Below are 109,768 nucleotides of genomic sequence, written 5' to 3'. Positions count from 1 at the left end.
CACAGACTGGACTGATGACACCTGCAAGGATTAGTCTACTATTAAAGCAGGAATTTGATGTAAACAGTAAGTCTACATAATATTCACATATGCAGTTCAGAGGACATACATAGCAGTTACAGCATTAAATAATATTTAAACCTATAACATTTTACATAGATAACTTTTAAACATAGTCTATAAATGTTTTATTTCACAATTCTGACTTTTTTCCTTGCATTTGCGTGTTTATTACTCCCAGTTCGGACTTTATAACTCGCAATTGTGAGTTTATTTCACAATTCTGAGGGGGAAAAAGTCAGAATTGCGCGATAAATTCAATTCAGAAAAGAGAATAACGAGTATATCTCACAATTCTGTTTTTCTTTGTAAGAAATGTGAGATATAAACTCAGATTTGCAAGAAATAAAAGTCAGAATTGTGAGATATAAACTCGAAATTAACTTTTTTATTCTTTTATTTTGTGGCTTCCATAGACTGCTACTGCTCAACTGTCATTTTCTGCAACCAGGTAGGCTCCGCCCACAAAAAAACGTCATCGCTGTTTGCAAACACCAAATAGGTCTATAGAAACAGTCAGACGCGCGCCTCAGAAGAGACGCGCATTTAGCATTGCGCATTAGCTTGATCCAGCCTGAAAAATAGTTTTTTTTTGTCATGATTCGAGTGTTTAGAAACTAAATTTATGAGCAGGCTGTTGTTAGATTTCATTGGTGATTTCAAATATGAAATTTAATCGTAAGGTTGGCGAACAGTTTTGGAGAATTTGATGTTTCCCCATTCAAAGAGATTGCATGATGCCCAGGATGCCCGAGAGGCGTTTCAAAGATGGCCGCCGAGTGAAATTACTTGTCTTAAAGGGACTTTGGTTGGACTCACCGCAGGTAACTCATACCCTGTGTCTCAATCAGCTCCCTAGGTCGTGAATCAGTATATAATGAAAGTGAATGTGGCTGATACCCTGATCAGTGCCCTGACTACTGAACTAGGGAGCTGATTGAGACACACGCATAATCTGCAGTTGTTACTCCTGTCTCCTGACAAAAACATTGCATGCGGCGCCTGTAGAGTGTGGAAAGTTACTGGAGCGCGCAGCCGCGCACGTCTCGCACAAGGAACGTCATGGTAGTGATTGACAAGCCAGAGGGCCAATCGTTTACGCGATTGGCTGATGTTTTTAAGGCCCTACCTCGTGCACAGATGATGTATATATTAATATTATTCCTTTCAGTGCACCTAATAAATAGTCTTTTATCAGTTAGTAAAGACAGTTTCAAGTAATATTGCAAAAATGTATAAAACAAAACATCCTCTTTAGCACCTTTAAGGCATGACCATTTGACAGTGAAATGCTCATTGGGTCAGCAGGATCAGACAAAAACATTGGAAAAGAAAAGACTGGAGACTCCAGGTAGGTTGCAGTTCTGGAAAATGGTGGCACTGGAGACTAAAAGGTTCCTGATGGTTTCACACTTAATTATTTGCCTTAATTCTTAATTCTTTTGCAGTTAACATATGCCTTTACTTTTCCACCAGTTTTTTCTGACCCATTGAAATGTTGAAGGATTTCTTTTGTGTTCTTTCCTAAAACCGATCGATTCAGCTTAGTTTTCACTGCACTTTGTCAATTACGGTAGTCAACAAGAAGTAAACAACTACATACTGAGCATAACAAAGGGGTCTGACCGCTGGAGCGATAGCGTAATCGGAAGCACAGCTGGTCTCGCGCAAAACTCACCACTATCTTAGCCCCTAGCTTTTAGATAGAAAGTACACCCCTCAAGCATAGATAGCCCTTGACACCTGTTGTCATGGTAACAACCAATCAGACTGCAGGACAGGCTTGTTCTGCCACTGTCATCTCAATTTACTGTCCACTCTTTTTCAGCTGAAACTCAGTGGGAATGTGTTTGTTTATAAATGAGTCGGCATGAACTAATGAGGCCTCATGAAACAAGTCTTAAGAGGTTGACTCTAAAAATTAAACGTGAAATCTTGAGACAGTACTATAGCCTATTTTGGACATGTCAATTGTACTATTTCTGATCTGAACCGAACGTCTGTATGATTAACTAGCTTTTACCGTACATACTGTTACTCAAATGACAGAAAAAGAACGCATATTGAGGCATATATACATGTATTTCTCAAATAAGAGATTTTTGAACTGAGTTTTACACTTTCTTTGTACGTTGAAAACGGAAGCCGGTCTGGCGGAAGCTTGATATTTTACTTCTTCATAACTTGTTAAATATAGATTTGTATTATTATTATTATTATTTTTTTTTTTTCCTTCAGAAGGCCTTTATTAATCCCCCGGAGCCATGTGTACGTTTATGATGGATGGATGTAGTTGGAAGCACTTTCTTCAGCTCATACTCATACATAAAGCTCAGATGCGTCAGGATATTTATTAAAATATCTCTGTGTTTACCAGAAAGAAGAAAAACCTAGGATGGCTTGAGGGTGAGTAAAGCTTTGGTTCACTTTCAAATGAAAATTAGCCCATCCATTAAGAGTCAGCTGCTGAAAGTGATGTTTTTCTGCCCTCTAGTGGAGAATTGCAATTCTGTCACTCTCCCTCTAGTTTGTGTCATGCAGTCAAATGTTGCTAAAAAATATGACTTATTAAATGCTCCATATTCAGGTATTCAGAAAAAAATATGTGGAAAAGTATTATCCTGAGGCTTGAGTACATTTTAAATAATGTATCTCTTTTAAACTCCGGCATCATTAAATACATCCTCCATTACGGTTTTATATCCTAGTAATGTTCTCTCAAATGAGAGACAAAATGATTCCTTGACACATCAATGCCAGTTTGATGATGAATGTGTTATATCAAATGCAATTTCAAATGTTCATATTTCAAATGCTTTATTTATTGGCAATTCTGTTCTTATCTTTTTTTTAAAAAATCATAGATTTCATCATGCACACCAATCATTCTTTAGTTTAGAGGAAGGCAATACAGTCAGTTTTGCACAAAACAGAAGTACAAGTCTACAGGCCTGTATACCATTGCAGTGCATGTGTATTTATAAGTGTGCGTGTGTTTTATTAATTAAGGAAAAACAAAAAAAAAATCTTTCCAAAAAACCTGACATGACTTAAGTACCTTCATATTACATGATGTTAAAGACTCCTGGGGTCTTTCATTGCACAAAATGGGTAATTAATAATATAGTATAACATAACTTAATGTACAAAGTTTTTAAGACATCAAAATAAATGTGGAGTTGAAAAATTACAAAATATTTTTAGATGTCCAAAAGGTTCAAAATGAACATGAAAAGAAAGCAAAATTTGACACTTAAAAATAAAAATCATTATTAATAATATAAATCATAACTTATATGGCCTATTTTAATAGATCAGTGGATCAGATGAGATTCGGATATACAGCATGTACATAAACAACATATCCTACAAAAGTCACTTCCTATTTAAAAGAGAGTATTGGTTTTCCCCCTTTCGGGCCGTCACCATCTCCGGTAAATGTTATTGACTATGTACATCAGGTCCAAGACACGTATTGCTCAGATTGTGGAGATTTGTTTGGCACAGCCGATCACTCCTTTAAGAAACACTACAGCTTTTAGCATCCGCTCTAAAAACGCATCTTTACCCTCGTCTTTGACTAAAAGCTCAAAAACACTGCCATCAGACAGAGGAAAAATATATATCTGTAAGTACTCTCTGTAATTATTATCTAAAACGCCATTCATTTGGACCATGTCACTATTACAGCAGCAATTTTAACGAACAATAAGAAAAACATTTGGTAAGACTTGATCTTGAATTGTTGTGGAGGCTGAGTTCATCTACAGTCTCTTGGTCAACTAGTTCTTCCTAAAAGGGGAAAATAAGTCAGTTTGGATGCCTATTTACATCTATAACATTTAGGCTGATCGTTCAGCTACTATTTACAAACTCCATGTTTCTTTACTATACTAAAAAATGTACATTCAGGCCTTGTTCCTTTCAGTAATCAAAGCAGCCTTGCGTTTTCTTTTTCACACTGTCATTTTCATTTCATTCAGTGTTGATTCATCTGTTTTTGAGAAAAGCTGGTCAAAATAAGTTTAAAGTGTGTTAAACTACATTCCAAAGCTTTAATCACAGAAACTAACCATTTCCTGAGAAGGCTGGTGCTTAAGGGCTCATGCTGGAAGAGGGACGGCTTTATTCCTTCACCTCTGGCACTTTTTAAATGGAAAAGAAGAGGTATCGAAGGTACGTTACAAAGCTAACAAAAGCGGCCGTACTGTCATACGTAACAAAGCGCCTTTCACATAGCAAGCTTATTTCTGTCTGGCACGATCACAACGGGTGAGAATGGTATAAACAGGAAAGTTTTGATGGGAAGGACCACACCGTGACCCATCCTAAACCTCTTTGATAGTCCGTTCAGATGGTTTGAAGTTGGAAGAACTGGTGTTGGACATGTAGACGGAATGGGTCCTGCGGTGCAGACGGGCACGTTTGGTGGTCAGGTTACGCCTGCTGTTGCTGATGATGTCATTGATGAACTTCTTGCAGTCCACGCAGACCTCCATGGTGCTCCAGTCTTCTGTGAACTGCTCGGGAAGCTCCAGCTCGTCTTTGGAGGTCGAGCGCTCACCGTGCTTTGACGATCTGAGAGAGATTGGGACAAGAAATAATCTTACTGGAAGCCCTTACTATGGTACAGATGATACGAACCCCCCTCGTCATTTCTGAAGCTCACCTGGACATGGAACGCTGAAGGCTGTGGCGCTTGTGGCTGGATGTGGAGGAGTTCTTCTCTGCCGGGGCTGATGCTCCAGACTCCTTTTTGGGCAGGATGCTGGGGCCCAGAGAAGAGATGGGCAGGCTGGCATGGGGCTTGGAGGGCAACTTCATCTGAGATGGATGAGGATATGAGGTCATTAGCAATTTGAAAAATGCATACTACCATTCAAAAGTTTGGGGTCAGTCAGATTAATACCTTTATTCAGTAAGGATGCATTAAATTGATCAAAAATGACAACATTAAAACATTTAGAATGTTACAAAAGATTTAGATTTCAAATAAATGCTGTTCTTTTGAATATTCCATTTATCAAAGAATACAGAATTTGTTTTTCACGGTTTCTACAAAAATATTAAGCAGCACAAAACAACTGTTTTCAAAATTTATAATAATTATAAATATATATATATATAAATATTTTACATTGTGCAGCACCTATCTTCTCAGTCTGTCAGTAACGCTTTGTTAAAGGGTTAAGGCCTTTGCACACTGAGTCCGAAATTTTCGTATGCGTTTTTTCGTATTCGTAATCCTAAAAATTCGTCACGCACAGAGACCTTGCACACTGAGTCCGATGCATATTAATGAATGCGTTGTGGGGAAAAAAAAAAAAAAAAAAAAAAAAAAAAAATCACAAAACAATACAAAATGAACTCTTCAAGCAGTGAGCACAATTTAGTTGTCCTCTCTCTCGGATGCGAAAAACGTTCAACAAAAAATGAAAATTCTGTCATTAATTACTCACCCTTGTGTTGTTCCAAACCCGTAAGACCTTCATTCATCTTCGGAACACAAATTAAGATATTTTACAGAAATCCGAGAGCTTTCTGTCCCCTCCATAGACAGCAATTTAACCACCACTTTCAAGGTCCAGAAAGGTACTAAAGACATCGTTAAAATAGTCAACGTGACTACAGTGGTTCAACCTTAATTTTATGAAGCAACGAGAATACGTTTGTGCAAAAACAAAAAACAAAACAAAAATAATGACTTTATTCAACAATTTCTTCTCTTCCACGTCAGTCTCCTACACCATTTACATTGTAAACACAGTGCAGTGCTTCCGGGTTCTCCGTCAGAACGCCGATTCAATATTGGCCGGCTCCTGCGTCAGCATCACATGCATGCGTTGTGCTTCTCACGTGAACAGCGTTGGCCAATACTGAGCCAGCGTGTAAGTGAAATAAACAGTGTAGGAGAATGACACAGAATAAAGTTGGTATTTTTTTGTTTTTGCGCACAAAAAGTATTCTCGTCGCTTCATAAAATTAAGGTTGAACCTCTGCAGTCATGTTGACTATTTTAAACGATGTATTTAGTACCTTTCTGGACCTTGAAAGTGGTAGTTAAATTGCTGTCTATGGAAGAGTCAGACAGCTCTCGGAATTCATCAAAAATATCGTATTTTGTGTTCCAAAGATGAACAAAGTATTTTCATTTTTGGGTGATCTAAACTTTTAAGTTCCTGTCTCTATTAAGCCCCACCTTCCGAAAAGCAAAATGTGCTCTGATTGGTCAGTGTGTTCTGATTCAAGTGAGTTTCGGAAATGTCACGGCCCTTACCATAACTGTGAATTTTTACACACTACTAACACAACTAGACCAGAACTCGCAGCCTTTTCTTTAACATATGGTTTGGATGGGAATTATTTAAATGAGGAATACTGGGACATGTTCGTTCCTGAAAGAAAACTCAATGGCGGCATTTTAGGGACCTCAGAAACCGTGCTTACTGATATAGACAATAACTCTCTTTGGAGTGGACATTGTAACTTTGCAGATGTTTTTCATGCTCAAACAGCAATATTACATGCAAAAGAAAGTTGAAAATGCGAAAAAACCCTAACCTCCTTAAAAAAAAATCTTATATTAATGCAAAAGTAGCAATGAGTTAAAGAGGTTACATTTACCTTCTTACAACACTGCGAACAAACAGGCCTGTGAAAAAGGAAAAAAAAATAGAAGAACCATGATTTCACTGTATATCGCTACACTGTTTTCTTTATTTAAAGTTCAAAATGAAAAGCTCCACCCACCTCTTACAGAACTGGCAGGTGTAAGACCAGGTGAAGAACGAGAACTTCTTCGTCCGACATGAGAAACAAAGCTAACGGAATAGGTTGCACAATTAAACTTATTGTAGTGAGCTCCCAGCATTTTTTAGCATCATACAGTAGATGTGCTCCAAAAAACGACAGTAATTCAAAAGATAAGCTTGGGCTAATGTATACATTTACAGTGGGCAGTGAATGTAAAAGTGTATTGAAAATTTACCTTTCCTTTCTTCAGTGCATTATAAACCTCTTTATACTGCTGGAATTTCTCCAGCTCTGCTTTAACGAGAACCTGTCTGATATGCATCACCTCCTCGACGGTCAAAGTCAGGCACTCGACAGGGTAGCAGAACTCCTCCTGAAACAAACACACATCACTTTCACAAACATGCCGAAGGATACGTTGCATATTTAAACATGCCATGCTGTCACACCCAAGAATGAGGAATGGAAAAATTATAACATGCTAGATCACGACTCTGCATGATTACACCCTCTGCCAAATATGACACGAAACAAAACCCACAACACAATGGCGATGGAGGCATAGCAAGACATTTAATTCAATAATGTGGAATGTTAAACTCTCTGTTGCTATGCAAGATTCACCTCTATAGGTCAAGCCTTGTATGCAAACTTGTTTAAAAAAAATAAAGAAAAAGGTATGCCAAAAATAATGTACAGCACCCCAGGACTACAAACCCGATTCCAAAAAAGTTGTGACACTGTACAAATTGTGAATAAAAACAGAATGCAATGATGTGGAAGTTTCAAATTTCAATATTTTATTCAGAATACAACATAGATGACATATCAAATGTTTAAACTGAGAAAATGTATAATTTTAAGGGAAAAATAAGTTGATTTTAAATTTCATGGCATCAACACATCTCGAAAAAGTTGGGACAAGGCCATGTTTACCACTGTGTGGCATCCCCTCTTTTTATAACAGTCTGCAAACGTCTGGGGACAGAGGAGACAAGTTGCTCAAGTTTAGGAACAGGAATGTTGTCCCATTCTTGTCTAATACAGGCTTCTAGTTGCTCAACTGTCTTAGGTCTTCTTTGTCGCATCTTCCTCTTTATGATGTGCCAAATGTTTTCTATGGGTGAAAGATCTGGACTGCAGGCTGGCCATTTCAGTACCCAGATCCTTCTACGCAGCCATGATGTTGTCTTTGATGCAGTATGTGGTCTGGCATTGTCATGTTGGAAAATGCAAAGTCTTCCCTGAAAGAGACGACGTCTGGATGGGAGCATATGTTGTTCTAGAACTTGGATATACCTTTCAGCATTGATGGTGCCTTTCCAGATGTGTAAGCTGCCCATGCCACACGCACTCATGCAACCCCATACCATCAGAGATGCAGGCTTCTGAACTGAGCGCTGATAACAACTTGGGTTGTCCTTGTCCTCTTTAGTCCAGATGACATGGCATCCCAGTTTTTCAAAAAGAACTTCAAATTTTGATTCGTCTGACCACAGAACAGTTTTCCACTTTGCCACAGTCCATTTTAAATGAGCCTTGGCCCAGAGAAAACGCCTGCACTTCTGGATCATGTTTAGATATGGCTTCTTTTTTGACCTATAGAGTTTTAGCCGGCAACGGCAAATGGCACGGTGGATTGTGTTCACCGACAATGTTTTCTGGAAGTATTCCTGAGCCCATGTTGTGATTTCCATTACAGTAGCATTCCTGTATGTGATGCAGTGCCGTCTAAGGGCCCGAAGATCACGGGCATCCAGTATGGTTTTCCGGCCTTGACCCTTACGCACAGAGATTGTTCCAGATTCTCTGAATCTTTGGATAATATTATGCACTGTAGATGATGATAACTTCAAACCTTTGGAATTTTTCTTTGAGAAACTCCTTTCTGATATTGCTCCACTATTTTTCGCCGCAGCATTGGGGGAATTGGTGATCCTCTGCCCATCTTGACTTCTGAGAGACACTGCCACTCTGAGAGGCTCTTTTTATACCCAATCATGTTGCCAATTGACCTAATAAGTTGCAAATTGGTCCTCCTTGTGTGTACATTAAACTTTTCCGGCCTCTTATTGCTACCTGCTACCTGTGTAGCTCTCATGAAATCCAAAATGAGCCAATATTTGGCATGACATTTCAAAATGTCTCACTTTCAACATTTGATATGTTATCTATATTCTAATGTGAATAAAATATAAGTTTATGAGATTTGTAAATTATTGCATTCCTTTTTTATTCACAATTTGTACAGTGTCCCAACTTTTTTGGAATCAGGTTTGTAGTTCTTACCCAATAAGGTACACTGATTTTTAGCACACATAAAAGCCAATATACATCTCTATGTCTCTTACTTTCAATCTACCATTAGACAAGACAAATTATGTCTTGTAATCTACAAAATAGACTCATATTGGCCTTTATGCCCCTTGTCACCCAGTGATAGTGTGGTATCAGTAATATGTAATTTGATGGCACGTACCATACGACCGCTGCCTAATGCGTGAGCCTGACCAAAGAAAACAACATGGCTTTTATTTGGTATTTATTGGAAACTAACTGTTATAGTTATTTTTGTTAATATTTTACATGGACAGAGTCTAAGAAACACTAAGCCAGTATAAGAAAAAGCAAATACTAAACTATTTTAATAGCACACTGTATATTTATAACTTATATTATATATAAATATAAATATTTTAGATATAAATGTAATAAATATTTGTTAAATATATACATGCATGTGTGTAGCAGGCATTAAATTTGAAATGAGCTCATTTTGTGCATAGAATTGTAAAATTTCTCAGTTTAAACATTTGTTATGTTATCTATGTTCTATTGTGAATAAAATATTGGCTCATGTGATTTGAAAGTCTTTTAGTTTTCATTTTATTCAAATTTAAAAAACGTCCCAACTTTTCTGGAATTCGGGTTGTATATTATATATGTAAACAAACTTTTATTTTAGATGTGATTAATCACGATTAATCATTTGACAGCACTAAACATAATATAATATAATCTAATATAAATCAATATAAATCTAACACTCTTTGAATGATGCACATAACTTGAGCATTATTCAAAAGGAGGATGTTTGTTGAGCAATGCTGTCTTCCGTTATGATCATAAAATAATCCTGATGACGGGTAACTGAAGTGATTTTAGTGTCAGGCCATTTCCTTCTGCAGCTTTCCCTACTGGCCATGCAACATTGTGCAACATGCACACATGAAGCAACTGCCCTGCTGAAACACTGATAAAGCCATCTCACTGCAGGTGAAATAGTGATGAAATGACTCCTCCAACATAACATCTTGTGGGCATGAGAATGAGGAAGATGTGTGCTTTACCTTGTTGTCCGAAGACAGCTTCAGTGTAAGGCAGAAAAGGAAAGCAGAGCAGTTACAGCTCTCTATCTAGTATACTGCAATAAAACTACAGTATCGCTCACTATCTAAAAGGTTTTAAGAATCATTTTACTGTAAAAGGTATGTGATTGTCAAATTTACAACTGTTCAAAGACCTCAGAGGTTTCACAATCAGCACTAATGAGGTACAGTCAGCATGACTAAATCTGAAGCTGTCGGTTCTTCATAAATTAAGCTTCATGTAATAAATATATCAAGGTGGATATATTATATGATGCACTACCGTTCAAAGTTTTTTTATGTAGGTAGTGCAAGTCATTATTCACTGAAAATCTTTCCCTTTTGGCACGTGAATCATCAGCGTAGCAGCTTTCAATGTGTGAATGAAATGAGAACTAGGGCAGTCTGTGCCCCTAACAATACACCCGAGCCCCCTAAGCAGCTGCATGGCATAGATTAGTCTTTAATTGGGCTTCTGAATTGAAAATGAAAGCACAAGTTCTCCTTTAACTCTCTCTCTCCACACTCAGGACCTGCAATGCTGTGGCACCGGACAGAATCCTGAGAATCTAATTATACTTTCACAAGACTCAGGAGAGTTAAGTGTGACCACAGCCTGCAGCCAACTGACTGCTCTACACTAAATTACTCTCATTTACTGTCCTGGGATCCCCTCAACAAGGAAAAACAACTTTGTAGGCAGAAGCATGTCAAAAACATGGAGCTAAAGGAAGACTTTGTTGCAGTTACCAGAGATTTGGAGTTCTGGCGAGACGGAGGCAGGAAAGATCGTACGTTGGTGGGAGCTTCTTTCTCTATGGAGTGCCTCCTCTGCGGAGCGATGCGTTTGTCAGGTTGAGGAGTGGAAGATATAGGCAGGAACTGTGGGGGAACTGGGAAAAGACAAAATGGAGGCCAAAAATTTAGTTGAAGAACCACCAGCAAGTCAATGACATGTTTTTGATGGACTGCAAATACAAAGTTCTGGATATTTCACGATGGTTCTTACTCTTTTTGCCCATGACGGACTCTGGAGATGTGTCTTCAACCAGTGAGGTGGATATGCTGGAGCTGCTGTCAGATTTCCGAGTGTTTTGGTCCTCCTGGAGTAAGAAAAAGAGGCTATTGCTAACAATCAAGCTCAGATTGACTCCTATGGGATTGGCCTAGAAGTCTGGTTCAACATTTTGGCAGATTTCTTGCAATAGAGAAAATATAAAACACACTCACATCAGAGTCTGAGCTGTCAAGCTCGGCCAGCGTAGGTGCTTTGAGCAACCTCTTCCTCTGGGACAGCGGCTGACCTCCGGCTACACCGTTAACGGGGCTCCGAGCTGGCGACGTGCCATTGGCCAGGGATAGTGTGCTGACGGCCAACTTTCGGGGTCCGTCAGGGATGTCTGTATGTGGGTGGACATTAATCAGACACCAATCAGAACAGCAATGGCTGGAACATTAGGAAAAACTAGGCTGTTTACACTGCACCCAACTAAAAAAAATGTATCGAATCTGATCTTGAGTACTAATAGTTTGCACTGAAATCGTTTACACTGAAATCGGATCTGTCTGGTTGCCACAGTAATGTCTTAAGCATCAGCATAATGCTAAGAAACCGTTGAGAAGTTTCCAAACAGTCAGAGTGGAAAGTGAGGAAGGAAAACTGGAAATTTTGATCATCATTGCACCTCGCTGTGTTGTTGATCTCATAAGGTGCATGAGTTACTGTATTTACACATTCATGGATATGCTGTGAAAGAAGCAGTTCACTAACTTGTTCACTCTTTGACTACATAGCGAATGCCACATATTTCACTATAAGGGAAAATCAGTGCATTCAGACACATCTAGTAATACAATACATGTCTCAAATCCAATCTGACAATTTAGACTCCAAAAAAAAAAAAAAAAAATCAAATTTTAGTTGGATTTCAAATCATATATCTGTGCTTTGAATTGTAAAAAAAACACCAACAACAAACTCAGCAACAGATGGCCTACGTGGTATGCGGGTGAAAGATTATGAACAGTAGAATATAGTAATAAAATTATATTGCATTGATGTCCATAGCAAATTAAAATAGTGTCATTCACAAAATCAAGTCAATAGAAGACAATTAAACCAGTGTGACTGACACAAAAATTGGCATTATGTCTAAGGATTGATGACATTTAAATACAATAGTTCAATAGTTTGGGGTCGTTGAGATTTTGATAATGTTTTTAAAAGAAGTCCTCATAAAGGACTTATGCTCGCAAAGTTTGCATTTATTTCATACAGTAAAACAGTGATATTGTGAAATATTATTACAATTTAAAAATAACTGTTTTCTATTTGAATATATATATATATTTTAAAATGTAATTTATTCCCGTGATGGTAAAGCCATCATTTTAATATGCTGATTTGGTGCTCAATAAATGTTGAAAAAAGTTGCGCTGCTTAATATTTTTCAAGAAACCGTGATACAATTTTTTTCAGGATTCTTTGATGAATAGAAAGTTCAAAAGAACAGCATTTATTTTAAATACAAATCTTTCGTAACAGTACAAATGTTCTTACTGTGACTTCTGATCAACTTAAAGCGTCCTTGCTGAATAAAAGTACTCATTTCATCTAAAGATAATATAAAAACCCCAAATTCCAAACTTTTGAATAGAAGTGGGAATCTCTATGACACCAAACACTAGCTGTTCTCATACAGACTTAAATTACATAAAATGTATGGGACCCTTACACAACAAAAAGCATACAGCCAGATTATCAAAGATAATAAAGATCAATACTACAGCTAAGATGCTTATTAATTCTATATTAAGAAAACAAATATACAACATTAAAAATAAAAATCCATCTATCAATATTCCTTGTCATTTGAGGCTCAAGTGAGATATTTCTAGAACAGAGATTTTTTTATATGGACAGAGTATAAAAATAAACATTGCAGCATATTAAATATTGATGCCTGTGGACTCAGTTACATAACCCCTCTTAAAATAGACTAATCCTCATTCAGAAATTAAATCTGTGAGATCTGTGTTTGATTCATACACAAGCTCTCAGAACCCAGGCATTTCTCTCACACTGAGCTAAGAGGCGATGTGACAGTCATGTTTGCGTCAGGAATACTTTACCTGAGCTTCGGAACAAGTCCTGTGGGGTGCTCATACTTTTGCCTGCGCCTAAAAAGGAACATATTTTTCAATATGATCCCAAAAGCACAAAACAGGTCTTTCTGCACCAGACTTTCACACAATAAGCTAATATATAAGTGTAAACCACACTTAGGTTAACCAATCGGCAGCTCTGAGGCTCACTTGTGACTGTAACATCAGCACAACGAAGCACAAACACAGTGTAGCCACACAGAAGCAGCAGCCATACATGACACAGGATTAGTGGGATATGGAGGTGGAAAGAACTGTGCACTACAGCAGAGGGAGGAATTATAGAGGAAAGTCCAGTGCAAACAGCCATATTGGAGGCTAGGAGCAACTGTTTTAGATTAAAAACTATAGACCTTTGTGTATATGGATTGTTTTATATAACGCAAATGAAAACAAGGCTGCGAAGGAAAGAAATACAGCCCGCTTAATGGGCTTTGTTCATTTAACACAGAGAGTAATCAACTCTGCATTGCTTCCGTTTGCATAAAAGTTGAGACTTAACTATAATGGAAACACATTTACCAGAAAATTCATGGATGCGCAAAAAGAAAAAGGGAAAAAAATAAATAAATAAAAAATCACGTGACTGCCTCAACAGATCATGTGCTTGGATAATTGGACTAACCAGCGAACCAATCTCATTGCACATCATTATATTGTCAATATTCTGAAATACCTGAGCCAAAGTCTGTCATCAAAATTTTTCACACAGTTGTGTTCCCAAACATCAGGTATCCACCTCTGAATGCAAGATAACATGACAATGTTTGTTTTATGCGACAGTCCAATTCTTCCCAAAAAAAAGTAAAAAAAAAAAAAAAAAAGTTTCATTTGCAATTTTGGATGGAAACATACCTAGTGTGAATGCTCCTTAAATCAAGAATTTTTACTCCTCGGGGGAAACAAAGGGGAGCTCACAGTGTCCGTGGAAAAATTTTTACAGCTTTCAAAATGAATGTACTGACACTGTACTATGAATTAAATGAATGTAACGCAATTGTTTTTAAACTATTTCACAAATGATTTTATTCCATTGTTTTAACAGCAAGAACTAAAAAAAACAAATCTGACTATAGTTTTATGCATATTTTTATGCATTTGGTTATTACTTTCTAGGGGGAAGTGGGTGGGGAAAAAAACGCTGCCAAATTGATACTACTATAAATTATTAATTAAATCAAACAAATATTAATTTCTGTAAATTGTCACATTGAATTTAATGCAACAATTTACACATTTGATTGATAATCAGGTAAAAACAATATAACATATTAAACTGACTATATACTGTATATCTACAGTACAGTCCAAAAGTTTGGAAGATTTTTAATGTTTTTAAAAAGTTTCGTCTGCTCACCAAGGCTACATTTATTTAATTAAAAATACAGTAAAAAACAGTAATATTGTGAAATATTATTACAATTTAAAATAACTGTTTTCTATTTTAATATATTTCACAAAGTAATTTATTCCTGTGATGGCAAAGCTGAATTTTCAGCATCGTTACTCCAGTCTTCAGTGTCACATGATCCTTCAGAAATCATTCTAATATGCTGATCTGCTGCTCAAGAAACATTTAATGTGTACAATTGTACAAAATATTTGTGTACAATATTTTTTTTCAGGATTATTTGATGAATAGAAAGTTCAAAACAACAGTGTTTATCTGAAATCTAATCTTTTGTAACATTATAAATGTCTTTACTGCCACTTTTGATAATGCATCCTTGCTGAATAAAAGTTTTCATTTCTTTAATTTCTTTTCAAAAAAATAAAAATAAAAATTCTTACTGACCCCAAACTTTTGAACGGTAGTGTATAATGCTACAGAAGCTTTGTATTTCAGATAAATGCTGTTCTTTTGAACTTTCTATTCATCAAGGAATCCTGAAAAAAAAAAAAAAAGTACACAACTGTTTTCAACATTGAAAATAATCATAAATGTTTATTGAGCAGCAGATCAGCATATTAGAATGATTTCTGAAGGATCATGTGACACTGAAGACTGGAGTAACGATGCTGAAAATTCAGCTTTGCATCACAGGAATAAATTACTTTGTCAAATATATTTAAATAGTACACAGTTATTTTAAATTGTAATAATATTTCACAATATTACTGTTTTTTACTGTATTTTTAATTAAATAAATGTAGCCTTGGTGAGCAGACGAAACTTCTTTTAAAAACATTAAAAATCTTAGTGGTTCCAAACTTTTGGACTGTACTGTATGTATGCCTCATTTTCATTGGAGTCAAATTAAATATGGTCTATACTATGACCAAAGTCTTTCATAGTTAAGCATATCATCTGGTCATTAAGAATTATAATTAGAACCAGGAAATTAGAGTTACTCTCCACTGACAGGCCACAGCAATGAGTATCCAAGTCAATCTTAACAACAATCACCAAATGTATTAAAGATGGCTACAAACCTGGAAGAGAGTCCACAATTTAATGGATTTCTCTAAATCTGGGTTTCATTTGTTTGAACACGTCTTACTTTGTTAGCCAGAAGTTTCAGAATAAACCTTTAAAAACTTGAGCTAAAATTGGAATAACTGATAACATAGATCATTTTTATGGTAAGTTACCTTGTGGTAACTGGAATAAACTACATGACTTTTTAAAATCTGAACAGATTTTAAAACTCTAGGAATCGTACACTTGACAACTTTGTGAACGGTTACTGTGCATCATACACTAACTCCGTGTCTACACCAGATACAGACGGCACAACACGACGTGACAAAAGCAAATAGAACTCATTATAATCAGTGATGCTGTCTACACTGGATGCGGCGCGACGCGATAAATTCAGTAAACCGATGCCCTGCTCCATTTCTGACATAATTCAAGAGCACGCGCTACTTCTGACATGAAGAACAAATGGATTTGCAACGGTCGCATCTAGTGTAGACACCCTCAAGCTGTCGCGTCCGGTGTAGACATGGTGTAAATGACTGAGGATCACACGCTTCCAGACTTTCATGAAAGTCATTCTGAAACAATATGAAAACAATATGTGTTCTAAAATCACCTCAGAACATATTTTATATCCTCTCAGACTGAATGGAATCAGAGTCTGAAGCTAAAAAAAAAAACTGAGTCTGTGTCCATCTGTGTCTCAACCTGACCAAAATCTGTAGACTGACTCAACTATCAACTTGTCCAGATAATAGGGGCAAATAGGGGCAAAAGTTGTGTAGTGTATTCCAGCCTTTCCAGAATCCGATCCTGTCTAAACCGTCTCGCAATCCTGATAATGTAAAAAGGATTTCCTTTAGACTGGATGCACTGCCTTGTCCTCTTCCTCTTCTGAGGACTACAAGGTTCAATGCCACAACCCCACCACCAGAGGAGCGTGACATGAGGGTAGGAGCGACTAAGGAGGCACAACCACAGAAGCTGGAGGGTCAGTGAGCTGACAACGGTAAAGCCACAGTGAAGTCTTTACCTGATGAGTCAAAACTGACAGACATGCTAAGTGGGCGTATTACTGTGAGAGAGGCAGAGGTTATGGATGAAAAGAGAGGGAGGAGAAGATAAATAAATGGGTTAAAACAAGGCATTAAATGTAAATGCATTCAATGTCAGATATAAAGGATGCTGTTCTGTAAATCCATTAATAAACAGAAACACAATTCTACAACCAAACAACATGTAATTTCTTTTAGGATCAAGAAAGAATACATGTTATTTTTTACATTTCATTCCAGACAACCACTATACAGGTGACAAAACTATGATTCACATTACGAAACGGGTGAAGCTTTCTGACAACATATAATGTATAGCACATTCACACCACCAGTGGCATCCAATCAACTTTTTAAACTATTTTAAGATCAAAAAACATTTTTATTCTCACAATTTTGCACCGGGCAACCACTAAATTGCTTAAAATGCTGAAGTACAGTCAAACTATTTACATAACAGAATCAGATATTTATGATAATCTCATTTAAGTTTTAAAGGTTTATAGACTGTAGACACTGAACTTTGTCTCTTTAGGCCGATGGAGAAAACAACACTCTTTTCACCACACAAACTGAAAATACATTCATGCAAACTTTAGGTTTCATTAAGTCTGTTGCAAGCAACTTAAATCTGAGATATTTATCCAACATGGATCAGTCCGATATAATGATCGCCATATTCATGCTTGTGTAACAGTACAATCATTCACACAAAGAGTCTAAAGGTCTTTATGTATATGCACGCATTCAACTTAAAACCTTACAATCTGTAACTATTGAATCCTAAATACCACCATGAGACCAAATCTCAGGGCAAATACACTGTACCCTCTCTATAACCTTGTGAACATCAATGGAGCTGATGTACAGTGAATCTAATGTATTAATGTGAATAAATACTTAAAAAAAAAAAAAAAAAAAAAAAAAAAAACATACAGTATCAATCCGAGGTGAGGAATATTAGTGATTTACAGCTGTAAATAAAATGGGCAGCACGGAGTTAGAGACACAGGGCTGTACTAGAGACACTGTTAGTGAACACAAATGGTTCAGTGTAACAAAGGCAGCCATGCATGAGAATGACACATTGTCGCACATCTGTACTGCTGTCTGTCATGACCTGAGGTCAATCTCTATCACATCGACACACATACAGTACTCACCTCGCATCACATGACTGATATATTTAATATTTAGGTTAACTAACACAGAATATAGCTAGGTTTGAGTGTAAATATAATGCTATTTAAAATAAATAATGTATATTGAATATGAATAGAATGCATTTGGAAAAATATTTGTGCACAGAATGATAAACATGGGGACAAGATGATGAACACTAGCAGTCAAAAATGTGGACATATTTGATTAAAATGTTTCCCATGACCTTAAAAACCTCTCGATTATACTTAAATCTTTAGAATTGTGCCTACATTTGAATATCTTTAATGTATATATATATATATATATATATATATATATATATATATATATATATATATATATTTTTTTTTTTATTATTTATTTATTTTTATTTTTTTTATGGGTTTTGGACAATATTGGCATGAATCCTTTTTTAATTTGTGATAATTTTGCACTGATAAGGGACAACACAAACTACAAAAACATATTTTATTATTTAAACAGTTTATAAATAGAAAAAAACCTTAAATTTTCGATTCATCAAAATATCCACCATTAGCAGCTATCTGACCTAAACTGGGTTCTAATTGGTTCATTGTATTCTAAACTTAATTGGCAATCAATTGTTGAAGCTATTAAGGTGTGCTGACCCAAAAATCTTTTACAAACCTGGGCCAAGTTTAAACCAGTAACCAGGCATCACAGCTGGCAAAGGCATGTCTGACTTTGACATTTATATATTTCCATTATTATGTAATCAAAATGAAAATTATTATTGCTGGTCTTCAATGATAATGTCAAGTTACTTTAATGTATTTGGACCAAAAAATGATAATGATTTATTATCGTCCAAAACCACACTTTGCCAGGGGCGTTTCCAAACTTTTGGAGGGCAGTGTATATATATATATATATATATATATATATATATATATATATATATTTATATTTTAGGTCTGTCGATTTAATGCTTAGATTAATTAATCACATGAAAAAAATTAACGCATTTAATGCACTTGCCCCGCCCCCAGACCTATGTAGGTCATCTGACATTTTGTTGATGATGAAGGTTATTAAATAATTACCTAATATAGTATTCAGTCTAGTGTATTGCACAGCACTAAGATAACCAATCTTCTCATCTGAGCTGTCAGCAGTCTGTCACCGGTCGTTAATGTTAAAATATTTGAGATGACCAGTCAAATCAAACTAGGTGGTCTTTATTTTCACGGAAGCTGCTGAGTGCGAATTCCAGCACGACACTTCATAAGACACAAGTAGCTAAACTTGTCCAAAAATTGTCCAAATGTTTGCCTTCAAACGACTTAAAAAATGCACATATGTAGATCAGAGAAATCTAAATTTTAAGAAGTTAACATCGTGTTATTTTATACAATACTTCACTCTTGAATGAAACAACTCCATTTGAACGAATGGAATGAATTAGACATTTACCGCCACCTACAGGCAGTTTTAGTTTCTTATTTAGAGTATAATTTCATTTAAAAATAACATATTTTTTCATATTAATAAAAAAAAAAAAAAGATATAGTTCACCCCCCAAAAAATTTAAATTCAGTCATCATTTACTCAACCTCATGGTCCAAAAGTTTGTGAATCTACTTTTTGTAATGTTTATTTGATGCTTTACACAATAATGACTTAATATAATCTTTTGATCTTTTATTAGTATTATACAATGCTTAACATGTGTTTATAACATAATTATGTGTAATGTTTTCTTTTTTATGGACAAGTTGGACTAGTTAGTGAAGGAAAAGCTACATTTTGGTCACTACATAACGGCCATGCATCCATTTGTGTTATTTCATAGTTCTGATAACTTTATTATTATTATTATTATTATAAAATTGATAAAATGGGAAGATAATAAAAATAAAGAAAGAGTAGATGTCCCCAAATGTTTGACTGGTAGTGTATATAATGGCAGAATTAAACATGGCAGTGTTTTTATTAGTATATGTAGTCCAGCTTATGTTTTTAGTCATATGCTTATATGATGTGAACAAGTGTGTGAAAGTGCACTAACCGAGTCGACTCCTACGGATCATATCAGGTGAGACAGGCCTCAGCTTTCTCTCTGACCTGATCTCTTCCAGGATACGTTCATGAAGGCTTGGAGGTGTTGGAGTATGAGGCTTTAGTTTCCGAGCAGAAACCTTAAAGCACATCCAAACACACAAAAGCACAATAGTTGAAAGGTTTGTATTAATAGGTGTATAATTTGTATGATTCACTTAATTTTAAAGATACTTCAGCTCACATATGACCAAAAGTCAGTGTATGTATTGTCATGCTCACAGGATTCAGTGGTGGTCTGGATCGAATGAACTCCAGTATGACCTCGTGGGCACTCTTCTTTAACCTAGGAGGAATGTCACCATTGACCTACAGCAAAAATGAGGCACAGCAGGGGTCAAAGGTCAGACAGGCTTTTTACAAAAAGCACATGTTGTCAGTGAACTATAACCCACCAAAGGAGTGTCCTGTCTGAAGAATGCATCAAAATAATATAATAGTGACAGCTATGTGTTATTGTCTCAGCTTTAATAACTGGAGGCAAAGGTGTGTTTGTTGAATAAAAATTTGACCTATTACATCATTCGGTTCAAATTGGCCTATCATATAAGACATTGACTCTGACGTGGCAGCTCTGAAAGTTTTGCAACCTTATATGTCTATTTCTAAACAATAACCTCCAGCCATCTTGATATACTGACTCCAGTGTCATTCATTTGATCCTGTTCAACCCTATAAAACATTTTCCTACCCTCAGCTTCAGAAATAAGCCTGCTTGAATTCTGATAAGCAAAGCAAACATTGTTGTGGTTTATGATATCTGTAACAAACAGCAATAAAAGTGAATTGAACTGTGAGACTGTACTATAACTAATTGGTACAAAATAAAAAAAAGTACTTAATGGAGAAATTAAAAATGCTCTGAAAACACCCTGTAGTATCCAGTCATATTATTTTACGCACACTAACCATAACCTTGCGAAGTTTGTAGCGTTTGGAGCGGATGTCGTCCATGAGCATCTCATAAGGCGTGAGCTGGAACTCGATGGGTAGAGGATTATATTGACGCTCCTGGACCTTCTTCAGCTTCACACCATGTCTCAGGTCCCTCATCACCTGCACCCAAAACCGTGCCTGTGGAAAAACACGTACTTAGCCATGGCTTATGACTGCCCTGAACCAATGCCCACTCTTAACAGAGCTCAATCTGAATGCATTCAGCACCATTATGCATTCATGAGGAATGGACTTGTGGGATTGCTCTTACCCAGTCAGCATTTTGCAGCTCATTCAGGTCTTTGACGGGCTGCTCTGTTTCTCCTTCCATCTTTCGTAAATTCTGAGAAAGAAAATGACAGAAAAAGATCTTAAGGAGGCATATTCCCAGGGTTTCAAAGGAGGGATGTGAAGATCCTGCAAGGGGTCCATAGACATTTATATACATTTTCTCAAAACTGTATATTACAATACAATACAATACAATACAATACAATACAATACAATACAATATATATACAGTACAGTCCAAAAGTTTGGAACCACTAAGATTTTTAATGTTTTTAAAAGAAGTTTCGTCTGCTCACCAAGGCTACATTTATTTAATTAAAAATACAGTAAAAAAACAGTAATATTGTGAAATATTATTACAATTTAAAATAACTGTGTACTATTTAAATATATTTGACGAAGGAATTTATTCCTGTGATGGCAAAGCTGAATTTTCAGCATCATTACTCCAGTCTTCAGTGTCACATGATCCTTCAGAAATCATTCTAATATGCTGATCTGCTGCTCAAGAAACATTTAATGTGTACAATTGTACAAAATATTTGTGTACAATATTTTTTTTCAGGATTATTTGATGAATAGAAAGTTCAAAAGAACAGTGTTTATCTGAAATCTAATCTTTTGTAACATTATAAATGTCTTTACTGCCACTTTTGATTGATTTAATGCATCCTTGCTGAATAAAAGTATTCATTTCTTTCATTTCTTTTCAAAAAAATAAAAATAAAAATTCTTACTGACCCCAAACTTTTGAACGGTAGTGTATAATGCTACAGAAGCTTTGTATTTCAGATAAATGCTTTTCTTTTGAACTTTCTATTCATCAAGGAATCCTGAAAAAAAAAGTACACAACTGTTTTCAACATTGAAAATAATCATAAATGTTTATTGAGCAGCAAATCAGCATATTAGAATGATTTCTGAAGGATCATGTGACACTGAAGACTGGAGTAACGATGCTGAAAATTCAGCTTTGCCATCACAGGAATAAATTACTTTGTGAAATATATTCAAATAGAAAACAGTTATTTTAAATTGTAATAATATTTCACAATATTACTGTTTTTTACTGTATTTTTAATTAAATAAATGTAGCCTTGGTGAGCAGACGAAAGTTCTTTTAAAAACATAAAAAATCTTAGTGGTTCCAAACTTTTGGACTGTACTGTATATTATATATAAAGTTAAATCAAGACAAAAAAAAAAAAATCCTAGAAATATTTTTTTAAATATTTTTTTCCCTATGAAGAATATATTTTCCCCCTTAAAAATTTTTTTTAAAATTCCAAAATATATAAAAATATATTTCCTAAAACATATTTTAAAAATCTTTTAAGTATTTTTTCTTAAAAATATACAAATATTTGTAGAGGCCTTATGTCACAATGTACTTGAAATCCCTGGACATACTCCATAAAATGTGTTCAGAATTTCTTTGGTTATAGATGTGGAATGACCTCAATTGTCCTCAGTCTGGTGTTAAAATAAGAAAAAGTCAATATCGCTTTAACCATTGTGGGTCTGGCTTGTTTGTAAATTGACTTGTTCTCATGTGACAGACAGTCCCAGTAAACAGGACAATATTAAGTCATCAATAATGAAGCATGATCAATACGCAGCTAATGCAATCTTTAACTACTTTTACTAGTCTCTACACTAAAGGCAAAAGGTCATTTCCATACAGAGTTGAACTTGGGACAACAGCATTCATGATGGTGGTAATGGCTGCGTCACCTGCAACTGTTAATCGACAAACTAAAAATAAAAAAAAAAAAAAAAAAAGTGTTTAGTAAACTTTATCCCAGAATATGTTTGTTTTGAGTGGTTTGACATTCAAGACAAAATAAATGAGATTTACCATGACAGAACAAAATGTGATTGTGTATGATTAAATTTTCTCGGCATAGCCTTCGAATTATGTAAGCCAGGCTTATGGTCAGAACAATAAATCATTCTTTTGCTGCCGCTTGGATTGCTTATTAAATTCCTTCTGTGAGTTTGCAGTCTTTCCACCTCAGAAGAACTCAAAGCAGAAGTGTGCGTCCCCTCTGGGGTTTACTCAGCCCTAACGTGGATTTAGCATGAATGAACAGAAACACCCAGACAGAGCTAATATCTGAACAGAAAGAGTTGGATCTCTTAAAATCAAACACAACTGTGATGCATCACAAAACACAAACCAAAAAGGAGCCATTTATTCATGCATAAGAAAGAAAAAGAAACAGACAGAGAAAAAAGCTCTGAATCATCAGAGCGAGACTATTTCTGTCAATCCAGCTAAGATCAAAAGAACCACAAGGCTGATTCTGCCTGTTTCTGCCCTTTTCCACTTGCTCCCTAAATCCAGCTCCTACAAATCTACTATGGTGCAGCGTTTAGTTTAAAACTTGATCTAACACATCTGCCAGTAATATTCAACTGAGCAATTGATCTGGGCTGCAAAGTAATTCTCATTATTACTCACAAGCAGTATGCAATTTATTAATGTTATTTCACACTTTTGATTAACTTCACTATTATAAAATGTGAAAATCAGTATTATTAGGATTGAGTAGGTGTGTACCTTTTACAAGAAAATACTATTTCAGTCTTTAAAATGTCATGTTGTTACTTGCCAATTCTTTGTAATTATTTGTGAAATTTACTAGCGATTTCTGAGTGAAAATTGTTTCAGCACCAGATTTTGTCAGTGTATGTAAGTGTTAACATCTATAACACCGAGCTTAATTCTTTATACTTTACTTTTAGGTTCATACATTGAAAAATTTCTGCTGCGGTTTCGGCCTTGACATTTTTGATAATGAGAAAAAAAGACAGAAAATCACCACAAACTCTTTCTGCAGTACAAGAATAGACACTTTGAACATTTAATTTAGTGTGGTTTGGGGATCATTTATTGTTTCTAGTGGATTTTCAATGATTCAATAACAGATAGCATGTGAAATTGGCCCTGGATTAGCTGTTTAAGATGTGTTTGACTAGACTAAATACTGGTTCAGGATTGAGCAGCCCTGCTCTGTCTGATAACTGCTCCTGTTTCACTTGTGACCCACCAACATGTGACCTCCACCCAGTGCCACTTGGTGTTGGTGGATTAGGTCTTCAGCTCAGTCAGGAGCTATAGCAAACAGGTTAATGCAAACTAATGCCTTTGAGAGAAAGAATGCATTCAGTGGGATAAGGCTCATGTTACATATTCACATGCCATTTGATTATGTTACAGTTTAAACAACCACACTCAGTCAGCTGGTTCTAAAACTTACTAAACAGACTAACACCAACCAGTCTCAGACCAGCACTGCTTCTCACCCAAACATCAAATAAATCAAATGATCAAACAATCTAAAAATACATATTTGAACACTGGGATCAGGAAACCAAAACACAAACTAAATTACAATTCTATCGAATCATTATGAATTTCATAATAGCAAAGAATGTGTGCTCACTGTAGGACAGGAGAGATTGAGACAGAGATGCACATCCTCCTTCACTGTCAGATTTAGATCAATATGAGACCTTTACATAAAAAAAAATCATTCATAAACTTAATAAAGAACTTTACAGCCATGACTGAAGTAGAACAAATAAAGATAATACTAGCAGCGGGACAGAGAGATGAGATATGTGTGGATGCGCAACAGCCTCAGAGTGCCAGTGAATGTGTGTAATGTGTATAAGCACATTGACCATCAGAATATGTGTGTGTGTGTGTACTGTATATAACACTGACTATGGTATCAAATGTTTACATGTTCTTATTTGTTACACTAAGTTATGATATAATATTTTCTTCTATTATTTTGATCATTCTATATTATATATATATATATATTATATATATTTCTCTCCAAAAAGTTCTCTCAGAGCTGGCACACAATGAATTCTGGGATAGGGTAGGATGCAAAGGATTCATCCATTGTATCCTTCATTGCCTGGAAAACGAAGGACGCATTTTGAGGCCATATTTGAAGGAGCCTTTAAATTGGGACAGCCGTAGCGCCACACAATTGGCCTTCGAAATGCAGCCTTTGAAGGATGCAGCCTCTGAATTGGGATGCAGCTTAAATGGACAAACGTATTGGGACAAACCTCTTAATTATTGAACTCAGGTGTTTCAATCAGACCCACAGGTGTATAAAATCAAGCTCCAAGCCATGCAGTCTGCATTTACAAACATTTGTGAAAAAAATTGTTGTTCTGAAGAGCTTAATGAATTCAAGTGTGGTACTGTCATAGGATGCTAGTTCATGAACAAGTCAGTTCATGAAATTTCATCCCTGCTAGATATTCCACGGTCAACAACTGTAAGTGGTTTTATTGGAAAATGGAAACATTTAGGAACAGCAGCAACTCAGCCACGGAGCAGAAGACCACTTAAAATCACAGACTGGGGTCACCGAGAGCTGAGGCGCATGATGAGTAAGAGTCGCCAACGCTCTGCTGATTCCATACCTGAAGAGTTCCAAACTTCCACTGGCATTAAAATTAGCACAAAAAAAACTAAATTGTGCCAACTGTAAAGTTTGGTGGAGGAGGGATAATGATATTGTGCTGTTTTTCAGGGGTTGGGCTCCTTACTTCCAGTTATAGGAAATCTTAACCCTTCAGCAAACAAGGACATTTTGGACAATGCTATACTTACTGGGAACAGTTTGGGTAAAGCTCTTTTCTATTCCAGCATGACTGTGCCCCAGTGCACAAAGCAATGTCCTTAAAGACATGGTTGGATGAGTTTGGTGTGGAAGAAATTGACTGGCCTGACCTCAACCCCATCAAACACCTTTGGGATGAACTGGAATGGAGATTTTGAGCCAGGCCTTCTCCTCCAACATCAATGCCTGATCTCACAAATGCTCTACAGGATGAATAGGCATAGAAATTCCCACATAAACACTCCAAAAAGCCTTCCCAAAACAGTGGAAGCTGTTATAGCTGCAAAGGAGGGGGACCAGAATTTGAGTAAAATCAAAAAGCCACTTTTTCAGTGCGTCAATTTGTTAGGTAATATTGTACTAAAGCATTGTTGGTTTCAATCCACCTCCACAGTCCTCGGCATGTTTATGAGTCACTTGTGCAGTCAGCCCACTCACCCAATTCTATCTGATAAACAGCCTCATGAGGCTTACAGTACTGTATGTTATTACGGCTGTTTTGATTTTCACCCTGTCACATCAATATTGTTGTAAGACACTGACCCTTTCATTTGTTTTGGCTTTGATTTTTGGCATAAATGACACAGAATAAAACATAGCTCTTCAGCTAAAAAAAAAAAAAACAATTCTGATAAAAAAAAAAAAAATCATTAAATTAACTCACTATTGGCAGTTGTGCCAAAAAAAGTTAATTTTGGACCCACACATAAATAACTGAGAAGATATGAGTGTTATATGAGGGTCATTACCTCTTTGGCACACTTGATCTTCTCCAAGAAGGTCCGTAGCTCCTTGGTCTCTGCGTACAGGGCTCGACATACAGCTTGGTAGTGGTTGGGAGCATCCGATGGGCTGGGGAGGTGAGATGTGCAGAGCTGGAGAGAAGAAAAAAGCATTAGAGCTGGACTTCCCAAACATTGTGAGCTGAACCTCTGACATTTTAAGCGATTTAAATTTTTTAAATTATTTTATTATCAATATTTCAAATGTTTTATTTAGATTGCTTTTATTTTTAAAAGTATCTATTTATTTCTTAAAACATTTTTATTATTTAATTAATTATTCGTTTTTCATCTACTCACAAACCATTTATTTGAGTACCATTTTAGAGTACCATTTATTTGTTTGGGCAACCATCATATGACCAGATATTGAGATGTTATTGTCCCTTAGATTGAGACCAAACAAGCAATTTAATTACTGCTAATTAAACAAGCAATATAATTATTCCCCATTTGAATGTTGCTATATTATATATACTGTACACAAAAATGCTCCCAAACATTCCACCTCTTTGTCCCATTCACAAGCAAATTGGTTACAGTACGACTACAAATCTTTAGTAATTGCTCTGTTTGTCAAGACGTGTCTTTCCTAAAATAGTTCACTTGGTTTCAGAGGAGAGGAGTGCATTTTAAGGTCAACGAATGTCGTCTCCAACTATGTCTGATAAGTTAATCCTTGCATCTCTTACAGACTTTAAGAAAATCATCTTCTGGATCTGTCTAATAATTTAATCCTGGCATTACACATTATGTTTTGGCACATAGCTGAGAGCCAAACCCAAACCTTGCATGCCTAGCAGGTCAAAAACACAGGCCCATTTAAAGTTCAGTGTCCCAGGTATAATAGTTTGAGCATGACAAGCATTTTAAATACACAATTACTCTGACTAAAGACACCTCCAACCGGCTAAATGACATTTTTCCCCACACCTTCCCTTGAGCTCTGCCCTCTTCAGGAATGTCTGACACAGCATAGATTCACCGTCTCCATGACGTGTTTTTTATGCTCAATGAGAATACTGACTATGCCAAGGGAAAGTGAATACAATCTGGGGAAAAAAAAAAACCTGCTAGACCTGACAGGAGGGAGATAAGAGGTGAAAATAGACAAAAATGGAAAATCATTTGTGTAGGAAGTCCATTTACTTTCCCATTCCAAACGAATGGGCTGAGATAATGAAAGAGGCACGTCTCAATGGTAGTACACTATCTTCTTCTCTTCCTCTTTGTGTTTTTGTAAACCTTTCTCTGTCTAAATACAGAATTTAAAAGGTTTCACCAGGCAGAGTATAAATAAAGACAGTCGGCTTTGAGAAATCTAATGTCATGGTTCGTTTCTGTGCTCGACCTCACCACTAAAGTCAGAGACTGAAAAGAAGGCATGGAAGGACAGACATTATCTAAGTAGTCCTGAAAAGGCCCTGCAGAATAATGCAGAACGCACTGTGACCCAAACTGACCATTACCAGATGCATGCTGTTTGTTTGTTTATCACTCCATGGGTATTTTCATGGGGAATAACAAGTTAAAGGTATCGCTTTTTACGATGCTAATTCATGCTAAAGCTAGTATCTGTGTGTACACAGTCTGGACATATTCTTTCTTTCCACAGTTCGTAAAGAGTTTCTCCATTAGTGTATTGATAAATATGACTGTAATTTTAAAGAACTGCTGCTAAGTGTCTAAAGGCTTTTATGAAGTCCCAGGGTAATGTGTTACTGGAGTGGGCCGGAGGGAGCAGCATAATGAATACCAGCTGAGAGAGTAAATAACACTCACACAGATCAATCCAACTCAGGATCTACAAGGAAGACCTTGCTTCCCAAGATCCATGAGGGGGGAAAACTGGACTTTTTTATTTATTTAAAAATATTTAAAAATTCGATATGGATTATATGCTATAAATTATATATAATTAAAAATCTTAAGAGTTAAAATAATTAATTCTTTCCTTGCCATCGTTGTTTTTTATAGTTGCCATCGAGCACCAGCATTTTTGATCCCTTGAATATTTTGGTGTATGAATATCTGAACATACAATATATCAAAAGAAAGAACAGAGCCTATGATTTAAAAAAAAAACAAAAAAAAAAACAACCATTTTATTCTAGGTTCATGTATTTTTTTTTTTTATATAAAATGGTTAGTTCCTGTCCTTGATTCTGATTGGTCAATAGCTGTTTTATTCACGATAAAATACGCTATGACCACTTCACCCAACGGTTCTGTGTATCACTACACAACACTCTTAGCAACCACACCTAGCAACGTAAACGGTTTGTTCTCAGTTGATATTGTTCATTGAAACTTACTGTATTATGTAGAAGAGTATTGAGAGAAAGAGATCGAGTGAGCGAGTTTATTACTTGCATTCAGATTTAGCATTTTCCTTCAGTCCAGTGTTCATAATAAAAAAATCGGTTTAAATGTCTGATGTATTATCCTGTCCTTTTAACAGTTAAGGGGTTTTCCCATGACTGACGGTGCTAGTCAAAGCATTTTTCAGTTGCGTCTTGTTCCGTGTTCACAACAATTCAGTCTTTTCAATGTAGAAGTCTTGGCTACTGACTGACACACTCATAAAGACAGTCTAATGGCGTAATAATGTAACTTCTGTTGCTGTTCACGGTCGGACTATTTTTTTTTAGGAAGAGTTTACTTCATGAAAGTTGCTCTGTTACATATTATTGGCTTTAATATTTGTATTGTGTGGTAACCGTTTTATAAAAGCAATAAGGTACACAAGGCTTGTGCTGTATCATGAACAAGTCACGGCTGAAGGGGTTAACAACAAGAATGAACATTTCGAACAAAATCAGGCCAAAATGAAGTTCGTTTTGGGAGTTTGCAACAGCTTGCCAAAGCAAACTCTCAGGAAAAGTTTGCTCCAGCTGCAAAACACCTTCGTACTACCATTGGTCCAGGATGATAACGTAATAGGAGGTGTGCGCTGAGGCTCGGCCTTCTTTCACACGGAACTCTTCTCTGACTCATTTCATCTGTTGAAACCATCGATGTAAGATCTCCGCGGGTGAAAACATGAACATATAGCTGCTTTATAGTAGAAAATGAAGTTGTGTTTCTGATGAAATGAGGCACTGATACTATTTTTCATGTTTGATACTGTAAAGCTGCTTGCTTTTAAGCAATCTATTGAATAAAATTCCATATATATAAACGTGACGTGACTTTACTGGAGTGCTAATTTGCAGAGCTCCTGCTAACATACCCATGTTGTTATGATCAGATGCTTTTCTTATGCTTTCTATAAAAAAAAGCTTGCTGTTTTCTCCTTTTTGTTGTGTTTATTTTGTTCCTGAGAGGAAAGTGCACAGCACATATTTACATATTCATTTAAACGCCACTCTCAGCAGTGTGGACGGCATCAGATGTTCGATAACAGTACATTACTGCTCACGTATTTCGAACTTCGTTTTACCCCTAAGTGAAAAACGAAAAAGAACTTCGCCGTGAGTCGGGGAAAGAGTTTATTTTAAAAATTATTATATTTTAATATTCTGGATGGATGGATTTGAATAAAATTATGATAAAATTCATTATGACCCATATAACCCAATGTAAAATGATCTATCAATACTTACAGAAATAATGTCACGGTAGCCACGAATGTTGGAGACTTCTGCAGGTTCTTCCTCTCCCTCATCCTCTTCTTCTGTTGCCTCATATCCCTCATCAGGACAGTCTGTTTCTGTGTCTGCCATGTTGGTCATGAGGTCGATGAGCTGCTCCAGAGGAGGGCTGAGTTCTCTCTCCTCATGCTCCTTCAGGCCGTAATCCAAAGCCTTGTAGATCATTATACCCAGAGACTCTATGATCTGTAACACATACAGTCACATCCATCACAAATTACTGAATAAATAACCATAAAGTCATGACTTCAGAAGCAACACGTGCTATGACATAAACCTCTATTTTACAATCCATATCATGACCACTGATAAAAGGCATCAGAGACTAGCTCAAGAGAAAGAGAGAGTCAACAACCTCTTGGATAAGCCTCATTACAGTCTTATGACTCTCAGAGGCCTGTATGGTTTAATGGAAGGGGAATTCAGACAAACGCTGGATATTTGGCTCAAATAGGGCTCGACAATAAGGCCCAGTCAGGCCAGTGCTGCATTTATGTCATCTGTTGTAAATCTGTCTTGTCAGGATATATATATATATATATATATATATATATATATATATATATATATATATATATATATATATATATATATATATATATATATATATATATATATATATATATATATATATATATATATAGTCAGGATATATTATAATAGGAATATTTTCATCTTGACGCTTTATAAGAAAATTCTTAAAAATAGCAATAATATTTATTATCCCTTATCAGTTATTTATGCTTTGCAATTTATTTTTGTTGTTAATTTATCTCATTAAGAAATATTAAAATTATAATAACTGTTAATTTATTAAATAATGTTGGACATTTCATATTTATTTATGTATTCATTTAAAAATAATCTTGACACATTATATAAAAATAATTATAATTATATTAATTATTGTTAATTTATCATATATTTTATATATCATATATTATTAGTGTTGAGGAAATTTAACTGTTTACATTAATATTTGTTCATTCTTTCACTCATTCATTCACTCATATTGAATCATATTCAGACAAATTATATAAAAAGTTTCTAAAAAAACAGCAGCAATTTTTAATTTGTGTAAAAATGAATACCTTTCTGTGAATCACATTTCCATGCTGTAACCCACTGTGTGCCTGACTGTTTCTATGGACATAAAGATCCCCTGTTATAATATGAGCCATCAAGGAGTTGATTGACCGGCCTAGTGTTGTTTGTACCAGTTCAATTCAATAATGTCAGAGTAAGTTCAGGCAACAGAAACGGATGTACTCGCGAGACAACTGAAAATCAGCCTGGGAATCATTGAAGCTTGGGTTCACATCAGGAGACAGTCATGACCCAACAGCCAACAAGCGATCAATTAAACTAATACCTAACTAATACAATTGAGCTGCAAGAACAGCTCATGCAGAGCAAATTATATTATGCAATTACTGACAGAGTGGTAAAACCAACTATTTTGCCAATCATGCCATCATGCAAAAGTTTGGCAAACATCTCTGAACAACAAGATCGTCTGATAACTTCCAAACTAGTTCAAGTAAGGAAGAATACAGATAATGTAGATACAGATTTGTTCTCAACCCTAGGTCAATAAACTAAAACAAATAGAGAATCTATGTAATATGTAATATGTAATAGAGAATTAACTATGTTTATAAAGGGGCTTATGTGAAACACCTTATCAGCGAGAAGATAAAAACCAGCATAATTATTGTTATGTAAGAGAGCGCTCAAACAGATTGAGGCTTTACCACTGGGCATCATGTCTCATAAACATTTCACCACTTCCACCACTGATGAACAAACCAAGACTCATCTCTATATCAATATTGACACACTTCCAGGCGTGGATTTGCTGTAGTTCATACCTGCTAATAACATGCTGTGTTCCAGACGTTAATCCTTGTCATGAGGAAAACAAATATTATAAGTGTCCTGCTCTTATGTAATCTAATCCTCAATGTACAGTAATACACAAGAGCTCAGTACATGATTCAGACCTGAGAACCACCATCAAGTCTAGCCTGCGTGAGACTGCAAACACAGAATGGGCCCTAACAGCCCAATGTAACAACCAAGGATTAATTTATTACTAGCAGACGTGTTTTTAGTTGTTTAATAACACTTAAATGCTAGGTGTGGACAGTATGAAAGAATTCTCATATCTAGCTATGAGTAATTTTATTTCATTGTGGTCCGTCATGTTATAAACGGGGATTAATCTAGATTACAATTCTGGCTAATACAGGTGATTAACTATAATGCTATAACATTTTATACTATTTTGTAAAATTAAAAATAAAACGTTAAAACATTTAAAAGGTGCCATCGAATGTTTTTTTTACAAGATGTAATATAAGTCTAAGGTGTCCCCTGAATGTGTCTGTGAAGTTTCAGCTCAAAATACCCCATACATTTTTTTTAATTAATTTTTTTAACTGCCTATTTTGGGGCATCATTAGAAATGCGCCGATTCAGGTTGCGGCCTCTTTAAATCGCACGCTCTCTGCCCCCGGAGCTCGCGCTTGCCTTAAACAGTGCGTAAACAAAGTTTACACAGCTAATATAACCCTCAAAATGGATCTTTACAAAGTGTTCGTCATGCATACTGCATGCATGCGTCGGATCATGTGAGTATTTTATTTATTTGGATGTTTACATTTGATTCTGAAAGAGTTTGAGGCTGTGATCCGTGGCTAACGGCTAATGCTACACTGTTGGAGAGATTTATAAAGAATGAAGTTGTGTTTATGCATTATACAGACTGCAAGTGTTTAAAAATGAAAATAGCGACGGCTCTCTTGTCTCCGTGAATACAGTAAGAAATGATGGTAACTTTAACCACATTTAACAGTACATAACATGCTAATGAAACATTTAGAAAGTTTACAAATATCACTGAAAATATCATGTTATCATGGATCATGTCAGTTATTATTGCTCCATCTGCCATTTTTCGCTGTTTTCCTTGCTTGCTTACCTAGTCTGATGATTCAGCTGTGCACATCCAGACGTTAATACTGGCTGTGTAATGCCTTGATCATGGGCTGGCATATGCAAATATTGGGGGCGTACATCCTGACTGTTACGTAACAGTCAGTGTTATGTTAAGATTTGCCCGTTCTTCGGAAGTCTTTTAAACAAATGAGATTTATATAAGGAGGAGGAAACAATGGAGTTTGAGACTCGCTGTATGTCATTTCCATGTACTGAACTCTTGTTATTTAACTATGCCAAGATAAATTCAATTTTTAATTCTAGGGCACCTTTAAAAAAGACAAATATTCAATTTGAGACTTGCTAAAGATTACATTTAAAGCCGGGTGCACACTGTGTGATTCATAACAGTCCTTTACGATGTGGGATCTCAGTCGTCATTTATGTCAGACTGTACGACAGTCAAGACACGTTAAAAATCGATGCGCACATGAAAACTCCTCTGGAGTTTTACATCAACCCACACACGTTCGGTGACTGTGAGCTGCATTACACACGGGACTGAAATGGTGGCTAACAAAGACATCTCTAAAGTTAATTTTGATCACGGCTTGTCTTGAATAATAAAGACAATTTGACGTTTGTCGTAGGAGAAGACACTGCCAGAATTTCGTCTGAGGTAAAAATTTTATCGCAACAGTCATTAATCGGCTGTCGGTGAACATGTCAAACTAGCGATCAAAGACCACAAATTTTAGGATTCTCAAAATTTGTCTCAGACAACCAAATCGTGGCCAAAATCGCACAGTGTGCACCCGACTTTAGTGTTATTAAATTATTACCATTTTTAAAGGATTAAAATAGTACTTCACAACTGGCAAAACGTGCTTTAAATAAAATTTGGCTGCTTATACAGTAGAAACTAGAAAGGCAAAACAAATTTGAAATTGATGCTATCTGACTAGAGAAAACAGACCAAAAAAAAGCCAAATAGGAAAATTTTGCCAAATAGATTGGAAAACTTCAACACCCATAATGCACTGGGCATGTTGCCATCCAAGGCCAACACCCATAATGCACTGGGCATGTTGCCATCCAAGGCCACTCCCACCAGTCTGCTATAAGCTTACCAGAGTCAAATACCACCTTGCTATAGTAGGAAATACTTCTTAGCAAACTTTTAGTCACAATCGTAAATAAGGAAAAAATGCCGTGACAGAAAATCTAAAAAACCACCATTTTTGTAATCAGCATTAAAACTTTACAAAACCACAAACACAGTGTTTTAGGCCAAACAGAGGGGAAAAAAAACTCAAAGAAACTGCAGTTCTGTCAGTTCCACCCGAAGCAAAACGCTGTCGTGAAGAGGTAAGAAAGCTGCTGCCATAGTGTTCCATTTTTACCATAATGCAGTTTAAAAAGTAGATATACATAGTACAATACAATTTTCAGTGATAATCCTATCCTTACAATAACTGTTCTGTTAATAACCCTCTGTTCATCCAACTGCCCATGGCCAGGGATACAAAAATGCAGAAGTATAATCTGTAGTTCACAAAAGCCCCGGAGCTGTCAATAGTTTTGCTGATGTCCTTTTATTCCAGCTTATTTATTTCAGGTGTGGTCAACATCAACAAAGCATCAGACATCCACCTGAGTTACACATCTGGGAGAGGCAGAGCTTTTACATAACATAAGTTCACTAAAAAGGGGAAGTCAGGAAGAGGAGGAGTATGATTATGCAAAATGCAGCGACAGCTCATCGAGTGGCTCATCATTTATTAAATAATGGAGAGGGTGTTTGGCACACGTCAGTAACTAACAGCCCTAAAGCTGAATGTAATTGTTTTGCTTTTGTAGAGCTGCCTGTGCTGAATACACCCAGACAACAGATCCACATATGACAGGCTTAATCTTTTTTTACTTACTTGCTTCTACACACACACACACACACACACACACACACACATACATACATATACATACATATACATATATTACAGATGCAATTAACTTCTGAAGATTTACAAAAGCAGAATGACTGCTACTTTTTTCCTGCAGTAGTGCTAGTTTAAGGTAGTGCACCCTTTACGCTTACGTGCATGTAACTCAGAAGCAGTGGAGGGTGTGCCTGTGAGAACATCGAGTTCCTGCAGACGTCCTGAAAGAGTGGAGGAACACAGGACTATTCTCTCTGCAGTTTTCTCTCCAGGCTTGTGACTCAGAAGGAATGAGGGAAGAATAAGTGTGAGAGAGAGAGCAGTGATGGTGAAGAGGGAAAGTGACAGAAGAGAAAGCAAACATCTTGACACACTAACACATACAGGGCTATATCCAGTCAGAAGCACATGACTTGAACTAGACATGCATGATATATTTTTTATGCTGATCAGCTCTAAAGCATTGTTTATTTTCTGATAGTTGAGACAATTAGTTTTATTGGCCCATATGTATATCAGATATAAAAACTGGCCCTCAAACCCCCGCAAACTCACATTGGACTGATATTTCATCTCCCTTCCTCTCTTGTGAGCTCTCTCTCTGTCTCACGCTATGCAAAACAATGAAGACAGGCTACTGTTCGCTCAGCCCAGTTCACATGACATCACTGCTCCGAGGCAAGTCCTGAGTTTGTTAAGCTTTTCTCAAGGCCTGATTTGAGGATGAACAATATTCATAACCCTAACAATTTGCTAAAATTGTTGCTCTTGTAGCTAGTTTGGTAAATTGTCTCTGCCCAGTAATTATGATTAGTTTATATAAAAATACAAATATTATATTATAATAATTTAGTAATAACAGTAATACTAAACAGGGTGACTTATATTGCATATACTTAAAAATGATTTCTTGTGCATTTTATGCATTGTATATAATAATTGTTGTATATAATAATAATATTTATAATAATAAATTATTATTATTATTATTATTATTAATCATAATCATAATAATAATAATGATGATGATACAGTAATACAAATATTTTTTTAATTATTTTATTTATTTTTTAACAATTTTATTGTTATTACATTTTTTATTATTAATACTAAAAATAATATAAATATAAAATAATAATAATAATAATAATAATAATAATAATAATATTTATTACATATAATGTATGATGCATATAATGTACACATATGTAATAACCTCAACAACAACAATACAATTATTACTAACTAATTATTTATATTTTTATTTTATTTATATTTATATTTATATTTATATAATTTTTAGTATTAATAATAATAATAAAAATATGTAATAACAATAAAATTGTAATTTATAACTAATTAAAATTGTATCATTATTTTTATTATTATTATTATTGTTATTATTATTATACAATGTACTCATATGTAATAATAATAACATTATTATTATTACTAATTAAAACAATATTTATTTTTAGTATTAATAATAATAAGTACTATTATTATTATTATTATTATTATTATTATTATATGTAATAACAACAATAAAATTATAATTTTTAACTAATTAAATAATTGTTGTATTATTTTTAGTTTGAATAATAATAATAGTAATATTATTAATTTTTATTATTATTATTATTATTATTATTATTATTATTATTATTATTATTATTATATAATCTACTAATATGTAATAACAACAAAAACTGTTACTAATTAAGTTTTTTTTATTACTTTGGTATTACCTTTAGTATTTAGTATTTATTCTTATTATTCTTATTCTTCTTATTATTATATAATCTTCTAATTCACTAATTAAAAAATATCTATTATTATTATTATAATTTTTATTGTTAATATCATTATCATTATCATCTTTTTTTTATTATTATTATTATTATATTATTTTCCTATGGTATTATGTATATACCAGAACTCCAAGTGAACCTGACTAAGTAAAGCTGCAGTTCTGACTCATTAATTACAGAACTGAAAAGCAAGGGTTGTTTACGCACGTTCGTTAGCCAAAACAGCAGTTAAAAGTCTAATTTAGATATTATTACTCTCCACACAGCCTTTTCAGTCTTTTTCAGAGAAAATCCACACACCTACTAGCAAACAACATTCTGACTGTAACAAGAGTTGTCTGTCTGTCAGATGCACACAGTTGGGTACAGCTCTGCTTAGTCTATTGAGTTAGCATGCCAGTGCCTTTACACAGATGTGGGCAGCAGTCAGCTGTCCGCTGAAGCATCGGCATGTGGTTCAGCACACACACAAGCACATGATGCGTGAACCAATGTGTGCACAACCGCATACATAAGAGGCAATGTGTTTCTGTAACCTCTTAACAATGTGCCACAAACAAGCAGCGTTCATATCCGGAATATTTCTAGACTTTGTCTGAATCATTCCAGAAAGAATATTAAGAGGACATCAGCTGTGCCAAATCGTCCGCAGCAGACCTAAAGCATAATCAATAGCACAGCTTGTACTGAGTCAAATCACATTATGCAAAAGGGAGGGAAGGTTTCCGGTTATTTATTTATAGATGACTGACCCTATTAAGACGGACCATCTAAACTACAGTGCAGATGAGAGACAAGATGAGACAGGCTCTTCATCACTGTTCATTCACACCAGTTGTGTCTATTCACTAGGGGGTTATTGTTCTGATCATCAGAGTGCACACTGGGAAGGGATTAACATCAAAACACAAGATGAATTTCTTATATAGACAAAGGTGGAAACCGTTCATTAGTTCCAACCTCAGACTCATGCTATTGATTAAGACATTAAAAGGATATTTTGTCATCATTTACTCACCCTCAAGTTCTTCCAAACCTGCATGAATTTCTCTTCTGCTGAACACAAAAGAAAATATCTTGAAGAATATGGGTAACCAAACAGTTGATGGGCCCCATTGACTTCCATACTATGGGGAAAAAAATAAAAAAAAAATACTATGGAAGTCAATGGAGCCCACCAACTGTTTGCTTACAGAAATTCTTCAAAATATCTTCTTTTGTGTTCATCAGAAGAAAGAAATTTGGTTACACTTAAGGTGACGTAGTTACATTGTAATTACTCAAGTACTGAGTAATATGAATTAACTACATATACTTACTATAGAGTTACGGTTTGATTTAGGGTTAGTTACTTGAAATTATGCATAATTTACTGTTATTAATATAGATAGTACATGTAGTGATGTGTATCTACGTCACCTTAAAGTGTTACCAAAAACTCATACAGGTTTGGAATACCTTGAGGGTGAGTAAATGATGACAGAACTTTCATTTTTGGGTGAACAATCATTAAGTAGCAGACAAACTAGATATGCATGTGACAAATAAATGTTTCTGGTTTCTTTAGTGTCATCAAAGACATTTAAATTATTATTATTATTATTATATAATCCCACTAAGAGCTATCGGGTGAGAAAATACTTTGCCTATGATCATGAGTAAATTAACTTAGACACTGGCCCTTAATGTTGTGCAATTTTTTCCTGTGGTATTGAAAATGGTATCCAAATACCAATATTTTTCCAGGTATTGTATCGAGGTTAGAAATTCCAAAATCATGACAACACTACAACACTACAACACTACATGGCAGTCAGATGTTCTCTTCCCATCTAAACACCCTTTCATGACCTAAGGCCCCATTTACACTAGTGCATTTTTGTTTTAAAACAACGTTTTAAAATGAAAACGATATCCATCTACACTACATGACCGAAAATGCATGTCACATGACCGCTCATGCACACTTGGCATGCGCGTACAAGTGTAAACAGTTGCCTCTTGTGCATATAGGTATACTGCAGTATCAGAAAAAATAAAAATAAAAATGCAGTTTAACTGCACAATGGCTGCTAAAAATGACAGCAAAGACTGCAGTTTCTGCAGTCTCCACGTTATTGTTTACACGGTCGTCAAGGATACGCAGAGTGAATGTGGTTAGCCACGGCATCGCTTTCAAAAGTCTCCGTTTTGGTCTATTTACACTGAAACGCAACCCCAGGCTCTGCAGCATTTTCGAAAGTCTCCATTTTCGAGGGACGAAAACGCTGGAGTAGTGTAAATGACAGGTGTAACCGTAGCAAAAGTTATGCGTTTTAAAACTAAAACACACTAGTGTAAACGGGGCCTAAATAAGCTACAAAATGGATTGCTCAGTCAAAAATCTGATTCTGCATTCATAAACTTTCCAAACCATTCAAAAGTGTTTCCATAGCAACATTCCATTAATAGTTATTCATTCACCAGGTTGAATTCCAGCAGTACTAAGAACAAACTATATAAACACTGTCTGGAAAATCTCTGCTCACCCAAGATGAACTAAGCAAACATCCCCATCCGAACAGTTAAATCTGAGCTGTTCGTGTCAGTTTGACTCTCTCCGTGAGATGAGCCTGAGGATCAGTGATGGTGGAGGGAAAGAGGCCACCCATGTGAACTGAGCTGACAGGAGAGAACGAATACATCCTGCCATTTCTTTCACGCACATACATTGCAGCTCTATGACAAAGAATATGAAGAATATGCCTGGTTTGACCTCCACCCTCAACTAGTTAAACCCACTTTGGAGTGATATTTCATCCAACTCAGTACATACAAATTCACAGTAAGATGCAGTTGTTTTCCTTTCTCCTGAGCTCCATCTGTCTCTCACGTGACCCAAAACAATGAAGACAGGCTACTGTTCTCTGAGCCCCTCTCACATGACATCATTGCTCCAAGGCAAAGTTTCTTTCACCATTTCACCATTTTCCCAGCATCATATGGAGATGAGCAACCGGAGATAAGCAGAACAATGCCATTCTTCTCTAATTTACTCAACCGCCTCATGTAGAACTTTTGAGACTAAACTCAGGGCAGGATTTCAGACCATGCTTGAGGAGCACATACTCCAAGACCGCAGACGCCCAGGGGCCTCAACCACACCTTGATAAACTTATATAGCTGCTTCACAATTACATATGAATGAAACAAGTTGGGACGAAATGGCGGTTGTGCTCCAGGGTCCCATGGTCCTTTTTTCCAACCCTGGATAAACTATATGAACAGTGTGTGAAATTAACATCCACCACCAACCAAATGTGGCACACATAGTGGCAGATCATGTCGCTTTTCTCCCAGAATGGCCAATCCCTTTCATTAGAACACCGTGTAGGGATGTCACGAGGAAGTTTTCACACGTTAAATAAACTTGCAATAACAACAGTATTACCGATAACACTGTGGGGGAGGGGAAGCTTTCGCATTCGCAATCACGCTTACTCTGTGTACAGGCCTATCAATATGCAGGTACTGAAATCTCTTTTGAATGCACGCTCACTTTTCACTTTTGCTTTTGATTGTGCGATTACGCATACAGTACACTGTTTGTAAGGAACGGCAGTACTGACTGCACATTTTACAAAATAAGATATTTGTCAATGACGCTCAGGATCTATTGCACACCAAATCCTCCGCCATCGTCTTGTCAGTCATCTCTCCTTACTCTCATCACATGATAAGTGAAATCTGACTCCTGTTACACTGTGACAGAGCAGACGCTTTCAGTTGATAGGTGTAGAGTCCATTGTCCAACTTAACTAAATGTTTTTTTATTTCTATGAAAGCAAAGCAAAAATGACAGTGGGAACGGTGCTGTGGTGGGCAAGTAATGTAATCGGTGTATGGCTAAACACTAGCCTGACTTCGTCATACTCATATTCTAGGCAGAATGTGAGTCTGATACTGCTCCATTGCACTTGAATTATGGGGCGTGTCTTAACCGAACCAGTAAAAAAAAAAAAACTCTGCACTCAATTGGATAGACCTACAACCAATCAGAGCAACGCAGTAAGTGACGTATGTTGAACTTGTACTTAAACTTTTGCCGAATCCCGTTGGAAGGACGGCAAACACATCTTTCCCATCGACAAATGCCTTAATTGCGGTTCTTTGTTCGTCTTTTAAAATTAATGTGCTGTCGATTTCTTTTATTACAGACGTGATAGCGGAATCTAAACATCTTACTTCTCCAGCTGCAGTCATCGTTGGTGAAAACCAATTCAACCCAAGCGCTCTTTGATGACGTGGGTGGTTACGTAACCGCAGATAGCCTGTCCATCATCGATTAAAGCCCGCCCTGGCAATTTGATTGGCTCGGCCTTCTGGGAGCCGAGCATAATTACTCCACAATGGATCGAGTCCAGACCGAACTTCCCGTCCAAAAAATGTTGTGGGCGGGGTTCGGGCTGGCACCCAGGCTAGCTAAACACCATATAACACAGGTAACACGAACTACTGAAGCAAGACTAACAGGGTGTTAAAATTATTTTGCCCATATAGCTTATACCGTTATATTTAGTTGCAAAAAGCAAAATTGGGCATTCACCAGCCACTTGTGGCGATACATGATATTATTGTGATTTTAACCCTGTAAAGCCTGACATATGAATAGTCCGAAAAGTCAATTTATTTATTTTTTTAGCTTGCATGTGCTTTTTTGAGTATCATATTTGATACATCAGGCTTTTATGGCTCATATAATATGATTAAGGAGAACATGGAGACTTGAGGAGCAAAAAAGACACCATAATTTTATTCTAACGCCCAAACGGAGCAAAAATATGCAATTTGGTGCAGTTGTTGTAGGGCTGTGCGATTAATCAAAATTGAGTTTGTTTCAATTTTGGCTTTCAACGATTAAAATACGATAATCAAGATAAAGCAATTATTGTGCACCATTCCTTAGTTTTATGATCAAAGCTCTGTAGTTTTCATTTTGGGTTGAAAAACATATAATGCAAGTGATGTACAAATACACGTTCCTCAGAAGCCTGATATAGATAATAAAAATGTATAGATAAAATGTATAGATAATCAAATAAACCTTGAGTTGCTTCAGTCCAGTAAGTGTTTACCTTGAAATATAAATTTTACTTCATAAAAAAAGACACATGTACCACAACCTGAAGTGGGACATTTTTACAATTATACTAAAAGGCCTTTTCCTTGCTAAGAAAGTATGAACTGTCAATCAGAGGGCAGAAGGCATGTAGATTGTACTGTTTTTTCAGGAAAGTTTTGATCATATTGATTAGAGACGCAGTGATGCACCGATACCACTTTTTACAGAATGAGTATGATGACAATAATTTCATTTTTGATACTTGCCGATACTTTTGGTACACTGTAAAAAAATTATTATTTGTAAAATAAAAATTAATTATGATTTGTTATCACAACATTTTTTCTTTTGTGAAATCAACTTAGATAATTAATGTGGTTCAGATAACATAATATTTTGAGTTTCTGTTGATTAAACCAATCGCCTTCATAGTATTAACTCAAATTTTTAATTTCAACGAACTCAAAATTTTAAGGCAACCAGGTAACTTACTTTAAGTTGAAGCAAAAATTCTTTTTTACAGTGTACTTACGCTCACTTAAGACATAACCGATTCGTCAAGATGGGCATTTTGACATAATTATGTGTCAATTTGTCCATTCAAGCGCAAGGAGATGCGAAAGTATTTCAAGACAGGTACTTGGCTGGCATCCAATATAATATTATCTAATACAATATTGCAAACTACGACAACACTTTGCTGTATAGATTTTTCCCCCACCCCTACCAGCCACCCTTTGGTGGACAAAAAAGTAAATTTCACACGCTGTATAAGAACACAAACTGTATTTAAGGGGCATTTAAGGACTGTTTCCCAGGAACATTTGTACAGATATCCACTCAGCACTAGACTGGCACAGAGATGAACCGCTGAAAGCAAAAGAACGTACTACAAAAAAACACTAAAAAAGAGAATGAAAGAGAAAGCGAATGGTTACATAATGATCTGGGCTATATCCAGAGCCCTACAGCAAGGTGGACATTTGCTTCCCTCCGACGAACACTGTGATTCACTGTCCCGTACATAGACTGACAGGAGGACGACTTGTGCTACTGTTCCAATGTAGGAAAAATCATTTCTACTGCCTCAACTCAGAAATACTGACCTCATTCAAGAAAGTAAAGTGGAAATTAATGGAAAAACCATTCTGTGATGTTAGGAAACAATGCATTGTCCCTTTTTTACAAAACATGACAGGACACATTGTTACACTGTGCTTTAACAACTTTTTTGCAGATAGCTTTAACTCTTTAGTTTAGTCTATTTGATATAATTTAATTATGTACAGTTTCGTTTTGTGGTCCTGCATCCTGTGTTTGTCTTATAGCTCCATGATCCTGGAGAAACTGATTAGTTTTACTGTGTACAGGCTGTAATGATAATAAAGCTATCATACAGATCCAGAATCCCAGTGAGCACAAAGCAGCAGACTCGATCTAACAGGCGATCAGTGTGAGGGGGCCAGAGACTATGTTTCTTTGAAACTTGAAACTATTAGTCTTACTCTGCTGTTCACAGCCTTTGAAGTCCTCTGGGAAAGGATGTGGTAACTATGTGGTTGACTCATGGCCAAACCAGCATAAATCTTATCAGACCTTTGTCCATTCAGCATTTTAGTTAACCACTCAGTGACAGAAGCCATAGAGGCAACAGGTTAGGGATGCGCAAAACGACTTATTTCAGTTAAACTGTGAACTTTATCAAAGCATTCCGGAAAGGGGTATTTAACAGTGTTTGTTTTATTTTAGTAACCTGCATGTTATGCAATCTCAGAGGTTCTGCAAGAGCCATTAATAACTCAAGGTGCACATGCATGCTTGGTTTATGACTGATTATCCAAACACTGATAAATCAGTTCTTGGTTTATCAATAATAGATATGCAGGACATACTGTATAATATTACATTCACATTGAAGGGAATAATAATAAATAAAAAAGCACTTCAGGGTGGAGTTTAGGAAATGTGAAGAATGAAACTGATTCCATCATAGTCTAGGCCAGCCTTCACACACACATCACTGTCTTACGTCACACACTCAAGTTATCTTCCTCAGCTGACTAACAGACAAAGAATGACCTTACACAAAAATGTAGGGCTGTCATGGTTATGTAATTTTAGCTGACAAGTAATTGCAATTAATGATTTAATTGTTTAGTTCATATGAGTTATAGCACATGCTAAAAGGGTTAGTTCACCCAAAAAAGAATTTTCTGTCATTAAAGGGATATGTCCAACTGCGTTCAACACTCGCTTAGTGAGGTCTGATCGCACTCTGACAACGGAAGTAAAGTCTAGCACTCATTGAAGTAAGCGCGAGACATGCTGTTGTCAGAGCGCGATCAGACCTCACTAAGCGAGTGCTGAACGCAGTTGGAAATAGTGGTGTATTAGAGGTAAAAAATTATATAAATACTGTTCGGTTTCTCGCACAAACCGATCGTTTCGTGTCTTAGGACATCAATGTGTCGTCACAAGCCACAGGGTTTAATTTGGATTTATCTAAGCATTTTTATTTACTCTTATAAAAGAAGTTCCCATTGACCCACATTATACGGCTGACAGACGGCAACGGTTGGAGTTAAAAATCATCATTTGTGTTCTACTGAAGAAACAAAGTCACCTACAGCTTGGATGCCCTGGGGATAAGCAGATAAACATCAAATTTTTATTTTTGGGTGAACTATCCCTTTAAGCACTCACCCTCATGTCATTCCACACCAGTAAGACCTTTGTTCATCTTTGGAAGACAAATTAAGATATTTTTTTATGAAATCTGAGGGTTTCTGAACCACACATAGGCAGCAACGTCATTGCACCTTTTGAGGTCCAGAAAGGTAGTAAAGACATCGTTAAAATAGTCCATGTGACTATAGTGGTTCAACCTTAATTTTATGAAGCGCAAAAAAAAAAAATCTTTATTCAACAATTTTTCTCATTACAGTATAAGTGGTTAGTAAAATAATTTGACATACTTGCAAAGTAACTTCTAGTCAGGAGAATATCTGTTGGGGTCCATCAAAATAAAGTGTTAACAGATATTAGACAGACAGTCTACTAATACTCCAATGACTGGTAGTTGACACATAGTTGCAAAGCTACTTATTAGTTAGTAAGATGTCTAAAGTGGACTATCAGAATAAAGTGTTATCGAAGACAATATGTTGAATAAGAGAACAACTTGTTTTTTTGAAGCTTATTACGTGGCTAAAAAAGTGATGGTTGTGCGTAAATTGGCACCAAATGCGAATGGGGAAAATTAACGTTGTGCGTCAAGGCTGTGTGTGACCGGGCCAAAGTACTCACACATTCTACCTCATCATTACACACAAACACACTCACACAGTCAGCTGAGGAAGGAAAGTTATGCAGCGAGGTGAAAGAAACAGGCTTTGTGCAATGATAAAGAAAACCTCGGGGGATTAAACCATGAGAGCTTCAAGCTCACAGCTAACAAATAAGTTCCCCAACCCCAAATAAAAAAAAATAAAAAAAAAGAGAGAGAAAGCGAAAGTGAGATGAGGGGTATTTTAGAGGTGGATGTCACTAAAGGGGAAGTTGTACTGGGAATTTACTGTCTCAACAGGTGTTTTACAGACCATCAACATTCCTACTCTTCATCCAACAGCAGCCTCTCCCTCGAGACCAGAACCACAGACAGGTAGTACGACCTATAGCTTGAATAAACTCTCATTAAGAGGTCCGATAATCCCACTTTAACCACTGAACTGGATCTTGGATCTAATCCTCTTTGTCTGCGCCTCCTTGGGGGACGAAACACGGTGATCACGGTGAGTTTTCAATAAGCTGCCAAGATGCCTATCGTCAAAATGGACTGTGTCTTTCACTCTTCAGATCACGTAGATCATAAAAGCCTTAATGATCAGTTGGCCGATGCACATGAGTGAATGGAAGCACTTAGAAACCCAGTCTGATTTTGATGGAGTGGGTTTGTTTTGAGCTGAAGGACCCTGGTGAGAAGCCAAGGCATCTAAATGTGATTACTATTCCCCTATTTATAAAGCAATTGAGTCCTGCCAATAGTACCGAGTTAATGGGAAAAAACTGGGTCAGCTCGCCTCTATCTGTCCGGAGAACTGCCAAAGGCCAGAGTGGGCCGGATGAAGCCCAACCAAGAGCACTTCCTAAAATCAACACCATTTTGAGCATGGATCGATATTATTCAGTATTGATAACTAATGACACATATCTTAGAGGATATTTTGAGAGACAGATTATGGCTGTCTAAAGCTGAAAAAATGTTGTATAACATCCTGCCTACCAAGATGCCTTCATCTGATTGGTTTTTGAAGGCAGAACAGATGTGACCTTCACTGCCTATGATATCTGGGTCAATGACACAAGACCAGTGTTGTTGTTAACTAAAACCAAAATTATTAAAAATATATCATTAACTGAAATAAAGCTGAAATAAAATCAAATATAAATATATTAATGAAAATTGGAAATGTTTGGCAATTAAATTAAATGAGTTTAAGTTGAACTTGAAGTATTAAAATTACTAACACTGAAATTAAATAAAATAAAGCTAAATAGAAATATTTAAAAAAATAACTAATAAAAATGACAAAAGCACAACAAAATGACTAAAAGTTAAACTAAAATGAAAACTAATAAATATAAAAATAAAATTAATTCAAAATATGAATAAATACAATGATTGTAAATAAATAATACTTAATCTTATCTGTTTGTCTAATCCATTAATTCAATAAATTAAAAATACATAATACATGCATAAAAGAGTTAAATATGCCAATTTTATGATGTTCATCTTTTTTATATTAAAATTAATTTAGATATTTTTTGACAAAGTCAAAAATATCAGGGTGATACAACAGTCCTAATGAAGACAAAAGCCTAAGTAAAGGAATTAAATTCCTAAAAAGAAAACCTTACTGAGTAGTTTGATAGTTTAGAAATAATCATATTTAATTATAATTTCTTAGGAAATATTATTACAGCAGACCCTTAAAACTGTGTCTAAGAGGCAACAAGTCTCTTAAAATATCAAATGATTTGACCTTTTTGTGACTGAGTTTGTTCAAGTTGTACAATGTCATGTGTTGTGACTCCCTAAAAATGTTGTGATATTTATGAATTAATAATTAATAATTGTAAAAAAAAAAAAAAAAGGTATATTTAAAAACTTGATTACACAATGATTAAGATGTGTGTTCGACCACATATTTTAGTCATTAAACTTAAATTTTTCCTGAAAACGGCATACAAATAATTCAAAACCACATGAAACAAACATGAAAACAAAAAGTAAATTCCTAAGAACTTGACGTGTTTTAAAGGTGCCATCGAACGTTTTTTTTTACAAGATGTAATATAAGTCTAAGGTGTCCCCTGAATGTGTCTGTGAAGTTTCAGCTCAAAATACCCCAAAGATTTTTTTTTATTAATTTTTTTAACTGCCTATTTTGGGGCATAATTAAATATGAGCTGATTTATGCTGTGCGGCCCCTTTAAATCTCGTGCTCTCCGCCCCCGGAGCTCGCGCTTGCCTTAAACAGTGCCTAAACAAAGTTTACACAGCTAATATAACCCTCAAATGGATCTTTACAAAGTGTTCGTCATGTATGCAGCATGCATGCGTCGGATTATGTGAGTATTGTATACTGTTATATTGTTTACATTTGATTCTGAATGAATTTGAGGCTGTGCTCCGTGGCTAACGGCTAATGCTACACTGTTGGAGAGATTTATAAAGAATGAAGTTGTGTTTATGCATTATACAGACTGCAAGTGTTTAAAAATGAAAATAACGACGGCTCTTGTCTCCGTGAATACAGTAAGAAACGATGGTAACTTTAACCACATTTAACAGTACATTAGCAACATGCTAACGAAACATTTAGAAAGACAATTTACAAATATCACTAAAAATATCATGTAATCATGGATCATGTCAGTTATTATTGCTCCATCTGCCATTTTTCGCTGTTGTTATTGCTTGCTTACCTAGTCTGATGATTCAGCTGTGCACATCCAGACGTTAATACTGGCTGCCCTTGTCTAATGCCTTCCATAATGTTGGGAACATGGGCTGGCATATGCAAATATTGGGGGCGTACACCCCGACTGTTACGTAACAGTCGGTGTTATGTTGAGATTCGCCTGTTCTTCGGAGGTCTTTTAAACAAATGAGATTTATATAAGAAGGAGGAAACAATGGAGTTTGAGACTCACTGTATATCATTTCCATGTACTGAACTCTTGTTATTTAACTATGTCAAGATAAATTCAATTTTTCATTCGAGGGCACCTTTAAATTAGGCATTTGTCTTGGACTCTTTTACTAAGTAACAAGCAGTGCAATCAAATACTTTATTTTTCATCTGTTCTAGACCATTAGGGGTGGCATGATGCCTTAGGTGGCCTGTCTGAAACCAGACTCCTTAGGAGATACGTTCATGCAAAAACACTACGGTTAAGACGCTGACGGACAGGGCAGTTGGGCAGCAGCCATGGGTTTTGAGACACAGCCAGAGGGGCGAGCAGCAGATTACTAATACTTTGTTCAATGTAGAGGCACCGCTCAACTTGAGGGCGAGGTCTTAAACATGCATACTGCAACATCACATGATCACTGAGAGAGAGGTGCAGTCATGCAGAACAGAGCACACACACACCCTCTCATTACTGCCCTCAGACAGGGTAGGCTTTATGAAGAGGAGAACGCCTTAGCTCAAAGCTCTGATCTCACAGTGTGTACACATGAAACATCATGTATAAACAAAGTCTGTCATCATTTATTCAGCCTCGTGTCGTTCCAAAACTGTATGACTTTCTTTTTTTCTGTGGACAAAAACAGATATTTTGTTTGTTGCTCTTTCCATGCAATTACAATGGAGAACTGAAGCTTTTAAGCTAAAAAAGGAAGTACCACTATAAAAGTCTTCTGAAGACATACAAATTACTGAAATAGTTATCCACTGATAAGTATGGAAGCTTGTTTCCACCACTGAATACAAATAAAAAAGGTAAGTGTGACTTTTTATCTTGCAATTCTGACTTTTTTCCCCCTCAGAATTTCAACATATAAATTTGCAATTACGAGTTATAAAGTCAGAATTGTGGGATATAAACTCGCAGTTCTGACTTTTTTCTCGCAATTCTGACTTTATAACTCATAATTGTGAGTATATATATCGCAATTCTGGAGACACACGCTCACACACTCACAATTGCGAGAAAATGTCAGAATTGTGAGCTGACATTTTTTCCTCAGAGTTGGACTTTCAAGTATATTTCTCACAATTCTGAGAGAAAAAAAAACTCACAATTGTGACTTTTTTCCTTTGAATTGTGAGAAATAAATATGCAATTGCGAGTAGGAAAGTCCAATTCTGAGATTTAAACTCAATATTCTGACTTTTTCTATTATATTCTTTTTTTTAATATCTCACATTACTTTACAGCTCACAATTGCTAGTTTGTATATATCGCAATCCTAGGAAAAAGGTCAGAATTTTGAGATAAAAAGTCAATTAACCTTCTGTAATGGAGCTAATTACCTGGAATTATACTTATAGTTATATCAAATAATATAATATAATATTTAATTATACTGTAATATATAACTGAATTATATTAAGCCATTCAAAGCAGTGTTATTTTAGTATTAATCATGTAGTATATTTACTAATACTTTGAATTAGCTTTTATTTTTATATTTTTAGTTTACATTATGTACTTTTTCATTTTTATTAGTTTTTCTATGTTTCTATTTAGCTTTAATTTATATTTATCAATTTCCATTTTAGTTTTAGTAATTTTAGTACTTCAACTTAAACTCATTTTATTTAAGTTAGTTGCAAAAGTAACATTTTTCATTACGTTTTTTAACCTAATATTTATATTTTATTTTATTTCAGCTTCTTTTCAATAAATAAAAATAATCTTTAATAGTTTTAGTTAACAATATCAAAAATGCTACTCCTCTCCACAAAGAGCTATAGGGCAGATATTATCAAGATTATCAGTATTTTGATCTGGTCCACTCACAACATCGTACGAATCAGTAGACCTTTTTAGGGCTGCAACGATTAATCGCGATTAATCATTTGCAAAATAAAAGTCTGTGTTTACGTAATATATATGTGTGTGTTCTGTATATAATAATTATGTATATATAAATACACACACATTCATGTATATATTTAAGAAAAATGTTATATTTATATATAAAATATTTATATGTAATATAAAATATATATAAATATATATATTTATAATACATGCATATATTTCTAAACTTTATACCTGTATGTGTGTGTATTTATATATACATAATTATTATACACAGAACACACAGATATATTACGTAAACACAGACTTTTATTTTGCAAACGATTAATCATAATTGATCGTTGCAGCCCTAGACCTTTTTTCCTTTTCGAAGCTTAAAATCTCCAACAATTGCATGGAAAAGAGCGATCAGAATGTTATTAAAAATTCCTCTTTTTGTGTTAAACATAAGTAAGAATGTGACACAATTTTGAACAATGTGAGGGTAAATAAATGATGGCTTAATTTTCATTATGCATGGCTGATCTTACATCACTTACAAGGGTCAGACATCATTCAACTTGGAGAACATTCAACTATTGAAAGTTGTCACACGGCCTATCTGTTTACAAAACGTCTTATCGATTCAATCGGAAAAAAGATAGCATTTGTGTGCAGAGAGGGCAGGGCCCTGCTGTTCTGCTCTTTGAATATCCTCCCATTCACAGTCACGAGTCTACAGTCTAGTGCTCTGTTGATAATCTCGTTCAGAAAAGGCTCAGAATACAAGCATGGCCGCATGTGTTCTTTTTGTTTGGGAGTCTGTGCGAGAGTGGCTGTGTGGGCGCATGCTTACATGTGTGCATCCCCTCTGTGGACCCATCTGTTAACTCTGAGGGCATTTTAAAATCACATTTAGCCAACAAATCTTACTTCAACATTTTGAGCATAACACATAGTCCTATTTGCATGGCACCGTCTTGTTTACTAAATAGAAAAGGCCGTAAAAACGTTGTGTTCTGTTCCGAGTCGGACAGCGGGAGATCTCTTGGTGCTGAAAAGCTTGGGAAAACTATTTCCGAATGGATTACAGCAACGCTTTGGCTACTTCCCAGAGTGGCAGGGAGCTTTTGGGAATCTTTGAGGCAGGCTAAGATCCACATAGTTGTCACGCCAACAAAGAACAAACAGCTAATGAATACTATCAAGACAATGAGGTTGCCACAGACACAAATACTCCTGAAAACAACTCGCACCTAAATCTAGCTGGCAAACATCCACACCACGGACAGCACCACCAGAGTCAGCAAAAAAAAAAAACACTGCACCTAGAAACCTTCAGAAACCAAACATACGGAGACGAAAACTGGCTTTTTTCTCAGGATGGTTTGTCAAGCTGATGCCCTTTACCAAATATAGCAAGAGAATGACTCATTTTCTTCAAAAGTCAAAAACCAGTCTGGCACCTCAACAAAAGCGAACAAGATGACTCACCTCTATTGATGAACTGGGCGGTATGTGTTTATCTGTAATGGGGAGAAGAAAAAGAAAGAGAAACAAATCAAATATATAATATTGGACTAATCTTTTTTTAAATCACATGACTCAAAATATTTACATTACAATTTTCTCTTTATCAATGAACTTGACAATATTATATAATCTAGAACTAGATTTTTCCATTTCTGGGTGGTTGCTAATGCATGAAGTACTGTTAGGTAATTATGTACTTAGAAACATTTTATTTTACATTTATTGCAAAATACATAGTAGTTTGAGAGCATAAGGAGATTATGTTGTTCGCAGTGCTTCATGGAAGTGGGCGGGCATTAAAGGGTTCTTTTGGTGCAAATAGAGTGCCTCAGGGATGACGCATTTTTGTAGGCAAGCGAGTTAGCATTTTAGCACTTCCGGTTCCAACGCCGTAAAGTCTATGTTTTTTTTAATGGGTTTTTGCTAAATCGCTTGAAATAAGGTCGTGGTTAACAAAGCCTCTAAATACTTTCACGTTTTGATCTATGACATAAAACACACCAGTTATAACCCACTTGTGATTTTTTAAACCTTTTCTGTGTCCTAAAAACGGCGGTTGCTAACAAGTTGCTAAAAGGGACTACTTCCTTTGGCGGGGACTTTAGACGTCATCATTAAAAATGGGACATTTGGACTGCATTTCTCATGAAAAAGTGGATAAGTATTCATAACAGCACAGATCATAATCAGCGAGCATGTTTTTAAATAAAGTTGTTTTTTAAATACAGTTTGAAGAAGCTTGGTGGTGACGGCGTTGATCCGCGACCATGGTGTGCTGTAGTCCGTTTATAGCCTACCGTTAGCCTTTTATATCTGACTACTTTATTTAGGCTTCAAAATCTATAAATGTTGTGTTAACTTGTAAAGATTATCTTGATAGACAAAACGTGTAAGTGTCATAACCCTTTGTTAAACACAGAGCTTATTTTCTGCGATTTTCCAAAAGTCTATGGGAAAAATGCATAGGCTTTCAATCATGGGAACCCGTGCGCCACTAACTTCCGGGTTGGCCTACAAAAACACGTCATCCCTGGGGTACTCTATTGTTTGTTTTGATTCTCTGATTGGTGGAGATTCTCTGCAGAATCATGGGTAATGTAGTTTTTCCACCAGGTATTGCACTGTTGAACATGATCGTTTTAAAAAATAAGCTGAAATAATGCAGGCTTATGGCTTTAACAATCACACATAATCGATTTAAAACCTAATAGCTCACAGTAGGTCTGTCTTTAAAGGTTTATAGGTTCTCATTAAAAATCTGCTCCCCTATGAAGAAAATAAACAGGAATTTTACTTCCGGAACCCGACTGTTGCACTCTATTGTATTGCCAAGGTGTTCAAGGAATTGCTAGGTGGGTAATAGGTCCACCAGCCAAAAACCAGAAAAGTAACAAGTGTGGTCAAAAGTACCAACCTCAATACCAAATTGGTACTGAAATTTAAAAAATGTGACGTTTTGAGCGCTGCTGAGCAATGTGTTCACGCACTCATCAGATATGTCTGTGATTGGCTACAATGATCAACGCTTCAAAAACATGCTGTAAAAAGACAATGGGTCTCATTCATGAAACATTCGTAAACATACGAGAAAATATGTGAGTGATTTGCGCGTAAAGATATCTTCCCGAAAACTCTTCTCCTGATTCACAAATACTTCGTAAACGTCAGATGTGATAGTGAAATGTGTGTGTGTGTTAATGAATTCCAATCAGTTGTAAATGGGACGCGCGTGCACGCTCATTCTCAATTACCATAGATCCCGCCCATTAAATCTGACTGACAACTATACACTGCGTTCCAAATAATTATGCAATTGACATATCAGTAAGATTTCAGTGCAATAAACATTGAGATTTTAGTTTTTCTAAGAAAATGTTTGTTTGTTTATTCATCCATGTCTTTTTGGTATCAATCTCAGACAAAATAATTTGCCAGGTCTATGGAAACCCTATCTCTCTGAGGTTTGGTTTGGAGTGGCTGAAATGCATCTTTACGCACAACTGCCAGCCTGCATGAAGAGCTTCTTGAGACTCCAGAGACACCAGCAGCTTCAAATACCTGTTTGATGCTCAACACTGGCTTTTTTTATAGCTGCCCTTTTAATACAATAATTTATTTTTGATAGGAACTTTCATTAATAAGCCTTTATCTGACCGAGTTCTGCTGTGCTCTAAATCACTCACAAATCTTATGATAATTCGATAATCTCCATTCAGTTTCACACAATATTAGTTGTTTTCATGCCTTTTGCACAAGCATTTCATGCTTTTCATCTTCAGAAAGATCTTTCTTCCTCCCCATATTGCATGAGAACTGTGACTTGCTTAATAATGTGGAACAACCTCTAAGTAGGGTTTCCATAGATCTGGCAAATTATTTTGTCTGAGATTGATACCAGTTATCTAAAAAGACATGGATAAATAAACAAACAAACATAAACAACTAAATATAATACTAATATAACAACTAAAATCTGAATGTTTATTGTACAGAAATCTTACTGATTTGTCTCTTGCATAATAATTTGGAACGCAGTGTATATGGGCACCATATTATGACACCAAACAAAGGATTTCAACATGTCTTCTCAAAAGCGAATGAAAAGGAAAAATTTCTTAGATGCAGAAATTGAAGTTTTATTATTAAAAGTTCATTCAAAACGCCACATTTTTTTTTCAAGCGTACATAGTGGCATATCAGGTCCTAAAAAAAGGAAGCTTGGCAGCATATTACAGATGCTGTTAATGGAGTTTCATCTGTTAATCGAACAGTCCCAGAAGTGAAAAGAAAATGGTTCGACATGAAACTTGACTGCAAAAAACGAATTAGTTCACTTCGAAAAAAATCGTATTCAAACTGGAGGAGGACCACCAACATCATCGAGCATATCTACATTATACATTACAATTTTTTCAAAATGCTGTGTAAATATGTACCCGATTAAGGTGAATTAAAATGCAGCCTTATTAATGAGCAAAACGTTCGGATGTTAAACGCACTATTTACGCGTGGCTGGGAGCAGGTGTAGATTTCTTTTGTACCAACTAACATTTGGAAAATACGAACATTTTAATTACACACGATTTACACAAAAATTCGTTCTGCTCGAGTTTCATGAATGAGACCCAATGACAAAGATATCTGATAAGCGTGTGAACACAAAGGCCAATCAGAGGTGTTTATGAATCTGCTCAACAGCGCTTAAAGCATCACATTTTTAAAATTTCAGTGCCGACTTGGTATCGCGGTCGGTACTTTTGACAACACTAATAACTAGGACACTGCATGATTTGAGGTAACATTCACAATTCATTTCTGAAGGACAAAATTATGCACATATGCACTCAAGTTTAAAACTTACAGTTACACAATAATAATATTAAAGATTCTGTTTATTAATGGTGCTTGCTAAGGCCAGCATCTTTCTAGAGAAGTGTGCACTGTGCAGTATGGGTTGCAACCATGAATAAACTTAATCGAAGGGGAAATTGACCATTACAAACCCCCTCCCCCATTTCTATATTACAGAAAGGGACCCAGGGGTTTACCTCAGACAACCTTCACATTAAATATTTAACAAAAAATCTATAGGAGTCAGACAGAGATGCAATTTGTGCCAGTTGAGCCTGAGATATTCTACAAAGGGGTTAGAATCATAATGTCTGTCTCTTCCTTTAGTGGCACTGGAGGTATAATGTTACAGTGTTAAAAGAAAGAGCCTCCTCTGGGACTGGCTGAGACCCAGAGTTCACTGCCGCCACTAATGAATGAACCCAGTGTCACTGCAACGACCACTTTCAACAACTGAAAATCAAATATAACTGAAAATGTGCAAAGAGGTCTGAATTTAAACCCTCATAGCGTCTAATATACACCATCCTGACATGAAGAAGGTATTTTTCAAGAGGTTCTTTTGTCCTTTAGATGCCATTTACATAGTATGAAAACAGACGAGTCTCAGATTAACCTATATCTTTGAGTTAGGCTTCTCAGGAGCTTCAGATCTACACTTCCAAGTTTCATTTTTCTCATTGGGATACATGCTGTTTCTAGGGTTGTAGCAACTATGAAGTGCTCTATAGCTTTAGCAAGCAGAGAAAACAGAAAAAGGAGACAAATATCAGAGAAAGTATTGCCTGGAGCTTGGAGACAGACTTCCTTTTCTTTTCTTTTTTTTTACAAATCACATCTCCAATACAAACTTTTTTATTCAATTTGAGACAGATCTATTCATCAGGGATAGATCATGACTGAAACTGGCAAGTTCACAGTCTGATATCATTGGTCAGTCAGCGTAATTTGAACATACCCACATTTGCCAGACCAGCAAAACTTCCCCAGGAGAGCAGAATTCAGCAGACCGTCATGTTACATAAGCATTGATTTTCCTGCCTGGTAGGGACCATCTGATGTAATTACTTGCTTGACATTTGGCACTACACACTTCTATACTTAAGGCAGGAGACTTATATTTTATATTACTTTATTTGGAAATGTCTCTTGGAAAATGAATTTCAGATTAAGGTACCAGCCATATAAGACAGCAAAAATGCTCAAATAACTGCTGAACCACACGTCTAAATCCTGGTTAGGGAGATGGAAGGATTGAGACATTCATCCCAATAATTATACTTATGAACGGCAGTCAGATTAACTCCCAAAGGAGAAACAGAAATAGAAGCCAAATCCAAAAGCCTCAGGCAAAGGAACCCAAATGAGATAATGGCTGAGAATTTAATTACACCAGTTCTGTCTGAGAGATCCCTCTCTCGCGAATTTATCATCATTTTTTCGATGAAATTATGATGCTTTTGGGAAAAAAAATAGAAACCAGTTATCTATTTTCAAAGCACTATACTATAACATTAATAAAATTAAAGGTAATATGATTGTATATTTTAATTTACAATTGATTACTATTAACTAAGAACATTAAATGTGAGTGGGAGTAGTATAAAATCAGATGTAGCTATATTTACAACATTAAATGTTCTACATTTATAATAATTAGCATTGTTGTAATTGTCCATCCTGAACAATATATCAATACGTCTAAATGTTGAATCGTGATGGTAATTATGCATTTCACTCGAGCACTAGGCCAAAGAGCAGGTCCCTTTTGTTGCCCTCATGCCTAAAGGTGCTTATGGATGAATCCATCACATGGCCCCATTGTTTACAATGGCACGATGGCCGATACGATATAACCGGTGTTACAGAGTAAATGGTTTCTATTGCAATGAATGAGATAACAAATCAAATCAAAGCATATAATATAATATATACAAATATAGGCCTATATTTAAATTCTCAAAAGAAAACGCTAAAATAATAGGTGTAGGCTACAGTTAGAATTGAGGTGTAGGTAAATCTGTCTAAAAATTAAAATGGCCTCCATTAATCATAATATATTTAGCGAGGTGTCAGTGCAATGCCGTTGTAAATAACGCATCTCAATGCCATTGCTCTTCAGCAGGCTTCATCCTGCGCCATTTACTGCGCATTTACTTTGACTTCTCGTGTAAACACTATGCTTACCTGGACTGCTCTGTTGATATAATTTAACAGTCCCGTCCTTCCGGATCCTCACATCTCCAGGACCCGCAATCCGTCCAGGTGGACTCACACCTGTCTCTTTCCGTCTCTGTTTTTGAGTTAACCACCTACAACACTGATAACACACGGCCCAGGCTTGCTCCTCATTGATCGGTTGACTGTACAGTGTTAAAATCTCCTCCAAACACAATTCATCTTCCCCGTCCGTACAATCCATACTGATGTCTTCAGTTTTCGCTCCATCTCCGGGATCTTGGAGAGCCGACGGTGAGATTAACATTCCTTCGTCAGTCATTCTTCTTCTCCAGGCTTCCAGAGAGCAAAAATGACTGTGTGTTAGGATGATAAAAAGACAGAAAGGGTATGTTTACGTTAGGTCTGTCATCTAGGAGGACCGCGCGTGTCCGCTTCTACTGCCTGTGTCGCTACTTCTGAGCTCGCGCTGCCGCTGCTGCTGCTCGACTCTGAGAGGCGTTCATATGACTTTTCCGCATGGTCTCAGAGTCAGTCAGGTCCTGAGTCACTTCATTGACAATACAAACTAGGCTATGAGAACATTGCATTTATCTTAAATGGCGATTTTTATACATTTTAGAATAATGTACGAAATTAAATGGGTAGCCTTTTAGAAAATGATTTGTTTACATTGTCTGATGTTAAAGTTGGCATGAAACGGAAGTTGCGATAGCCCCGCCTTTCCGCCAATAAACACGTCATTAGAAAAGAGAAGTCGTTGCAAGAATAAGTGGAAGTTATTTCGCTAAAAGTCTTCATTAAATAGAGGTTGTGATAGTCTTTTCTTCCCTATTGTAACATATATCCAAGTGAAACGGCTTTTCGAACAAGAAAAAATGAAGGGCGGGACTTTATTTTGTCCATCAGGAACTGATTGGTTCGTTGGATTATTGTGGTTTGCTATTGCTGCATGTGTTCTTGTGTGAGTGACAGGTTGTCCTGCTCATGCACGTTTTTAGAGAAACACGTTTTTAGAGAAAAGATGCCATTTCAAGGAGGGGAAGATTTAAAAAGAATTTTTAAAAAAAGATATTTTGATTAAAGATTATGAGCACGTTAATTAAAAAAAAAAAAAAAGATGTGCACCTAAATCATTTATAATAAACACTGCAATATTCCATAAAAAATAGCAATTGTCGATTATTTATTTCATAGTGACTTTAAAGGGGTGGTTGATTATGATTTCACTTTTTTTTTACTTTTTTTTTTACTTTTTAACTAGTTAGGGTATGATGTTGCTGTTAGAGCATAAACAACATCTGCAAAGTTTTGATGCTCAAAATTCAAAGCAAGCAAAGGGAGATATTTTGTTTTAAAGAAATCGCTTTTTAAGGATTACAACAAACGGCTGGTAGGAACTTAGAAACGTCCTGTTGCATTCTACATGTCACTTTATCTTGAGTCTCTCCATCATTGTCCAACTCCAGTTTGAACATGAAAGGCTGAACGGTTTCTGACATTTTCAGTGAATCTGTGTGAGGTAATTGGAGCTGCTAACAGGAGCTCTTGAAACTCCGCCCTCTTCTTGGGTGCAGCAGCTCATTTGCATTTAAAGGGACACACAAAAACTGAGCGTTTTTGCTCACCCTCAAAAAGTGACAAATTTAACATGCTATAAAAAATTATCTGTGGGGTATTTTGAGCTAAAACTTCACATACACACTCTGGGGACATCAGTGACTTATTTAACATCTTGTAAAAGTGGAATTATATGACCCCTGTAAGAATAACACATCTATGACATGATGTGAAGGCCAAGTATGGTAACTCATACTTGAAATTTGTTCTCTGCATTTAACCAATGACTATCGAATAACACAAGACGTGTCACTCGTATTGTTTTGAATGGGAGAAAGTGCAACGCGCAATATGGCAGAATAAGTCCCGCCTTCTAAATAAGAGCCAATCGCAGATTGGTAAAGTCATCGCATCGCTGCAGCGGCCGAGAAGCTCCGGTTCCTATAGTCAGATGCGTGCCTCCGAAATGAGGCACAAGAGATGCACATTTAGGACTGCGCATGCACATTAGCTCGATCCAGCCTGAAAAATAATTTTTTTTTTGTCATGATTCAAGCGTTTAGAAACAAAATTTATGATACAGTTGTTGTCAGATTTCATTGGTGATTTCAAATATGAAATTTAATTGAAAGCTTGGCAAACAGCTTTGGAGTATTTGATGTTCCCCATTCAAAGAGATAGCAGCTGCACTTGAATGTCTGAGAGGCGTTTCAAAGAAGTGAAATGACTTGTCTTAAAGGGACTTAAATTTAAACCCATGCAAGTTAGTGCACACAAATTAGGAGCAGTGAGTAGTGAACACACACCCCAGTTGGCAGCCATTTTGCTGTGGCACCAGGCAGCAGTTGGGGGTTAGTTAGGTGCCTTGCTCGACCCGAGTCGTTTCCTGCTGGTGTTGAGAATTGAATCCGCAACCTTCAGGTTACCAGTCTGACTCTCTAAACATAAGGCCACGACTGCCCCACAAGAATAATGTTAGTAGCCTACATGTACATGTTAACTTACATCTTAACATAAATTTGGATAAAACCATTACATTTTAATCTGTGATATATGTTAACCTTTTTTATGTAAATTTTAAAAGTGTTTGGTATGCAAATTGTGAGGACTGTGGGCAGTGCCAACCAAATGATTGAGGAATAAACCAATAGACTTTGCACCAATGACATGTGCTAATTTTAGATAGCATTTAGATTGCCTAATTAAACATAATTCACAAATAATTACTGCTCCCCTTTCTGTATAAAACTCAAAATTGCACTAAACTGTGGAATCAGTGTGGAGACCCATGGAGTGCTTTAACACTATTGGTTTAACCTATTAACAATTAGCTACAGGGGTGAAATCACTGTCAACTGAAAAAAAAAAAAAAAAAGTATTTAAAAGGCAAAAAAAATTCTGATTTAGTTTGATTTGCACTAATGCTAAATGATGGTAAATGAAATAACAGGTATCATCTGAAACAGCAGGTTCTCTTGTTTAATTTGACTTATAACATCCACACAAGCTTTTACATGTCAAAAAACTAGACACATCATGTCTAACCAGACAGGTGTGATTGTAAACACTTCCCAACATAATTTTAATTTTCCACAAAATCAGTATTAAATTTGCTACAAAACTTGCTTATTTGTTTGTTTGTATCAGACAGAGACAATACAGGTTAGCAGTGTTACATCAAATTTCATGCAGCAGATTTCTGTACATACTTTTCAGCCTCTGTCCCTGGAGTGCGAGGGTGATGAACGTACACAGTGTGTAGATATGTTTTTGAGTACATTATGTTTCATGCATTTCTATATTTGTTATGTATTTGTTTTGAATTTTAAAAAGGTTTACCTGTTGAATTTCAACTGTTTAAAGTGAAATTAATGCGATAATGGATAGTATAATGATTATTTTGAATTTAATATAGTAATTAAATTCACCTGTTCATGCACAAAACCCTATTACGACTCAGCCAATTAGTGTAACAACAGTGCTCTTTGTACTTGACATTAATGTATAGTTTAGGTAGGCTACAAGTTAAAGGTGCCCTAGAATTAAAAATTGAATTTATCTTGGCATAGTTAAATAACAAGAGTTCAGTACATGGAAATGACATACAGTGAGTCTCAAACACCATTGTTTCCTCCTTCTTATATAAATCTCATTTGTTTAAAAGACCTCCGACGAACAGGTGAATCTCAACATAACGATCATTAATATGTACGCCCCCAATATTTGCATATGCCAGCCAATGTTCAAGCATTAGACAAGGGCAGGACGTCTGGATCTGTGCACAGCTGAATCATCAGACTAGGTAAGCAAGCAAGGACAATAGCGGAAAATGGCAGATGAAGCAATAATAACTGACATGATCCATGATTACATGATATTTTTAGTGATATTTGTAAATTGCCTTTCTAAATGTTTCGTTAGCATGTTGCTAATGTACTGTTAAATGTGGTTAAAGTTACCGTCGTTTCTTACTGTATTCACGGAGACAAGACTGTTGTTATTTTCATTTTTTAAACACTTGCAGTCTGTATAATTCATAAACACAACTTCATTCTTTATAAATCTCTCCAACGGTGTGTAATGTTAGCTTTAGCCATGGAGCACCATCAAACTCATTCAGAATCAAATGTAAACATCCAAATAAATACCATACTTACGCGATTAGACATGTTGCATGATGAACACTTTGTAAAGAACAATTTTGATTCAATTTTGATATTAGCTGTGTGAACTTTGCTTATGCTGTTAAAGGCAAGCGCGAGCTCCGTGGGCGGGGAGCGTGAGCATTTAAAGGGGCCGCAGCCTAAATCGGCTCATATTTAATGATGCCCCAAAATAGGCAGTTAAAAAAAATTAATAAAAAAAATCTATGGGGTATTTTGAGCTGAAACTTCACAGACACATTCAGGGGACACCTTAGACTTATATTACATCTTTTAAAAAGACGTTCTACGGCACCTTTAATCATTTTTAAACAACTCCCTGATCTTTCTTATTTTAGATTGTCAATGTTTATCATCAGTTTGGTGATGCAGTATTAAAGGGTTAGTTCACCCAAAAGTGAAAATAATGTAATTTATTACTCACCCTTACTCACCCTGTTGTTCTACACCCGTAAGACCTTCGTTCATCTTCAGAACACAAATTAAGATATTGTTGATGAAATCCGATGGCTCAGTGAGGCCTCCATTGCCAGCAGTGTTACTGCATTTCTCAAGATCCATAAAGGTACTAAAAACATATTTGAAACAGTTTGTGAGTTCAGTGGTTCTATCTTAATATTATAAAGCGATAAGAATACTTTTGTGCACCAAAATAACGACTTTTGAACAATATTTATATGGGCCGATTTCAAAACATTGCTTTATGCAGCTTCTGAGGTTTATGAATCTTTTGTTTCGAATTAGTGATTTGAATCTCCTATCAAACGGCTAAACCAAAGCCACTGGAAGGCAAGCCTGGAACCTTTAGCCAAAAAAGCATAACGGCTAATGCTAACGCCCCGCCCTTGGCGGTACAGAGGGAAGGAGACCAGAGGCTGTTTTTTGAATGGATGTGAGGCTTCACTATGCTGATTAAACAGCTTTTGTGGGGAAATAGCTAATCATTTAATTAATCGACAGCCTGTTTGCCAATCTTCAGCATGTTTTACACTAAACAATACTTTCGTTGGGAACTATATGTAGATTTAACTGGATAAAAATCAATTTTTTTTAAGGGAAGGCAGACTAGGGAATGTTGCGACTGATCATTACACGATAGGCTGAGAGGTGCCGCACGTGATTAAGTTAGCCGTTACGCTTTCTCCAATGGTAAGAGATGCAGAACCTCTCATCTCCCTATTATATACAATCTCTGGCTAAACTGCTGAAATCACGTGACTTTGGCACTCCGATTCAATGATTCGAGTCGTAAAGCTCTAAAGCAGTGTTTTGAAATCGGCCCATATAGATATTGTTGAAAAGTCGTTAATTTGTTTTTTTTGCCACACAAAAAGTACTCTTATTGCTTTATAATATTAAGATAGAACCACTGAACTCACATGAACTGTTTCAAATGTTTTTAGAACCTTTCTGGGCATCTGAAAGTGTTAATTATCCTGCTGTCAATAGAGGCCTCACTGAGCTATCGGATTTCATCAACAATATCTTAATTTGTGTTCTGAAGATGAACGAAGGTCTTACGGGTGCAGAACGACATGAGGGTGAGTAATTAATGACATTATTTTCATTTTTGGGTGACCTAACCCTTTAATGTTACACTGAATGTCCAAAACACAGCAATTGTCTGTTCATATAAAATAAACAGCTCCATCTAGTGGTTATTTTACAGCATGTTTAGCTGGCCGTATAAAATGCCTGTAACCAATAAAGTGGGTCTGTTGTTGTTCTCGACTTCAAAGGCAAAAAATGCAACTTTATTTCTAAAATAAAAAATAGACTGCTGAATTACTGAATTACTAGTAAATATAAAATAAACAAATACTGAGTAATTTCCAGTAAATGCATATTTACAAGAACAGAATAACCAAAAAATCACTACAATATTAAGAAAGAGGGTCATAATATAATTCATAATTATAATTTGTACACTTATTTAAGCATGACATAAAGTATTTAGTAGCCTGTTCTCTTAAAATCAGTGTCATTAGCATTAAAATTGCAATATGTATATGCTACAATACGAATATAGGCTTTGCTCGGTAACTCCTGTGAGGATATCAGAGTGCTACAGTTGACTAAAATCTATATTTGACATGCTAATTATCAGATGCTCCTTGTTAACCCATTTTAACAACAAAACTTCAGTAAAGTGTGATATTCTATAAGCGAGCATTAATGAGATGTCATCTCTTGTGAAGCTCTATTTCTCTCTACAGCTTATGATTTCTTAGCCTGTAATCCTCATTGCTCCTCTGGGTTTCAGAGCGTATCCTCCACATCAGGTGAAGATGATTTTTTCCCCATTGGCTCCCCTGGGTGAGATGCAGCGTTAGATGAAACCCCCTCAGAATGAGCAGTCCTCTCCTTGCGTGTTGTCAGGATTGAGTCACTTATCTGCTGTAAAACACAAGCTGTCACTATATCGAATGGAAAACAGACTTAATGTTATTCAAACATCGACACAGCTGTTCCTTCACAATCTCATGGTCTGTTTTTTCTGTACATTGGCAAAACCCTTAAGTTTGAAGAATTATACATTTAATGTTTCATAAATAGCTGTCTGTTTTTTATGCAGTGACTCAAACCTCATGGCCACAGGATGTTCTTTGATGGTTTTTGCAGGTGCTGGAAGTCAAAACCTGCTTCCCACATTGAGTTCCTGCATTAACCATCCGTCTGCCTCTGTCTCCACAAGACCTGGCCTCCATACCTCTACCTGTGGAGGAAGTGACAATCATATTTCACAAACATAACAAACTACTTAAAGACTAAGCCATATTTTAAAAGAGAAATCCAAACAAACTTTGATTTAATTTCCTAGCAAGCTACTCTATAAAACCATACCATCTTAAAGCTACAGACTTTTAAATCTGATAAATATTTATATATGTTTTTTTCACATTTTTAAATACATACATTACTTCAAGAAAAACAGCATTTACCTGATAGTTTTGCATTGTCTTTAATAAGATGGCTACATTCTCCACGAGCGACGCGGTTCTTATAAGTCACGCCGTTGGGGATTTCAGCATCAGTATTGGTAAGCCACGTCGATTCGGTTTCTCTGGTCCAGCTCTCATGATATCGGGGTTCAATAGCGTCTGCTCGACTCCCACCGCAGCCCATTGAAATAAGATGCGCTAATAAATGATGCAGACGAGCGCGCGCGTATGTGCTGTGGTCCCACGCGCAGCTGTGTCCTAGTGTAATTGACAAACTTGAAATTTGTCATCTCTTACGTCATCGAGGGTCGGCTATAGTTTGTTGTGATACAGTGTAGATGCAATTCGGACCAAAACAAACGAGAGAAGAATATACGTTTGCGTTTTAGTGACTACCAAACAAACGTGTTCAGATATACAGTAGCCTAGTGGATAAAAGTGATGTCCGGACATCTTCACCATTTATTCAAATTATTAAAAATGTGAGCATATTGCGTAGCTGTGCTTTTAGTCAATTGTTTTATTTATGATAACGCAATGAAACAAAATTGTGCGGACATAATTTTTGGCCAGACTGTCATACAAAGAAATTATGAACACATGCAAAAACAAGATAGTAATTACTGATTATGTTGGAGACAATGTATGTTTTTTTTTCCTGTGAGCTTTTTGTTTTTCTATGCTTTGTTGGTTTGTTTTTGGCCTAAAACCTGTAGCTGTAGTTTACCCTATTTTTTGCCGAATAATTTTGCCAGATAAATACCTTAACCACGTTTAGTTTTTTGTTCTTCCCTCATATTTTAAATATTTAAAAATGTAAAATATTTTCTTCTTGTTTTGATGGCGTAATTGATCTTGTAGGGTCATTAAAGGGTTAGTTCACCCAAAAATGAAAATTCTGTCATTCATGCCGTTCCACACCCGTAAGACCTATAATCTTCGGAACACAAATTAAGATATTTTAGTTGAAATCCAATGGCTCCGTGAGGCCTCCATAGGGAGCAATGACACTTCCTCTCTCAAGATCCATAAAGGTACTAAAAACATATTTAAATCAGTTCATGTGAGTACAGTGGTTCAATATTAATATTATAAAGCGACGAGAATATTTTTGGAGCGCCAAAAAAAAAAAAAAAAAGACTTATTTAGTGATGGCCGATTTCAAAACACTGCTTCAGGAAGATTCGAAGCATAAATGAATCAGTGTATCGAATCTGCTGTTCGGAGCGCCAAAGTCACGTGATTTCAGCCGTTGGCAGTTTGACACGCGATCTGAATCATGATTCGATACACTGATTCATTTGTGCTCCAAATCTTCCTGAAGCAGTGTTTTGAAACCGGCCATGACTAAATAAGTCATTATTTTGTTTTTGTTTTTGGCGCACCAAAAATATTCTCGTCGCTTTATAATATTAATATTGAACCACTGTACTTACATGAACCGACTTAAATATGTTTTTAGTACCTTTATGGATCTTGAGAGAGGAAGTGTCATTGTTCCCTATGGAGGCCTCACGGACCCATTGGATTTGAACTAAAATATCTTAATTTGTGTTCCGAAGATTAACGAAGGTTTTACGGGTGTGGAACGGCATGAGGGTGAGTAATAAATGACAAAATTTTCATTTTTGGGTGAACTAACCCTTTAAAAACAAATCCCCAAACAAATCCCCTCCAGCCATCACTTTTGGCCACTACTGTAACTTTTATATATTTTATATTATAAAACATACATATGCATACACCGACTTTAAGTGGGGTCCAGAACTCTGAGATCACTAGTGAAAAGTGCTTTAAAGGATTAGTTGACTTTGAAATGAAAATTAGCCCAAGCTTTAGGCTACTCACCCTCAAGCCATCCGGGGTGTATTTGACTTTCTTCTTTCTGATGAACACAATCTGAGTTATATTAATAAATATCCTGACGCATCTGAGCTTTATAATGGCAGTGAGCGGGATCAACGAGTATGAAGCTCAAGAAAGTGTCTCCTTCCATCAACATACTCCACACGGCTCCAGGGGGTTAGATATTAGATAGATAGATATTACTGTGTCAATATTTAATTCAGTAAATGTGTGTGTCAGGTCACCTTTATTTTTATAGCGTGTTATGCAATACAGATTGTTTTCAAAGCAGCTTTACAGTGATCAGCAGGAAAATAATGATTCAATGATGTGTGTGTAGTTCAGGTAAACCCTACATTATTGGGGACAAGATGTAAAATGCAATATTCAAAATCCTTGTCCTTGTGGGGACATTTTTTTATTCCACATGAGGAAAACAGCTTATAAATAATACTAAGTGATGTTTTTTGAAAATCTAAAAATGCAGAAAGTTTTCTGTGATGGGTAGGTTTAGGAATTATATTAATCTTAATTACTTGGATTTATTACATGTATTCAAGACATAGGAAAGTGTTTTTAGTACTTTCTACCTAATGTTACAACATTTCTATCGTTTAATAAAATCATTAAAGTAATTAAATCATTAAATCAGAAATATGAAGTCAACATGAATACAAAGAACATATTTCTAAAATATTTTATATATTTAATTAAATATTTATAATTTATATTGGACATACTTATTTACCTAATACTACTGTACAATAAAGCAGCCATGGTACTATTTGTAAGGAAACAAGAGTGATATTTATATATATAGTAGAATCTGCAGAATCCGTGCATATATAGTCATTTGAATATAGTTTCTCATTTCTGACCATAAAATAAACAAAATGATATGCTATAATTTTATTGACTTTGATTGGTCTTAACATTCAGCATGTGATCATGTATTTCACCTTTTCCATCAAAAATATAAACACATTTAATCTCACAGTAGAAGCACAAACACAGACAAACACAAACATAGAGGTTCTTAACAGCACAATTAAACATAATCACTGCATTACCCGCAAATGGCACGGAGTAGGCACCATCAGAAAATTAAAAACAACAGAGTGCACAACCATTATGAGCTCAGTAGATGAGGAGTGTTCAGTGTTGGACCGCACATGCCCTTTGAAGGGCAGATTTTAAAACCCCTGAAAATCCTAATTTGCAAACACATTAAACCAATAACACAGATGGTAAAACCCTATGACTGCTTACTTAAAATAGTGATCTGCAGGAATGAAAAGGGAATGAGCCAGCGAGAGGGAGGCACTAGCAGAGAGGTTAAAAAGGTAAAGATAGAATAAACAATACATGTTTAATAAATTATTGGAGTCAGTCTCCGTGAAGTAGACTGAAATGGTGTATTTGAATTCTATTTGAAGTCTAGGAGGTTGCAATCAATCTTGTAGTAAACATATGGATAGTACTCTTGCTGGCTGAGATTCAGACCCGGGATGTCCATAGGTGCCTATAACACAACAAAAATGAACAAATCAGCTGTGATTTAGAGATATCTTCAATTAAGCCTGTGGATCATGTAGAAAGTACACTACTGCTAAAAGGTTTGGAATAATTAAGATGTTTTAAAATGTTTTTAAAGTCTCTTATGCTCACCAGAGCTGCATTAATTTGATGAGAAATAGAGTAAAACAGTTAGATTGTGAGATATTACAATTTAAAAGAACTGGTTTCTATTTGTTTTAAAATGTAATTTATGTGATGTCAAAGCTGAATTTTCATCCAGTCCTTCAGAAATCATTCTAATATGCTGATTGGGTTCTTAAATTTATCAATTATTATTAGTGTTCAATCCTTGCTGAATAAAAGTATTAATTTCTTCTTTTTTTAAAATCTTACTACAAATGGTGTATCACAAAAACTGTTCAACATTGATAATAATAAGAAATGTTTCTTAAGCAGCAAATCAGCATATTAGAATGATTTCTGAAGGATCATGTGACACTGAAGACTGCAGTAATGATGCTGAAAATTCAGCTTTGCCATCACAGGAATAAATTACATTTAATAAAATATATTAAAATAGAAAACAGCTATATTAAACTGTAATAATATTACTCATTATTACCGTTTTGGCTGTATTTTTGTCAAATAAATTCAACCTTAGTGAGCATGAAAGACTTCTTTGAAAAACACAAAAATTAATAATTATTCAAAACTTTTGACCGGTAGTGTAACTCACATCAATAACAGCAGCACTGCTGTCCAGGTGTTTGTAAAGGTCCTGCAGAACTTCTCTGAGTTTCTTGACATTCTTCTTGCTAGGCTGCAGCAACATGGCCTGGAAATTGACAGGCAGCCCATACCTGTTAAATACAAACATAGAGGTCATATACCTGACAACGTACATCTCTATACGAAACAGTTTTATACGCCACACTGTACCTCAAGACAGACTCTGTAAAAACCCGAAGCGCCTTGATGTGTATCCATGCGATGAAAGCCTCGCTGAAGTTTACTTTAAGCCAGCGTACCAAAGGACCCTGAGGTGCAGAAGCAGATTGACTATTGTTATCATCATTTATCTTTTTTTTTCCTGCAACTTCAAATGAAGACTGATCAAGGCTCATCGCCACTCAAGCTGGCTGTGATTTTGAGGTTCCTCATCAACATTATTGTGAAGGATTTTATAATGTTCAATAGTGAATAAAATTTAGACAGCTGCACATACAAATTGCTTTTTCTTGTCAGTGGAGAGGCGAGTCAGCTCCTCTTTGTCTGCTTTCATCTCCTCTTCATTGTACTGAAAATCACGCACCATGAACCTGAAAAAAAAATTGTAACATCAGGTCAGCTTCACTTCTGATTCAGTGAGCATCAAAAACAGACAGGCACTGATAACAGTCTTACAACATTATTTCATTCATAATCTGGGAATATATTTACATTGATACATTTACATATTTTTGAAATATGGGACAAAACTGACAACAGAACTGATGAAATACAAATTTATGTACAAAAGCATGATTTTGGATTTTAATATATAATTTTGATTATACTATATATACACTATATCAGAGACTCACTTGTTTTCTCGTGCTTTTTGTTTGAAGTCATCGATAGCCTTCCTGAAGAGTGTGACGCTAAACAACCCACTGTCTTGGTCTTCAAATAAAAGCCTAATAGAAGAGCAGATGAAAACTCTGATTTTGGAACCCTTTAATTGAGCACATAAAGAAGTGCATAATGTTTTCTGACAGTTTATGTAGTTTGTGTGCCTTTATTACTGTGTGTCACAGCTGTAAAAGAAGGGCACGGTTTCCATAGATACTGTCTGCAGAGTTCACATGTCCACCAAGAGCATAGCGTAATGATGTCAGGCTTTAGACCAGCAATAAATATAGGCAAAAGAAAGTACATAATTCTCTGCAAATTAATTTTAAGAGACTCGACTTTAAATTTTACTCACTTTGTGGATCTTGGAACAACCATTTCAGAAAGAGTTTCATATGTCTTCTGCCAGTCAGGATAACTTGTCCTTTTTGTGCCATAAAATTGACAAAAATAAGGTTTTTAAATAAGTTTTGCAGCAATAGATAAAAGTAAATGTCATTAGCACATTCTGAGTTAAACGGATAGTTCACCCAAAAATCAAAATTCTGTCATCATTACTCACCCTCACCCTGACTTTATTTATTCTGCAGAAGATATTTAAAAAAAAAAAAAAAAAAAAATAGGTTCCCATTGACTTCCATAGTATTTTTGTTCACACTATGCAAGTCAATGGGAACAAAAACTCTTTTCTTACCAGCATTCTTATATTCAGCAGAAGAAAGAAAGTCACACAGGTTTGGAACAATATGAGTAAATGACAGAATTTTCTAATTTGGGTGGACTATCCCTTTAATGCAATGAAGAAACATTTAAAAAGTATTTTCTAGCACAAAATACACAGCAGCACAATTACTTGTTGACTTACTTTGGAACAACTACAAGAAGAGTAGTAAGGTATTCAGAGTCTAGTATAAAATCTTCCTTCTTGACTATATCACCCAAACTCCTAGTCAAAAGATTCCCCCTAGTGGACAAGACATGTTATTATTTGAAGTCACATAAAAGTGATTAAAAGGGATAGTTAAGCCAAAAATGAAAATTCTGTCATCATTTACTCACCTTCAAATTGTTCCAAAGCTGTATGAATTTCTTTCTTCTGTTGAACACAAAGGAAGATATTTGGAAGAATGTCATTAACCAAACAGATCTAACCCCCCTTAGACTACCATAGTAGGAAAAATACATAAAAATACCATGGTAGTCAGAGCTGTTTGGTTAAATACATTCTTCCAAATATCTTCCTTTGTGTTCAGCAGAAGAAAGAAATTCATATAGGTTTGGAACAACTTGAGGGTGAGCAAATTATGACAGAATTTTCATTTTTGGGTGAACTATCCCTTTAATTCAAGTGTCGCACACACGTCCTGAAAAGTGAAGCCAAAACATTTTGATCGCCCCTGGTGGCTGGCTGCAGTATAGGTGATAAACCCTGCTCTCTCCATGTAATCGAATGGGACACGAGCCAAACTAAAAAATCCAAATACATTATAAATAATTTTTTAAGTTCTTATCATGCTGATGTATGTTCAAGTGTTTGTTTTTCCAGTCAATTTGGTGCTATAAAAACGGGATGTGAAGTCATGTGGGAGGAACCGTGATACCAGAATCACTATGCAGACTCGGGCACCAAATGACGTATTTTGGCTTCACTCTTCTACAGTGGAAGGACGTGGAGACACATCATCCATCTTTTTTACAGTCTATGGATTAATGTCACACAGAATGTGAATTGAGTATGTAAAAGTCCTCCCACTTACACATTCTTTCTCTCCAGGCTCTGTAGGGTACCCTTTAAGCTATTATAAGCCGAAGCTCTGGCTTTAAGATCATTGTCGATCTGACTCACTTGCTATGAACAGAGAACCAAAACATGATATTTAATCAAAGATCAATCTTTTTGTGCATTATAAACAATGATAAATGATTTTAACATGCCTCACCTTGGACATGATCTCTTGGATGTTCTTAAGGGATTGTTTGATGGGATATTTGGCCATATCCCATTGGAACCGTGTAATATATGTTACCAGATCAACTGTATGGAAATAATTATCAATTATAAATATTTATAATCATATAAAATAAGGTTTAGAAGATTATGTACAAGGACATTCAAATATTACTGACTAAACTATGAGCGATTACATGTCTTTTTAAAAAGATTTTATATAAATAATAGTTTAAAGGGTTAGTTCAGCCAAAAATAAAACTTTGAAATGTCGTTCCTCACCCATAAGACCTTCGTTCATCTTCGAAACACAAATTAAGATATTTTTGATAAAATCCGAGAGCTCTCTGACTCCTCCATAGACAGCAATTTAATTACCACTGTCAAGGTCCAGAAAGGTAGTAAAGACTTTGTTAAAATAGTCAACATGACTACAGTGGTTCAACCTCAATTTTATGAAGCGACGAGAATACTTTATGTGCACAAAAACAACACAAAAATAATGACTTTATTCAACAATTTCTTCTCTTCCCTGTCAGTCTACTACGCTGTTTTACGTTCAGTGGTTCCAGGTTCTATGTCAGAACACAGACTCATTATTGGCCAGCCCCATCGTGCATGCTTTGTGGTGCTCATGTGAACAGCGTCGGCCAATACGGAGCCAGCGTTCTGATATAGAACCTGGAAGCACTGAACGTAAACAGCGTAGTAGACTGACAGGAAAGAAATTGTTGAATAAAGTAATTATTTTTGTGTTGTTTTTGCACACATAAAGTATTGTCCTGACCATTTTAACAATGTCTTTAGTACCTTTCTGGGCCTTGAAAGTGGTAAATTGCTGTCCAGGGAGGAGTCAGAAAGCTCTCGGATTTTATCAAAAATATCTTAATTTGTGTTCCGAAGATGAACAAAGGTCTTACGGGTGCAGAACTACATGAGGGTGAGTAATTAATGCCAGAATTTTCATTTTTGGGTGAACTAACCCTTTAACATTACTACCTGTTAAATATGTGTATGTGTTGTTGGTAATAATCAAGAGTAGTAGTTTACCATCAATATTGTGGTTAGTATGTATTAAGGGTTTTAAGTTCACTTGCCTCCATTGGCCAAAAGATTCTCCTGAACTTTATCTCGACTGTCTTCTAACACGTCAGCCATGTACTGGGCCACTTTCCTCACAACACTGGAAAATTACAAAATATCAACACCACAGGCTAAATATACATAACTGTATTTAGAGAACTATAATGTGACAGAAGCCAAAAAAAACAAAAATGCATGAAGTGAACTTTGGGAACTATGAGTTTGTACCAAAGCAGTGTGTCAGTGATACTGAACAAAATATGTGATCCTGGATCACAAAACCAGTCATAAGTCACATGGGTATATTTGTAGCAATAGCCAACAATATGGGTCAAAATTATCGATTTTTCTTTTATGCCAAAAATCATTAGGATATTAAGTAAAGATATTTTGTACATTTTCTACCATAAATATATCAAAAATGTATTTTTGTGAGTGGATATGCATTGCCAAGGTCTTCATTTGGACAACTTTAAAGATGATTTTCACAATATTTTGATTTTTTTGTACCCTCAGATTCCAGATTTTCAATAGTTGTATCTCGGGCAAATATTGTCCTAACAAAGCACACATCAATGGAAAACTTATTTATTCAGCTTTCAGGTGATGTATAAATCTTCAAAAAATTGACCTTTATGACTGGTTTTGTGGTCCAGGGTCACATATAATAGAAAAATAACCAAATGCATCAATTTTGAAACAAAAAAACAATCTCTTGTAATAAATCAAATGCAGTCATGAAACCTTTCTACGAAAGAGTCCAATTTGGCAAGCTCATCTGACAGCCCTACAAGGATATCCAGAGTTCCCACCTGTTAAGAAACACCCAAAACTCATGAGACAGAGGAGAAAAGCCAAATATGTGTCGTTAATAAACTGAAATAGAAAATAAGGAGTAATTTACTTTCAGTTCAGGCATGTTGAACTTGTGGTTAGTGGACAGGCTGTTGTTCTGGGTTGTGGCCACGTTCATCTTTTCCCATGTCTGCTGGCAGGTCTTCTCTCCAGGAGCAGAGATCAGCCAAAACTCTGTCATGATGACTGCTTAAATTATAACGGAAAGGTTCGTGAAAACATGTAATTCAATTCTGAGACACAAAAAATAACTGTCAAATCAAATACAGAGGTCCTTTCCAGGTTGATCATATGAGCAAATTCACACTTCTCCATTTCTTTCCATAAAGAAGACCAGTCACGAGTCATTCCGCAATAATATAACGCATGGCTGCATCATCAGATAAATGTGTCCTTCTCGTGTATTTAACATTTTAATACATTTTATTATCTTAAAAGTGCACAGTGACATGGTATATACCTATACGTGACTTAAACTGGATAGGTTAAATGCGCTTTTTTTCTGTAAATAGTCTGTAAATATTGTATGAGCAGCAGTGTTTACGGCTGTCACGACTATGAAATTGAAATCATTTTTGATGATACTTACCGATGATGTAAGTCCCTTTAGTAAACTACAAAATAATCTGATAAAACTGTGATGGTTTTAATAAAACATTGCTGAATACACAGTTAATTCAGTCGCTGTGTTGAAAACCCTTCGGAGTCAGCGTCACACTTCCAGTCAGCTGATCAAATGAGGTTGTGTTTCGTTCAGTTGAAAATGCGTTAAGGATGCGCAAAGTGGATATTTGCGCAATACTAAACTTTTTTTTATTATTTATTTATTTTAATTTTTTTTTAACTTTATTAAACCTCTTCAAATAACAAACAAAATAAATCCAAACAGCATTGATAGCAAGAGAGAAAATTAATATGTGTGTGTGAATAAAAATTAACTACAATATAAATATTATTACACACAAAAAAATTATCTTAAAAACACCAAAATTAAAAATGTAGGCTAATCAAAAGCAGGTATTAAATTTTTTGCAACCCATTCATATATTATGTCCTAAAAGCACTTAACAATAATGCAATTGTAGAAAATAAAGAGATTCAATATATTTTTGAGAAAATATACTAACCTTGCTTGGTTACTAAACTTTACAACGTGTGAAATAACCTCTTTCAGTTGTCATTTAACATGACTGTGCAAATAATGCAAAGCTTTCTTCAAGAACTCAGGCTGGACAAAATACATTTAAATGTTTATCATAGTAGTACCCATTCTTCTTTAGTAGGGCTGTAACGATATGCGATATGAAACCGAAATCGCGATACGCAGGTCCACGAACCTGTATCGCGATGTGAGAAGGCAGAATCGCGACACACCCCTTCCAACTCCCAGAGTTATCCTTCCTGTCCAGATCCAATGCTACCACATTTTTAAATTACTATAAGTATTAGGGGTGTAACGATTTATCGTAGATGGTGTGTCTCAATCAGCTCTCTAGTTCAGTAAGTGTTTCGGGCACACATTGAATCTTGCAAGCAGGTTTAAACGTTTCTCATGTCAGTCTCTTGCATGGTCGCGTGAGAAAAGTCGTGGCTTTCTTTCACCGCAGTGCACAGCACCAGCTGTGCTCACAGAAAAGCAAAAGACGCTTGCGATGCTTTGCTTTAAGAAGTTCTGTGGGGCCGTTCACATATTGCGTCTTTTCCGCGTGCAAGTCAGTTATTATTTTCAAATGTAGCCGCGCGGCAGGCGCGCTCATAATGGGATCAACGCGGTCGCGACGCGCATGCAATTCTCAACTTCTCAGAATGCCGCAAGCGCACCGCAGGTCGTGTGACAAGAATCAACCGATCAGCTATGGCCTTTCCGTAACAAAACATCAAAAGCTCAGCCGAACAGCTGATCATAGCTGTACATGGTGGTTTTTATATCTTATCTCCATCAATATATCTCGTCGTAAAACTAATGCAAGGGCTAGAAATCATTTATCCTTTGCAGAAACATCCTGATCCTCTTGGAGAGCTCAGTTCATGGTTGCATAGCAACGACCGACGCCACGGGAGCGCAAGCGCTTTGGAAAGGAGAAGCGGTGCGGCCGCGCCTTCCACGCGTTTTTAGACGCGACATGTGAACGGCCCCTATTCATAATTCTAAGTTCATGTTAAATTTAACATTTTTTTTCAGTGACAGACAGCCCTATTCAACTGTTAATTTGAATACAGAAGGTTTTTATTAAAATTTTATATTTATTTATTTTATTGAAATGTGATCTTGTATGTACAACAAGGAAAATTATTGAAATTTGTTCATGTTTTTTTAATAAATCTTGTTTGAATTTCAGTTTCATTTTGTTCAAAATATCGTGATACGTATCGTATCGTGAACTCCGTATCGAGATACGTATCGTATCGTGACCTGAGCGTATCGTTACACCCCTATTCTTTAGTACTTCTGAAGATAATCTTAAGAACATCTATAAGTGTACTCTACTGTGCTATTTTGAGACACGATGAAATATGAACTAAAATGTCATTTTAAAGGTGCCATTGAATTGAAAATTGAATTTACCTCGGCATAGTTGAATAACAAGAGTTCAGTACATGGAAATGACATACAGTGAGTCTCAAACTCCATTGTTTCCTCCTTCTTATATAAATCTCATTTTTTTAAAAGACCTCCGAAGAACAGGCGAATCTCAACATAACACCGACTGTTACGTAATAGTCGGGATCATTAATATGTACGCCCCCGATATTTGCATATGCCAGCTCATGATCGAGGCATTACACAAGGGCAGCCAGTATTAACGTCTGGATGTGCACAGCTGAATCATCAGACTAGGTAAGGAAGCAAGAACAATAGCGAAAAATGGCAGATTGAGCGATTAATAACTGACATGATCCATGATAACATGATATTTTTAGTGATATTTATAAATTGTCTTTCTAATTGTTTCGTTAGCATGTTGCTAATGTACTGTTAAATGTGGTTAAAGTTACCATCGTTTCTTACTGTATTCACGGAGACGAGCCGTCGCTATTTTCATTTTTAAATACTTGCAGTCTGTATAATGCATAAACACAACTTCATTCCTTATTAATCTCTCCAACAGTGTGTAATGTTAGCTTTAGCCACAGAGCATACTATCAAACTCATTCAGAATCAAATGTAAACATCCAAATAAATACTATACTTACACGATTAGGCATGTTGCATGACGAACACTTTGTAATGATCCATTTTGAGGGTTATATTAGCTGTGTAAACTGTTTATGCACTGTTTAAGGCAAGCGCGAGCTCCGTGGGCGGGGAGCGTGAGCATTTAAAGGGGCCGCAGCCTAAATCAGCTCATATTTAATGATGCCCCAAAATAGGCAGTTAAAGGTGCTAAAGAGGATCTTTTCGTCGAATGAGAAACCAAAGACTGTTAGTGAGTTTTTGAAATGAATGCATGCGTAAGAACAACCCCCCTCCTTCACAGCTCATTTCGAGGGAACGCCTCCCAAAACTCGTGCACGAGTATTGGAACACGAGTGTTTACCACCGGCATTCGCTGTGTCGTGTTAGTGGATTCATTATGTCAGACTCACCGCTGGTAACTCATAATCTGCAGATGTTACTCCTGTCTCCTGACAAAAACATTGCATGCGGCGCCTGTAGAGTGTGGAAAGTTACTGGAGCGCGCAGCCGCGCACATCTCGCACAAGGAACGTCATGGCAGTGACTGACAAGCCAGAGGGCCAATCCGCACACGTCTTTCACAAGGAACGTACTTTCACCTCGTGCACAGATGATGTATATTAATATTATTCTATTTTAGTGCACCTAATAAATAGTCTTTTATCAGTTAGTAAAGACAGTTTCAAGTAATATTGTAAAAATGTATAAAACAAAACATCCTCTTTAGCACCTTTAAAAAAATTTATTTAAAAAAATCTATGGGGTATTTTGAGCTGAAACTTCACAGACACATTCAGGGGACACCTTAGACTTATATTACATCTTTTAAAAAGACGTTCTACAGCACCTTTAATATACTATTTCTGTATTTAAAAAATGTATTTAGTTACCACTTAGTACATTTGAACCCATAGTGTATATTCATATTTGGTATCTCAAAATAGCACAGTTGAGTACACTTAGATGTTCTTAAGATTATCTTCAGAAGTACTAAAGAAGAATTTTTAGTATATCAAGTACAAAATTAGTGCACGAAAATAGAGCACTTTAAGTACATTATAGAAGTGTACTTGTTTTTTACCTGGGTAGGCATATATACAATATAAAGTTATTTTAGTACAGTACGTTATCCAACTGAGCCACATTTATGCTACTACTGTGCAAATTCAGTTCAAGTCAATTAAAAATATAGAATTTACTCTAAATAACAGACAAAGTGTTGAATATAAATTGAGCAACATATTTAACAACAATTTACTGAAACAAAACCAGACCTTTAGTCTAGGCATGTGCATTGTGACATGTTATTTGTCTGAAAATTAAGCTTTTTAGTCTGTTTGGGGAATTATCTGAATTTTTTGGCAAACAAACTACAACCCAAAACCTTAAAACATGACCTTTCACCCAGCAAAAGGCTATGAAAACAATTGCGCCTTGCCATGCTTTGTATGTGTATGTATCATTGTGTACGGGTTTGTTATGACAGCTTTGCCAGCTGTGAACCTCATCATTACATAACGAATCACGAAATACAACCGATGAAAGCAGTCTGTGTTGACAGACAACATATCAAAGAGAACCCAACATTTTGAGCTGGTTTTACTGGTAATGGCGGTAGTTGTATACACTATAACAAAATACAATATGCTGGTTGTAAATAAAAAAATATAAATATAAAATGAATCTAAATATAGCAACAAAAGAGGGAGGGGTGTATCAGAAAGTATAAGTCACGTATTAAAGGATTAGTTCACCCAAAAATGAAAATTGTCATTAATTACTCACCCTCATGTCGTTCCAAACCCGTAAGACCTTCATTCATCTTCGGAATACAAATTAAGATATTTTGGATAAAATCCGATGGCTCAGTGAGGCCTCTATTGACAGCAAGATAGTTAACGCTTTCAGATGCCCAGAAAGCTACTAAAAACATATTTAAAACAGTTGCGCCAAAAAAAAAGGAAAAAAAAGGCCGATTTCAAAACACTGCTTCAAAGCTTTACGAATCTTTTGTTTCGAATCAGTGGCTCGGAACGCCAAAGTCACATGATTTCAGTAAACGAGGCTTCGTTACGTCATAAGTGTTTCAAAATTTGAGTATGAGGTCACTGCGAAATAAAAATGGGCGTTTCTGAATTGGTGGGAGTTTTCAAACTGGTGGGTGTTTATAAATCATGCAATGAAAATGATCCCCTTCACCCAACCCCACTCCTAAACCCTACCCACACTCTGACATGGGCAAATTAGGTAATGCTCTCAAAAATGCCCCTCTGTTTATGGCCTCGCCCACTGATCTGGTAACTCCTATTACTGTCCTGCAGAGACCTGGAAAATTTCAATAGTTCACATGACTTTGGCAGTTTGATACACGATACTAACCACTGATTCGAAACAAAAGATTCGTAAAGCTTCGAAGCAGTGTTTTGAAATCGCCCATCACTAGATATTGTTATTAGAAGTCGTTATTTAGTTTTTTTTTTGTTTATTAGAGAGTATTCTCTAATATTAAGGTTGATCCACTGAACTCACATGAACTGTTTTAAATATGTTTTTAGTACCTTTCTGGGCATCTGAAAGTTTTAATTATCTTACTGGCAATAGAAGCCTCGCCGAGCCATCGGATTTTATCAGAAATATCTTAATATGTGTTCCGAAGATGAACGAAGGTCTTACGGGTGTGGAACGACATGAGGGTGAGTAATTAATGACATAATTTTCATTTTTGGGTGAATTAACCCTTTAAAGGTGCTCTAATTAAGAATGACAGCTAGTGGTTGAAATGGTTACTGCAGTCCAAATTCAAAATATTGTTCGCCCCGCCCCCTCCTCCCCAGACTCTTCGCTCTTGCGGGATGCCAGTTTGAAGATAGGCAATGGGAGCTGTAAGATAATTAGTTGATTTATTTTTTTATGATAATTTGATATCGCGTTTATGTTCCCGTTCATAGAGATTTTTAGATAGATGCTGAGGCTTTTTAGGTCGGGTCCCACACAGCAGGAGACTTCTAGGTGGATCCGTATTCAAGTCGCCAAACCTGCATGACTGTCACATTCGTTTTGCCGTAAATTCTACTGTCAATCAGCGGATCCTGAGCGGACCCATGTCGAATCCGCAGACGCTCACGCACCTTTACTGTAACGGTTGTATCAATTTGCGGGTCCCAAACGGACCCGCCGTGGAGGTAAGGTTTTAATTGCGGATGCAGCAAGGAGCCACAGCGGGTCCGCGATCCGCTTTCGTTGGGGATCCATCACTGCACGCAAGTGGACGCCGATACGGGTCCGTTCGCGGATACGTTCCGGATACGATCCGCCGCAGAGTCCTTTTGCTGTGTGGGGTAGAATCTGCGACCTCTGACCTATTTTGTTCGCTGGCTTCCATGGTTGCAATTCGCGGTGTTTTCCTCCAACTGGCAACTAGGGGTGGCAAAATACTATTGGGTAAATTGCCATCGTGCGGTCTTGCACAGACCAAAACAAAAACAGACATTCCGACACGGAACGCAAATTTCAAAGTAAAATAAATAGCTTTAGCAATGGTTTTCAGAGAAACGAGTATGTGAACTCAGCATGTTTATTTATATCTGCAAACATATGGTATTTTTATGCTTAAGTACAGTCAAAAACTTACTTAGAGCATAAACACTCCTCCCCAGAACAACCAGTCCTGAGACAGTCACGTACCCTAAGTAATATTCATAAGCCAAGCCTTCGCTGTAGTAGGATCTGATCTTACGCTCCTCCTCGTGTTCACTAACAAACCGCCCGCCTTCTTCCACCAACCATTTCTGCCTGAGACAGACAGCAACGCTCTCGTGTTCGGCCGAGCCCTCTTCACCCAGGCATATGGCACATAAAGCCTCTTTTCTTTCTTCTATCTGTGTCCCCACCACTCTTTAAAAATTCCGCCGAAAAAGAGAAGACGATTTTCCAAATCATTCAGGCCGTTATCTCACGTAAGTACAGCGTTTGTTGTTGTTTTTAGTCTTCATCCCGGAAAAAATCCGCCGTCTGCTGTGAGAGCCGTGACACACAACATGGCGGTTGGTTGTAGTCGCGCTTGTTATACGGGCAACGGCAGTGCTCCATGAAGGACAACGAGAAATTGATTTAAAATTCACAGATTATAAGGATTAAACGTGTTTATTGTTATAAATCATTAGTTGCTGGAGTATGACGGGTGTAACGTTAGTTGGGTAAATAGTTAGTGAGCTGTTCAGTGGACCAAACCCAGGCGCTTACGACATGTCCTATCAGGTTATTGAATGACGAGCGTGTTACACGTTAAAATACATTAATTTAGTTTTTTAATTTAATTTAAGATATGACTTTCTTACATATGGTCTCAAATATATATTATACTAGCATTAGTTATGTGTGTTTAAAATTTAGTTTCTCTTAAACACTTGTATTGGTAAAACATTACCTCATGCAAACACAAGTCACTTACACAATGTTTATTATACCATAACAACACTATATTACCACAACTTTCTACGCCTTAGTGGATTAGTATTTATTATGCTTAGCAGAGTTGAACAAGTTAAACCTTGTTCTTGACAAATTAGTAAAGAAACAATTAAACAACAGATTTTTCAGCAAAGTTTTAGCCATAGAGAGTCATGAATTAAATATGATACAATAGTCTTTATAGGGTTAAGGTGTTGTCCACATAAAAAACAAACACCATGACCTCTGATAACAAGTTACTTCATTTATTGATCCCATAAGGGAAGATGAAGATAAGACAGTGTTGTTTAATGCTTAAAAATGAGAACACAGTAACAGATTACCCAGGTCAAGTACAAAGTACAATAGTAAATAAGTAGTCACTTGATAAAAACATAATAACCTACAAATAAAGTGATGCTGAAAATGTATAATGCACCTATATTAGAAAACTGGTTATGTGTCTGTGAAGAGTTATTTCAGAAATGTTCTAACCTGTTCGGCTACATTTTTTTTTTCTTATATAACAGTTTATTACATCCATCAGCTGCTCTTGTAAATAAAATATTTATACACCTGTTTTCGTGACTCCACAGGGCTCCCCACTCTCTCTGCGAGTGTATAAGCGCTACCCAGAAGGCCTAGGGGAGGCCCTCTACCGCGAGCAGTTCGACTTCAACGCTGAGCCGCCTTGGGATCCTAGTTGATAGCGGGAGAGGACCATCTCCCACGTTGTCCATGTGAGTACATAAATATTACACCCTGCTCCTGAAGTACCGATTATAAACAATTACATAATAACATGATTTATTTAATTGCACATAAATCTGTGTCTGCACTCACCCAACTGTAGTTTTACATAACGCTATTGTTACCTCATATATAACACCTTTGTCCCCATTCATACTGCACAAATCCATTGGTAATACTATCAAATACTCCATTGTGCTTCAAAGCCTTAGGGATTTATTTTGATTGGGTCTGAGTAAAAAAAAATTGCCTGTAGGCCACATTCTTAAAGCCTATGTGTTGTCGTCATCTCTAAAGATGGACTCATGTGATACCTTCTCTAACTATGTGATTAGTTATCCCTGCTTGCTGTACTTATTAGCCTAGTGGCTGTTGTAGAAACCAAATTTAGATTTAATGATGAGCTTAGAATGACTTTGAACGTCCTGTTCAAAGTTTCCTCATAAACCACTGTGTTTTGAAATATGTGGGTGGGTGTTGTAGTTGTACGCCTTGACGTAAAGTTTTGATTGAAAACGTAATGTTATTTGTATGTTATGCAAGTTGTTGTTATAAAAATGCTGTTTTGTTTTCCCCTGAACAGTTTGTTGCATACCCAGAATACCCCAGCGGCTCAGTAAACTCTCTATGATTGTCGGATTTGCGGAATACGGTTGAGATGAAAGGATTCGTTGATGCACCAAACTACTTCATTGAACTACTTGAGGGAGGAACGACCCTTGAAGATGTCATCGACAACCATGTCTATGAACAAAATCTGGTAAGTTCTGGTGAAAATTGGTCACCAACTACATGTCAAGTTGCATTATGAATGTCTGTTTTAGTAAAGAAATGGAACACAGCGATGTTGTTTCTGTATTTTTCATTGTTTGATCTGATTTTGTTCTTCAGGCTGAAAAGAATGCATTTGTTGTGGCCGACCTTGGGGCCCTAATGCGACAGCATGTTCTGTGGAAGACCACTATGCCCCTAGTTCGACCCTTCTACCCAGTCTGTTGTAACAGCAGCCCTGTAGTCATTGAAGTCCTGTCTGCACTTGGTGTTGGTTTTGTCTGTGCAAATAAGGTAACATTTTATTTATTTATTTTTTTTACTTGAAGCTATTAGAAAGCTCTCAACATATATTTTGAAACATCCCATTGAATTTTTGAGGCACACCATCTAATAGAAATGTATTGACTTTTTTCAGGCTGAAACCACATTGGTACTCCATCATGATGTCCCTCCTGAAAACATCATCCTCTCTGGAGTTTGCAAGCAGCTCTCACTCATTAAACATGCTGCCAAGACCGGCATTAACTATCTGGTATGTGAAAATGAGACAGAGCTTCGCAAAATTGCCCGTGTCCATCCTGAGGCCAAGTAAGTCCTTAACCTATCTATGTACACTACAGTTCAAAAGTTTGGGGTCAGTAATTTTTTTTAATTAATGCTTTATTCAGCAAGGATCATTAAATTGATATAGGCCGGTTTCACAGACAGGGCTTAGCCTAAGCCAGGATTAAGCCTTAGTTCAATTAGGATATTTAAGTATCTTTTATAAACGTACCCTAGTAAAAAACATTACTCGTGCGCATCTTGAGACAAAACAATAGCACTGACATATTTTAAGATCTGTCAGTGTAAGTTGTTTTCAGTTAAAACAGCTCAAACATGCATTTTAGTTTGGTACTAGCTTAAGCCTTGTCTGTGAAACCGGGGGATAAAGTGACAATAAAGACATTTATAATGTTTCAGAAGATTTATATTTCAAATAAATGCTGTTCTTTTAAACACTATTCATCAAAGAATCCTGAAAAAAATCATTTATCATAGTTTTCACAAACTCAGCACAACTCTTTAACATTGATAATAATAAGCAAGTTTCTTGAGCACCAAATCGACATATTACAATGATTTCTGAAGGATCATGTGACACTAAAGTTGTCAAAATTCTGATTTTTTTTTTTTTACACTTATAACATCTAATATTCGAATTTAGAAGGCATAATTTCAGTTACTGGAAAACGCTTTTGGCTTGTTTCCTGAGGCCACAAGGGGCGCAATGATCAAAATATTAATGCACGCATTAATTGTTTATTCCAAGCAATTAAATAAACATGACTGTCTAATAAAAAGTGCAAAATGTTTAAACTAACGTTTATAAATCAGATAGAATTTTGTAAATTGCATAAACAATTATGAACAAAACAGCATCTTTTATTTATGCATAGTTTAATACAAAAAGCCGAAGCATTGATCACACATTTTTTGAGTTGCAGATGAGATGCAGTGGAAATGAGGGGAGGAACATGTTTTTTAAAAGTTGAACTAATTTTAACTTTACATGGCTTTCTAAACATCTGGCTCTCTTATGTAAGATGCAAGTGCAGTGGACAAAGATGTTCATCTAGTGCATGTTTACATAGAAAACAATGGAAAAACAGGGCTTGGCCACGGTTTTGACGTAACAAAGATCTTCTCCGCATTGAGCTTATAAACACAAACGCTGTTATGTTATCTTGCGTTCGGATGCTGGTGTTTGTGAACGTAGTCATATGGGACACTTCTGCAGGTCATTATACCAAATAATTCTGATGACAGATTTTAGCTCAGGCATTTCAGAATAACTAAAACAACATTTGAGATGCTGTGCAATGAAACTGATCCGCTGCTTAGTCCAGTTATCCAATCACATCCACTGTTGAGCCAAAGTCACATGAGGTTTTTGTTGTTGCATATCAAGGGATTTATTTGGTAAATGTGTTTCCATCATAGTTTTTGCACAGGTCTTCTTATTGGATAAAAAAATTCAAATTTATCCGCCTCAGTTGAGCGCACAATTTTTTTTTTTTTTTTTATGTGCATCTTGCCGTTTGCATCCAGCATGTTTAAAAAAAATATATATATGTTTTTTCGATATCCCAGAATGTAAATAAAAATAGGTGGATGGAAACATAGCTGCGCCACTGATAAGGATGCCTGATGCATACCTAAAATTTGAATGGAGCGTTTTTGCATCCGAATGAGGATTTTTAGTTTTTTTTTTTTTTATAAATTTGAGTATTCGAAATTCGAATTCTAGCTTGACAGCCCTACTGAAAACTGGAGTAATGGCTGCTGAAAATTCAGCTTTTCCGTCACAGAAATAAATTACATTTTAAAATGTATTCAAATAGAAAAACACTTCTTTTAAATTGTAATAAAATCTAGTTTTGATCAAATAAATGCATTCTTGGTGAGAATAAGAGACTTCTTTCAAAAACATTAAATCTTACCAACCCCAAACTTTGGAATATATATATATATATATATATATATATATATATATATATATATATATATACACACACACACACACATATATATACACACATTTATTTATTTATTTATTATAAATTGGAACTGTTCTTGTCTTAACAGGCTTTTGCTTCAAGTGTCTACTGAATCACAAGTGGAAGAGGCAAGTGTGACCATTGGTTGCTCCCTGAAGGCCTGTAGACATCTTCTGGAAATGGCCAAGGAGTTGAGTGTAAATGTGGTTGGAGTCACGTAAGTGATTTGATCACCATAAATCTGCTAGGACATACTTTGTCTTTTTAAGAGTTTTTATAAAGTGGGATTTTTTTTTTTCTCGCAGGTTCCAGGTACAAGCATCTTGCAGAGATCCCCAAGCATACACCCATGCACTATCAGACGCCCGCTGCATCTTTGACATGGGGGTCAGTTTTTAAATTAATTTTATAAGAGAATTGAAGTTAGATATATTAGTTAATTTCATGCCACTATTGGAGTCCTGAGTCTTCTTTGTTTTTGCAGAAGGAAATAGGCTTTGACATGAACATCCTGGATATTGGAGGAGGATTCAGTGGTTCTGAGTTTCAGTTGAAACAGGTACAGCATGTATCTCATTTGTTTTTCTTTTTTTGAATATCATCCAGTGTAGATGTAACTAAGCTTTTCTTTCATGTCTGTTTGATTAGGTACATTCGGTCGTCAGACCCCTGCTGGAATCCTATTTCCCCTCAGCGTCTGGAGTGAGCGTCATTGCTGAACCAGGAAATTTCTTTGTGTTTTCCTCCTTCACCCTGGCTGTCAATGTTATTGGCAAAAAAGCGGTATGCCGGGATCTCCATGGCAGCACACATGGTGAGCCTCATCATATTTGATGTGTATGCCATTATATACATCTGCCTTATCTTATATTCTAAATGTGTCTTTTGCACTTTCAGATGTGCTGACCCCAAACGACGTACCAGAATTTGTGTATTACATGAATGACGGTGTTTATGGGTCTTTTATGGGGAAGTTGTTTGGAAATATCATTGCCACACCCTCTGTCCACAAGGTAAATTAAATACATGCACCAGAACACATGAACAATATTTGTACCAGTCGCCTGAGGTTTTTAAACTGGATGTTTTGTGTTTTTCAGATGTCACTCACCCTAGATGAGCCTGTGTTCTCCAGCAGCTTGTGGGGTCCATCATGTGACCCACTGGACCAGGTGGTGGAGCATTGCCTGCTCCCTGAGCTCGCTGTTGGGGACTGGCTCATTTTCAACAACATGGGGGCGAGCGGTCAGGAGGGCCCAGCAACCCTCAGTGACACAGACCAACCACCTGTGTATTACATCATCTCCACAGATGACTGGTGATTATGATCACATTTCATTTGACCTTTTGTGCTTTTCGCAGACTGTTTTTGTCACCCCCTTTCATTTTTGCCAATTCTAAGGAGTGATTTTTAAAGGTTGTTTAAAGTAAATATCATGCTTTTTTTTCCTCTTTCCTCCAGGTTTGAGATGCAAGAGGCTGGAATTTCTCTCGATGACACCATGAAAAACCTCTCATTGGTCCAGTATGGCTTGTAACCGAGCCAGACTCCGTCCTCTATCCACTGGGCATGTGAATTGCTTGCAGAGTCAACATTCCATGGGTGGAAAAATTCTATTGGTTTTGGTGGGGGAGAAAAAATGACTTGATGTTATTGGGCAAAAAATAATTGATTGACATTGTTACCTCAGTTTCTCACAATTACAAAAGGCTCACTTTCTTTATTAAAAATGACAGAAAACCCATATAAAATAACATATGCAACAAAATGGATGACTGTGGAGATGGCACCCAAATTTTGGGTTTCTTAATCAAACACCGTTTACATAAATGTACAACTAATTTAATTTTATTATGTATACATATATAGATGACCTACTGACAGTCTTGTAAATGAGTTGTCTGTACAAGATGCGTTTGTTTCAAATCATTATAGAGTTTAGATTCTACACAAATCGGCCATGACCCTCAGTGTGTGAACAAGCGTTCATTGGTTTAGCAATCTGTCCTTGTTCTCTCCTCTTTTGTTTTCCATGGTTTTATAGAAGTAGGGAGCTTCTCTTCTCTCCTCATGCCAAACTATGGTTTCGTCATTACATGTGGTGCGTCACGTGACAGTATTTCCAAAGGTTGTTATATATTTCATAGTGCTCTATGGTTGAGTGTGCTGTAATTTGCAGTGTCCCTTCAAAAGATTTTGAACCTTCTGCCAGGTTATTAGTAGAAGGCAGATGTAAATTGGTCTTCTGTTTTCCCTATTGTACATTTTATAAAACTAGAAAGACTGCCTGGTGTTATGAATCTGCTGACAACCTGCTTAGAGATGACATTTACCTCAAGTTACATCTAAAATACAAGATTCACCACAATCAAATTAAATGCTGCAAGGCATTAGTTCTAAATCCAAAATTGAAAAGTCAAATGGTGTATATTTTAAATTCATGTTATACCTCGTGTGTCTAGCATGGTGTCTGTTTGATTATAACAGCTCACTGTTTTATAAAATCACACACCTTAGTAATGAAATATACCTTTTGTCTAAGGCACTAATGGACCATTGCCTGTTTTTGACTGTAAAATTGTGCTTGTAAAAGTAATTAAAATATTAATTTAATAAATTTCTGAGCAAATACTTTTGAGTCCTATTTTTTGTCTCAAAAAGTGAATTTTAATGTAGAAATGTTGGTTAATCTTGAAAGCAAAAAAAAACAAAAAAAGCTGTGTGAATAAATACATTTAAAGGATTAGTTCACTTTTCAAATTAAAATTTCCTGATAATTTACTCACCCCCATGTCATCCAAGATGTTCATGTCTTTCTTTCTTCAGTCGAAAAGAAATAAAATTTTTGATGAAAATATTCCGGGATTTTTCTCCATATAGTTTCATTGCAGCTTCAAAGCATTCTACATGATCCCAGACGAGAAATAAGGGTCTAATCTAGAGAAACCATCACTCATTCTCTTAAAAAAAAAAAAAAAATACATTTTAACCATAAATGCTCATCTTGATCTAGCTCTCTTCTTCTTCTCTATTAGTATTCCAGCAGTGTAGACACTGCTAAGTGTATTACTGCCCTCCTCAGTCAAAGTTTGAACTAAATTGTCATATGAAGAGTTTGGTTCCAAAACGCAATAAACGCCATTTTCAAAAAAATTGAGTTTCCACCAAAATCAGTATTGTATCTGGTCGGTATTGAAAAGTCATTCATTCATTTTGCATCAAAATGTGATATCTGTCGTGTTATTCTGTCATGTTTTCTTCCTTTCTTTCCAAAACGCGACAGACGCCAGTCTCCTTTTTCTGCAGAACGCGATATATCCACTCAACCAATCACAGCGCACCATTCCACGCACTGTAAACACTGAAGGCTTTTTTAAAAAGCCGTTTTTAATACCAATGTACTCAGCAAATGTGTTTATTTAACCGTGCGGTGGCACCAGATACTCTTTAATCGGTAATGACAAATAATTCATAACATTAACAAGATGACCCGTTGAATTCATTTTGGGAGCGACGGCTGAATGTATTTTTACTCAAATGCGTATATAAGATAAATATTGGCAAAGTTTAGACTCTGTCATATATGCGAATCAACTTACTTTGTTGTGTATTTTCAATTTGAAAAATAACTTTTATATTGATGGATTAATTGCATTCTGAAAAAAAAAGTCATGGGTTTATTGCATTTTGGGAAAAAAATAAAACGTTTGTATAATAAACTTTTTAAAATCAAAATGTAGACTTGAACTTTTAACGGTTTTATAACCAAATATGCTATGTGAATGTTTGAAACAGAAAATAGTGGTTTTCATCTTGCCACTTTCTTGGTAAAGAAAACACCTTTTTACTCAAATTAATGAAAATGGACTTATTGCGTTTTGGAACCAAACTCTTCATATACAACATGCTAGTGCAAGTATATAATTAGTTCAAACTTTGACCTGTGTGACCTTTTTTTAGAAAATGTGCAATGGTTTCTCTAGATAAGACCCTTATTCCTCGTCTGGGATCGTGTAGAACGCTTTGAAGCTGCAATGAAACTGTAATTTTGACCTTCAACCATTTGGGCTCCATTGAAGTCCACTATAAGGAGAAAAATCCTGGAATGTTTTCATCAAAAACCTTAATTTCTTTTCGACTTAAGAAAGAAGGACATGGACATCTTGGATGACATGGGGGTGAGTGAATTATCAGGAAATTTTAATTTGAAAGTGAACTAATCCTTTAACCCTGTAAAACCCAAATATAGAAAAAAATGAGCAAAATAAACAGATATACAGAGCATTTAACTGCAATACACGAGGCAACACCGACATCACACGTTTTTACTTTATTCCCACTGAACTAGCTGACGGGTGGTTTCTTATTACAGTAATTTTACCTTTGCGTAAGAAGCAAACAGTGGAGGAGAGGAGGAGCTGTAAGCGTGTTGTGCTCTGCTTCAGTCGCTAATTGTCAATGACAGTCGACGTAAAGAGATCGCAGCTTCACCGCTGCTGACCAAAGACGATTATAATCATGAACTCCAGTATAAGCAACACTCCGACGGACATTCAGGTAATAATAAACTTATTATACAGCATTTAAATATGATTTTACGGCCTTCGAATAAATGTTGAATCTGCCTGCCTGATTGTATGCGTATGCGGCTGTAAGCTTTCATAACAAAGAGCCTCGCACACGGGTAAAAGTGACCTTATAAATAAAGCGATATGTAGTGTTAATAATATAAAAAATCGAAAGTAGTGTGTGTCAGAATGACAGATTGAGTTAAAAACGGTGTTATGTGTTGCGAATCGCGAAAGCTATTTGAATTAAAGACAAAAGTGGTAACTTTAAGTTCTGGATACAGTGAATTATATATATGATTATTTGGATATTTGTTTTCTAATACGTTAAAATGTAAATATAGTTGAGAATTGTAATGTTATTCTTTAAAACACACGTGTATGAAAAGTGGAATTTAAATTTTTCGTAAGCAGATTCGTCATCGGTGTGTCGCCTCGCTCTGTTTTCGTTGCACTTTAATAACGTAATAAGACAACACTGAATAAGTTAAATCGCATATATTAACAGTTATGTTTCTCCTACAGAATGGTCACAAGGATGTTGACCCAAGCAGTATTGAAGACGAGCCCCTTCTCAGAACGAACCCCAAGAGATTTGTCATTTTCCCTATTCAGTATCCAGACATCTGGAAAATGTACAAACAAGCTCAGGCTTCATTCTGGACAGTTGAGGAGGTGAATACTATTTTTGAATTATCAATTTAATATTAAGATTATTTTTGGGCAAGGGTTTATTGTCATATAAGAATTTGCTCTTAACGTGCGACCATAATAGGACAAACACAGGTGGTATTAAAGGTATAGTACACCCAAAAATAAAAATTGTCATTTAAAAGCTGGTTCTATCATAATTATAATGCTATAATGATATAACGACCGGTTAGCTTGATATCATTAGAATCACTTTTAGAATGATTTTTACAGATGATGAACAATTAAAACATTAACAGCCAATCAGAATCCACCCAACTTTAAAGAGCACGAGCATTAAAACTGCAGTGCACGTTTATAATAAACAAAATATTATTGTGCGTTGGTTGGTTTGTAGTTGGTGACAAAAAGAGTACCTCAGAGATGACGTGTTTTTGTAGGCCAACCCGGAAGTTAGCGGCGCACAGGTTCCCTCGATCGAAAGCCTATGCATTTTTCCCATAGACTTTTGGAAAATCGCAAAAAATAAGCTCTGTGTTTAACAAAGGGTTATGACACGTTTCTTTACAAGTTAACACAACATTTATACATTTTGAAGCTTAAATAAAGTCGTCAGATATAAAAAGCTAACAGTAGGCTACAGCACACCATAGTCGCGGGTCAACGTCACCATCGCCAAGCTTCCTCAAACTTTATTTAAATAACAACTTTATTTAAAAACATGCTTGCTGATTATGATCTTATCCACTTTTCATGTGAAATGCTTGTCATAATTACGTCTAAAGTCCACGCCAAAGGAAGTAGTCCCTTTTAGCAACTTGTTAGCAACCGCCGTTTTTAAGACACAATAAAGGTTTAAAAAAAATCACAAGTGGGTTATAACTGGTTATGTCATAGATCAAAAATGTGAAAATACTTCGGCTTTGTTAACCACAGACCTTATTTCAGGTGATTTAGCAAAAATCCATTAAAAAACCCATTGACTTTTGCCTACAAAAACACGTCATCTCTGAGGTACTCTATTGGCTCAAATTACTTTTAATAGGTACTCTCTTTAGTGCCTGATTACAATTCCTACAAAATTATGTTATGATAAATGCTGTTTGAACTACATTAATGAACATTAATGTCTGTATAAGTTAGCTTATGTACTAGCGTAGCATACATATACCTGTTTAACCTGATAGCTTAGTTTATACACGCATTACCCTACATGTATTCACAATCATCTTTAATGTAATAATTGCATGTTAAGTGTTAAATATCCAAATATTTCAGTTTTAAAAAGAATGTAATGATGTTCAGTTATTCACTTAAAAGGCTGTTATTAATTAATTAACAGTTTATCAAGTGAAGGAAATTACGTTCAATTTGTTTCATTATGCATTATATAGGAAGCGATATATATTTTAAGTTAATATAATTTGTTTGTGCATAGTATGATTAACTAATAGTTGATAGAGACCCAGTTTCGAGGGAGGACCTGATTTGTCATGATATCGTAATAATAACTATATAGTTTTAATAATCGTTCTAATTTTTTAGAATAGGAAAATCCGCACCATAACTATAACGATAACGACACAGAGGAACAAGATTATTAGAATCACTTTTTCACTTTTAATAAAAACATTGACAGCCAGTCAGAATCCACCCTGTTTTAAAGAGCTTAAGCATTTAAAATGTAAAAGACACACAATATAATGTTATTGTGCATGTGGACATGTGGACGCTACTTTGTGTGAACAAGCATTTACCCCCCCTCATTTTGTTTCAAACCTGTCCATTAAAGTAAGAATGCCACATTTGAAATGATGGTGAATTATTATTTTTGTATAGGTTGATTTATCAAAGGACTTGGTTCACTGGGACAACCTGAAGTCTGAAGAGAAACACTTCATATCCCATGTACTGGCTTTCTTTGCTGCAAGTGATGGGATAGTCAACGAGAACCTGGCAAGTGCATCTCCTTCTAACCTACATTAAGATGATGGAAACCAATATAAAATGTTGGTGTATTTGGTTATGAAATAGATCAGTAGAAAAAGATGTTTCCAATAAACATAATGTCTTTATTTCTCACAGGTGCAGAGGTTCAGTCAAGAGGTGCAGCTCCCAGAGGTTCGATCCTTCTACGGGTTTCAAATCCTTATTGAGAATGTGCACTCCGAAATGTACAGCATGCTCATCAACACCTACATAAGGGATCTGAAAGAGAGGTGAGATGAAAATGAAGTGTACTTTTCTACTTTAACAATGTCAGTTACAGGTGACAGGTGCAAGATTCAGTTAAGCAGTTTTTGCTAACATTTTCCTTATGTGGTTTATGAGCCCCAAAAACACGTCTTATACACATAAGAGATGAAGGTATTGATTGTTCTACTTGTGTTTTCTTTGATGGAGATTATAGTAGTCTTAAAAACAACCTGTGTTATAAATGTTCATACATAGGCTACTAGTGACTTCAAACATAACAACATAAATCGCACCGCCTTGCATACTATTTTCGGAATGAAATCCAATAATTGTTTCTTACTCATTTTGGGGTCCTGATTCCAAAGATTTCACACTTTTTCACAAAATGCAAAGTGCATTTTGTAGCATTTTTGCTTTCAACCACTATTTGTAAGGTGAAGTCTTGTATTATCTCTTACCACCAGAAAAACTGCCACAAAGACTCCTACCTTCCTCTGAATTCTCATTTTATGCCTAATCCTGATTTCAGGGTTAGAATTATGGCCAATGATAGAAAAAAATGCAAACATGAGCCAAATGTTTTCTATTACATCCAAACAGAAAATGACAGATTTCATGAAAAAAGGTTCTTTGACATTAAATTGAGTATTTGAACATATTTTTCCACTCCTTTGCAAATTGTAAACTAAATTATTAATTTTGAATACTTTTTGTCATTATTAAAACCAAAACGTTTGACATTTGACTGCTTTTGTTAGTTTGATAAGTGCATTGTGGAAAAAAACTGTATGTGATATGAAGTTTTTAATTACATTTTTTTGCTTAAAAATATAATTACTTATTAATTAATCATTAAATTAGGTAATATTACGCTATTTCTTTTTCAAATCAGCAGATTATTTTTCCACAAGATGCAGGGCTGTGTTATTATTATTATTATTATTATTATTATTACTACTACTATTACTCTTTTAATATAATGTAAAGATCCTCTCTAAATCCAAATCTCTTCTTCCTAAAGGGACTATTTGTTTAATGCAATTCAGACCATGCCTTGTGTAAGGCGGAAAGCAGACTGGGCCTTACAGTGGATCTCTGACACAAACTCATCTTTTGGTGTGTGGAAAAATATTTTTTCCTAAAATAAGACTACAATATTGATTATTAAACTTGATCAACAGCACTGTTTGTTCATTCATTTATTTTTAGGAGAGCGATTGGTAGCATTTGCTGCGGTGGAAGGCATCTTCTTCTCCGGATCGTTTGCTGCCATCTACTGGTTGAAGAAAAGAGGCCTGATGCCCGGACTCACCTACTCCAATGAACTCATCAGCAGAGATGAGGTTAAAACAAAATATGATGATGTTATCAGTAGAGGCTTTAAGATAATTAGATCATGTTTTGATCAAGGTGTTATCTGGATCAATGATAAAAATATAGAGGTAACAGTGAAGATCTAATCAAGGCTATTGTTGATTACTCATTGCATCTGAAACTTCACAGGGTCTGCACTGTAATTTCGCCTGTCTAATGTACAGCTACTTGGTGAAAAAACCTTCTGCTGACAGAGTGAAAGACATCATCACAAAAGCTGTGAGCATTGAACAGGTAACCACACATTGCTGTGTTCTAGTAATGTGGAATGCATTATTTCAGGCATGAATGTAATTGCATCTGTTTTTGCTTGTCTTTCCTGAAGGAGTTTCTCACAGAAGCCTTACCGGTCAATTTGATCGGGATGAACTGTTCTCTCATGAAGCAGTACATTGAGTTTGTGGCTGACCGGTTGCTAACAGACTTAGGATTGCCCAAAGTCAGTATTTTATCAGGATTTTCTTATGATTTTTGTCTTATAATCTTTATATTTATATAACTGTGCTTTATAATTTATGTCACAAAAGGTTTACCTGTCAGAAAACCCCTTCGACTTCATGGAGTCAATTTCATTGGAAGGAAAAACTAATTTCTTTGAGAAGCGAGTTGGCGAATACCAGCGACTTGGAGTGATGTCAAATATGATGGACTGTGAATTCACTCTTGATGCAGATTTCTAATGATGAACTAGAAGAAATTTTATTTATTTATTTCACAGTGTTTTATAACTTTCTACAGACAAAAAAAAAAAATGGCAATTGACTTTTTGTTTGTTTTTAAGTCCAAACTGAAAATGAAAAATAAACTCTTTAAGTTTTGTTTTATTTTTGTTTCTTTTTTTCATCTAACAGTTTAGGACCCATTGTACACAGGCAGGCAGGAAGTGAATTATGGGGTCTCTTAAGCAGAAACAAAAAAATATTTTGTGGTGTAAATCTTTTAGAATATGGAAGATGTTTTATATTAAAACACAAGTTTTGCTACTTGTGTAACATGAAACATGATAACCCATGAATACATTAACTATTGCTAAAAATGACCTTGAAGTGTGAAAATCCATTATATTCTATTTAGAGAGAAAACTTTAAAACAGAAGGTTATATTAAAATAAAAGTTTATTTGTCAAATTAGCCTATAAGATGTTGGCTACAAGAAATTTGCCTGTGCGCGAATAGAAACCACGCAGACGGAAGAAAAATAACAATCTCTAAAATATTAAAGAGAACACTAAAAAAAGAACAAGTAAGAAGAAATACAAAGAAAGAAGTAAAAATATAGCTAAAGAAAATCACAGACAAAGCCACTTTTATAGATGGGTTGGTAACGAATAAAGGGTCCATGGATTTTTCTTTTTTAATATCAAGATTTTAGATTAAAGGTATTGATTTTTTTTTCTCTCAATAACAACAGTAAGCGTTCAACTTGATAGAACTAAAACCATAACTCATTTTTTTTTCAGAAGCTTCTCATTTGATTGAAACCTAGCGAGTTGCCTACATAGACAGCATTGTGGACATCGTATTTATTTTTCCTACTATGGTAGTCAATGGGGGGCGAGATCTGTTTGGTTTATGACATTCTTCCAAATATCTTCCTTTGTGTTCAGCAGAACAAATAAACTCATACAGGTTTGAAACTACTTGAGAGTAAGTAAATGATGAAAGAATTTCCATTTTTGGGTGAACTATCCCTTTAACTCGAGTAGACTCGGAACGCACTCAGGGTTGAGAGAACCGAGAACCAGATCTTATTCAGAACCGATTCAATTTTTCGCAGTTGATTAATTAATTACTTACCTGACAAAATGATATGTAAGACAAAGGTGTATGTACAAAATTATATGTGAGACTTTCGGTTACGTACATTTTATCTCGGATATATATTCATCCGCCAGCCAAATATACTCTTATCAGTGTTTCCTGAACTATTCAACTCGTAGTCGGATTCCTGACTGAATGACTCTTAAGAGTCGGTTCTTTTAATTAATCAAAACCGTATGAATCGGTTCGATTTTATGAATCGAACCGTAAGTTATTGCCCAATTCTAAATGAAGCAAACATTGTGTTGTACTGTAGCTAAAAGCTCGTGAGACTTAAATCAGTTGCTGACTGGTTATTAATACGACAACAAACTCAGATTGTGAGCTTTACTGTAAATAAGTGAATGAAATATGTTACTACAGTACATGCTTAGTCTTTTTATTCAATAAACAGAACCAATTATTGTCTATCCATAATATAGTATTTTTTGTACCTATTGTATTTATTTTTGTGTGTTATCAGTGTTGTCTAGGTAGTCAGATCGATAGGTTGAGGCACAGCCATCATGTAAGAAGGCGAGAAATACTAAAGCCACTCCCTCCTGCCGTTCACTGTCTCCCCAGTCCCGCTGCCAGCAGCAGCTCACTCTCCGTCTCTGCTTGCGGTTCTTGTCCGCCTGCTTAAAATGGACCTGGACTGGCGAACTTTAGCCACACAGCGAGCGGAATACGTGTCCGACCGTATCCGCGGGCTGCTGTCCTCCGGCCTGGATTTCCTCCGGGCCGAGCTGGGGGTTGATCTGGGGATAAAGCCGGAGCAGTATCCGTCGTGGCTGATTCTGAGCGCGGCGCTGTTCGGGCTGGTTGTGCTGGTGGTACTCGCGGCCTGCGGACGGAGGAAGCGCCGAGGGGCCCCTGTAACTGTGAGTCCCAGCACCGCCGCCGAGTCCCCGGTCAAGACCGCCCTGCCACCGAAACCTGTGAAGACCGAACCGAGCGAACCGAAGAAGAAGAACAAAAAGAAAGCCTCCGACAAGGTAAGCGGCCTGTGATCGTGATTTCCTAGTGCTAACGGCTGTACCTCAAAACCAAGACAGCTGAGTTCCTAGACAGCCCTTTTGGACACTTATGTGATACCTAAATTTGAGATATAGGTAGGCAGCTTACTAGGTTTTGAGATGCAGTGCCATAAATCATATGGAAGTGACTTGAGTAATTACCACGAGAGATTAGCTTGAGTAGCTGCTAACGTGCTAACCTGTCAAAACCATTGAGAAACAGCTTTTGATACAGAAAGCATTTCCCTATCGACTATTTCATTCTAAATAGTTTTTCTTAACCCGTTAGGATTAAATTAACAAATAAGACGTTGTTATTTTACTACAAGTGTCGTGACTAGAGAGACACGAAGGCGATAGAAGAGCCACGTCGCACAGTACAGCAGACCGGTTAACTCACGCTCTCAAAAGTTTCGTTTTTGCCAAACACCACCTTTTGTGAGTTTAACCCATATTGTGACAGTTTTTATGGCCTAAGAGGAGTTTTCAAGCACTGTCAGTTGATAGAGGAAGGAAATGTGGCGTTTGTGATGGTTGGTTTGGTAACTGTCATGTGCTTGCAGCAGAAGGCCCAGGCGAATGGACAAACAGTGGCTGAACCTCAGCAGGAAATCAAAGTCACCGAGGAGAAAAAGAAAACTGCACCAGCACCAACACCAACACCAGCACCAGCACCAGCACAGCCACCTGCTGATGCAAAGGTTGGTTTCACTTAGTATTCATTCTGGTTTCATAGAGGAAGTGTATGTTTATATGTTTGTAGTAACAATAACTGTAGTATTAAAGTCATAGTATTTCACTCTTCTCAATAGCAAAACAGTTTAGAGATTTTTTTGCTAACAACATCGAACATAATTATGCAAAGACTTATCTTTTGTGAATGTTTATGCAGCACTTTAAGATCAAATGTAATACTTTGTTTCCTACATGTCATGCAACTATTAACTGACATAAAAGAACCGTGAACATGAGAATGTTGTTAAATTATTAAAATATGTACTTAAAATCATGTTGGGTACGTCAAGTGATTATTTTATGTCATCCCTGCACTACAGACTTGTTTTTCGCTCATTGTATAGATTATAGCTATATGATATTATATATATTATGGGTCAGTTCTTTTACAATGTTTCAAAAAGATACTCTTCTGAATGCTGAGTTTCTTGTAAATGTGAATTCAGTTGTTCATTCATGTGCTCGGAAATCCTTAATACGATATTTCTGATTCCACTTGAAGGGCACGGTAAAACTACTCGTATAGACAGTTTTGGAAAGCACATTTGATTTTTAGCTCCGTAGTGCTATGAACGTTTGCATCAGCCTTGGTTCAGTCTGTAAACAGTGATTTGAGAGAGGTCGGGTGTCAGTATCGTTCTGTAATTTGATAATGCAGATACAGCAAATGTAGGGTGCATCCAGAGGGGAAACATGTACTTTGTCCCAAGGCCTTAAACTTTAGGCATAGTTTTTACTATATGAAGACCAAATAAGCATTTTAAGATATCTTAATATGTCTGAAATGGCACTTTGTATCTGTAGTAAGTGTGAGAGCAAGAAGTTACTTTTGTTTCTGACTTGTCAGGAAGTTCTAAATGAGTGTTTTTGGTTCCTGTGTAGACCAAGAAAAACAAGAAGAAACCAAAACCAGAGGTGAAGCCAACCCAAGAGGTTTCCTCCACCGATGGCAAGGAACCTGATGAAGGTATGAAACTGGCTTACCGAACTGCAGCAACTTCACTTTTTCAGTATTAAATCTGTTTGTTAGTAATTAGACTCATAAGTTGAAATGCAAAATATCTTGCTTTAAAGAAATTAAAATGAGCTGCTTTGAGAGGGTTCTTTTTTCAGTATGACTGTGTTTAGCAGGTGCTTGGGAAACCAAGGTCAGTAATCGAGAGAAACGTCAGCAGCGCAAAAAAGAGAAGGGCCCTGGCGACAGCTCTGGGAGTCCTGAAGCTGGAGATCGTGCCAGCCAGAAGGTGGAGCAACCTGTGGTTACAGCCACAGCTGGCACCAAAAAGAACAAAGGTATGCATTTCCTTTATTTTAGATTTTTCTGGCATTCAAGAAAAGGTTAATACACAAGGGTTGCCTTTAAGATACAAGCTAGTTTTAGCCATTAGAGCTCTCTTCCTATGATTTCTTGTAGAGTCATCACGTCCCAAGGCTGCGAAGGGTGATGCCATCATAGCCCCAGGTAAAAACTTCATTTACAGAATATAGATTTCACTTTTTCTGTGTTGATTGTCATGAAAATTGGATTTAAATATCGTAAAAAATATTTAAAGATAATACATTAGACTTTTATTGTTAACTAAAAGAATTTCCAGAGTTGCTGTTATAGATTTTATACAATTCATGAATGACAGAAGTTTGAAAGGGCATAGATTCCATGTACAATGCAGAAAAAAGAAAAAAATTGGGTCAGTAAGATTTTATTTTGAAAGGAATTAATACTTTTATTCAGAAATGATGCATTAAATTGATCAAAAGTTACATTTATAATGTTACTAAAGATTTCTATTTCAAATAAATGTGTTCTTTTGAACACAAAACATCGATAAGAATAAAAAATGTTTCTTGAGCACCATCTGAAATCAGAGTGATTTCTGAAGGATCATGTGACACTGAAAACTTGAGTAATGGCTGCTGAAAATTCAGCTTTGCCATCTCAGGAATAAATTGCATTTCAAAATATATTTTCATTTAAATTGCAATAATTTTTGCTGTATTTAAACACGAGACTTCTTTCAAAACCATTTTAGCAACCCTAAACTTTTGAACGGTGTCTGCTCTGCATATACCTTACAAATATCATCTTTTTCTTTTAGTGACGTCTAACTGGAATGATGCGAACTCTGTTAACGGTGGAGGGTGGACAGATGTGCCTGTGAAGTCAACACAAACAAGCGCTTTAAACAACGAGAAGTGGTCTGTTGGGAGAAAGACCCTTGGGCACAAGAACCGTGATAACACCACCTGGAAACAAGAGTCGGAAGGTAATAGATCACAGTTGTTTATGACCCTGCCTTGAGTTTATAACCGTTATTGGCTGCATTTGGGGGTTTTTATCTTTCAGATGATTGTGACAGAGCTTGGAGTTTGTTCTTATGTGTAGCAACTGATTAGATGGCAGTTTCAATGAAATTCAAACCTCGTTGTTATAGGAGTTATTTCGCTTTACTTAAGATGTATAGCATGGTAACAACATATTTATCACAGTACTTTATATTTTGAAAATTAGCAGTTGACTAAAATTGGGTTTATCAAGTAATATTTTTCAATTTTACAGCTGCTGTGGATAAACATTCTGTCTTATTTTTATTGTCAGGGCCTTGGACTGGTTTGGAAGGTAGAAATAAGGCAGAACCAAACCCAGTGAACTTAACAATGCTTGGACTGAACACATCAGGTACGTGTAACCTTTTATTTTCACTAAGCTGACGGTTTTGTAAGGAGCACATCATATTGTCCTTGTATGCTAATAAACACTACAAACATTAATCATCTTTTCCCATGTATTTTCACAGGTGGAGAGACTAAATCAAACATTGAAAAAGGGCAACGGGACAAAGTACCCACCGTTGACAATGAATGGTCCAGCTACAGTAAGATCAAAACTATTATAAATATTATGTTGTTATTATAATGTTGTGAGTATTATAGTCAAAACTTTTATGAATATTATAAATGTTGAAAACAGTTTTGCTGCCTAATATTTTAGTGGAAACTGAAAAAAAGTTTTTCAGCAAGTTAAAAGGAACAGCATTAGAAATCTTAAATATTAACATTAAAAAAAACCTTTACTGTTACTTTTGATGAATTTAAAGGGTTAGTTCATTCAAAAATAAAATTTCTGTCATTAATTATTCACCCTCATGTCGTTCCACACCTGTAAGACCTTTCATCTTTGGAACACAAATTAAGATATTTTTGATGAAATCCAAGAGGTTTTTTTTATCCCCCATAGAAAGCAACATAATTACCACATTCGAGGTCCAGAAAGGCAGTAATGACTTTGTTAAAATGGTCAACGTGACTACAGTAGTTCAACTTTAGTGTTATGAAGTGACGAGAATACTTTTTGTGTGCAAAAGCAAAAAAAAAATAACAACTTTATCCAGCAATTTTGTCTTTTCACTGTCAGTCTCCTACGCTGTTTACATTGTACAGACAGTGCAGGTTTCCAGGTTATGCACAGAACGCTGGCTCAGTATTGGCCGACGCTGTTCACGTGAGCAGCACAACGCATGCGTGTGATGCTGACGCAGGAGCCGGCCAATAATGAGCCGGTGTTCTGACGCAGAACACGGAAGCCTATTCTCGTCGCTTCATAACATTAAGGTTGAACCACTGCAGTCACGTTGACTATTTTAACAATGTCATTACTACCTTTCTGGACCTTGAATGTGGTAATTATGTTCCTTTTATATGGGGGATTAAAAAAAACCTCTCAAAAATATCTTAATTTGTGTTCCGAAGATGAATGAAGATCTTATGGAGGGTGAGTAATTAATTAAAAATCGGTTCTTAGATACATCGTGATGCGGACGCGGACGATTCTGAATTGATTCCCAAATGTCAAAATCGATTTTCTAAAGGTTAATTGATAATATGATATTGACGGAAGGTAAAAGGCAGAACTCTGAAGCACAAAAGCGCAGCGCCCGGACAGTCTGTTCGTGTCCGTGGAGTGAGTGGAACAGAGCGAGTCCATTTATGGAAGTTGAGCTTCACGCTCACACGCAAGCATGAAGCTCAACTTCCATAGGAATGAACTGTAAATGCTCACTCTGCGCCAGTGGATTAAGAGACCTATGATGGCTTAGCGAGAAATCCGGCACTCTCTGCATTAAAAGCTATAGCATATGGAAGCACGTTGGTTTCTATGAAATTGACTGGAAAAAGCACCCGGGCTGCGTTCCTCAAAAGCATTGTAAGCCCAAGTTGATCGTAGAGACCATTGGTGGTATTGTTCTATGACCACCTGCTTACAATGCTTTTGGGAAACACTACCCTGGACAAGCCACACTATATTCAAGTTATGTTATTGCTGTATTATTAATATTTTATAATATTGTTATATTGCACATAACAGGAGGATGTTGTTGGAAGTCTATTATTTTATAGTGATTCAGAATATGGTGAAGTCTTTAAATTTCCTATAAGCATGCTACAGGCACACTTTTTTTTTTTCCTGTTGGTTCTTTGCAATAATGGGACATATGCTGGCAAATGTAACCTTCCAGTTGACTTGCCAAATCACTTCCATTTGTTTTATTAATAAAAGATATTGGAAGTAATTCATTATAGATCATTACAAATACTTAGCTTTAAAAGTACCAAGTAGTTACACAGTGGCAAAAAAGAAAACGTGAATAGAAAACAAAAGATGCATTGATAATCGTTTTATAATCACATCGCAGCCCTCTGAATTGTAATCGATTCCCACCCTTAGAATTTTAATTTTTGAGTGAACTAACCCTATGTGTCCTTGCTGAATAAAATGTTTTGTTTTTTTTTTTTTTTTTTATAAATCACACTGACCCCAAATTTTGAATGATAGTGTATATCATAAAGGACTTATTAACATTTCCAGTGTCTCTATATGATTTCAGATGGTCTTGCCGCTGACCCGAGCTCAGACTGGAAACCTCCAGATGAGTTATGGGAGAATTATGAGCCCAAAGTTGATGCTCCTGCTTTGAAAGAGATTCCAGTTTCCAAGCCACTTGGGGTATAAAAAAAGTTATAATTAGAGGTTTCTGTAACAATCTCAAAATTATTTGTATCTGTATTCAGATAAAATGAATTGAGAAGACAGTTTAAAATGTAATTTTGTAGTGCGGTTGTGCTTCAGGTGACCCGAGGCCAAGTACCGCCTTGGAGACCTTTCCCATTCTTGATAAATAAATATTTAAATACATTCAAATTATAATGCTAAATGTTAAATAAATAAAAAAATACTGTTTTTTTTTTTTTTTTTTTGCAGGAATCAAATGAAGACAACGACAAGACGGATCCTGCAGGTGGAAAATCCAAGAGACGAAAGAAAAAGAAGAGACCAGAGGAAGAAGGTTCAACCACTGAGGTAACAATCATGTTTTAATAAACCGAGAATTGACACTTGAACACTTAAACATCAACAGTAATTCTACATGACTGACCAAATTGTGTGTTCCTCTTCCAGGTGACTCAAGAAGGTTCTGCTCCTGCAGAGAAGAATGTGACTGTCAAGCTTCATCCTCCTCATGTTCCAAAGGATGAGGGATCCAAGCAAAACGTCCCTCCACAGTCTTCACAAAGTGAGTAAATCACAGACGAATTGGTGAATCTAGTGAGAAAGTTTAAAGAGGGACTATTATGCTTTTTTACAATTCAATTTTTTTAGTGTGTGAATGATGTTGCGGTATACAAAGCACAAAGTCTACTCTAAAGGGAGTTATTCTCTATATCAGTAAACACTAGGGGTGTAAAAGTACATGTATTCGTCCTGAACCATACGGTACTGTTCGGTTCATGCAGTCAGACGACGAATACAGTCTGAAAATCAGCGCTGTTTGCTAACCACCACAACAGGTAAAAAAGCAGAAGAAGAAGAACAGACGATCTAGATATACATATAATCTCTCAACCGGTGTTTCAATTCGAAAAAGGCATCAATAAAATAGCCTGAGAATAATATCTCACGTAGCATATTTACCTCAGTCAGGCTATAGGCGCCGATCCCGTGGCTGGAGCACCCACGGAAAAATACGAGATATTCTCCATTGATTTTAACAAATAAAGAATCAACTGCAGCGTTCAGACACAATCTTCACCTTTTTATATTTTATTTAAGGCTGTTTCTATCGTGTTATTTTAATGACAAACGTCGAGAGCGCATCCAAGTGATGCACGAGCACAAATCTCTCAACTCGCAGGCGGATTTCCTTCACTCTCGCGGACACTGAACGCGCATTCTCAGATATACAGTCTCATGGCACAGCTGTTTCCTTAAAGTATTGAATGAAATGTCTTTGAAACATTGTGTATTAGTCAAATATATTGCATTTATTTCACTTCAGCTGTGATAAAGTATGCAAACGCAGTGTGAGCATCACTGCGGGAAGCAGAAAGTGTCCGACTTCACGTCTCCGTTTTCAGCTCCTCCCCGACTGCAAGCGGCAACTCTCGCCGATCGGTTACATCCAGCCGCAGCTGATGTCGAACATACCGTGGAACTAAACAGAGGCTGTGTCCAAAATCGCATACTCTCTTTAGTAGGTACTTATTCAAAATAAGTCATTACTTCACGACTGCCAAAAAAGTATGTTCTTTATAGTATGAATGTAATTCAGACATACTACATTCTCCATGCTGTCATTATCATGTGACCTACCAGCGTCAGTTAGGTCTCTTCACTGCCATTCACAAATACTCTACCGTGGGATGGTGAAGTGTCCATCATATGCACACTTCAGAATCTTGCCGGAAGCATTAGGTCATCCAGGTACTTTTTGCCTATTCTTTTATGAGTACTGTGTATTCAGACATAGGCCTACTTCTTTTGTCACATACTGGTGTTAAGTATGTGATTTTTGGATGCAGCCTGAGAGTTACTGACACACTGAAAAGGGAAGTGCTGCAACAATGTGAAATATTTTTTTTTATTTTTTAAAGGGCATAATAGGTCCTCTTTAACAACAATATAATATGTGAGGTAAATGCATTTGACCATATACATGTCTAAATGTTCCTCCATTACGGAGTTTATTATCAGTATAGTTTGGGTAAAACACTGAATTGAAAAATATTGTTTGTATGTTATTTATACTCCCACCCCCGCACTTTCAGAGTTGACTTTGGGATGTTATATAATAACATTAATAATATAATTTTTTTTTTTGCTCCCACAGAGAAATCTGATCAGAACTGGGAACCACCGAAGCAAGTTCAGAAGAAAAAGGCCAGGAAAGAAACATGAATTGTGAATAACATCCAGGATAGCTTATGCAAATAGATTGTTTATGCAATAATTCCACAGTACAGAATTTTATACTGAATAAGTTTACTGTGCTTTTAAAAAAAAAAATCCAAAATAGAAACAAAACTGAGTTGAATGAACTCGGCAAAAAAAGAAAAAAAGAAAGAAAGAAAGAAAAACTATAGAGTAAAGGTGAGCAGTCCATGGGCTGGAACACTACTTATGTGCACTATTATGCTACACTGAGGTTTGTTAGTATCAAACATGCTTTCGGTGGAGCAAAACATTCATGATCATTATTTTTCAACTGCTACTAAACTGATTTTGAACTTGGAGTGTTGAAATCATTTGGGAAATCTACTTTCTTTCCATCTATTACTGTTCCTGTGGCACTTTAGTACTGGTGAATTGCACTTTGGTGTCCAGCAGTTTCTGAAGTGTTGCAGTTGCTGTTAGAAGCCACAGAGAGGCGCTGTGAGCCGGCGTCTCCTCCAGCAGTACTTCTGTGAGGTGAAATACTGTAATCCTGTAGATCGCTGTGGTGGAAAACTAAAGAACGGTTATATTACAGAGAATTTTTTTAATGCTAAACCTATTTTCTTAAAGCTTTTCTTCCGTCCTGAGTATATATTTTACCCATATGACTGGGTATGTGGATCTTGGAGATGTTTAGAATTACAACTCTTCCCTTTTTAATCAACTACTAGTTGACTCTAATGCTTTATTTCCTGCAAACTAAAGTAGAAAAAGCCACGCCATATGTATAGAACTATAAGGGCTTTTTTTCTATGGTAAAACTCTTTGTAATTGCACTGTGCTGAAGGTTGTAAAATACCATGTGTATTTACTTTTTGTTTCTTGCACAATGTGAACATTACATTTTTGTTCATGTTTTTGACTGAGTAAGTTAGTAGGTTTATGTGATTTTGATTGGGAAAAGTTGATGATGATTAGCGCAGCTTTAATTCCATGACACTAAAACAGTATCAGTATAAGGAATCTGTTGCCTTAATCTATACTTAGTAGTGTATGCTTTCTGTTCTCTTCCTCATTTCCAAGTTTTTTTTTTTTTTTTAGCAGGTTTAACGTTACCTTTCCTTTCAGATTTGATTGATGTCAGTGTTGCACTTGCATGAACTTAACCATTTATATAGTGATGAACAACGTCCTGATTCTCTGTCCACTCGTGCAAGTACCACTCACTGTAAATAGGCTTTAATGAATGATGATGATGATGATGATGATGGATGTGGGGTGGGGGTGGGGGGAACTGCGGGTTTAAAATGCATATTCATATTTGGGTTGACTTAGTGGTGTTTTGCCCATGGTCGTTTTGTAAATTTCAGTAGATCATGTGTTTCTGAGGCACTCTGGTCTAGCATCGGATGCCTGCCTTAGTTTATCATTCTAGAGGTTACTCAAACAATGTATTTCTACAAATTTATGGATTTAAGAATGATCATGTTTACTTAAGTCAATGCAATATTTCTATGTTGATTTGTTAAATAAAAGAAGATTGCTATTTGAGCTTATAGAGCTGTTGATTTGTTAAATAAAAGAAAATGCTCTTTGGGCTCACAGCTTCTCCTGTAGAGTATTAAACCCTAAAGGTTATTTTATTTTGTAAATGTTATATTTAAGAAATTTAATATTATAGTTTAAAAGTATCCCATCTGCTTAAAGGTGCCCTAGAATTAAAAATTGAATTTACCTTGGCATAGTTGAATAACAAGAGTTCAGTACATGGAAAAGACATACAGTGAGTTTCAAACTCCATTGTTTCCTCCTTCTTATAAAAATCTCATTTGTTTAAAAGACCTCCGAAGAACAGGAGAATCTCAACATAACACCGACTGTTACGTAACAGTCGGGGTGTACGCCCCCAATATTTGCATATGCCAGCCCATGATGTTCCCAACATTATGAAAGGCATTAGAAAAGGGCAGCCAGTTAACGTCTGGATGTGCACAGCTGAATCATCAGACTAGGTAAGCAAGCAAGAACAACAGCGAAAAATGGCAGATGGAGCAATAATAACTGACATGATTCATGATATCATGATATTTTTAGTGATATTTGTAAATTGTCTTTCTAAATGTTTCGTTAGCATGTTGCTAATGTAGGCTACTGTTGGTTAAAGTTACCATCGTTTCTTACTGTATTCACGGAGACAAGAGCCATCGCTATTTTCATTTTTAAACACTTGCAGTCTGTATAATGCATAAACACAACTTTATTCTTTATAAATCTCTCTAACAGTGTAGCATTAGCCGTTAGCCACGGAGCACTATCCAACTCATTCAGAATCAAATGAAATGAAAATCCAAATAAATACCATACTTACGCGATTAGACATGCTGCATGATGAACACTTTGTAAAGATCCATTTTGAGGGTTATATTAGCTGTGTGAACTTTGTTTATGGAATGATCCATCGCTATTTTCATTTTTAAACACTTGCAGTCTGTATAATTCATAAACACAACTTAATTCTTAATAAATCTCTCCAACATTGTGTAATGTTAGCTTTAGCCATGGAGCAATATCAAACTCATTCAGAATCAAATATAAACACCCAAATAAATACTATACTCACATGACCCGAAGCATGCATGCAGCATACATGACGAACATCTTGTAAAGATCCATTTGAGGGTTATATTAGCTGTGTGAACTTTGTAAATGCACTGTATTATAGAGTCGCGAGCTCGATGGGCAGGGAGCATGAGAATTAAAGGGCCAGCAGCCCCTGAATCGTTGCATAGTTAATCATGCCCCAAAATAGGCAGTTAAAAAAATCTATGGGGTATTTTGAGCTGAAACTTCACAGACACATTCAGGGGACACCTTAGACTTATATTACATCTTGTAAAAACACGTTCGATGGCACCTTTAAAAAAAAACCCGCACAGCACAGTCATAATATTTGCATGCGGAATTGCAATTTTATTTGAATTGTTATTGGCCATTTCTTAATCTATCTTTAGACTGCAAGCACAGCACATTGTGTCTTTATTTATCCATCAATATTTGGGTATTAATATTAAAGGTGATAGAGAAGATTTTTTCGTCGACTGAGAATCCAAAGACTATTACTGAGTTTTTGAAATGAGCGCATGCGTAAGAACAACCCCCTTCCTTCACAGCTCATTTCAAAGGAACGCCTCCCAAAACTCGTGCACGAGTATTGGAACACGAGTGTTTACCACCAGCATTCGCCGTGTCGTGTTTTTTGGATTCATTATGTCGGACTCACCGCAGCTAACCTATAATCTGCAGTTGTTATTCCTGTCTCCTGACAAAAACATTGCATGCGGCGCCTGTGGAGTGTGGAAACTTACTGGAGAGCGCAGCCGTGCACGTCTCTCACAAGGAACGTCACGGCAGTGATTGACAAGCCAGAGGGCCAATCGTTTACGCGATGACCGCGTAAACGATTGGCTGATATTTTTAAGGCCCTACCTCGTGCACAGATGATGTATATTAATATTATTACTTTCAGTGCACCTAATAAATAGTCTTTTATCAGTTAGTAAAGACAGTTTCAAGTAATATTGCAAAAATGTATAAAACAAAACATCCTCTTTAGCACCTTTAATACCCAAATCTTATATAATATAATCAATATTATATACAAGGAATCCTGCTCTCTTTTGACGTTATACAGGACACAGTCAAAAAAAAATTCAGAATCCTGTACTGAAACCAGAAGTAGTGGATTTGGCACAGAAATACTCCGTCATACATCCAACTCATGTTTTGAAACTTTGGCCATGTTTAGCATGAGAATGCAACTCTTTAACAGTGTAAACAAGTCAGAATGCATGAAATTGCATCACCCCCTTAAAGAAATGCATTTTTTTTATTATTGTTGTTATATTATTTTTTTGTTGTTGTTTTTAAATCATGCCACTAGAAAAAATATACTAGACAACATAGATTTGTTGGTTTTCGCTAGATTTTGCTGCATCCTGACAACAGTGTAGTCTCATCATGTCACGTGTATGAGACTGACCTCTCCTGCCTGTTTCTCATTTCATTTTGGATCTGTGGCACATTAATCCTTTCCATTGATTTGTTGTTGTTTTTCCCCCAAAGGCACTGGGATTCTTTTTTAGCTACTGTTGTTAAAACCTGACAAAGAAATACACATAATAAAATGGTTCATTAATAAGGTCATTTTCAAATATTTCAAAATATTATTTTTGTGGAAACTGGTACATTTTTCCCAAAGGTTCCAATTCCAGGTGAACCAGTGAACCTTTTTACAGCCACCATGTTGATTTGCTGCTGTTAAACTTGCTTACATTGGCTGAGAGCTGTAAATCCCTGATGCAGTGATGAAGCTGCCGCCCACAGAGGCTTACCGGGCACACACACACACACACACACACACACACACACACACACACACACACACACACACACTCACTGTCTCATTGGTATGGGCCATCTGCTCTCCTCCTCTGTCATGTAGAGCATGCCCCGTTTTTATCAACACAGGATCCCTTCATATAATCTGACTGGAGATTATGAACACTTTTGTAAGCAAGAGGGGGAATAAGTCTGCATCCGAAGACATGTTTGCTCCAGTTTTTACTTGTTTTTCATATTCATGTGTATCACCTGACACTACAGGATGGTTTTGTCATTATAAAAACTATTTTTGTCACTCCTAGCCAACCACGTTTAGGCAAAGAGCAAATGGAGACAAAGAGACTTTTGTGGTACAAAAGCACCCCAGTTAGGTCATCTGTGTCTGTGGAGTTTCATAACATATCTCAATAATGTCTCAAAGTGTGCTCGGATTTGACAACATCCCAAAGTCTGCAGTCAATTTAGATATTATACTATATATATATATCATATTCTTCAGGTTCGGGCAAGAAAAATATTAGTGTTTTAAATGTTATTTAATAAAGTAAAATAGTAATATTATTACAATTTAAAATAACTTTTCTATTTGAATATATTTTCTATATATGTTTCCTTCAGAAATCATTCTAATGTGCTGATTCGCTGGTCAAAAAAACATAATTATCAATGTTATAAACAGTTTAATATTTTTGTGAAAACTGATGCATTTTTACAGCATGCATTGATGAATAGAAAGTTCAAAGGGAACAGCATTTATTTTAAACAAATCAATTTTTTTTAATAATGTTTGAAATGTTCTAAATTTATTAAAGTATGTGTTGGTC

General features: G+C 36.1%; 6 protein-coding genes across 23 annotated transcripts; 3 read left to right on the top strand and 3 right to left on the bottom strand.

Moving 5' to 3' along the window:
* Positions 1–2,860: 2,860 nt before the first annotated feature.
* On the bottom strand, positions 2,861–57,973 carry spire1a (spire-type actin nucleation factor 1a). 11 transcript variants are annotated; one of them, XM_048201382.1, is made up of 20 exons: positions 57,287–57,973; positions 51,710–51,741; positions 30,336–30,569; positions 26,698–26,823; positions 21,274–21,345; positions 20,970–21,140; positions 20,289–20,375; positions 20,017–20,146; positions 16,802–16,843; positions 13,314–13,361; positions 11,412–11,581; positions 11,191–11,284; positions 10,932–11,074; positions 10,164–10,181; positions 9,293–9,319; positions 7,049–7,186; positions 6,811–6,881; positions 6,685–6,712; positions 4,730–4,884; positions 2,861–4,638 (listed from the first exon to the last, which is right to left on the bottom strand). In XM_048201382.1, exons 1-20 carry the CDS (start codon positions 57,597–57,599, stop codon positions 4,389–4,391), a joined length of 2,349 nt encoding a protein of 782 aa, XP_048057339.1. In that variant the 5' UTR covers positions 57,600–57,973; the 3' UTR covers positions 2,861–4,388. The 11 variants fall into 11 exon arrangements, with proteins under 11 accessions (XP_048057339.1, XP_048057340.1, XP_048057342.1 ...); XM_048201383.1 differs by having other exon boundaries at positions 20,976–21,140; positions 57,287–57,969; XM_048201385.1 differs by lacking the exon at positions 9,293–9,319 and having other exon boundaries at positions 57,287–57,971.
* Positions 57,974–63,068: 5,095 nt separating this feature from the next.
* si:ch211-215i13.3 (brain and acute leukemia cytoplasmic protein) lies at positions 63,069–64,836 on the bottom strand. Of its 2 annotated transcripts, none has more exons than XM_048203789.1 (3): positions 64,443–64,836; positions 64,086–64,216; positions 63,069–63,897 (listed from the first exon to the last, which is right to left on the bottom strand). In XM_048203789.1, exons 1-3 carry the CDS (start codon positions 64,624–64,626, stop codon positions 63,760–63,762), a joined length of 453 nt encoding a protein of 150 aa, XP_048059746.1. In that variant the 5' UTR covers positions 64,627–64,836; the 3' UTR covers positions 63,069–63,759. The 2 variants fall into 2 exon arrangements, with proteins under 2 accessions (XP_048059746.1, XP_048059747.1); XM_048203790.1 differs by having other exon boundaries at positions 63,072–63,894; positions 64,443–64,805.
* A 2,345-nt stretch (positions 64,837–67,181) lies between these two features.
* atp6v1c1b (ATPase H+ transporting V1 subunit C1b) lies at positions 67,182–80,303 on the bottom strand. 4 transcript variants are annotated; one of them, XM_048201380.1, is made up of 13 exons: positions 80,165–80,303; positions 73,352–73,491; positions 73,192–73,259; positions 72,462–72,547; positions 71,357–71,451; positions 71,174–71,265; positions 70,282–70,380; positions 69,772–69,840; positions 69,389–69,481; positions 69,031–69,124; positions 68,745–68,842; positions 68,542–68,665; positions 67,182–67,809 (listed from the first exon to the last, which is right to left on the bottom strand). In XM_048201380.1, exons 2-13 carry the CDS (start codon positions 73,481–73,483, stop codon positions 67,714–67,716), a joined length of 1,146 nt encoding a protein of 381 aa, XP_048057337.1. In that variant the 5' UTR covers positions 73,484–73,491; positions 80,165–80,303; the 3' UTR covers positions 67,182–67,713. The 4 variants fall into 4 exon arrangements, with proteins under 4 accessions (XP_048057337.1, XP_048057338.1, XP_048057336.1 ...); XM_048201381.1 differs by having other exon boundaries at positions 73,352–73,488; XM_048201379.1 differs by lacking the exon at positions 80,165–80,303 and adding an exon at positions 73,892–74,055 and having other exon boundaries at positions 73,352–73,488.
* Positions 80,298–87,625, top strand: azin1b (antizyme inhibitor 1b). Its single transcript, XM_048201377.1, has 12 exons — positions 80,298–80,436; positions 81,526–81,669; positions 82,263–82,439; positions 82,571–82,744; positions 82,869–83,041; positions 85,082–85,210; positions 85,299–85,380; positions 85,478–85,552; positions 85,642–85,807; positions 85,891–86,006; positions 86,094–86,311; positions 86,456–87,625. The coding sequence occupies exons 3-12, from the start codon at positions 82,338–82,340 to the stop codon at positions 86,529–86,531; spliced, it is 1,311 nt and encodes a 436-aa protein (XP_048057334.1). The 5' UTR covers positions 80,298–80,436; positions 81,526–81,669; positions 82,263–82,337; the 3' UTR covers positions 86,532–87,625.
* A 1,752-nt stretch (positions 87,626–89,377) lies between these two features.
* On the top strand, positions 89,378–94,565 carry rrm2b (ribonucleotide reductase M2 b). The gene is made up of 9 exons (XM_048201376.1): positions 89,378–89,551; positions 90,088–90,237; positions 92,053–92,169; positions 92,299–92,432; positions 93,431–93,525; positions 93,619–93,752; positions 93,913–94,017; positions 94,109–94,222; positions 94,311–94,565. The coding sequence occupies exons 1-9, from the start codon at positions 89,513–89,515 to the stop codon at positions 94,461–94,463; spliced, it is 1,041 nt and encodes a 346-aa protein (XP_048057333.1). The 5' UTR covers positions 89,378–89,512; the 3' UTR covers positions 94,464–94,565.
* Positions 94,566–96,142: 1,577 nt separating this feature from the next.
* Positions 96,143–106,099, top strand: mtdha (metadherin a). Of its 4 annotated transcripts, none has more exons than XM_048201374.1 (12): positions 96,143–96,580; positions 97,168–97,302; positions 98,219–98,303; positions 98,465–98,629; positions 98,751–98,798; positions 99,433–99,600; positions 99,933–100,013; positions 100,132–100,209; positions 102,220–102,338; positions 102,594–102,692; positions 102,792–102,906; positions 104,500–106,099. In XM_048201374.1, the coding sequence occupies exons 1-12, from the start codon at positions 96,230–96,232 to the stop codon at positions 104,565–104,567; spliced, it is 1,512 nt and encodes a 503-aa protein (XP_048057331.1). In that variant the 5' UTR covers positions 96,143–96,229; the 3' UTR covers positions 104,568–106,099. The 4 variants fall into 4 exon arrangements, with proteins under 4 accessions (XP_048057331.1, XP_048057329.1, XP_048057332.1 ...); XM_048201372.1 differs by having other exon boundaries at positions 97,165–97,302; XM_048201375.1 differs by having other exon boundaries at positions 96,144–96,580; positions 98,468–98,629.
* Positions 106,100–109,768: the final 3,669 nt, after the last annotated feature.

The sequence above is a fragment of the Megalobrama amblycephala genome, linkage group LG9, assembly GCF_018812025.1.
Source record: "Megalobrama amblycephala isolate DHTTF-2021 linkage group LG9, ASM1881202v1, whole genome shotgun sequence".
Classification (NCBI taxonomy): domain Eukaryota; kingdom Metazoa; phylum Chordata; class Actinopteri; order Cypriniformes; family Xenocyprididae; genus Megalobrama; species Megalobrama amblycephala.
This window is presented reverse-complemented; position numbering and strand designations above follow the sequence as displayed.

Bases quoted from the DNA above. Each gene is read 5' to 3' on its own strand.
- spire1a (XM_048201382.1), bottom strand. From the start codon at position 57,599: ATGACTGACGAAGGAATGTTAATCTCACCGTCGGCTCTCCAAGATCCC. The intron at 11,582-13,313 runs GTAAAGTATTCC...ACCCACATACAG, and splicing joins GGACTTGTTCCGAAGCTCAG to ACATCCCTGACGGACCCCGA. The intron at 6,713-6,810 runs GTGGGTGGAGCT...CCTTTTTCACAG, and splicing joins ACCTGCCAGTTCTGTAAGAG to GCCTGTTTGTTCGCAGTGTT.
- azin1b (XM_048201377.1), top strand. From the start codon at position 82,338: ATGAAAGGATTCGTTGATGCACCAAACTACTTCATTGAACTACTTGAG. The intron at 85,553-85,641 runs GTACAGCATGTA...CTGTTTGATTAG, and splicing joins CTGAGTTTCAGTTGAAACAG to GTACATTCGGTCGTCAGACC. The intron at 86,312-86,455 runs GTGATTATGATC...TCTTTCCTCCAG, and splicing joins ATCATCTCCACAGATGACTG to GTTTGAGATGCAAGAGGCTG.
- atp6v1c1b (XM_048201380.1), bottom strand. From the start codon at position 73,483: ATGACAGAGTTTTGGCTGATCTCTGCTCCTGGAGAGAAGACCTGCCAG. The intron at 71,452-72,461 runs GCAAGTGAACTT...ATTTCCATACAG, and splicing joins GAATCTTTTGGCCAATGGAG to TTGATCTGGTAACATATATT. The intron at 68,666-68,744 runs GTACAGTGTGGC...TGTATTTAACAG, and splicing joins TTTACAGAGTCTGTCTTGAG to GTATGGGCTGCCTGTCAATT.
- rrm2b (XM_048201376.1), top strand. From the start codon at position 89,513: ATGAACTCCAGTATAAGCAACACTCCGACGGACATTCAG. The intron at 92,170-92,298 runs GCAAGTGCATCT...TATTTCTCACAG, and splicing joins GGATAGTCAACGAGAACCTG to GTGCAGAGGTTCAGTCAAGA. The intron at 93,526-93,618 runs GTGTGTGGAAAA...ATTTATTTTTAG, and splicing joins TGACACAAACTCATCTTTTG to GAGAGCGATTGGTAGCATTT.
- mtdha (XM_048201372.1), top strand. From the start codon at position 96,230: ATGGACCTGGACTGGCGAACTTTAGCCACACAGCGAGCGGAATACGTG. The intron at 98,304-98,464 runs GTATGAAACTGG...GACTGTGTTTAG, and splicing joins TGGCAAGGAACCTGATGAAG to CAGGTGCTTGGGAAACCAAG. The intron at 102,907-104,499 runs GTGAGTAAATCA...TTGCTCCCACAG, and splicing joins CCCTCCACAGTCTTCACAAA to AGAAATCTGATCAGAACTGG.
- si:ch211-215i13.3 (XM_048203789.1), bottom strand. From the start codon at position 64,626: ATGGGCTGCGGTGGGAGTCGAGCAGACGCTATTGAACCCCGATATCAT. The intron at 64,217-64,442 runs GTAAATGCTGTT...CTTCCTCCACAG, and splicing joins AGACAATGCAAAACTATCAG to GTAGAGGTATGGAGGCCAGG. The intron at 63,898-64,085 runs GTTTGAGTCACT...TGTGTTTTACAG, and splicing joins GAACATCCTGTGGCCATGAG to CAGATAAGTGACTCAATCCT.